The sequence below is a fragment of the Leuciscus leuciscus genome (genome assembly GCF_965113295.1).
Source record: "Leuciscus leuciscus genome assembly, chromosome: 16".
Taxonomy (NCBI): Eukaryota; Metazoa; Chordata; class Actinopteri; order Cypriniformes; family Leuciscidae; genus Leuciscus; species Leuciscus leuciscus.
Window position 1 is genome coordinate 7140287 of NC_138740.1, and position 144179 is coordinate 7284465.

The 144179-nt window shown below is 41.4% G+C and overlaps 1 protein-coding gene and 1 long non-coding RNA gene across 2 annotated transcripts; both read left to right on the plus strand.

The window, feature by feature from the left end:
• The first annotated feature begins 14874 nt into the window (after positions 1–14874).
• LOC309477975 (DNA repair protein RAD50-like) lies at positions 14875–108045 on the plus strand. Its single transcript, XM_082141516.1, has 26 exons — positions 14875–14913; positions 15162–15316; positions 34361–34444; positions 34640–34782; positions 48458–48643; positions 50108–50312; positions 51637–51765; positions 52949–53114; positions 53568–53761; positions 54134–54340; positions 55319–55501; positions 56889–57046; positions 60830–61005; positions 63017–63254; positions 64162–64351; positions 65657–65783; positions 67055–67248; positions 70021–70131; positions 70302–70394; positions 70492–70605; positions 80487–80614; positions 88655–88879; positions 105693–105778; positions 105935–106077; positions 106191–106324; positions 106480–108045. The coding sequence occupies exons 2-26, from the start codon at positions 15188–15190 to the stop codon at positions 106664–106666; spliced, it is 3930 nt and encodes a 1309-aa protein (XP_081997642.1). The 5' UTR covers positions 14875–14913; positions 15162–15187; the 3' UTR covers positions 106667–108045.
• LOC309478049 lies at positions 15416–26144 on the plus strand. Its single transcript, XR_014198786.1, has 2 exons — positions 15416–15585; positions 24987–26144. It is a non-coding gene; the product is annotated as an uncharacterized lncRNA (long non-coding RNA).
• Positions 108046–144179: the final 36134 nt, after the last annotated feature.

Below are 144179 nucleotides of genomic sequence, written 5' to 3' on the forward strand. Positions count from 1 at the left end.
TTAAAGTCACAAAAGGTATTCAGTCAAGTTTTTTTCCCCTTTGTCCTTTGAGAGAGCAGCAGGATTATTAGGCTGCTGTCACTTTAAGACCTAATGCACTGATGCAATATAGCCTACTTATACTGTACATGTGTGTTTTCTTTCTCAGCTGTTTAACTGACTATGATGACCTGACCTGATGTACTCGTTACATCATAAGAAGAATGGCATCTACGCTAATGAGGTTTACTGCAGTCAGCCAGATCCGGGCCGTATCCAGATCAGATGGTGGACCTGCGCCTAGACACGACCACAACGCCTTCCTCAAGGGTCAGCCTCATCAGCCCTGTGAAGGCCTCATCGGCACCGATCCTCAACAAACTCGTCTCCATACCGGCGTGACTCCGATCTTCAACCAGATGGAACTGGATAAATATTCTCAATGTTCTGATCCAATCTGACTTCTGACCTATAATGGCTTGCTTAGTTGGGGGACATTTAATATTCAACAATATTATTGATCTGCCTTACTTAAGGTGGACGATGATGCCATTTTCTTCGAAAAACAAACTTTGTTGTATTATTTTCATGTTATCACTGTAAAGCTGCTTTGAAACAATCTGTATTGTAAAAAGCGCTATATAAATAAAGGTGACTTGACTTGACTATGTTCACTAGGATACTCGTTGAAACACGCACTTTTTTTAAACGGCTCAATTCAGTATTTGCGCGCTGTCTGAGTCACAGCTTTCTGGGCGTGTGCTTTTGCGCACAGAAACTTCCCAAACCACTTGCGAATAACAAATTGAGTTCAAATTGTTCTTGCGCTTGCATGTTTAAATTGGCACGCCTTAAACTTTCGATGCAGCGCTGGTCCATCAATCCGAGCGTCGGTCATGTTTGTTTATGTTCTCATAACACTGCATTGTTAGAATTCATAAAAATGTTACTGGCCAACTGGTGATTGACACCGTTTCATACTCGCCAACGTTGATTTTTACTCGCGTTTGGCGAGTGTTAATTTTAGGCCGTATTAATCATTCAGCTTAATAAAAAATTTAAATAAATTCTTGAAAATGATAAGTGGATCTTAGTGGGCTTATAACAAATTATAACATGGTCCCTTTAAATAAATGCTTATTTAATATAATCTTTTTTAAAAGTTATTTTTTATATTTTTGTCTTGTGTGATTGGACCGTTCTCGACTTTCAAGGTAAAACCAGCCGCAATATCTCTGAATTTAAAATCGGTTTTATCTTTTACAAAATCCTTTCTCAGGATGTTAAAACGAAGAAAAAAAGGATGCGATGTAAGTCATGCCTTTTATTGTTTTAGCTGTTTGCTGTTTCAAAGTCCTGTCACGTAAGCGTTGTGGGCAATGACACAGAAGGTAAATGAAACAATGCAGTTTAACTTGAGGCGATCGTCGGTGTTCAAGCACAATGGCTTGTGCTGATGATATATAGTTACAATGGATGGACATGTCTCTTTTCAAATAAAATATGAGTTTTTAAGTGTCTCTTTATGGAAGTATGAATATATGTACTATATAAAAGTAGACAGTTAAATATAGGGCCTCTTCTTCAGTTGGACATACATTCATGTCTGCAACTTGACAAATATGTTGTCAATATCATTAAAATAAAAAAAATTCATGGTCTGTAAGTTTTTGCAAACTCATTCTTGGGGGTCCGTGTAAATCAGGGTATCTTCCGAATCAGGGTATCTTCCGTCCATTTCATTTCCTATTTGAAATGAAATAAGCAGAAATGAGAAACGGCGCCTTTATTCGTTTTTTCCAAAAAACGAAAAAACGAGATTTCGGCTTGATTTTTCGTTTTTTAGTTCACAGGCAAAAAACGAATAAATGACTTCAAAGTTCGTTTTGCACATGTGGACGGTCATGAGGCGCCCCTGTCAGCCGATTGGTCAAGAAAATCTAAGCATGTGACGTCATCGGTAGTTTCCCAGGTTTATTCAACAAAATAATAGTCCTCTGCGTACCGCATATTAAACTGTTCAGGGCAGGTCCTGGGCTTACTTATGTGCAACTTAACACGTTTCAGATAAATATTTATATATCAGAAATATTAAATATTAATCTGCACCCAGACGGTTTTATTATGGTGCGTTCAAGTCATCTCGTATAGATCGTATTTACGAGTTGAATGCACATGAACGCCACCACAATGTCGTAAATACCAGTGGGGAGCTCGGGATTTTCTTTAAGCCCCGATCTGTACGAGTTGGGGGCGTGTCAGTGAGAAGCATGGCGGAATCAATGAATGCAACGTCTGTAGTTGAGCAAAGTGATAGTAAAATATAGCCTATCACTTACAGGTTTAGCAGTGACATTGTAAGGCTTTTTCATTTATAACAAAGTAAGCTCTCTGCACAAAATATGATATAGCCTACTTGTAATATAACAATTAACTAATTATATAATGATACAGTTAATTTACATTGGCCTCATAAGTTAATTAAAAACATAAAAAGAAAAACACACCCGATGCGCATTCTTTGTTCTTCATTTTCTATAAGCAGAGTTAACAAAACTTGCTATATTTTCGTGTTATTCATTAAAAGAAGGTACACCACCATCTTGCTCCGACGAAACTGACTTGAACGCACCTCACGTCGTCAACACGACTTCCCACCTCGTACGTACGAAATTCCCAGGAGGACTTGAACGCACCATTAGGCTAAATCTGTCTGGTGCTGCGCTAGGCAGCGCAGCGGGTGAAGCACAATGTTCAGTCAAGTGCATACGCAGCAGTCATAACTCTTCTTTTAGACAATACGCTCAGTTTTGGACAAGGGGTGGTTATTGCAAATACTGTAATGCAAAACTGCTGATGGTGGTGGGTACCGCGATTATGGTAAATACAATTGTACTGTAACTGTAGCCGCGAGAGTGAACAGCGAAATGATTGACAGGACGATAGCGGAGGAAAAAGCGCAAGATTTTGTTAGTAAAAAAATATTTATTTGTTTAATATAAGTGAGTTTGTCTTTGAAAACAACAACAAAACGGTGAAATAACAGTGTGATCACAAAACTGAGCGTTCGTTTTAAAGGGAAAATGTCCAAATATATTTTATTTATTTGTTAGCCTATGCTGTTGTTATTCCGTCTTAATCGTTTTGTTAATTCAAGTTTAATACTATGCAGGAGTTTTTTTTATTGTAGCCTACTATTTTATTGTTGTTGTGTTTTCATTAAAAAATAACAATGAACCGCATTCGTTTGAAAGGTTAATCCATATGTCTTTCATTTACTTGTGTTATCTCAGGACTCATCCGTCTTATTAGCTTTGTTAATAACGAATAGGCTAATGTTAATTAAAATTGTTCAAAGAGTGGAGGAAGATGTTGTCAAACATTAAAAAAAATCTAAAATAGGCGTTATATGCTGAACGTACCCTCGTGCACTGTTCGATTTCCGTGTAGGCTACTTACGGAGCAGGTCAAATTGACAAATTGGTCAAATTGTTTTTTAACCATTTTTAAAACCGTTTTCTTTTTATAAACAGAAGGCTATAGGCCTACTGACTTTTTTTGCATAATTTTTTTTTACGTTTTAATTTTTTCTTATACATTTTATGCCTATAACATCATAACTGAACAATTAAATGTAGCTGTATAATGAAAATAATGTTTACTTTTCCTAAGTTAACTTTCCCTTTAGTTTCCTATAGACATAGTTCCCTAGTTTCCCTAGTTTCCCTAGTTTCATTCATTTTCTGTATCTTCAACAACATTTTCCTCAATCTCTGAAGCATCCTCTAACTCGGAAACATCTTCTTATCAGTATCATCAAAACCTGTGAAATTACTTATTTAAATGTCAGTCTTTGGGAGCTCATTTTTCCTGCTGTCTATGCCAAAGTCTTGTGCCACACTAAGCAAAATTGTGGGAAAGCTCATTATTCACTCATATGGGAGTGAGAAACAAAACATAACAAAAACATACATCAAATAAATGTTTTTTATTTATTTATTATTTATTTATTGGCTCTGTAAAGCTGCCTTTGAAAATCATAAAAGGTTAAAAGCTAGGTATTTCAGATATCTTGAATATAGAAATGAGAGCTTATTTGTTATCAAGCATGTTATCATCAGCAACTTTGCATGCATGATCATGATGATAAATGAGAAAAAGTCACAAAATATCAAGAAAAAACCATAGGTTAACCAGTATTTCCAACAACTAGAAAGGGTTCTTTCACACCTGCTTCTGAATCGCACTAGTTCGTTTTCCCCCTTGGTGCGGTTCGTTTGGGCAGGTGTGAATGCAGCAATCGCACTCGGGTGCGCGCACCAAAAGCGGACCAAACAATACGCTTTCAAACGAACTCAGGAGCGGTTCGTTTGTGGTGAGAAAGTGATCCGACCTCGAACAGACCCAACTGCCAAAGAACCGCGCATTTTTGGACTAAACCAGCTGCCCGCACGTTAATTCTGACAATCGAATTGCAGAAATATGTTCAAGGCCAACGAGTGATGTGGATGTTGTCACGTGACTGCATTTTGGTTCGTTTCATTAACTGATTCGGACCAGAGCAATGGTGTGAAAAGGAACCAAAACGCCTGAAAAATGCTACAAAGTATAATTTTCTCCCTTGGTCCGTAATGAACGGAACTACAGATGTGAAAGCACCCTAAACGGTTCAAATTGACCCGCAACATAAGGGTTAGGGGTGCTGAGGGGGACCTCTGGCGTGGAGTCCGGAAGAAAAAAAAATATGGGTGGTAATAAAAATCAAGTTTAAACAAACTCGTGTTGTGTTTTGGCTATGCATACATCTTACGTGTGTTTGTGTTTGTATTTTACGCTGTAGGCTACAATTACACTGGGTCACCAACATAGCCCAGCACAGTTTTAACTCCCGCATCCGCATAGTATTAAACTTGTAGCATAAAACAACAGCATTATAGGCTAACAAATAAATAAAATATATTTGGAAATTTCCCTTTAAAACGAACGCTCAGTTTTGTGATCACACTGTTATTTCACCGTTTTGTTGTTGTTTTCAAAGACAAACTCACTTTTATATTAAACAAATAAATATTTCTTTACTAACAAAATCTTGCGCTTTTTCCTCCGCTATCGTCCTGTCAATCATCTCCCTGTCTCACTCTCGCGGCTACAGTTACAGTACAATTTTATTTACCATAATCGCGGTACCCACCACCATCAGCAGTTTTGCATTACAGTATTTGCAATAGCCACCCCTTATCCAAAACTGAGCGTATATTGTCTAAAAGAAGAGTTATGACTGCTGCATATTATGCTACACTTTACTGAACATTGTGAAAAGCGCTATACAAATAAACTTGACTTGACTTGACTTGACATTGTGCTTCACCCGCTGCGCTGTCTAGCGCAGCACCACACAGATTAACTCCGCACAGCTAATAAAACCGTCTGGGTGCAGATTAATGAATATTTCTGATATATAATTATTTCTCTGAAACGTGTTAAGTTGCACATAAGTAAGCCCAGGACCTGCCCTGAACAGTTTAATATGCAGTACGCAGAGGACTATTATTTTGTTGAATAAACCTGGGGAACTACCGATGACGTCACATGATCAGATTTTCTTGACCAATCGGCTGACAGGGGCGCCTCATGACCGTCCACATGTGCAAAACGAAGTAATTTATTCGTTTTTTGCCTGTGAACTAAAAAACGAAAAATCAAGCCGAAATCTCGTTTTTTCGTTTTTTGGAAAAAACGAAAAAACGAATAAAGGCGCCGTTTCTCGTTTCTGCTTATTTCATTTCAAATAGGAAATGAAATGGACGGAAGATACCCTGATTTACACGGACCCTTGGGCTTTATTCAACTTTATGAAACTATAATGAATGTATGCTATTTTGACTACAAGTTATTGAACAATTTTCATAGTCTTTTAATTTGCTGTTCTGTGGCTCCCTCTGGTGGACGACATTAGTATTCGTCTCTGAAATACTTTTTTGAACATTAACTTTTTTTATATATATATTTTTTTATTACTGATATAATAATAATAATATACACACATCAAACTCAAATTCACTGATTCGTGGTACCTTATTTCATGCTTTAACATATCAAATTTTTAGCAAAGCAGTTAAGATACATTATTATTACAACATTCAGTCCTGATTCAGTTTGTTTCCAGATTCGATGTGCGGTCACGCGCTCTGCTCACGCGCGCGACTTCAGGTATTTCGAATAATGCTGTGTTGCTAAAGCGACGCGTGATTTGAATTCGTTATTGCGGCGTGTTATGAATTCTGTCTGCAAATATCTACAGATCGCTAGATCACTTACTGCTGGTTGAGACTGAATATTTGCTGTGCTGATCTTGCGATTTTGAACCTGTTTGGAGGATTTCAGAGAGGAGACTTATATTCTAGAAGGAGATCGGAGGATATAATCATTTACATAGTTTTATTTATAGTTTTATCATATTATTTCTGAGGACACTTCTATTTGATTGTTCTTTTCTGATTTTAAAGGGAGTTTGGAGGTTTTTTTTTTCTGTTGTTGTTTTATTGGGAGGGGTATTTCTGTGGAGAATTGTATTTTATTGTATTGTATTTGTATTTTTTTTTTTTTTTAAGTTTGAAGGAGGATGCCAGGCCCGAGCCAGGAGATTATTCCTGGATATTTAACACCTAACGTTATGTCTTGTGAGTTTGTTTCTGTGTCCACAGGTCCGGCTCAGAGGAAGAGAGAGTTGCAGAGGCCAGATGATGGACGTCCGTCCACTTCATCCAAACGCTCTCGCAGAGGTCAGAATTGGTTTTTATTAAACTTCATAAATTATTTGTCATTGAAAATAGAAAGTTGCATTTTTTTTTGATTTTTTTTTTTGGGGGGGTGTAACCACCACTGACATTGATTATTAATATTATTAGAAATGTTCCAAGAGTGGATGTGTCCTCCACTGCCAGGTCAAGTTCCCGTCGAGCCAGTGAAGACTTCAAACGTCCCGACTTCTCTGGGTGCAATGAAGGATGTGAACAAGAGCTCCACAGGTGAGACTGAAATAAGGCAGAATGGTGACTGCTTAAAATAGAAAGTTGCATTTTTTTGGGTGTGAGACCACTGACATTGATTATTAATATTATAAAAAATGTCTGGTATATTCCAGCCTCAGGCAGATCCAGTGGAGATGCTCCCACAGATTCTCCACCGGGCATCATGTCCACACCATCTTTGTCCGACTGCGTGAGGGATGTGGTGCGGCGGTATTGTGGGTCGTCGTCCAGTTCCGACAGCTTCCAAGAGTGGATGTGTCCTCCACTGCCTGGTCAAGTTCCCGTCGAGACTTCAGACGTCCCGACTGCTCCGGGTGCCATGGAGGATGTGATCAAGAGCTCGACAGGTGAGACTGAAATAAGGCAGAATGGTGACTGCTTAAAATAGAAAGTTGCATTTTTTTGGTGTGAGACCACTGACATTGATTATTAATATTATTAGAAATGTGCCAAGAGTGGATGTGTCCTCCACTGCCTGGTCAAGTTCCCGTCGAGCCAGTGAAGACTTCCAACATCCCGACTGCTCCGGGTGCCATGGAGGATGTGATCAAGAGCTCCACAGGTGAGACTGAAATAAGGCAGAATGGTGACTGCTTAAAATGTTTGACAAGTTAAGGTCTGGTCACATTTACTGTTTCTGTTTGCATGGTCAAATACTGACAAAAATGTGTCAAAATGGCTGTTGTGACCAGTATTCATGTAAACAGAGTCGGTTAAGTTATGTCTTTAATAAGACATTGCTGTATTTAATAAAATCAATGTTTATTTAAATATATTATATTTCATAAAAAATAAATGTGAAATATATTTTAAGACATGATGGCTCATATGACCTTTACCATTGCCAGAACTGTGCCAAATGAGGCCTGGAAATGTATGCTCTCTTTTTAATAAAAGATCAAGTAAAATAACAAAAAAATCATTATCGTGAAATAAAATGATTATTACTTAATATTGTGAAAAAAAATGTTGGTCACCGCTAAAGGACATTTAATGCAGGTATTATGCAGAAACAGGGCGTCGTCAGGCGGATAGCTTGGAAATATTTGCATTACTTTGGATTTGTGACATTAAAGATAAGAATTTAACAGTAAAATGGAAGTTATATCATTGTTAAATGTGAGGTCAGAGATGTTTCTAATTAGTTTTTTTAGTTTTTTCAGGAAAACCTACAAAACGGAAGAAGATGGAAAGAATTAGTTCGTTCATCAGGAACTTGTGGAGGAGTCTGTCCCGCTGCTGTTCTGGCAGTAAATCTGTGGATGTTGTGGAGCGTTTCGTTCCTCCTCTAGATCTGGACTCAAATCATGGTAAATCTGCAGTCATTATTGTTTTAAACAGTATTATCGTCTTGTTTTCCACTAAAGATATCTTGAGGCTTGTTTTCAGAGAATAGTAATATTATTTTTTCGACCTGCACTGATATTTCTAATATAAAACAAAGGAAGCTCATATATTTCTCATATTTTCCTGTTTGTTTTTCAGACTCCTTTGAGTCTCGGGAGAGATGATTGGATCCGGAGGATTCGGAAGAGTGTTCGAGGGAACATGCAAATTTGATGGCAAAAAGGTTTTTGCTGATTTTGCTGAATTGTATAAACATTTTGCTCTTGCACGCATCAAAACATATTTAATACACATGGTTTAATACTTAGAAGCTCAAATGGTAAATGTTATGAGCACGGTCAGGCGCTTGAATGCTGTTACTGTTATTGAATACCGTTTCTTTTTTCATTTTTGCAGGTTGCCATCAAGCGGATGCGCAAGACTTGCTACGATCTTTATCCTGCTATTATTGTAAGTTGGCCAAAAGCTGAATGTGTATTTAGTTGTTTAAGTGCTGATTACTGTAGTCAATACACCTGTAGGAAGCATTAGGTGTAAATGTAATAGACAAATAAGCCTGGAAAGGCTCTGTTGATCGTATCTACAAAGATCAAAGAAAAGTACCTTTAAAAATGAAGTTTTCTTCAGATTTTTACCCAGCTACTCTTCTGTCTTCTTTTCTTTTCTCTAGCCTGGGCGTCCTGAACCTCTCATTACAGAAGTGGCTCTGCTGCTAACGAATGGAGTATCCCGAACCCTGCGAGAGCTTGCTGGACTTTATCAATCGGAATCCTCAACTGGACGAAACAACCGCACGGGTCATCATGAGACAGGCTGTTCTGGCAGTGCAACACTGCATTGATCATGACGTTTTTCACAATGATGTTCATGCACACAATTTCCTGTTGAAGAAGGATGTAATGACTTGCTGATTATTTGACACTTTGAAAAAATTGCTCAACAATGCACAAATGTCTTTCTTACAGGAGTCCTGGATTACTGCCCTCCTGAAGTCTTCACAGAACCTCGATTTCACGCCGTCCCAGCAAATGTCTGGGCTCTAGGAGTGTGTCTGTACGAGATGGTGAACGCATCACGCATGTCCTCCTTTTCACAATCCAGCGGAAATCAAAGAAGCCAAAGTTACATTTCAGAACACCAGCTTATCCAACGGTGAGTGAATGATATTGATAACATTAATAAACACACACATAAACTGAAGATTAAAAGGAGATTCACTCGATCAGTGATTTCAGGAGTGAGGAAGTGTAACAGACAGAGTAGGATTATTAGCATTTGTCTTCAATTCTGGATTATTTGTAGTGAGGTTTTCGAATTTTTGTTCATTGTAATGTTCTTTTTATAGTCAAGTCACCTTCATTTATATATATATATATATATTAGTATATTATTTTCACCAATTGTGTCACTTAATGATTTTTTTAATGTTTTATTCAGTAGTTTCTGACTCTAAACACGCTGAAGAAGAGAAGGCTGAGTTCAGAAGCTCCAGACCTGGTTTCCTGGCATTGAAGGTAAGAACATCAGCCAGCGCCACAACAACAAAAGATACTGTTTTCTTTTAGATTATTAATATATTATTTCCACCAATTGTATCTTAATTATTATTTTTCATTTCACCAGTATCTGAATCCAAACCAAGTGAAGAAGAGAAGGCTGCCGTTTTATAATACTCGAAGCTGAGAGGCTTTCTAAGCGAAACCCCATTCGTCGTCACAGCGTAACGTCTCCGTTCCCTACTCAGGGAACGAGGGTTACATACATAACCGAGACGATTTCTCTTAAAAATGTGTTCTCTCTTAATATTGATTATTTCCATCAATTGTGTCTTAATGATTTTTTATTCCTCCAGTATCTGACTCTAAACCAAGTGAAGAAGAGAAAGCTGAATTCAAGAGAAAACGCAGGACTTGGTTTCCTGACCTCCACCGTAAAAACTTCAGCCAGGGCCGCAACCACCATAGACATTGAGAGGGACGCACATTTCCCCCAGATATTCAGGGTAATTGTCGAAAATGATCTCTTATTATGATCAATTATTTTCAGTTTTATTAAAAACAAACAAACACAGTCTTCAACTAAGCTACTTTGTTTGTTATCCTCAATTTAGAATACTTTGTAAATTTCAGTAAAATTCATAGACCCCTCATGGTAAAACAAGTGAAGTGATATGTCTTTTTGACCTCCTTCCAGCTTATTAAACCTGATTATGTCTATTTCCTCAAAAGGAAAATGTAGGTGCAAGTCAGCGAAGTCCATGGAAAAAGCGGAGCATGCCTAAGGATACCAGCGAATCAACAATGGAACGAAGCATCACCAACATTTGTACTTTGTAAAATGAACTGAATAAAAAAATGAAACTATTTATTTATTTGGACGATACTCATGAATTAACAATGGTGTTTACATTTAAAGCCAAAATAGCTCATTTTCATGTGTAAATATACTATATTCTCTGTATTATAAATATACATTAAAGATAAACAGAGTATGCATGTATTTCCCGATTCGTTTTTTTTTTTATATATATATCATATTTTGTTTGATTATAAATATGCATAAAGTGAAGATAACCGCCTCCTTCCAACTTTGTGGTGATTTTCCTTCCTCCTAAATTCTATTGTACATTTTTAATAAAACATCCTGAGATGATTTATCATTATATAGCTAATCTGATTCTGATCCATGCCTGAAGCTGATTTCTTGTTTTTTTCTGAGAGCACGATTTAACTCTGTCTTCGTAAATGGCATATTTAATTGGTCATTAGTGTATTCCTCATTCTGTATTAGCTCTTTACACTTCTCTAACGTACTTTCCCTTCCTCTTTCCCTCTTCACTAATATTGTTTGAGTTATGAACATTTGTATTGAACATTTGAACATTGCCAAATGTCTTCTTTAAAACAAGACCAATTATACGTCTATACTCCAAAGCATTCTTTAATTACAACCATTTAAGTTTGAAATGTGCATTTTCATGTCTACTCAAAAAAAGGGGGGTGACAGTTAACAGGTTAAAACATTTGGTATCAATATAATGGCAACACATTACAATAAGGTTCCACTTGTTCACATTAGTTTACTACATTAGTAAACACAAAAAATATACTTTAAAAATAAAAAAGTTTTAACTGTCAATTTTATCTAATGGACCTGAGCTAACACGAACTAACAATGAACAGTTATTTTTAACAATATTTAAAGTATAACTAAATATTGCAACAAGTGTATTGCTCAATTTTAGTTAATGTGAAGTTCCAGTTGTGTCTGAAAACTGAATATGCTGGAGTTTGTTTTTGGATGAGCGAGGAGGATTTATTTTCTTGAAACCCTCCCTAACAACATGTTTCCGACCCCAAGACTCAACTAATCTCTGCAATTCTCCATCTGTGATCCTAGGAGAGTCTTTGGCCACTCAAACCTTCCTCCTCACCGTGCATTAAGACAATATAGACACACGTCCTCCTCCTGGCAGATTGATACCATCTTTAGTTGATTGGAAAATTGGTTAAATTTTAATTGGTTTTTCTAAAAATGTACATTTAATCACTCCATAGCTTAACTCATGTCAACACCGTCAGCCGCATTAAAAAGCTTGCTAATTTATTTTAATCCATCCAATATGTTTTCACTGTAAAGGGATAGTTCACCCAAAAATGAAAATTAGCTTATGATTTACTCGCCCTGAAGTCGATCCTAGGTGTATATGACATTCTTCTTTCAGACGAATACAATCAGAGTTATATTAAAAAATGTCCTGGCTCTTCCAAGCTTTATAATGGCAGTGAATGGCTGGAGAAAATTTGAAGCCCAAAAAAGTGCATCCATCCATGATAAAAGTGCTCCATTTTTACTCCAGGGGGTTAATAAAGGCCTTCTGAAGTGAAGCCATGCGTTCGTCTAAGAAAAGTATCCATATTTAAAACTTTATCGCAATTTAGTTTTTTTCCTCAGTTGTAGCGGTTTTAAAAAACATAAAAATGCCAAGATTGAACTATTTACAGAAACTATTAAACAGGAATGACTGAGCTCAGATGTTAAAGCTGTGACTGCAGAGACTTTAACATTTGTTTGTATAAAATAAAATTAAAATTAAAACTTTAAGAACTGTGCCCTACTGTGAGATCCACAATTAGTGGGAAATAGGAAAGGGGTCAGAAGAGATAAAGATGACCATGGCATTGCCTGATTTATTCACACATATATAAGAAAAAAAAAAATGCAGACAGACAGAGTTGATGCAAAAGTGAGGACACAACTTTGATAGGCCTTTTTTTATGGAAAATATAATTCAAGATTTACTTTTTTGTATTTTTGGATATATTACAGATCTCTGCCTCTCAATTTAAATGTATATTTGTGAATTTGTTGCAATTTTAAACATATTGTTTGGCAGTTTTACATTGTGATCTCTTTCTGAGGACAGGTTAAATTACATGTATTTTCCAAGTATAGAGCATGTATTTCAAATAATGGTAACACTTTACAGTAAGGTTCATTGGTTAACTACATTAGTGAACATGAACAAACCATTAATATGAACAAACAATGAACAGCTGTATTTTTATCTACTAAATTAACAAATATTAACAAATACAGTAATAAATGTATTGCTCGTGGTTAGTTCATGTTAGTTAATAAATGAACTAATGTTAACTAATGAACCTTATTGTAAAGTGTTACCAAAACAATCCTAAATTTAAGGGAACAGGTTTTTCTGAAAATGTTTTTTTTTTTTTTTACGTACATTTATTCACTCCATAGTTTAACTCATGTCAACACCATCAGATGCATTAAAAAGTATGCTATTTTAATTTAATCCATCCAACAACAGTGTAAAGTCTTCAATTATGTAATAATTGTGTTTAGTAATAGAGCTAAGTGAAAAAAACACATTCTCTACATTTTTTATTAATATGAACAATCTAGTTCATAAATTCCTAAATTCTCTACCCTCCTTTTTAATATTAAGGATATAAGATTAAAAATAAATGAGTAGGCTTACATAATAATAATAATAATAATAATTTTATTCAGCATGAACACATTAAAAGTGATAGTAAAGACATTTATAATGTTACAAAATATTTCTATTTCAAATTTTGAACTCTGTTCATCAAAGAATCCCCCCAAAAAAAATGCCTTACAGTTTCCACAAATATTACGTTTTTCCAACATTGATAATAATAAGAACCATTATTAATAAGTGAGCAACAATAATAATTGATAACAATTGAGCATCAAATCAGCATATTAGAATGATTTCTGAAGGATCATGTGACACTAAAGACTGGAGTAATGATGCTGAAAATTCAGCTTGGATCACAGGAATAATTTACATTTTAAAAATAGAAAACAGTTATTCTAAATTGTAATGATATTTTACAATGTTCATTTTTTTCATCAAATAAATGCACCATTGGTGAGAAAGACATTAATTCAAAAACATTTAAATAGTTTTAATTCTTCCAAATTCTAGATTGTTGTTTTTATTATATCCTCACCCTCTGACTCTACTCACTCTCTTTTGAGCTGTATTCTCATTTAAGCTTCTTCTTTTTTCATATCAAGAGCGACTTGATCTCCGTTTTCTATAAATCTACTTACAAAACAGTAACCCTACGTACTGTGGGCCTAGTTGGTAAACTCTCAACATCCTTATCAAACAGCAGTGAAACGCCGACACCATGTGGAAGGATGTGGTGATGACAACCAAAAATGTGCCTGCCGAATGAATATAAACAGAATATGAAGAAAAAACCTCATAGTGGTTTTGTAATCATATATTTGTATAAAATATAATTGAGAATAATTTGTAATTACACAATTTTGTCGTTTTGTTAAGCCACTGTAATATCAAATGTGACTCCACACATCAGAATGTACTTTTTACCTGTTTCACACGGTCAGTAAATCAATGTGAATGATATATCCTACTTTGGAGTACTTACAGACAAGAAACAGCATGAGAGGGAAGATTTAAGCGATTGTGGGTGGAGGTTTGCAGGTCTCTGAAATCCTTTGAAATCTTCTCCTTGAATATGCGACAATTTCACACAAGCTTCATGTTCTTCAGCCACATCTTCTACAAACCAAACTTTGAATTTTGGTAGTGTACATGTTGAATCTCACACCATTTCACCATTTCATGTTTAGTTTCATTTAGTGTTCATATTGATACTGTTAAACTAACCGACAGTTTCCTCAGGGAAGATGCATTTAGTGGCATGAGCATTTGATATGTTTTGAGTGCTGCTAATCCAGAAAGCAATTCATACGCGTTTTGATAAACAAGTTCATTAAATGGAATTGTATTTCTATGGTCATGGCGTGAATAAAACTTATTTTTAAGTGTTATTTAATTATAATAATATATAATGTTTTATGTAGCCTATTCGTCATTAAATGAAAAGAATCGCTGTTAAAGTCTTTTCTATTATAATAAAATTGCATTGTGGGATATGTAGTTTCTAGATGATTCTCGTGACGCTGAGTTGACTGCGGAAGTACTGCACTGCACAGTTTACGTGGAGTTTACAGCGTTATTTGTCCTGAGGTATTCGTATTCTAATCAAATGTAATGTTATTTTATAGCTGTGTTGATATTTGTCTGTATTTTTGCTAGCCCAGCTGCACTCTACTCTGTCGTCATTATAAAATGACTCTGTTTGAGAACCATATAATGCCTCTTGTCCAAGTAATTAGGTGTACGATCTAATTAACTTAACAGGCTTTCATTGCAAGAAATTGACAAGTTTTGATTGTGTGCACTGATATTTAATTAGACTTTTATATCATTTCAAGGCTACAAGTCAAAGCACTGGTCCAATATGTCAAAGATGGAAAGGATGAGTATTCTAGGAGTGAGGAGTTTTGGAGTTGAGGATAAAGACAAACAAGTGATCTCCTTCTTCAGCCCTCTCACGGTGCTTGTGGGACCTAATGGAGCTGGAAAAACGGTTTGTATATTGCTGTCAGTCATTATTTACATTTAAACCTATAAGACAGGTTTGAGAACCACTGGTCTAAACTGGATGGTGATGAAACGCCAGGGGGACCGCAGCAAGTTGGGGGCAAAAAAAATAGCGAAAAATTTTTTAAAAAACTTACAAATATTTGTTAATATGAGTATTGTTATGAAATAGCATTATAATAATTTGTTGCATAGTCTATCTGAACATTATACTTTTAATGCTAATATTTTAGAGATGAACTGATTGATCGGCTGGTGACCGGTTTTATGCCGGTCAAATGCACTCGGGCGCCACATGATTAACATCGCACAAAATCAGCATCACACGTGCACACGGAACGCACATGTAGGAAACCTTGTGAATTTCGGCCGTTTCAGACCGCAAGCGCGAGCGGCGCGTTACGAGTCGTTGATCCTTTCCCAAACCCCAAGCCTCTCTCCAAGAAAGTAGCCTAATTATTCCAAGGGAACAGAACAGGTACGGCACAAGGCTTCAGCCTTCGCCTCCCTCCGACTTCAGCAGGCTCCTTGAGCTCTTCTGGCACAAAGTGCCGACTGCACACCTGTGTATGGTGAGATATAATTAAATTGTCTCTTCTTATATTTATTATCCATTTCTTTCTCTGTTGTACGTCGGAAGGGAAAGTATGAAAACTAATGATTGAATTAAATTTCGCTTAGGACGAACACTGAGGGACACAACAGTGCTCAGCTGATGTCCCCTCACAGCGCTGAAATTTAAATGGCTTTTTCATTTCGTTAATTTAAGTTATCATTACTTTATTTTCACGTATTGAATAAATAATAAATAAAATAAATAACTTCTAGTTCAAACTTTATCTATTAAAAACCACTAGAGTCTCAAGGATACCTCACGGATTTGAAGGTGCCGCCCACTAACCTAAAAGTAGGCTACCACAACATCAAATGACGTTCTACCGCAAGTTTACGAGCTGACTTATCTTTATGCGGAAGTTCTAAAGAACGCTCCGTGCATATAGTCCATTCTCCTCCCCCTTCACATCGTTCACAATCATTTTAATTTATACTTTACCTTTGCAGTTTATATAAACCACACCTCACATATTTCAACAGGGTATCTTGCATTATTGTTATTTATTATGAATTTCTTAAAGGGTTAGTTCACCCAAAAATGAAAATTCTGTCAGTAATTACTCACCCTCATGTACTCACCCTTCGTTCATCTTCGGAACACAAATTAAGATATTTTTGATGAAATCTGAGTGCTGGGTCACTTCTCCATAGGCTGCTAGGTGGCCCAAACTTGCTGGCCCAGAAAAGTTATTAAAGAGATCGTTAATATAGTCCAAGTGACTACAGTGGTTCAATCTTTAGTATATCAAGCGACGAGAATACTTTTTGTGCGCAAAAACAATAAAGTCGTTATTTTTGTTTGTTTTTGCACACAAAAAGTATTCTCGTCGCTTGATATACTAAAGATTGAACCACTGTAGTCACTTGGACTATATTAACGATCTCTTTAATAACTTTTCTGGGCCAGCAAGTTTGGGCCACCTAGCAGCCTATGGAGAAGTGACCCAGCACTTCAAACTTCTTTGTCTTACGCGGTTGGAACAACATGAGGGTGAGTAATTACTGACAGAATTTTCATTTTTTGGGTGAACTAACCCTTTAAATAAACAAACTTCAACAACATAAGGGCAGATCCTTAGAGCGCTGCTGATGACGCTGTGAAGTGACGCTCGAGTGATCAAGTATTCCAATGGATAAAAAAAAGCTTTCATTTGATTCCTCCATCCTCCTTTTCTTTCCTTGCAGCCTTCCCTCGTATCCTACAGGGGGTGGAGCTGAGACGCGAGGAAAGGAAGCGAGGAAAGGTAACGAGGATGCACAAATAAGAAATGAGAAGCACCCCCTGTCTCTGGCCCTGTCCCAAATGGCACACTTCATATGCACTTTCGGTCTTGTGGACTTACAATGGCTGCCACATGCGCGTGTCCGTTAAGTCCGTGAGACCGTAGGGTGTCCCATTTGTCATTTTAGGCCTCAGAAGGGTGCTCGTGAGTGCCCCCTTTGCAGTCGATATGTGCCCTCGATGCGCACTTTTGCCGAGCACGCACTGATGCGGACTCCGCAGCAGACTTCTTCCCGACAGTCAAAGCGCCATTACGTCACGAAAGTGCGGACTCGTAGGAAGACCACGAGTGCTTAGGGTGCCATTTGTGACAGGGCCTCTCTCTTGAAGCCAACACGGAAGTGAATTAAACTGCAATTCATCGACTGGCCGCTTGAGGCTGGATGCAAAAGTGAGTCAAATCTGTATCTCCACCATGTTAAAATACCCAACTTTACAGCAGAAAAAAATATGTTTACAGCCTGGTGCAAAAAGTGTTTTTTGTCTTTATAGCTAATTTTGCCCTTCATGACAACTGTGAGCGGGATACATTTTTTTATAACTCAATCGTTTAAATTATATTAAGCCTAAAAGTTCTCCATAATTAAGGGCGTGGCACCTTGAGTGACAGGTGGATTGCGGCTGCCGTCAATACTAGCAGTTTGTCTGCTGTCTGTGTCTGTTAGCGTCACGTCACGTCACCTCAACTAATCCCAGCCTCTGAATTTGGCATCTCTGCCATGTTTGTGCTTATTTCATACAATTTAGTACACGCATTATACCTTCGCCCACGCCGTTGGATTCCGTCGTTGTCGAGTATCGAGAGAACAACCAGCGCTGTTTTTCAGTTGTTTTCCTCTGTGAACATGCACTCATGGATGTTTGACAATTTCATTGCTTTTTGGAGTTCAGATTTAAAAACATCTATAGATATTGAGGCTACACTCGTTCTGCGGTACCGCTGCTCTCACGGAACAGATGGACTAGATATGCTTATTTAACTTTTTAGTGTTACATAAAAAGTACCGTCAGATGAAATCCTGCAAGTGTCAGTGCTTTCTCCATCCATGCAATAGATGCACACATTTGAATGAGCGGGGATTTCTGGCGCATTTACTTGAACTTCTTGGGTAATATCTATGGTTTAACCATTTGAGAGGCGGCCAAAATCAGAATTTAAAATGGACTGAATAAAGCTCTCTACGAACTTGACGTGCGATGCCGCGCTGGCTGACATGCTCATTAATCACTGTCACTCACACACGCTCAGATCAATACTGTAAGTTACTGCATGATAATAAATGTTTAACTAGCAGAATAATAATGCATCACGATACACATAGTCTCACTTTTAGTTATGTCTTTTAACTATTATAGTATTTCGAAGGGCAAAAACATGAACTTTAACTATTGGCTTTACTTCAAGTCAGCTATCACTTTAGCGCGAGGCCAGTAGCATATAGCATTAGCTCCTATGCCTGAGCTAACTCGATCACGTCGAGCTAGGGGGCGTGGTTTCAGATAGCCTGGCACCTCACCTCCACACACGCCCCACCTCTTTGCTCATTTTCTGTTATCCGGGAGCATAGACTGTAAAAAAAGATGGACGACGCCTCTTCGCTCTCTTGAGAAGTGAAGCCGCCAGTGTCCCGATATGGCGCTGACATCTTGGGACCTGAGTCTGCGCAGTAGTGATCTCGGGATCTGAGTCTGCGCAGTAGTTGTGCGCAGTAGTGAGCAGGAAGGAAGCCGTGAAATCAAGGCCCCGCCCTCACTCTCGCAGAATCAATTGCAAGCAAACGCTCCTGCACTTTTTAAAATTAATTATAGAAATGTAGATATTAAATTTAAATCTCCAATCTCCTCAGTCCTCCGAAGATCCCGAAAAAAAAGTATTTTGGTGCTTCAGTGACTACTTCGCTCAGAGAACCTGTTAATCACAGCTGTCAATCATCTCTTTTCCTAGAACATATCTCACCATCAGGCTATACTTTTGCAGTCTCATCATCATTTTCTGAAGTCTGGAACGGAGCTTTATGGAGTGGCTTCTTGAAAATGATCTCCAATGGCTTGTGGTCGGACTCAACCTGAATGCAGCGTCCATACAGATATTGGTGAAATTTTTCACAGCCATGCACAATTGCTAACTGCTCTTTTTCAATTTGTGCATAGTTTTGTTCTCAGTCTGTTAGTGCTCTTGAGCCGTACGCTACTGGCTGTCCCTCCTGAAGAATCACAGCTCCTAGACCTTCTGAGTCTGCTTGGCTGGTTCAGAACAGGATGGCAGTTCATAGATGGCCACCGTAGCCAGGTCAAGACAGGATGAAAGTTCGTAAATGACCTCTGAGGCCGTTTCAGGGCAGGACAACAAGGGTTCAGAGATGGTCTCCATGGCTGGTTTAGGAGAAAACAATAGTTCATAATTGGCCTCCGGAGCCGGTTTACGACAGCATGAAAGTTCACAGACAGCCTCTGCGGCTGGGTCGAGACAGGACAAGAGTTCACAAACGGCCTCCGTGGCCGATTCAAAACAGGACGAGAGTTCATCGCTAGACACTACCACCGCGCCAGGAGCTGAAGCGAGTGCCACCGCCTTGTGAGGTTCAGCAGCGTAGGCCACCACCTCTAGGGAAATTGAGACAGCTAGATAGAAATCGCAAGTATTTTTCTGCAATTGTTAACATAATTGAGTTTCTTGTTTCAAACACGCTTCCTTTCAGGGGTTCATTGGATGCTTTTGACACAATGGAAGAGGTGGGCGGGCCACCATCCTCTCCTCTTGTTTGTGTTGATCTGCAAGATGTGTGCAAGCGCGCTGCAGGGAAACTAAATATTCCGTGGCCCACCATGGTAGCAGAGACTGCAAAGTCTCGCAATGAGGGGAAGAGGCTGCCGAGTGCAAAACAGGCAGCACGATAGCTCCTTCCTGTTTTCCCAGAGCTCCTGGAGGAGGTTGCGGTTATGTGGAAGTACAAGCCGTTTACCAGCAAGATGCCAGTGCAGGGTGGCTCCATTCTCGATGTGGAGGGGATGGAAAAGAAAGGCCTTCTCCGAATGTCCCCCATGGAGCCATTAGTTGCCACGCACTTGCAACCGAAGCGCACGGCGGCTGCAAATCCGACCTTGCCATCTAAAGCTGGCCGTTTCCAGTCGAGCATGACGGAACACGCTTATAAAGCAGTCGCGCTCTCTGTCAGGGCTATGAATGCGATCTCTTTGCTGACCGCATACCAAGCGGAGCTGCAGGACGAAGTGTCTACCATACCAGGTCAGACACAACACGGATCTCTCTCTGCGTCTTCAGAGATGCGCGGTTCAAGCTGCTGGGAAAGCCATGGCCACAATGGTTATCCAAGAGAGAGGATGATGGCTTAATCTCTCTGACAGGGAAAAAGAAGCCATTCTGGATGCACCGGTTGTTGCAGAGGGCATTTTCGGCTCCGCTCTGACACTGATGCAAAAGAGATGCGAAGAAAAAAAGAGGGATGACGAGGCCTTGCAACTCTGTATGCCAAAAAAAGACACAGACTGCACCCCCTCCGCCACCCCGACAGACCTTCGCGCAGGCTATGGCCCGCCCACCTCCCAACTTTCACATTCCGAGCAGAGGGTCAGAGTGGAGTGCAAGATGTTCTGTGGGGAAAACAGCGCCTGGTTGGGACGGGGGAAGCAGAGCGGTGAAAAGGAAAAGACACGGTGCAGTGGTGCACACCCACTCACTAGTCACAAGAACTTTTCATGTTCAAAATTGAGAACAACAGAGAATGTTGCAAAACATAATGCCCCAAAAAATTTAGCAAAACATCGGGGAACGATTGATCGCTTAGAGGTGATGAGCCACTCAGTCTCTGCTCAAGCGCTAAGTGCCCACGCATGCGCAGTACAGACCAGAAACTCGTTCATGACTCAGCCACACGATGGCACCAGAATGCTGCAAATAGACAATTGGCGAGAGTGCATACAGTCCCGCTGGGTATTAAAGACAATACAATTCGGGTACAGGCTGCAGTTTGCCACATGCCCCTGCATTTTCAAAGGGAAAATTCATTCTCCGGTGCGGGGAGAATTAAAGCACGTTCTTCAGGGCGAAATCTACTCTCTGTTGAAGAAAAGGGCGATAAGAGTGGTCCCACCCGAGCAAAGCCACAGTGGGTTTTACTCAAGATACTTTCTCGTCCTAAAGAAAGGAACTTGTGCCCTTCGTCCCAATTTAGATCTACGTGCACTGAACAAATACTTAAGGAAGTACAAGTTCAGAATGCTCACTCATTCTACACTCCTAAATCTGGTGCGCCCGGGCGATTGATTTACATTGATCGACCTGAAAGACGCATATTTTCACATAAACATATACCCACCCCACTAGAAATTCCTGAGGTTTGCTTTCCTTGGAGTGACATACGAATACCTGGTTCTACCAATTGGCATGTCTCTCAGCCCGAGAGTATTCATAAAATGTACAGAAGCAGCCCTGACCCCGCTCAGGGAAAAAGGCATTCATCTCGCTACTTACATAGACGACTGGTTGGTGACAGCTCAGTCAGAGCGAGAGGTGAGAAATCACACAATCATGCTTCTAAAACACATTCAGAAACTGGGCTTAAAGCTAAACACCGAAAAGAGTGTTTTGATTCCCGCATAGTCTATAACATATCTGGGGCTGTCACTGGACTCGGTGACCTTCAGAGCGCGGGAGAGGACAGGGTGGGAAAATTCACCTGATGCCTGGCCGAATTTCAGAGGGGAAAAACTGTTTCTTTCCGCACATGCCTCAGGTTATTGGGACTGATGGCCTCAGCCCTAATAGTTATTCCCTTAGGCAGGCTATTTATGAGGGAATTTCAGCGCTGGGTAGCGTCTCTGAGGCTGGACCCATTAAGGCACTCCCGAAGGAGAGTGAGAGTGACGTCAGAGACAGTCTTTGCACTGTGCCAGTGAGACACCCAACCTTTTTGGTTCAAGGGGTACCCATGGGTGTGGTTCAAACCAGAAAAGTCATAACGACGGACGCGTCGTTGTCCGGTTGGGGGGGCATTCACAAGGGCAGGATAGTGAATGGAAGATGGGGTCATCATCTGACCAATCTTCACATAAACTATCTGGAAATGCTGGCCGTGTTTCTAACGTTGAAGCATTTTCTTCCTTTTCTGAAAGGGCATCATGTTCTTGTGAGAACGGACAACACTACAGTTGTGGCATATATAAATCGACAGGGAGGCCTCAGATCACTTCCCTTGCACATGCTGGCACGCAAACTGATTTTGTGGAGCCATGCCAATCTTTCATCCCTGAGAGCGACGCACGTACAGGGCGTCATGAACCAGGGTGCGGATCTGCTGGCCAGGGGAAATCCACTTTACGGGGAGCAGATCTGGGAAATATACGGCAGAGCGACAGTGGACCTGTTCGCATCCCACGACAATGCTCAGTGTCCTCTGTTTTTCTCTCTGAAAGATCAGAGCGCGCCTCTGGGGATAGATGCGCTGGCACACGATTGGCCCCGCACTCTCCTTTATGCGTTCTCACCGATAGCGTTAATATCCCCAACACTCTACAGAGTGAGGGAGGAGGGATTAAAGCTGATATTAATAGCTTCGAGGTGGCCAGGGAAATACTGGCTGGCGGAGATCATACGTATGCTGTACGAAGACCCGTGGTCTCTCCCGTTACGCAGAGATCTACTGTCGCAGGCAGGGGGGGAAATCTTTCATCCCCATCCAGAACGCTTGGCACTATGGGCCTGGCCTGTGAGTGGTTAAATTTGAATACAACCGGTCTGTCTGACAATGTCATCAGAACCATACAGAATGCTAGAGCTTAGTCGACTATGTCTCTCTATGAATGCAAATAGGGCATGTTTGAGCGCTGGTGCGCAGCTAAGCATGAGATTCCTTTTCAGTGCTCAGTGGCAGGCGTTCTATCATTTGATAGACCAAGGGAAAGCGTTTTCAAACATAAAGGTGTATTTGGCCCCTATTTCTGCTTGTCACATAGGTTTTGATAATAAAACCGTGGGGCAGCATCCTTTAGGGCGTGTGCAGGTTCATGAAGGGCGCGCGTCGCGCTTTGCCAGTTTCAAAACCGCTTTCCCCTTCATGGGATTTAGCACTGGTACTTGATGCTCTCTCAATGTCTCCATTTGAGCCACTGGACAAGATTGATTTAAAAATAATGTTGTTTAAGACGGCGCTGCTGTTATCCTTGGCTTCGGTGAAGCGCGTGAGATTCACGTGTATTCAGTGCATTCAGCATGTATGCAGTTCATGCCCGGGGATGCAGGGGTAGTTCTGAAGTCTAATCCTGCATTTATGCCAAAAGTAGTTCATTCTATCACTCCTTTTGAGCTAAAAGCTTTCTATCCACCACCTTTTGCTTCATCAAAACAGCAAAAGCTAAATGAGTTGTACCCAGTGCGTGCTTTACGCATTTACACGGAAAGAACCAGAGGGTTCAGGGAGGGTGATCAGCTGTTCGTATCTTGGGTGAAACCAAGAACGGGGACGCCGATTACTAAGCAGCGTTTGTCGCACTGGATAGTGGAGGCGATTTCATTGGCATATTCCAGTAAGGGTCATGCGCCCCCAGCTGGTTTACATGCACACTCAACAAGGGGAATGTCAACTTCATGGGCTTTCTTTAAAGGAGTCACGATACAGGATATTTGTGAAGCGGCGAGTTGGTCCTCGCCGCATACATTTGCAAGGTTCTGTAAACTGGATGTTACAGCTCAAACTTTAGCACATGCAGTATTGAGCGTTGAAGTTGAGTCATGATTCAAGACTCGTTCAGCCCTAGAGGCGGTGCTGTGGTTGGCAGGAGACTTCGAGGCAGGCTATCTGGCAATACGGGAGTTAGAATATCCCATGGTGAGACACCGAAACGTATGCTTGAAAGAGAACAATAGGTTACTTGCGTAACCCCGGTTCTCTGATAGCATTAAGTGAGGTGTCTTACCAGATCACCCTGCTTGCTGTGTGAAGCGAGGAAGAGGTGTGCTTGTTTTGAATGTCGTAATGACGTAGTGCTGCTCCTCTTATACTGAGGGGTGGGGTAGACACTCCCAGACACTACGTCATGTCTGCCAGCCAATTGGGGCTGGCGTAATGTAATAGGACTTCTAAGGAATCCGCGGAAGGGGCATATCCCATAGTGAGACACCTCACTTAATGCTATCAGAGAACCGGGGTTACGCAAGTAACCTATTGTTCCCCAAACCGGAAGTGCAACCCATAATTCAAAACGTAGTAAGGTCGTCAGGAATAAGGTGGATACCCTTACATAGGGCAATATTTGAAGGGACAGCCATTTGTACTGGTGTCCTAAACCATAGTGGAGTCGACATCATTGAAACACTCATTCAATCCCACAATACACCGCAATAACGACTAACGAGTGTACTGATGTATGCTCAACGGCTAGAGAATACCCATAATGCACTGTGAGAGTCGCATGCTGAATGAATTCCCACGTCTGACCAGAAGATGAAGCCGCAGCTGAATCATCCATCCATTTTCCAAACCGCTGGTCCAATGTGGCCACAGCATTATCAAGCAAGTATAAATTTATATTATATAAATCACAAAATAAATCTTTTCATTACTACTGGAGCTGCTATGCAGCTTGCTACGTTTTAAATGATTAAGCAGCACAAACCATGCATTTTTACTGCTCAGATAGCTATCTGATTTATCAAAACAATTCCATTTACACCTGGTCACATATAAATGTATTTTCGCAAAACAGATTTAAATCTGATCTTCAATTACCATGCTATATGCAGATTTAATGGAGTTCACGTCACTGAAAGCAACAGAGCTTCATTTTATTGATCATCAGTTAATTTCAAAATCAAAGACCGCAATAGGTGAGAGCGGCAACAGCACTGATAAGATCATTTAGTTTCTTTACTTTTAATGAAGATGATTGTGTGTTAAGCGTCTGCGACTTACTTTCACTTTGATTTGCGATAGTTTGCACATTGGCTTGATGAGTTTCTCAGCTGCTCACCTGTGGTGATGCTGCAGTAGTGCCGTCATATCTGGCTATACATGAATATCAGATGATGTCACCAACGTCTCCTCACTGACGTCACTCACTTCTAGAACTTGTCTGCCGCCATCTTGAGTACCTGATTCACGTCAGTCGTAAAGGAACTAGCTAGCTATGCCTTCAACATGTTGTGCGGTAGGGTGCAACAACAAAAAAGGAGACCCCAAAATATCCTTTTACAGGCTACCTCAGGACGAAAAAAGATGCCGTAATTTGCGGGTGGGACGAGTGGGACATGTCCCCACCACTTTTGAAACATCTCGCGGCACGAATGTACCAATACAAATAAACAAAACATCTCCAGTTAACTAGCAGAGCATTAATTTCATTCGTTTGTTAAATAAGAGGCGATCTAGCGCTGAAATGTGTTGTTCCTGAAATCAAGTGATCAAAGTGCTCGTTGCCGCTGCGATCAGTGGTGCGGATACTGTGTTTGTTTGTTTGCGCGCTTCAATGTGGAGAGACTCTCTATTCGTTCCGGTGAAATTACAAAACAAACTGCACACAAACGTGTCCCTGCCTGATATACAACCACTGATAAACATAATCGGTTTTGATGAGAAGTGCGGATTAGAACCCAGAACCCAGAACCTCTGACACGCTTGGCAAAAGTTCTGCCCCTGGACCATTTAAATACACGCTTAAAATAGTCGGATCAACATATAATATAATTGAATGCCAGGATTGGTTGTTCGGTAGCACCGGACAGAGGCTGGAAGTACGCATCAGGTATCGCGTAGGGATCACACCCTAACGATATTATTTTTTGAAAGTAGCGTTTCTTTTCATGGCAGTCGAGGTGCGAAATGTTGTCTTTCGTAGCCATTTACTGTATCCGTACGAAGCTGTAAATAGTAGCAAGCTAGCTAGTTAATGCTTGTCAGTACCATGGACAGTACTAGGTAGGTACTCAAGATGGCGGCAGTCAACTGGAAAAAGAGCGGATGACGTAAGAGGTCACGTGACTGATATTCATGTATAACATGATATATAGCCTATAGACCTTATGTAGCCCCGCCCCTTTTCAGCGCTGCGCTCGTTGTCTTTTGACTTCCGGTCTGTATTTTCACAGCGATTTTGCGTGTTTATTAATGAACGGCTCGTTTTAAAATCTTCCCGGTTAAAATGCACAGACACGGAGCAAGAAATGAGCTCTTATAGAGAGAGGATGAGCTCCCATGAAAGCAGTAAAATCATACACCTGTGGGGGTCTCTAAAAATCATCAGCACCATTAATATGTAAGTGTCTAAAATAAATGTGCACAGTTCAATTAAATGGTAAAGCTCGCCCTCTTTAACAATACAATACACAAAATGTACGAAGCAAACTTTGTACAAAGCTGAAAAAATCTCAACAACAGTAAAATAAGATCGCATGATTTATCTGTCAATCAGATGCATGTAAAAGTGTAGTTCGTTACTATAGCAACAGTGGGCTCCCAGCACATTTTCGGTAAAACGAAAAAAAAAAAGATTTATGAGTTTAATATCATGTTTTGCTCCAAAAACACAATACATGTCAGTCGTGTTTAAAGTGACTTCTGTGGTTTCATGTTGCTTCTTAACACAGAGTGAGAATATATTATTTTATTAAATTCTATGATACAAGCTATGTTGATTAGCATTGCATTAAAGGTATAGTTCACCCAAAAATGAAAATTAGCCTATGATTTACTCACCCTCAAGTCCTCCTAGGTGTATATGACATTCTTCTTTCAGTATACAATCAGAGTTATATTAAAAAATATCCTGGCTCTTACAAGCTTTATAATGGGAGAGTGAATGGCTGGAAAAAATTAGGAAAACAAATTACTCCAGTTGGTAAATAAAGGCCTTCAGAAGAGAAGCCATGGGTTTTTGTAAGAAAAATACCCATATTTATAACTTTATAATCTAAAATAACTAGCTTCCGCCAGACGACCGTACGCATACTACGCAATTCGACTTGCGCCACAAGAGTAACCCGTGATGCATGATGTAGGATGTAGGAGTATTGTAAGCTTAGAAACCTCTCGCGGTTTAAACAAATAGGGCTGTGCAACAAACTGAAGCTCCTCTTCTATTATATAGAAATACTCCGACATTTCTCTTCAAAATGGCTAATTCGTGACCGATGTTTTGTTTAGCTCTTTCCTCTGAGCTTCCACGTTCATCATTACGCTGTGTGTCAGGTCACGGGTTAGTCTTCCACCGTAAATCGATGTGTACGGCCGTCTGGCGGAAGCTAGTGATTATAGTTTATAAAGTTTTAAATATGGGTATTTTCCTTAGACAAACGCATGGCTTCACTTCCGAAGGCCTTTATTAACCCCCTGGAGTAAAAGTGGAACACTTTTATCATGGATGGATGCACTTTTTTGGGCTTCAAATTTTCTCCAGCCATTCACTGCCATTATAAATCTTGGAAGAGCCAGGACATTTTTTGGACTGATTGTATTCGTCTGAAAGAAGAATGTCATATACACCTAGGATGACTTGGGGGTGAGTAAATCAGGGGCTAATTTTCCTTTTTGGGTGAACTATCCCTTTAAAGACATACATCATTCTTACGAAAATACCTGAGATAGCTTGATGAACAGATATATTATCGCTATCATCTGTTTGTCTTCATGTTTCATCGGTTAAAACATCTCTATTTGCATGTTATTATATCCATATAAGGCATTTCTTGAAATGTCACAAGTTTTATACTTCTATGAATCTCACTTGTGGACTTTCTGCATGAGGGATGAATCAGTACTGGGCTTCCAGTATGTGTTTAGCGATCCATACCGCTATCATCTCCCCAATTTGGGTAAAAATAGAAAAATAATACTAAAGTACTTTGTAACGTAGTTACTTTTAGTTTTAAAGCAAACGACTTATTTACTCTTACTTGAGTCATATTATTTTTCAGTACTTAAGTAGCAATACTTGGTAACACTTTAGGTAACACTTTATTTTACAGTGTCATTGTTACAGTGTAATTATATATTTAAGTACTGTGTAATAATAATTAACAACATGTTGTCATGATAGATTACTGGAAGCAAATGCGGGTGAAAACAGTGTTTATTTTGAACAGCAAACTCAAAGGTAATATCTTTAAAGAGTCAATGAAGTCGAATCTCTCAGGGGGGAGCAGCAATCAGGCTCTCTCGCAGGGACTTCGATGGTCAGGTGAAGTGGTGCTCAGATGAGGTGAATCGGTGGTGATATCCCGTGCGCGGTGCTCGATGCAGTGAACCAGAGAAGACAATGCCACAGACAAGACAGGATCCGGTAGACTCGGCACGACACACTCAACGGGACTGCAAACAACGGATGGACACTGGAATGGAGAGATGAGTGAGTATTTATGGAGAGCGGGAATTGATAGCAGCTGGAGCGGGGAGTGAGTGTGATTGATATCAGCTGGAGCACTGAACAACCACGCGAGCGGGACAACGCCCACTCACGCACACTCACAGACATGAAAACAAACAGTGACACGCGACACAGAGGAAACAGTGCATAACTCAACCATGACAGTACCCCCTCCCCTAGGAATGCCTCACGGCATTCCCAGGCCTCCTTACCTGTCGATTGTAATCATCGATCAGGGAGTGATCCAGGATGTCACGAGCAGGAACCCAACTTCTCTCCTCCGGACCGTAACCTTCCCAATCCACCAAGTACTGAAATCCGCGTCCCCTCCGCCTAGAATCCAGGATGCGACGAACCGAATAAGATGGTTCCCCGTCTACGAGTCGCGGCGGTGGGGGAACCGGGACTGGTGGATTAATACGTGCAAAAAACACGGGCTTTATCTTTGAAACGTGGAACACCGGATGAATTCTCCTGTACGCCGGAGGAAGGTTGAGGCGGACAGCCACCGGACTAACGATCTTGGTGACAGAAAACGGGCCAATGAATTTAGGAGCTAATTTATTCGATACGGAGCGGAGAGGAATGTTCTTGGTAGAAAGCCACACTTTGGAACCGACGACGTATACGGGAGGCCTAGACCGGTGGCGATCGGCTTTGGCCTTGGTGCACTCTCGCACTTGGAGGAGTGTCTCCCGGGCTCTCGTCCAAGTACGGTGACACCTCTGGATGAAGGCGTGGGCGGAGGAGACCGCGACTTCGGATTCCGTACGAGGAAAAACAGGTGGTTGGTACCCTACACTACACTGGAACGGAGACAGGCCCGTGGATGACACTGGCAACGTATTGTGGGCGTACTCCACCATAGAAAGTTGTTGACTCCAGGAGGAAGGATTCCTGGAGACCAAACATCGTAGTGTTCTTTCCAAATCTTGGTTGGCTCTCTCAGTTTGACCATTGCTCTGGGGATGGAACCCAGAGGACAGACTGACCGTCGCCCCCAGCAATCTACAAAACTCTCGCCAGAATTTGTACACAAATTGGGGTCCCCTGTCGGAAACCACGTCTGTCGGGAGGCCATGTAACCGAAAGACGTGGTTCACGACTGCCACCGCTGTCTCCTTGGCTGAAGGCAATTTGGGCAAGGGAATAAAGTGGGCCGCCTTCGAGAACCGGTCCACCATGGTCAAAACTACCGTGTACCCCTGGGAGGGTGGGAGGGCGGTTATAAAATCTAGAGCGATGTGGGACCAGGGTCTCGAAGGCACCGACAGCGGTTGAAGTAACCCATCTGGGGGTCGATTGGACGACTTACCAGTGGCACAACTTGAGCAAGCCAAGACAAAATGGTGAACATCACGAGCCATAAGTGGCCACCAGAACCGCTGCTTAACTAAATAGATAGTACGACTCACCCCTGGATGACAGGCTAGATTAGAGCAATGACCCCACTGGATAACGTCTGATCGTAATCCCTCCGGCACAAATAAGCGGTTAGGTGGGCACCGGATCGGAGGCGTTACCCCTTCCAAGGCCTTCTTGACCCTCGATTCGACCTCCCATGTGAGCGAAGAGATAATTAGGGTCTCTGGAAAAATGCGCTCGGGAGTAGGTTCGTGTTCGGGACAATCAAAAATACGCGACAAAGAATCGGGTTTGATGTTTTTGGACCCTGGACGATATGAGAGAGTAAAATCGAAACGACCGAAAAAAAGTGCCCACCGAGCCTGCCTGGAGTTCAATCTTTTGGCGGTTCTAATATACTCCAGATTCTTGTGGTCTGTTCAGACGATAAAGGGTACCCCTGATCCCTCCAACCAGTGACGCCATTCCTCCAACGCTAACTTGACTGCCAACAACTCTCGGTTACCAATGTCATAATTTCGTTCGGCAGGAGATAGACGATGTGACAAAAACGCGCAGGGATGCATCTTGTCGTCTGAAGGAGAGCGTTGTGAAAGAACTGCGCCTACCCCCACCTCTGACGCATCGACCTCCACCACAAACTGACGTGACGAATCAGGGGCAATTAAGATGGGAGCTGAAACAAAGCAGTTCTTGAGTTTGGCAAACGCAGCCTCAGCTGCGTCTGACCACCTGAACGTAGTTTTGGGGGAGGTCAAGGCGGTCAGAGGTGCGGCTAGTTGGCCGAAGTTGCGAATAAATCGCCGATAGAAGTTGGCGAATCCCAAAAACCGCTGCAGGGCCTTGCAGGAATCTGGGATTGGCCACTCTACCACAGCCTTAACTTTGTCAGGATCCATACGCATACCTTCAGCCGACACGATGTGTCCCAGAAAAGGAACCGACTGTGCATGGAAAACGCATTTCTCCGCCTTGACAAAAAGCCCATTCTCTAGCAATCTTTGAAGCACTCGTCGGACATGTTGCACATGCTCCTGGAGAGACGAAGAAAAAATCAATATGTCATCCAGGTAAACATATATGAATTGATCGATCATGTCTCGCAACACATCATTGACGAGCGCCTGGAAGACTGCGGGACTATTGGACAGGCCAAACGGCATAACCAAATATTCAAAGTGCCCCCTAGAGGTGTTAAAAGCAGTCTTCCATTCATCCCCCTTCCTGATGCGGACCAAATGATAAGCGTTACGTAAGTCCAATTTTGTGAAGAGTGATGCTCCCTGCAACCTCTCGAAGGCTGAAGACATCAATGGCAAAGGATAAGTGTTCTTCACCGTGATGTTATTCAGCCCTCGGTAATCAATGCAAGGTCGCAGAGAACCATCCTTCTTCCCCACAAAAAAGAACCCCGCCCCCGCAGGAGAAGAGGAAGGTCGGATGAACCCGGTTGCTAGAGAATCAGAAATATATTTCTCCATAGCCTCTCTCTCAGGAACCGAGAGTGAATAAATCTTGCCTTTAGGCGGAGACTTACCTGGCAGTAAATCTATTGCACAGTCATAGGGACGATGTGGAGGGAGAGAAGCAGCCCTTGACTTACTGAACACTTCCCTCAGGTCACGGTACTCTACGGGCACGTTTGACAAATCCACTGCTTCCTCCTGCAACACAGGGACAGAAACAACAGAACAAGCAGACACTAGACACGAATTATGACACTCAGTGCTCCAAGCCGAAATAGTTTTTAGTTTCCAGTCAATGCGGGGATTGTGTAAACTTAGCCAGGGGTGTCCTAAAACAATGGGTGTGAGATGGGAGTCCATGATGTAAAATGAAATGGTTTCTGCGTGATTCCCAGATGTGATGAGTGTGAGACTCTCGGTAACTTGGGAGATGGCTGGTAGTGATTGTCCGTTTAATGCATTGACAGTGATTTTCTGAGGGAGTGTTTGGAGAGGAACTGTAATGCAAAACGGTGATCCATAAAGTTACCTTCGGCTCCAGAGTCTATAAGTGCATTGCAGTGGTGATCGTGAGTTGACCATCTCAGTCTTACCGGGAGGAGGGTGGAAGTGGATGAGGTCTTCTCTGCGGAGATCCCACCCGATAGTAGCCTCATACTTACTATCGGGCTGGGCCTTTTACTGGACAGCTATGAGCGAAATGTCCGGCACCACCACAGTATAGACAAAGGTCCTGGGATCTCCGCCTTTCTTTCTCCTCCCGGGAAAGCCGAGCTCGCCCTATCTGCATGGGCTTGGGATCGTGGGGACCGAACGCGTCCATGCCGCTGGACTGCTGGTGTTCCACGCTGCTGCGGATTCTGTTGAGTGACGTACGTTGGCCGATCCGAGACAAACGAGCGTCCACCCTCAGGGCCAGATCCATGAGAGCGTTAAGAGACGAGGGTAGGTCCAGGGCGTAGATCTCTCTTTGGACGCGTTCGGCCAGCCCATGCAGGAACAGGTCCCACTGCGCCTCCTCGTTCCAGCGACACTCGGCCGCCAGGGTCTTGAACTCAATGGAATAGTCCGAGACGGAGCGATCTCCCTGGCGCAGATCTGCCAGAACCCTGGCAGCCTCTCTTCCCACGACGGCACGATCATAGACCCTCCGCATCTCCGCCGAGAGTGCCTGGAACGAGGAGCAGCACTGGTCTTGATTCTCCCAGACCGCCGTTCCCCAAAGCGCCGCTCTCCCCGTTAGTAGCGTTAACACGAATGCCACTTTCGATTCCTCCTTCTCGAAGGTCTTAGGCTGTAGGGAGAAATGCATGCTGCAACGTGTTAAAAACGGGCGGCAGTAGTTGGGCTCACCAGAGTATGACTCGGGGGTCGGAAGTCTGGGTTCTGATTGGGAGAGCGGCACAGCTGGTGTGGGGGGAACGACCGGTGGGTCTGGGGGTGCTGGCGCAGTGGGAGGTTGAAGTTGATGGAATCGCTGGGTGAGCTCGGACACCTGCGAGACAAGAGCCTGAATTGCTCGTCCAGTCTCCCCCTGGCTGCGTTCTTGTGCATCCATCCGGCTGATGCACACTTGAATGAAATCCTCTAACGAGGCCGAAGAACCACCCGCTGCTTCCATGGATTGGTCCATCCGTTCTGTCATGATAGATTACTGGAAGCAAATGCGGGTGAAAACAGTGTTTATTTTGAACAGCAAACTCAAAGGTAATATCTTTAAAGAGTCAATGAAGTCGAATCTCTCAGGGGGGAGCAGCAATCAGGCTCTCTCGCAGGGACTTCGATGGTCAGGTGAAGTGGTGCTCAGATGAGGTGAATCGGTGGTGATATCCCGTGCGCGGTGCTCGATGCAGTGAACCAGAGAAGACAATGCCACAGACAAGACAGGATCCGGTAGACTCGGCACGACACACTCAACGGGACTGCAAACAACGGATGGACACTGGAATGGAGAGATGAGTGAGTATTTATGGAGAGTGGGAATTGATAGCAGCTGGAGCGGGGAGTGAGTGTGATTGATATCAGCTGGAGCACTGAACAACCACGCGAGCGGGACAACGCCCACTCACGCACACTCACAGACATGAAAACAAACAGTGACACGCGACACAGAGGAAACAGTGCATAACTCAACCGTGACACATGTACTTACTATAGGGTTAGGGTAGGTTTAGGATTTGGTTGAGGGTTAAGTGCATGTAATTATGCATAATTTACTCTTATTACTATGGTAAGTACATGTAACCTATGTAACAAGGACACTGTAAAATAAAGTGTGGTCCCACTTTACATTAAGTGGCCCTAATACCTGTGAACGTACATGGTAACTACATGTGTACATAGTATGTAACTACAGTGTAATTACAAACTGGTACATAGTATCTACAGCTATAATGTTTGTGTAACTCCTACTGTAGTCACATTCAAATCCAGACTCAAAACACATCTGTTTAACTATGCATTTACTGAATGAGCACTGTACAAATGTTCGTCCGACTGTTTGTACTGTTTTTTTTATTTTTATTTTTTCTAAACTGTTTTAATTATTCTTATTTCTTTTTATTATTTTAATTTCTTCTATGTAAAGCACTTTGAATTGCCATTGTGTATGAAATGTGCTATATAAATAAACTTGCCTTGCCTTGCCTTGCCTTGCCTAACTACATATGTAACGAACCACAGAATCGTATGTGTAAGTACACATGTGTAACAGGAATTATGTAACTACAATTTTGTAGTAAAAAAAAAACAAAACAAAAAAAAACTACATTTGTAGTTTCTACAAATATAAAGTGTGTGAACATTCGCCGGTTCCCACCTCCTTCTTCCCATAGCAATATACCTTGTTACAGCGTTTTTAGAGTAACCCTTTCGCCATGGGGCGCAGGAATAAGGTGGCTATTAACTATTTCTTTTTATGAATTTCCAGACCATCATTGAGTGTCTCAAATACATCACTTCAGGAGACTTTCCACCAGGAAGTAAAGGAAACGCCTTTGTCCATGATCCCAAAGTAGGTCCTTGACAGGAGTAATTCAAGTAAACAAATATAAGCTGTTATAGAAATGTTCTCAATTACACATATTTTTGCTTGTCTTATTCAACTTTTTCAAACTTGCAAACACTGTTTCGTATTGTCAATGCAAGAGCTGGGCAGTATGACACTTAGTTTTTAAAGAGTTTTATAGATAATGTTGGTCTATTGTAGGATGTTCATGAAACGGATGTACAGGCCCGGATCAGACTCCAGTTTAGAGATGTGAATGGCGATGCTTTGGTAGTCCAGAAGTCTATGCAAAGTACACAGAAGGGAAAGAAAACTGAGTTCAAATTCCTTGAGGGTTTCATCAAGTAAGTTGTCTTTTACTAGTCTCTTATGCTCACCAAGGCTTCATTTATTTGAGCAAAAATTCAGTAAAAATTGCAATACTGTAAAAATATTATGTTCCCATTCAGTCAGTCACGTTTGACGTTACGATGATACTGATGTAATGGGGTCTCGCCTGGGAGACCGATCACCTCCAAGTGGTAACAAAACGAGCCAATGGACATTGGCCAGTGAGATTTGCATGCCGAATCACACCCACCAAGACAATACGGGTATAAATAGGACCGGTATACTCAATTCATACAGTGGTTGTCAAGCGATCGCTCATTTCTAGATCACCTTCACAGAAGAGTGCAAATTTTCTAAAGAAAATGAAGAGAGCAAAACAGCAATTTGCATTGCTATTAGGAGTTCTACACCAAAAACAGCAATTGTTATTGCTACTGTTTGCTTTCCTTTCAGCTCGTCGTTGGTTCTACTCGGCTGGTGTGAAGGCGCATTTCAGCTGTGTGTGCGTTCAGCGCGCTGGGCACAGACAGCGCAGCATTCGTCCCTAGGCGCTTCAGGTAAAAGAGCTGTATCCCTAAAAGAGCAGCACGAGCGGTCAGCGTCTTTTTCAAGATGTCTTTCTGTCCGTGTGTTTCTGGGTGTGGTCGTTTGCTGAGAGAGCATTCGTGGATGGTGAGTCCATGTTAGCGCTGTGGTCGTGACTCTCCTTCTTTAATACAGAGGGTCGAGTCCCCTCTGCTGATACCCAGCCCCCCACCACTTTTCATAGTAGAGCCGCGGGTCTGGTTAGCACTCTGGAAGCGTTTCCCCTCATTTCCCAGGCCTGCCTCTTTGGCGACACTGTTCGAGGACTTTGCCAAGCAGTTCTCGGCAGTCCAGAAGCAGACGGAGGCCATAAAGCAGACGGAGGCCATAAAGCATGACTCTGCCACCAATCCAACGCGGGCTGACCCCCAGCCAGCTCGTTGCCAAAGGGTTTTCCCCTGCGGCTACACCGGCTCCGGGAAGACCGGAGGCATCCCATCCGCCCGAGCCACCTGCAGGAAGGCGACGCAGCCCATCCAGGGCGCTAAATCCTCGAAGAAGCAAACATCAAAGCGGCCCTGAGACGGGTGGCCCTGAGATGGAAGGAGCTGCTCGATTCCAAGAGACGGTAATGGCACCGCTCCTTCTCACGGCTCGGTGGAAATTCCTGCTACTCCGGGACGCTGTGCTTCCAGGTGTTGGATAGTTTTTTTCTTTCTTCAAAGCAGACCACGAGACGTTGGGATCACGTTCAAACAGAAGAATTTCTTTATTTGAGCGCGGCTGCGGTTCGTCCAACAAAATCTAACGTACATAAATTTATATGGTGTCTTATAGGCATTTTAGGAGGAGGGACTTTTGAAGGTGGAGACAAATTCAAACAAAGCATGTAAATGAGTATACAGGTTAAGGAACCGGCAGTCTCAATTTAATCAGCATACCTATTCAAATGCTGATACTGGCCAGGAACTCCAGTTCCAAGGGCCATCCCAGAGCCATTAAAGACAAAGGTGAAAGTCTCCCCTACAGCTAATCCAATCAACCTAGGTGAGAATCTCAGTGATCTGACTCATTTAAAACACAATAGAGATTGCAACTTTGCTGACATCTTAACCTTAAAAGCTAAAATCAGTATTCTTCACCGTGATGTTATGTAAGGAAGCATATCTGAAATAGATTCTTAAATTTGTAACCCTTCACAGGATTGTGCCCCATTGCTCCTCGCTGTGCCAAGCACAGTATACAGTTATTCCTATAAGTAACAGTATTCCTTGCCCTGCTCTGGCTCTGAATGTTGCTGCATGGCAAGCATGTACTGGTCCGAATGGACATCACTTTGACCGTAGCGTACATCAACCATCAGCGTGGTCTACGCTCCCGTTGCATGTTGCAACTCGTCCGCCATCTCCTCCTCTAGAGTCAGTTCAGGTCGCTGTGCGCCATTTATATTCCGGGTAAGCTCAATCGTGTGGCAGGTGCGCTCCACGACAGCTCTCCCGGGAAGACTAGCAAGAGTAACACCTTCTGTCCTGGCTGGAACTGCCGTAGTCTTGTTTGCTGATCATACCACCGCTTCTGTGCCTGTTGTTTCACCTGGAGGTTTTCTTTCATTTGGTCCCAGGTACTACTCTAGATGGTCTCTCATCTCCAACACATACTGCACAATGCCTTTCTCCTCAGTCTTGGCTAGAGGACTCTACACCCAGCTCTTTCACAGCAGGTCCAGCAGTCCTTGCAATTGCCAACTGTAGAGGAGCTCAAACAGTGAGAAACCTGTCGTAGCTTGAGGAACTTCTCTGTAAGCGAAGAAAACAAAAAGTAGCCACCTGTCCTAATCTTGTCCCGTGTCTGCCACAAACTTCCACAGCATATTCTTGAGGGTTTGCTTAAACCTTTCCGTCTGTCTGTCTGTCTGTGGGGGGTATGGGCTTGTTCTGATGGTGGTGATGCCCAACTGTTGGTTCAGTTGCCCCATGAGCCATGGCGTAAAGTTAGTGCCTTAGTCCGTCAATATCTCGTTTGGTAATTCTAACCTGGAGAAGAGTTGAACAAGGCAATGGACGTTTTTTTGTGTGGTGACAGTGCGGAGTGGGAAAGCCTCTGGATACCTCCTTTGCGTTGTCACTGATTACCAAGGTATACTTGTGACCTGCACTGCTTTTATCCAATGGCCCCACAATGTCCATGGCGATCTGCCTGAAAGGTTCAGAAATCACAGGGAGAGGTTGCAAGGGTGCTCTGCTCTGCCGGGTCACAGCACTGGTTTTCTGACATGTGGTGCATGTGTTGCAGTGTGTCAGTACATCAGTATATAATGTTGGCCAGTGAAAACGTGAGCTGATGCGTGCATATGTCTTTTGTTGGTCTTGATCAGTGTTTCCCAAACTTATTTCAGTCACGGCACCCTTTGAAAATTTTCAACAATTTGTGGCACACTACACTAGTGTTGTCACGATACTACTTTGATACGATACCTTGAAATATATATCGATTTTCAACGCCTACTGTCATATATTTTTATATCTGTTTTTTATTTATTTTTTTATTTTATTTTTTATCCATTGAAGGAATCAGTAATATAATCACTTTATATGATGACATATTTGATAAGGCTTTTATTCATATATAAACATTGCTCAATTACCATTGCAAATCTCACTTAAATGTTTGCTCACTCAGTGTATTTGTGTTTTATGGCTTATTTTTAATATATGTTTTTTATATGTTTTATAATGTAATAATTTCACAGTTAAGCTCCAAATTAATGTAGAAACAACAAAGACAGTATATTTTAAATCATTGTTTTATGGCATATTTTTATGAATAAAGGCCAGTATCACTGATACCAATACTGCTACTGATGTCTTCAATTATTTTTTTTCTCCAATTTTAAACATTAATTATCGCCATTCAACACTACAGTATAATTGAAAGCTATCAAATTTTAACATTATTAGGCTCCAAAAAATATAAAAACTTTTAATTTAAGTCAACTTAAAACAATCTTCACATAAGCCCATAATAAATGTCATATTTACCTGTGCCCATCCTTACAGGTAGGGCTATTTTTATTAGCAATTTTACAATTTTAAAAACACGGCACCCCATCTCTCAACACGGGGCACCCCGGTTGGGAAACGCTGGCCTAGATGACCAGCCCATGGAACTGTGTGTGCTAAGTGCAAGACAAGTTGATGACAACAAGTACAACAAGACAGGTCACACCATTGGCTTGCAAATACAACACATTATTCAATGGCTTATACCTCTCATTACACAGACTTGGATAGTTTAGCAGAAGCAGCTTTTTCAAACAAAGGTTTTAAAGTCTCATAATTTCTTTGTAACTCCGCAATATTCCCTGGTACCTGCCAGCCACTAACATCGATACCCTCTACAGAAGCATCAGAGGCTGGTGTACTGAGGTAGTTCTCAAGCCTTCTTTGTTGGCGTGACTTTTCGGGGACTTGGTCCCGCCCTGCAACAGACTACCATCAAGATCTGACAGTGGCTGAAGACCTGCCCTGGCCTGCAACCAAATAATGGCAGGACATGACACTTTCACAGGGGTTACAGTGGCAACATTTTCAGAGACTTTTATCAGTGGCTTGTAAAAGTTCATTTAACACTTTCAATTCTTGTCCTGGAATTATGTCTGTAGGCAAACTGTCTACTATAGCAACATTCAACAGGTACATTTTACAGTTGGTAGTCAACCAGAATAATACTTTTACCGGCGCCATTCCCGCTGGGATTATATTGGGGATGTGTATTTGCTGCATTTTACCACTAAGTGGCGCTATAATCACAGACTTTGAAAAGTGTCAGTTTATTGTCTCTTATGCGTAATCTGCCGCGGTTCATTGAGAGCTGTGATAGCAGGTAAATTCAAGTGAAACGACTTCATAACAACAATACTGAAATTACAGTGCAAATTTAGAACTGAAACAAATGTAGGCTTCTATTATTGCATTAAATTTAAGCAAAGTAGGCTAAACATTAGAGAATTGCCCTGCACCCCCACGATAAAGCCACTGAACTGCCCCTCCAAACCCTCCATAGGCTATCTGAGAGGAGATGAGCGTCTGAGACCAAGAGAAATCGCTATTCAGAGTTAAATCGTTATTCTAGAAATTTGCTTTATTAAAGTGTTGATGATGAATGAATTAAATAATTTAGGCTACATGCAGTGATATTTATGTCATAAAAGTTTATTTACTAAATGCTTCATTATTTCAATAATTGAAGAATTAAAACGCTACTTCGGTTTAGGCCAGATTTTTCCAAGCAAAACTAAATACAAACTTCAAACTCATGTTCATTTGTTGTCATGAACAAAATATTCTTGACAAAATCTTTGGATCCTTACAACCAGTGTGCGAACTGTGAATAAATGTCACGTGAAATAAGGACAGAAGATGCAAGTGCAAGAAAAAGGTTTATTGAATGACACGTAGTCAGAGATCTGAAGCACACAGTTGATGGTCCCTGGTAGCGCAGGATGGCAGATGGGCAACCCGGATCCCGTGGTGTGAACTGGTGAGCAGAATCCTTGAACAAAGCTGACGGAACATCCAAACGAGTCCACAAAGTGAAGAGACGAAACAGGATCCTCAGACGACGACAGGCAGAACGAACTCGAGGGAAACACCACACCGGGAACCAGGACACCAACGAAGACCAACTACACAGGAGATAATCCCACAACGATCTGACAAACACAAGACGGAAACAATGAGCTTATATAAGGATCGCTGATCAGAATCAGCTGGCGCTGATGACAATCAGCGGCTGATCAGCGACCACGCCCACACACACACACACAACACAAACACGAGAAGGAGTCAGTGAATTCATGAACCGTGACATTACCCCTCCCCCTAGGAGCGCCTCCTGGCGCTCCCAGGAGGACCTACCTGTTGATTGTAATCATCAATAAGGGAGTGATCCAGAATGTCTCTAGCAGGAACCCAACTTCTCTCCTCAGGACCGTAACCTTCCCAGTCCACCAGATACTGAAATCCGCGTCCCCTCCTTCTCGAGTCCAGAATACGGTTTACCGAATATGTAGGTTCCCCATCTACGAGTCGCGGCGGTGGGGGAACCGGGACTGGCGGATTAAGATGAGAACGAAAAACAGGCTTTAATTTGGAGACATGAAAGGCGGGATGAATTCTCCTGTACGCTGGAGGAAGTTTGAGGCGGACTGTCACCGGACTAATGATCTTGGTGACAGTGAATGGGCCAATGAATTTAGGAGCAAGTTTATTAGAGACGGAGCGGAGTGGAATATTTCTAGTAGAAAGCCACACTTTTTGACCCACGACGTATACGGGAGGCCTAGACCGGTGGCGATCGGCTTTGGCCTTGGTGCGTGCCCTCACCTGGAGCAGAGTCTCACGGGCTCTGGTCCATGTGCGGCAGCACCTCTGGACGAAAGCGTGAGCGGAGGGGACCGCGACTTCGGATTCCAGGCTAGAAAAAACTGGTGGCTGGTACCCTAAGCTACACTGAAACGGAGATAGGCCCGTGGATGACACTGGTAACGAGTTATGGGCGTACTCCACCAATGACAATTGCTGACTCCAGGAGGAAGGATTCTTGGACACCAAACACCGCAACATTCTCTCAAGATCTTGGTTGGCTCTCTCGGTTTGCCCATTGCTTTGGGGATGGTAACCCGAAGACAGACTGACAGTCGCACCCAGTAATCTACAAAATTCCTGCCAAAATTTGGACACAAATTGGGACCCTCTGTCAGAAACCACATCCGTCGGGAGGCCATGTAACCGAAAGACGTGATCTATGACAGCCACCGCTGTCTCCTTGGCTGAAGGTAATTTGGGCAAGGGGATGAAATGAGCCGCCTTCGAGAACCGGTCCACTACGGTCAAAACGACCGTCTTACCCTGGGAGGGTGGGAGGGCGGTTATAAAATCTAGCGCAATATGGGACCAGGGTCTCGAAGGGACAGACAGCGGTTGGAGTAGTCCCTCTGGGGGTCGATTGGAAGTCTTACCAGTGGCACAAACCGAGCAAGCCAAAACAAAACTCCGAATGTCACGAGCCATTAACGGCCACCAGAATCGTTGCTTGACCAAAAAGCTGGTGCGATTAACACCTGGATGACATGCTACACTGGAACAGTGACCCCATCGAATAACGTCGGACCGAACCCCCTCTGGCACAAATAAACGACTCGGTGGGCAACCGGGCGGAGGCATTACCCCTTCTAAGGCCGTCTTGACCTTCGATTCGACCTCCCATGTGAGTGTGGAGATAACTACTTTCTCAGGTAAAATACACTCGGGAGTCACCGGGCGTTCGGATGGATCAAAAATACGAGATAAAGAGTCGGGTTTGATGTTTTTGGAACCCGGGCGGTACGATAGAACAAAGTCAAAACGTCCGAAAAAAAGTGCCCATCGAGCCTGCCTGGAGTTGAGTCTTTTGGCAGATCTAATATATTCCAGGTTCTTATGATCGGTCCAAACGATAAAAGGTACCCCCGACCCCTCTAACCAATGGCGCCACTCCTCCAGTGCTAACTTGACTGCCAACAACTCTCTGTTACCAATGTCATAGTTACGCTCGGCAGGAGATAAACGATGGGACAAAAACGCGCAAGGGTGCATCTTGTCATCTGAGGAAGAACGTTGGGATAGAACTGCACCTACCCCCACCTCTGACGCGTCGACCTCCACCACGAACTGACGTGAAGGATCAGGGGCAACCAGGATGGGAGCAGAACTGAAGCGGCTCTTGTGGTTAGCGAATACAGCCTCGGCTGTATCGGACCACCTGAACGTCGTTCTGGGGGAGGTCAAGGCAGTCAGAGGTGCGGCTAGTTGGCTGAAATTGCGAATAAAACGCCGATAGAAATTGGCAAACCCCAGAAACCTCTGTAGGGCCTTACGGGAATCTGGACTTGGCCAATCCATCACAGCCTTAACCTTGTCAGGGTCCATGCGTATTCCCTCAGATGAGATGATGTAGCCTAAGAAAGGAACAGACTGTGCATGAAAAGCGCATTTCTCCGCCTTGACAAAAAGCCCATTCTCTAGCAACCTCTGAAGCACTCGTCTGACGTGCTGAACGTGTTCCTGGAGAGAATATGAAAAAATCAATATGTCATCCAGGTAAACATATATGAACTGGTCAACCATATCTCTCAGCACGTCATTGACGAGTGCCTGGAAAACTGCTGGGGAGTTGGACAGCCCGAAGGGCATGACCAAATATTCAAAATGGCCCCTGGGGGTGTTAAAAGCAGTTTTCCATTCATCCCCCTTCCTGATGCGAACCAAATGATATGCATTGCGTAAGTCCAACTTTGTGAAGACAGAGGCTCCCTGCAACCGCTCGAAGGCTGAAGACATCAACGGCAAAGGATAAGTATTCTTTACCGTGATGTTGTTCAACCCTCGGTAATCAATACACGGTCGCAGAGATCCATCCTTCTTTCCAACAAAGAAGAACCCCGCCCCCGCCGGAGAAGAGGAAGGGCGAATGAATTCAGAGGCTAAAGAATCAGAAATGTATTTCTCCATGGCCTCCCTCTCTGGAACAGAAAGAGAGTATAACTTGCCCTTAGGCGGAGACGTACCTGGTATAAGATCTATAGCACAGTCATAGGGACGATGCGGAGGAAGAGAAGCAGCCCGAGACTTACTGAACACTTCCTTCAGGTCGAGGTACTCCGCGGGCACGTTAGACAAATTCACTGATTCCTCCTGCAAAACAGAACTAGACACCGAAGAACAAGCAGACATTAAACAAGACGCATAACACTTAGTGCTCCACGCAGACACAGAATTGTGGCCCCAGTCAACCCTGGGATTGTGCTCGGTGAGCCAGGGATGACCGAGGACCACCGGAGCAAGAGGAGAGTCCAGGAGTAGGAATGACAGTGTCTCTGTGTGGTTGCCTGAGGTGATGAGTGTCAAAGCATCCGTGGTGAATGAAATGTCAGGTAGTTCTTGTCCGTTGAGTGCATTAACAGAAATCGGGTTGGTGAGGGGTATGATGGGAATCTGCAGCTTACGTGCTAGTGACAAGTCCATGAAATTTCCCTCGGCCCCAGAGTCCAGAAGTGCATGACCGTTGTAATGCCGGGTTGCCCATTGCAGTCTCACCGGGAGGAGAGTGGAGGAGGTCTTGTTGGTGGAGATCCCGCCCGACAGTAGCCTCCTGCTTACTGCCGAGCTCGATCTTTTACGGGGCAGGTGTTGATGAAATGACCAGTACCACCGCAGTAAAGGCACAAGCCCCGGGATCTCCGTCGTTCTCTCTCCTCCCGGGAGAGCCGAGCTCTACCCACCTGCATGGGCTCGTGATCGAAGGTGGGGCTGACCGTATCGCTGCCACTGGCTCGAGGTGCTGGAAAGGTCTCTGGAACCAAGGTCCTGCGGAAATGTTGATCCACTCTCTGCAGTCGAGCGTCCACCCGCAGGGCCAACTCGATAAGTCCGTTAAGATCCTTAGGAAGATCCAGGGCGTAAATTTCTCCCTGGATACGGTCAGCCAGCCCATGCAGGAATCTGTCCCACTGCGCCTCCTCGTTCCAGTTACACTCCGCGGCGAGAGTACGGAACTCGATCGAGTAATCGGTAACCGATAGGGCTCCTTGGCGAAGATCAGCTAGTTGACGTGCAGCTTCTCTTCCGGCCACCGCTCGATCAAATACCCTCCTCATCTCGGCCGCGAGTGACTGGAACGAGGAACAGCATGGATCCTTATTTTCCCACACCGCCGTCCCCCACTGGGATGCACGTCCAGACAGAAGAGTGAGAACTAGAGCCACCTTGGCTTCCTCTGAAGCAAAAGTCTGCGGTTGCAGATCAAAAAACAGAGAACACTTGGTTAGAAATGCTCTACACAGTTGTGGTTCACCATTGTACCTCTCAGGTGCAGGTAGTCTAGGCTCCGGTGGATGGTTTATCTGCGGCGGAGGGGGCGGTGTTGGCGGTGTGGGCGGCGCAGTGGGGGGCGTAAGATCTTGAATACGCTGGGTGAGCTCGGATACCTGCGCTACCAAGGCTTGAACCGCGCGTCCAGTCAGGTTCAAGTTCTCCTCCTGCTGGTCCATCCTCGTAGCGCTCCTGGACAGGAATTCAGCCAGGCCAGAGTCTCTTGCTGCATCCATCGGGTCAGATCGTTCTGTCACGTGAAATAAGGACAGAAGATGCAAGTGCAAGAAAAAGGTTTATTGAATGACACGTAGTCAGAGATCTGAAGCACACAGTTGATGGTCCCTGGTAGCGCAGGATGGCAGATGGGCAACCCGGATCCCGTGGTGTGAACTGGTGAGCAGAATCCTTGAACAAAGCTGACGGAACATCCAAACGAGTCCACAAAGTGAAGAGACGAAACAGGATCCTCAGACGACGACAGGCAGAACGAACTCGAGGGAAACACCACACCGGGAACCAGGACACCAACGAAGACCAACTACACAGGAGATAATCCCACAACGATCTGACAAACACAAGACGGAAACAATGAGCTTATATAAGGATCGCTGATCAGAATCAGCTGGCGCTGATGACAATCAGCGGCTGATCAGCGACCACGCCCACACACACACACACAACACAAACACGAGAAGGAGTCAGTGAATTCATGAACCGTGACAATAAAGCAGAGGGCGGATATTATCAAATAAATCTCGAACCACAGTGGGATATTTTGTGCTGCTGTTAAACTAAATAACATTTATAGGATAATTATGAACTTAGATGAAACAATATCGCAACATTTCGACAAAGAAATTATTTGATCTGTTTTTACATTTTAATTCAGCGCAATTTACATTTCATTAGAGCAAGATTTTCACTCTTGCCTTTTCCTTTCCTCATTGGGAAGCGCTCATACACATGATAGCTAAACATATTTGAATAGATCCTCTGTGCTTCTCGTTGGTTTCATACATAATCGAGAATATTTGTTCACATTTAAAGCTTTAGACATGTTTCTTATCGTGACTGAGCTGAGGCAAGTGGCCTAGTTTCGGTTTATTTTTGTGACGTACAGTTCCCGGAGACAGAGACGACAGAAAACGTTTTGTCGTTAGCCTATTGTGAGTGTATACATGAATAAAAGTAGACCTTTTACAGTTTAACTCAGAATGACTCTTATCTTATCTTATTGACCAAAAAATCACGGAGTGTATTAAGTTCTTTTAGCTGTTATGAGAAAAATTAATCCAAGTGAACGCGCCGCCGCGTCTGTCGAGCGCTAATTCAACATGCCAGAATAAAACCCGATTTTAGAACAATGCGTAGCGCCACTCGCCCTGGTGTGCCAAATAACTCAATTATAAACTTCAATATTTCATTCAAACAATATCAAAATGCTTGGTGACATTTTGAAAAGCCATGCATGCATTAAGGCCACTGCAACCAGGTAACTGAAACACTGTTATCACTCAATACAGGAGCAGAAGCGCTGGTTCTGATTTTATTGTTTGTCTTTTAAACGTGCATGTTGCATATCTTTATTTTATATTTTTTATATGGTCTATTGGTGAAGTAGCATTAATTACTATTGAGGGAAATCCCCGTCCCCCCTGGCAAATCGCATCTTAAATATTCTTTCCCCCCTGTTGGCTGTGGGCTTTTGCATTGTCTGACAGTTCAGCACGACCCCTCTCAGCCCCAAAGTGTGTGCAAACAGTACCTTTAGATTGTAAAGTGTGTGGACCTCCGCCAATGAGCATTCATTTATTCCTGAGCCAGCTTAGCCGCCGCCAGTCCTGAAGTTGGCTCATGCTCCCTTACCCAGGTGCGAGCATCATACGGAAGCAACCGGAGTAGCTGCTTAAGAATAATGGCCTCACCTCCTCCTTGGAATGCTCTCCCAGTCGTACCCATCGCTAATACAGGTTATTTAGGTGATGGTAAGTCTCGGATGGCGATTCTCTAGCTGGAACAGTAGGTGTTGGAACCTCTGCCGGTAGGTTTCTGATGAGATGTTAAATTTCTTCAGAAACGCCTCCTTCAGATCAACATACACCTCTGCCAGCTCCTCATCCATCACAAGGTACACCTCCAATGCTTGCCTGGTCAGTAATGAAACCAGATGATAGCTCCACTCCTCCTCAGGCCACCTCCAGGTCTTGGCCAGATGCTCAAACCGCCGAAGATAATTCTCAATGTCTTCCCCCTGCTGGAAGATTGACATCTTTGGTTCTGTTTTGTTTATGCATCGGCTCTCTCAGCAATGGAACACTTGGGGAGTCTCTGGCGTGTGCTGTTCTGCGTTGTGTGAATACCCTCTGTGTAGCTGGTGTTGGTAGCTCCATTCACAAGCTCTCATTGTCGGACAACGTCTCAGCAGGACGAGTCGACTGCCGGATAGACTCGCATAGAGCCCGGAGCTCCTTTATATATCTCTCCTCTCTCTGCTGTTGTACGTCTAGGAACTGACGCATTAGGGAAACCATTCCCTCACCAGCTGTAGCGTCTGGAGTCATTGGCTCAGTCCGTAGTGACCTGGACTTTCTCGAGGTATCAGGAAGCCCTGCCATCACTTCCTCTTCCTCTGCCGAATTCCAAGCCACATTCTCCATCGTCGCCTTCTTCATCTGTGACCGCAACCCAGCCCTGGGTTTTCTGCCTTTTGGCGCTTTTTTGCGAGTTGCCATCCCACCGCTGCCACCACTTTGGGGGGAAGGGAAAAAGTAACTGGAGTCCGTGAGGATAAAAAAAAAAAAAAACATGGCTTACTCACACAGCACTCCTATGCAGGGTGTAATTTATTTACAGTGCCAATGAGTAAGACAGTCCACAGTGAAGTATATTTGTACATGTGTGCACAAACCCCCCCAAAAAAAGAAAAAAAAAAAGAAAAGAAAAAAGAAACTAAAACTCTATCCACAACGTATCTACAGTTCACAAAGATTTGAGGCTTTGGGTACCACTGTTACACTCTTGCAGTTGATTGTGAGTCTGGCCCGACTTTTTATAGGCCAGACTTCGCCCTCTCTGGCATCACTCATTAACAGGTAAGTATGGTAAGTTGTATACCTTTTACATTATCAACACTTAAAAACATTCATCAATCAACATTAAACAATAATTCTCACCTGTAATTATCAAATATATATATTCATCACCATTAATAACACAGAAACACGTAAATATCAAACACATAATTCACATATAATCCCCCTATTCACAACCGTAACGTCATAAGCAGACGCTCTTTGACTGCTCTGTTTGGCCGACGCAGTGTTTACCTGCCGAAAGACCGACTACTCCCAGACAACAAACAAACAAACGAACGAAGACACAAGGACAAAACACAAGACACGGATAATGTGTGTTTGTGTGTTTGTGTGTTTGTGTGTGTGTGTGTGTGTGTGTGTGTGTGTGTGTGTGTGTGTGTGAAATGATCGGTATGAGACTAGGCTGAAGGGAAATGTGGTGCAGAGAAATGTCCGTGAGCCATCGGTCTGGCGTGAGGAGTGCAGTCTGGAGTGAATTGATTTGCGCAGACATAAATGAATTTAGGTATATTTTGCGGCACATAGGAGAAAATGAAGACTCTTACGCTCACTCTTACATCCAACAACAGAACACCGGGATTGCTTACAAGACACTGTCACTAGAGCTGCTCGAGCGCAGAGGAAATGGCGGATAGCGTACAACTCGCTGAGGGCGGAAACTATGGTAATGCAGGACTGTCAGTCAGCGGCCATGGGCGGGGCCTGAGCAGTATGATGTCACACTGCTCAGAGAATCAAAACGGCATATCTAATGAGACTGCTTTGAATTAATGGGGATTAAAGTAAAAGGAGATGGTGGATTTTTATCATTGTAGGGTGATTGTGTTCACACACTGCCAATACACATTAATGTTCAAATACCATGTAAAAGTGGATTTTGCATAATACTGTAGGTGCCCTATAATATTCATGAGGTGAGACATTGCTATTAAAGGATAAGCACCCAGCACTTCGCCCACACATCGCACCAGAACCGTTTTTGGAACTTAAACGTAGGAATTTCGCACGGTTCCGGTATTTTTAAAAAAACACTTCCGGTTCGCGGTTCCCAACCCTTTACTCCCACTTGGCCCATGAAAAGTGTAAATTATGTTCCCTGTTTGAAGGACTTGTTTTCTTGTTGGATGTTAATACATCTTGACCTCTCTTGATGTCAGGCACAGAGAGAAAGAGATCCAGAGCTCTAAATGTGCTGAACTAGACCGTGAGATGATCTCATCCCTGGGCGTCTCCAAAGCTGTCATCAGCCATGTCATCTTCTGCCACCAAGAGGAGTCCAACTGGCCTCTCAGTGAAGGGAAAGCCCTCAAGCAGAAGTTTGATGAGATTTTCTCTGCCACAAGGTATTTTTATCTGGACAATGGCTTTGTCACTGGAGCTTCATTCATTAAAAGGGTCATATTGTACTTTTTATTATTGTTCTTTTTTTTTTGTTTTTTTGTCTGAGGTCCACATATGACTCTTTGGTAAAATATGTTTTAGTTTTTCATTTTACATCCTCTCTCTGAAACTTAGAATTGGGCGATCCCCTTCACAAATGCTTAATGGGCAACAGCACTGAATGCCTTTAATTTTTGTCTAGTAATTTTTATAGCAATAATGCTTTTGGAGTGTGAAGGATGTTTTCAGTCAGTTTATGAGTTCATCAAGTTATTTTATCTCAAAAGATCTAGGAAAAGGTATTCTTGCTGCATAGATATATCATCCCCATAACAGCATTCAAATGAAGTTTTAATCATTAATATGTAAAAAAAATAAAAAAAATAAATATATATATATATCTCCATCCTGTTCTCCGTTATAAGATTTCTAGCACAGGCTGTCAGGTTTAGATTTTTTATCTGTTGGTATTTGATCGAATCCGTGATGCCATGTATCTGAACAAGATGTCCAGGACCTCTGGCAGAAAATTAGGCCCACAGCATTAAAGATACAGCAGAGTATTTCATTTTACACATGGGGTACTTTTTTATCCCTGTGTGCACCAAACCCATCTTAAGTGTTTGCTGCCGAAAAAGCTAATGTTTTTGTTTCATCTGACCATCTGGACATCTTGTTCAGATACATGGCATCACGGATTCGATCAAATACCAACAGATAAAAAATCTAAACCTGACAGCCTGTGCTAGAAATCTTATAACGGAGAACAGGATGGAGAGATTCTGTATGGAGGAATGGTCTCTGATCTCTTGTCAGGTGTTCTCCAAACTCATCAGGCATTATAGGAGAAAACTCAGAGCTGTTATCTTGGAAAAAAGAGGTTGCAAAAAGTATTTAATAAAAGGGGGCAAACAATTGTTCCCAACGTGTTTTGGAGAAAAACATTTATTTCATAATGTGATTTTCCCAACACTTTCAATTATTTTACTTCAATGAAAGGTTAGATTTTTATTTTTTTTTACAGCCATATTTACCAAGGGGGCAAACACTTTTTCACACCACTATATATATATATATATATATATATAACCTACAAGAAAACATCATCCCATTCCAAATTCTTTTTAGAAGTTTGATATGTGTATATAATAATTTATTTTCCCCTTTTCCCCTTCATTTAATGCATATTATTACCCTATAAATGACTGTTGTGTATTATCTACACAATATATGTTTTGTAAATACTGTAAATTCTCAACAATCATGCTAGAAAAGCTTTGAGTCTATGGGTCTAATTCTGTATAAATGAGTGTCTATTTAAACAGACTTTTTTGCATATTGGCTTGTTGTCCTGTGGTGTCATTTACTCATATTAAGCTGGCATTACAAATGAATGGCCGAAAATAACCAAAACCTTTTGCTTAAAGGTACATTACGGTATTGGAGACCCTGAAGAAGTTGAGACAGAAGCAGGCCCAGACTGTTATTCTCTGCAGTACGGACCTCAAGTACCTAAAACAGTACAAAGATAAAGCCCTAGAGATTAGAGAGCTGCTGTCCACTAAAGAGGCTCAGCTTTCTTCATCCAAAGAGAATGTCCAACGCATCGAGAATCAGATTGACCCACTGAAGGCGAGACACCAAGAATTTGTTGGCTGATCCGGTTTTCTTTTTATTTTCTGTGGGATTTTAGAATAGAGGTTTTCCATTTTTGAGATCTGTGGGAATTAATTGTTTTGGATAATGAATATTTAAAATTCTATTTAATAGAGGCAGGTGTATGGGTGGGCCGGTAGACATGATTAATCAGTACAAATTTTGGACTATCGTCTCTATCGCAGTTACACGCTCACGTGACGTTGCTGTGCGGCATGGTCACGAAAACGTATCATTTGCATGCGTTTTCAAGCATTGGCCTTGAATGGTTAAATACACAAACTTTTATGTCAAAACATTCATTTATGTCTTAAGTGAAAGTAAACAGCTGAGAAAGAAAACACATGTGTAACAGTATATTGGGTCAGGGTATTCGGTCTTAAAGTGCCTTATATTCCTGCTGTCTGTCTTTCATGATTATCAAACTACAAAAGAGAGAAAATCTCTCCCTGACTAAATCACTTTTGTACATTTAATTAGAAGAAATGTATGTTTAACTTCCCCATTGAAGACTATAGTGTTTTTTGTTTTGTTTTTTACATTTGATTATACAGTTTATGTAGCATTTCTTATTTATTTGTTCTTTTGCATTTTTTATTTTTTATTTATTTAAAATTTTGGTCATATTTCTTGGAAATTGGTTTCTTAATCTTATTTTATCGCTGACTTGTTTACATGTCTTCGAGCTTGAGTTTTTATTTTATTTTATTTTTTTAAGCCTAGTATTCGTTTTTTGTAACAAGAATTATGACATTTCTATGGTATCAACATTTTTGATATCATAACCTAATTTAAAGCAAAATGATATATATGGTGATATATATCGTTATCATGAAATAAATTACTTGTATCGTGATATAAGATTTTATTCATATCGTTGTTGTCATTGGCAGCAAATTCATCCCAAAAATATATGTTTTACATGTATGTATTTACATAAACATGTAATAATGTGTATTTTTAAATAATCCAGTCATTTAAATTCTTTATTAATAAAAAGGTAATCAAGATTAATACTTTTTTTATTTTTTTATTTGATACTTGTTATTTACTTATACCTATTATTTTGATACCAAACTAAAAGATAAAATTGATTCTAAATTATTGATAAGTCTGACATCAGTGCAAAAACAGAAGCTTCACATTATGATCAGTTGAGTTAAAAACAAAAGATAGATGAGCCCCACTGTAAAATAGTCCAAATGTGTGCTTGTGACTGCACATCAGTTGAATTTTAGCCCATACACTAATGCAGTCATGTGATGTATATTCACTAAACACACTTTCCCCATATTTTCAGAACCGACTGTATGACATAGACAGCAGCCTCAGCAAAATAATGAAGTTGGATAATGACATCAAAGCTCTGGACAGCAGGAAGCAACAGATGGAGGATGATAACCGGGAACTAGAGGAAAAGATGGAGCAGGTAACCCACGTTTTATTTTTTTAATTTTTTTTTATATCAGTCATCAGTTATGAAGCTTTCACTGCTTCTCAGTATTAGTCATAAATGCCAGATAAGGATCATGCGAAAGCAGAGGAAGTGTTTTGCATAGAAAACATGTACAGGATGTTCAGTAATTTATGGTTTTGGTATTTTAACTGCTGCTGTTTTTCATCTGATGTTGGAATGGGGGGTTTGCGTTTGCTTGCTTATCTTTGTCATTTGTTTTATATTGTTTGAAAATAAAAGAGGTCCATCCACTAAGTTTTCTTACTAAAAGCCATAACATTTTCTTCATTTACCTAAGGGTTCTTCTGGACCACTGGGGATCCAAATAAACTCTTAATGTTATACTATGTGTTTGTTCTCAACAGTGCTCCCATTGAAGTCACATTAGTGTTGATGCTTTGGTTCACTGGTAGTCAAGTTAAGTCTCCTTTATTTATAGAGCGCTTTTTACAATACAGTTTGTTATCAAAGCAGCTTTACAGAGATAACAGGAAAATAGTGCAGCAAAGTTTGTTTCCAGAAGAAAACAGCGTCACAGTCCAGCTTAAGTAAGCTCAGTGATGTTTCATTTTTGGTGTAAAAAAAAAAGTTAGTAATTTAGTTAATTTATATATATACATTTCTCCAGACTCAAGACATGTTTAATATTGATGGGTGTCTCTCTGTTTTATTACAATTTAAAAAGTAACCTTTGGGGAGAGAAAGAGGGGAGGAATAGATCGAGACATGACTCAGGTTGAACTCAAATCTGTCACTTGGGGACATTTAATTTAATATTCAACAATATTATTGATCTGTCTGCATTGACACCATTATCTGAGAACTGAAGTGAGCTGGATGACATCACTGTTTTCTCCAGAGCTATATATGGGCTATATCATGTCTCGATTTATTCCTCCCCTCTTTCTCTCCCCAAAGGTTACTTTTAAAATTGTAATGAAACAGAGAGACAACCATCAATATTAAACATGTCTTGAGTCTGGAGAAATGTAGAGTTGTCAGCATTACAATGAAACGTAATACCATGTTTTCAAAACATATCACCTAAAGAGAGCATGTACGGAAAGAAAAACGAAGGGCCTAAGACAGAGCCTTGCAGCACACCGTGTGTTCATTCCTTGGGGCGCCTTGACTCTGTGTTGTGCTGTGTTTTTAGGTGTTTCAGGGCTCAGATGATGAGCTGCAGGACATGTATCAGAACCACCAGCAGACTGTCAAAGAGAAGGAACGGAGACTTACGGAGTGCCAGCGCGAGTTAGAACGGGCCGGCCGAGAGTGCAAGAGGATGGACCGCATCAAAAATGACTTGCTAGTTGAGCAAGGTAGTCGTTTGCTCCTTTGCTATTCATTTATTGTTGTGTGGTGGTGGTGGAAATGTGTTCTCTATATATGATCAAATGGTTGTTTCGTTGATTGTAGTATTTAAAAGAGTCAATAGAAGAATAGTGACGTCCTTAAGTTCTTATATAAAGTGCTCTCGTCTCGAGCTTTTGGCGTTAAACACATATATATTTTTTTCTCCCACTTTGTGGCCTTCATCATTTATCCTCTTTTTAAATTGAAATTACTACTACTGCAAAGTTACTTCACTTAAGAAATTTTGATTTTATAGATTAGTTATTCCAGTCCTAAAGTACACTATACTTGTAGACATGCACTAATAACTAGGCTAATACTTTCACATCGAGTGATTTTGCTCAAAATGCATTTTTAGCAGGAAAAAAGTTTATTCTTTCTCAGAGCTGTTCATCATCATTGTTTCTGTTCATTTGAAGGCCGTCTGCAGCTGGAGGCAGATAGACACACACAAAACATTAAAAAGAGGGACACCCAGGTGAAGAGTTTAGCGTCTTCCCTGGAGTTGGAGGGCTATGATCGGACTCCTCTTAACGAAAGACAACTCCAGAGCTTCCACAGACAAGTCAAAGAGAGACTGGACCAGGACACTGAAGCCCTCAACCAAACTATGGTAGATAATTGAACTGCAGGACATCATTTACCACCCAGTTCACGCTCTTTTGTGTGTGTGTATGTATGTACAGTATATATATATATATATATATATATATATATACTGTATATATATATATATATATATATATATATTGCATTGCCAATTTTTATACACTTTATGAAGTGTTGTATCCAATATAGAGACATATGTAATGTTTGGGTAACACTTTAATTATATTATTTTTGTATTATTCAATGCTTAACAGAAAATTATTAAATAAAATTAATTCAGATATTTATAAATATCCTGAAACTTCATATATTTTCAAAAGTTCAATATTAGTATTGTTGCATGTTGCCATTTTTAATAATAATTTCTTGTTTTCAGCAAGATATGCAGGAGAAAGAGGCACAGAAGCAGCAAAGCATCGAGGATCTCCGTGACAAGAAGACCGGTCTAGAGAGCACCGTTGAGCTGAAGAGAGACATACAGGCCAAGAAACAACAGGAACTGAAGAACATCAAGTGTGATCTCCAAAAACTGGAGGGCTCCTCTAGCAGACTGCAGGAGCTGGACACTGAGCTTCAGAAAGCGGTTAGATCTGCACTACACCACTAAACTTGCTTTAAGCATTAAGCCCAGAGTATACTTCGCTTTTTTTAACGCGTGCGCTAGCATATGCGTATAGTCGAACTCGTAGCCTTTCAAAATATACTCCATTTGATAGCATGCAGACGGTCGACACATGCGCTCTAGAAAGTTTCATCTATGTCCAGTGTTTGCCCTATTTTTCTCCAGAAGTTATGACTGATAAAAATTTCTTTTAAAATAAAGTTGCGGCTCTCTCATAACACCCCTCACACAAACGCTTGTCAATGTATGTTTGTTGTTGTTGCAGTCTTCAGTATGTTGTTGTTGTTCCGTCTCTTTTAGTTTCGTTTTCTACTGTGAAACAACAGCCGGGCCAGTGTTGCCACCTTATGGAACAACTGAGTAGTGCAAAACAAATTCAGTCCGCTTGTGCGACCTGCCCATACAAAACGTATTTCATTTGTCAATGTTCTGTTGGTTTCCACCAACTGAACCTTTAACTAAAATGACTTTGGAAAACATTTATGTATATAGCGCGTTCATGTCAGCTAACAGCTTGCACCAGCTCAATCCCTCTTTTGGGGTAAAAAACTACTTTGAGGTTTACTGAAGGCACACAGTGAAAAAATAGCGATGAAAAGACACAGACACAGTCATTTTTGCAGCTGACCTTATTGCATACATATGTAGGAGTTTCCCTTTCAGATGTAAAATTTATGTGAGAAGTGTATTTAAATAAATTATACAACGTAATCTACTAAGATCTGCGGTATTCAATTTACTGGTATTTGCGACATTATTTTTAATGTCAGTCAGGATTACAGTCTCACGCTAATTTGCCCTGTTTAATAAATCTGGCCTAAAATCTGAAAATAAATTGTAGAAAGAAAACAATACTAACACCGCAACCAACAAAACTACCATCATTGACACCCTGCATTGCTTTTGTATGTGTTTTTCTTAATGTATGTGTGTTTATAGGAGCTTGAGCTTGATAATGCCACGCAGGCCTGTACTGTGGACAGTCTGAAGGCAGAAGTAATCGATCTACAGAAGGAGAAAACTGAACTGGATCAGGCCCAGCGCAGACTGGACCAGGAGATGGAACTGCTCAACACACACACCAGGGCACATGCAGAGATGGACATGCTCAAGAAGACCAAGGTGAACACACACATCATTCTCGCCCGCAGCCATATCACCTGTAGCCCAAGACTGGTTTCCCCACTGAAGCTGAGCAGGGTTGAGTCTGTCAGTACCTGGATGGGAGACTCCTGGGAAAACTAGGTTGAGGCCAGTAGGGGGCGCTGCTCACCCTGTGGTCTGTGTGGGTCCTAATGTCCCACTATAGTGATGGGGACACTATACTGTCAAAAAAAGCACGTCCTTCAGATGAGACGTTAAACCGAAGTCCAGACTCTCTCCAGTTGTGGTTGAGGAGAGACCGTATGTACAGTATTGTAGTAGTACATTAGAAAAGCGCTTTATAAATGCTTCATCCATCCATTGTGATAACACCTTTATGCCAAATTCTGAAACAAATGTAGCAAACAAACAAAACAAATGTCTTTGGACAATAAAGCGGTGCAGAGATGACATCAGAATTCTGCTAATAATCTCGAGATACCACAATATATCCTACAAAATGTGTTAAGTTCTAGATGTGTTTGAGTTTGCCAGCACAATGTTTGCAGTAGATAACTGTAACACTAGATGTCAGTACAGTCTTTCTGCAGTTTCCTGACCGCCTAATATCCTCCAGTCTTTTATAAACACTTCAGTTTGTCATTTTTACATCACAAAAAATTTACTATTTATAACAATAGTGTACATTGTACACTATTACAATTGTACATTGTGTTAAATTTCAGTTTCAACAAAAAAAGTTTAACTGATGCCTATTAAAATGACAACTAATGCTAGGTTTATTTTAAAATGTTTGATGGGGCATCAAAATAATTTATAACATTCCATGCTGCCTAAAGCAAGATATGATTGGAAATCTGAATTTAAAAATGAATGGTCAATCAAACACATCATCTTTTACAAACATTGGTCATCCATTTCTTACTATGATAATTTTTCAGATTAATTTCTTTAATTGAATAGATTGCTTTTAAATAATTATTTATTAAGGTCATGTGCAATCTATAAAATAGTTCCTTCAGAAATTATGTTTTCATACTCTTTTTAAAAAGCAAGCGTCTTTTAGCAATGACAATATATGCTACTATTTATGTTTTAGAAGTTTGCAGATTTTTATATACAGTATATGGATGAACCAAATTATTCCCATTATTACATTTATCAAAATGTGCTGAATCAGAGCAAACTGTGAGATATTAACTGGACGTCATTAGGCCAAAAGGCATTCTTTCTAGGCAGTTATGGCAGTATACAGAATATACAGCACAGTAATGTCTGGATAGTGTGATCTATATACTTCTAATATAGCAGTTTTATGATCAGTGCTTATGCCAGACAGAGGCTTGCAAAGAGACAGCTTTATCCAACTACAAAATAAATAGTTTATCTCTGCTTCGGATTCCAGATGGAGAAAGAAGAGCAAGTGAGGAAGATCAAGTCGAGACACAATGAAGAGCTGGTGTCTCTGCTAGGACACTTTCCAAGCAAGAGCGAGCTGGCAGACTGGATCCACTCCAAAACCAGAGAGATCAACTCCACCAGAGAACGGCTCAGCAAAATGAAGTCTGTCGCACTTTGATTTGTTTTTCCGCAAACGTTTATTATAATAAGCTAGAGAATGCCATAAATGATGATATTCAGTGTGAGGGCCTATAATGTTTCATGCCGTTCTAATCATAATTGAAATGTCTACGTGATGAGCGACATACACACATGCATTGACACTGATCATGTAACAGAAAATACTGGCCTTTGTACAACCACCCACATACTTAAATCTTATACATATTTGGTTTCGATTTCTGGGTGCCTGAGGAACAGGTCATCTTCAGGTCAGTGGAACATGCAGTGTAGTTTTCAAATGGTGACCTTCACACATACTTCCGGTGGCGCTGCACGGCTGGCGACACGGACTCATGCTGCCTGCTGCTGACATTCTTAAAGTATTGAGAGGACAATATACTTGCTTGCTTGTTTGTTGACATTTTTCAAGTTTGGCTATTTTTAAAATGGCGATACTCATATGTCTTTTTACTGGGTTGTTTATCGCGCACCTGGTGTCAGTATGTTACCCGCACACAACGGCATCCAGGAGGAGCAATGAACAGACACTAACATACACAAGAGAGGATCTGCTTCTGTACCGTTCAATTGATTACAATTTACCTGTGGACCTTCCGGATTGCCTGAAAGCAAGGGCGGAAAGCAAACGCCGGCGGAAAAGAGGGCACAGAGGCGGTGTCAGACAGCGTCTTCGACGACGAGGATGCAGACCACCGTTACCTGCAATAATCCTGAGCAACGTTAGATCTTTACAACAGAAGATAGAAGAACTACGCATCAAAGCTAAAGTATGCTTTGAGTACCGGGATGCAGGTCTTCTGGTGCTTACTGAAACTTGGCTTCGCCCAGAGATGCCCAGCTCGTTGATAGAGGTACAAGGTTTTTCTATTATTCGGGCAGATAGATCTGCCTCCTCGGGAAAGAGCAGAGGCGGTGGTATCTGTGTGTTCGTAAATGACCGCTGGTGTAGCCATACGACAGTTAAATCCACGGTCTGTAATCTGGACATTGAACTCTTATGTTTAAGTTTGAGACCTTTTTATTTACCCAGAGAGTTTGGGAATATTCTGATCTGTGTTGTGTATGTCCCTCCCTCGGGCAAAGCAGCTAACGCTGTGAGCATCATAAGAGACTGTATTCAAGTCCAACTTCAACATACACCAGGAGCGCCTGTTTTTATTCTTGGCGATTTTAATCAGTGTAAAATGGAGTCTGCTCTCTCTGGGTACGAACAGTATGTTAAAGACAATACAAGACATAATAAGATTTTAGATAAATGCTTTGGGAACATAAAAGAAGCATACACATCCAGATCAAGGCCTCCCCTGTCGAACTCTGACCACAACACTGTGTACTTAATTCCAACATATAAGACTGTTGAAAAGACACAAACCTGTGATTAAGAGCGTTAATGTGTGGTCAGAAGATACTGTTGAAACCCTGAAAGGTTGTTTTCTTTGTACTGATTGGGAAGTTTTCCATAGCGATGATATTAATGAAACTACCATGGTAACGACAGATTATATAACATTTTGCACTGATAATGTGGTACCCAAAAAGGAGGTGATCACTTACGCTAATAATAAGCCTTATATAACTAAGGAAATTAAAATGTGTATTAATAAAAAGAAACTGGCTTTTCGTAATCAAGATCGCCTCGCAGTAAGTTTGGCCCAGAAGGAATTGAATGGACTACTGAGTGAGGCCAGGAATAAACATAAAGAACTACTGGAGAATAAGCTAAGCATGTCTAACCCTAAACAGCTTTGGGATTCTATGAAATCCATAACTAATATGCAGCCTTCAAGGAAATGTGTATATACTCCTGATGATTTACAGCAAGCCAACAATTTAAATAACTTTTACTTAAGATTTGAGAAGAGCGGCCATATTCCTATGAACAACACTAGTGATATGGAGTCTTCTGGTGTTTATAAAGAAAAGTTGCTGATTGATGCTAATCAGATTAACTATTATTTTAAACATATTTGTCCTAGGAAATCGGCAGGCCCTGATGGAATTTCAGCCTACATTTTAAAAAACTTTGCAGATGAACTGACGCCAGTCTGGCTCCCCATATTTCAACAATCTTTGGATACCGGTATTGTTCCTAGCCTTTGGAAAAGGGCTGTGATCATTCCGGTTCCAAAGATAGTCAAGCCTATATCAAATAATGATTTTAGACCGATTGCGTTAACGTCTGTGATTATGAAATGTTTTGAAAAGTGCATTGTGTCTATGTTAAAAGCAGAGGTTGCTACCAATCTAGATCCTTTACAGTTTGCCTATAGACAGGGGAGGGGAACTGAGGATGCTATTAGCAGCATTATGCACTTAATTCTGAAGCACTTAGAGAATCACAAAGCCTATGCTCGTTTACTTTTTATCGATTTTAGCTCTGCTTTTAACACCATTCAACCGCCCTTGTTAATCACAAAGATGGAGCAGTTGAGTGTAAACCCATCAATCACAAAGTGGTACTTATCTTTTTTAACTGATAGAACTCAGTGTGTAAAAGTAAACAATTGTCTCTCACAACAAAAGAACATTAGCACAGGTGTTCCACAAGGCTGTGTCAGTTCACCAATTCTTTTTACACTTTTTACAAATGAATGTTCAAGTAAGCATTCACAAAACTATATTTTTAAATATTCTGATGACACAGCCATCTTAAGTCTACTTTACGGAAATGATAATCCAGGAATCATCTACCAGCCAGAAATAAGTAGGTTCGTTGATTGGTGTGATAAAAATGATTTAATAATAAATATAAAGAAAACGGAGGAGATTATATTCGACCCAAAATGTATAGGTGACCATCGACAAGTGGTCATACATGACCAAAACATCACCCAAACGCAGACTTACAAGTATTTGGGTGTTTATATAGACAGCTCACTTACTTGGAAAACACACACAGAATGGGTTTGCACTCGGCTGCACCAGAGACTGTACTTCTTACGTAGATTGCATTTTTATGGAGTTAATAAGAAAATCATGATGTTGTTCTATAAAGCTGTTTTAGAAAGTATAGTCAGATATGGTATTACAGTATGGTTTGGGAACCTAAATGTACAGCTTAAGTCTAAATTAGTACATCTGGTGTCGACAGCATTAAAAACTGTTGGACAAGGAGATCAGTTGAATCTTCAACATTTATATGAGAGTTGCATCCTGAATCAGGTACAGAAAATTGTGGAGGACCAAACTCACTTTTTGTACTCGCAGTATGAAATGCTCCCCTTTGGTAGAAGATATAGAGTCCCAATGTGCAAACTAAATCGGTATAAGAATTCCTTTGTGCCTGTATCTGTACGATTATTGAATAATTGTGTATCTTATTAATTTTAAATTTGTAAATGTCTTAACTCAATTGTCTTTTTTATATGTTTATGCAGCAACATGTAGTCCACAACAAATTTCCTTTCGAGGATAATAAAGTATACTACTACTACTACTACTACTACTTAGCTTACACAGACATGTCTAAAATAGGGCTGTCTAGCAAATATGGCAGATATGACTTGCACTTGTAGTAGTGTACATAAACTGTTCGTAAGTTCACACACATCAATAAAATACATGTTTATGTGTAAGATAATATCGGAGAATGTACAATTTTCCAAATGCTGTATTTACACAATAAAATGTAATTATCCTCCAACTTACTCTAACTTTAACAGTGCTGAAATAATTCCCAATAAATGTTAATACATCCTTTGCAGCCTTCAGATAAATTAACTAGTATTACTAGACAAGACTTTTCATTTTTATTTTTCATAGTAAGGAGCTTGCATCTGGAGAACAGAAGAAGACTCACTTAATGGCAGAAATCAAACATAAGGAAGAGCTGCTGGTCAACTATGAAGAGAGACTTTTCAACGTGTGCGGCAGTCAGGACTTCCAGTCAGACCTGAGTAAACTGGAGGATGAGCTGGAGAAGTCCTCTAAAGAGAGAGGTATGCTCTCACAAAACATTTCAGATCCACACTAAATCTACATACTGTGCTCATTTTGTTGGCAAATCTTCAGAATAATGCCATATACATTTGGTAGAAAATGCTAATATAATGGACAAATCATACATGAGCCCGTTAGGGTCGAGGGATGCGTTTTGTGTATGATGGCCTTTGAATTCTGCTGAAGTCTTTGAAGCTTTTCAGATGCAGATTCTGTGTGGGCCTGCTTGATGGTAAATTACTGTTTATTGGTAAACAGGATATAGACTTTCTTTATGCCAAGTAGAGCAATGACTGTTGATATGAAGTATCAAGCTGGGACCCACACAGCTGAGTTTATGAAGTCCACAGCAGTTACACAACCCAGTATGTGTGTGAATTCAGAACATCCCTGGTTTTCTCAGTCTTACGTGTTTTGAATGTGATTATCGGAAGTGTTGGGGAAAGTTACTTTGAAAAGTAATGCATTACAATATTGCGTTACTCCCTTAATAAGTAACTAATTGTGCTACTTAGTTACTTTTTATGTTATGTTATGTTAATTTTGCGTTACTTTTTTTGCACCTGGGCTGGGCTTGTTTTTTTTATAACAAAAAAGTTATATTTTTGGGCAAATGTAAAGACCCTTTCACACCAAAAGTGAAATAATAAGCCTCAGGCTGAAGGAAATTCACAGCTGTACAGTAGAGGGCGCAGCTCAAACAAACCTATCAGCTCTGCTGCCATTTCTGGATAACGGAAGAATAGGATGCAGGTTTAACACTTTAACCAATAAAACTTAAAACGTAAAAGTTTAACACTTACTTTAACCAATAAAAAAAAAAAAATCTATAGTCATTTTTGCTTATGGTTTAACTGAATCATCAAGGCAAGGCAAGGCAAGGCAGGCAAGGCAAGTTTATTTATATAGCACATTTCATACACAATGGCAATTCAAAGTGCTTTACATAGAAGAAATAAAAATAATAAAAATAAATAAGAATAATTAAAACAGTTATATATACAGAAAAATAAAATACAGTACAGTACAAACAGTCGGACGAACAGTGGCACAGTGCTCATTCAGTAAATGCATAGCTAAACAGAAGTGTTTTGAGTCTGGATTTGAATGTGACCACTGTAGGAGCACATCTGATCTCTTCTGGGAGCTGGTTCCAGCATAATAGCTAAAAGCAGACTCACCATGCTTAGAGTGAACCCTTGGTATTTCTAGCTGATATGATCCTAATGATCTGAGTGATCAGTTGGGTTTATATTCAGTGAGCATATCTGCAATGTATTGAGGACCTAGGCCATTGAATGATTTATATACCAGTAATAATACTTTAAAATCAATCCTAAATGTAACTGGGAGCCAGTGTAAAGACCTGAGGACTGGTGTGATATGTTCATATTTCCTGGTTCTGCTCAGAATCCTGGCAGCAGTGTTCTGTATGAGCTGACACTGTCTTATGGTCTTTTTGGGAAGGCCAGTGAGGAGTCCATTACAATAATCCACCCTGCTGGTGATGAAAGCATGCACAAGTTTCTCTACTTGTTTCTCTACATTATCAAAGGTCAGAAACAAGTACATTGGTCAATAAAGTGAGATTAAATGCATAAAAATGTATGTTTTATTTAACATATTTAGTTATTGAAGGTTTGCATAGTATTCTGATTCTGCATTTCAGTGATTTTATTCATTTTGAGAAATATTGAATCTTTTTTTGTGCAAGTGAGATGAGTAAATGCACGCTCACTTTTAGTCTAGAACTGCAATAAGCATCATGTTCACACAGCACACAAACACACACACACAACACCTCTCCACTTACTCATGATTCTCTCAACATTGGGACAGGAGAGCTCTCATTATTCTCGTAATTTTGTTGTAATTTTGATATTTTGTTGGAAATTTTAAACTTTACTTTACAAGTTACTTGAAAAAGTAATCTGATTACATATCTCAAGTTGCTTGTAATGAGTTCCCCCCAGCACTGATTCTCATTATCTTTTTGTCTTCTCTTGGCAGCCATGCTGGCGGGCGCCACCGCCGTGTACAGTCAGTTCATCAGTCAGCTGACGGAGGAGGGCGAGCCCTGCTGTCCCGTGTGTCAGCGTGTGTTCCCCTCAGAGGCCGAGCTCCAGGATGTCATTAATGACATGCAGTCCAAGCTGCGGCTCGTCCCAGACAAACTGAAGAACACCGAGCAGGACCTGAAGAGGAAAGAGCGCAGGCGTGATGAAATGATGGCACTGAAGCCCATCAGGCAATAACACTTTTCTTGCCATTCAGTTATCACTTTATCTTTCTATCTGTCTAATTCTCAATCTGTTTATCACTTTAACTATCCATCCTTTATTTCATGTTTATACATCCATCTTTTACTTCACCTATCCATGCATCCATCCATCATCCACCTGTTTACCCCTTCATTCCTGCATCCATCCACCTGTTTACCCCTTCATTCCCCACCCATCCATCTATCCATACATCATCCACCTGTTTATCTATTCATTCCTCCATCCTTCCATCATCCATCCATCCATCCATCCACCTGTTAATCCCTTCATTCCTCCATCCATCCATCCATCCATCCATCCATCCATCCATCCTTCTTCCTGTTTACCCCTTCATTCCCCCCTCTGTCCACCTGTTTACCCCTTCATTTCTCCATCCCTCATCCATCCTTCCTCCTGTTTACCCCTTCATTCCCTCCTCTGTCCACCGGTTTACCCCTTCATTCCCCCCTCTGTCCACCTGTTTACCCCTTCATTTCTCCATCCCTCATCCCTCATCAATCCTTCCTCCTGTTTACCCCTTCATTCCCTCCTCTGTCCACTTGTTTACCCCCTTCATTCCCCCCTCTGTCCACCTGTTTACCACTTCATTTCTCCATCCCTCATCCATCGTTCCTCCTATTTACCCCTTCATTCCCCCCTCTGTCCACCTGTTTACCCCTTCATTTCTCCATCCCTCATCCATCCTTCCTCCTGTTTATCCCTTCATTCCCCCATCCATTCATCCATCCATCCACTTACTTACCCCTTCATTCCTCCATCCATACTTCCTCCTTTTTACCCCTTCATTCCCCATCCATCCATCCATCCACCAGATTACCCCTCCTTCCATCCACCCCTTATATTGATATTGATGAATATTTTTTGTCTTGACAGGCAGTCTATAGTGGAGCTCCAGGAGAAAGAGCTGCCAGAGCTCAGAAATAAACTCCAGCGTGTGAATCGAGACATTGAGAAGCTGAAAGGAGACACTGAGGAGCAGGAGACGCTGCTGTGCACACTGATGTCTGAGGAGGACACCGCCAAGGCCTGTCTGCAGGACGTCTCCCTCATGGATCGCTGTCAGGTCTAAGCTCATCTCCAGCCAGTCCAAACACAGAAAATAAAATCCAGTAACATGCAGCACATCAGAACAATACAACATTTACTTAAAGACTTATTTATTTATCACATAGAACATTCAGAAAACTGCAGTATTTGGGATTCTTATTAAAAATACACAATACTGAAAGTTTATTATATACTAAATCTCAAGTTTTCTGAAGTCATATACTGTAGTAGCTTTATGAAGAATAGAGCAAAAGTTGTTATCCGGTTGTAAAGGTGCACAATGCAGGATTTTCAGTTACTGTTTGTAAACACAACATTTAAACTTGGCCCCTCCTCACAGGCTGAAAACCGCCAGAGACACAAGCCCTCTCCCTGTCTATCAGTTGCACACGCAGCCGAACGACTCAAGAGAACACCAGCGGGAACATGAGCGATAAGCTGTTTTGTTATAAAAAATCATCCAAAAATAGCATTGTGTATACTAAAGAACAGATACGCAAATAGTTAGATGACTGCTTGTAATTTGCGAGCGAGTTTAGCCATCATCAGTCTAGCTCACTAATAAACAATAATTACGTGTCATCATAAAAACATAATTATAATGCCTAGTATTCTGACGGATTACAGATAGCTGTCAACAAGGCAATAGCAACTTACCGGACAACTTAACCAAGCTTCAGACTCACATGATAAAGTCCTGTCCTCACCTGTGCCACGCATCATTATTGGCTGGGGCTACACATTCCACAGGAATTCAGGAAGAAAATATGAAAATATAGGCAGTAGTGTATTTGTAGACACAAACACCGCTGCACACTTCTAGTGGACCATAAACCGTGATTGAGAGGCATTATTTAGTATTAGTCTATACACAATTTTTTCCCCGAAAATCCTGCACAAGTGCACCTTTAAGTCTGATTTCATACATTACAGTTTCCAGGTCCAAATGCTCCTTTGGATCCCAAAAGCAAACAAACTGTGCTAATATACTCTCATGGTGTGCTGTACTACTCCTGAAAAAATCAGGATCTTAACCTTTATCTCCATAGAAATCTAAAAACAAATTGTTATGAATCATTACAATTTTGGTGTCCGGGACAGAGTCCAGAGACTATAGTGTTCTATAGCTCTAAAAAAAGCTTAGCTTAAAGGTGTGCTATAAATGAATAGTTCTCATAAATGGCTTTCGATATATTATTCTCACTTGAAATAGAGTATAAACTTGGACGCAACAGTAATTGATGTGGCACAAGTTAGTATTAGCACAACGCAGTATTTTTATTGAACTGTGGGTAATCAGAATGTTTCCTGTCATATGTAGCTTGACCTGAAGGATGTGGAGAGAAAGATCGCTCAGCATGCAGCCAAGCTTCAGGGAGTTGACCTCAGCCGAACCATGACGCAGGTCAGCCAGGAGAAACAAGAGACCCAACACCGCCTGGACACCAGTATGTTCAGCTCTTTATGTAGAATACAAAACACTTTTTGTGAATCTCATGTGAATGTACACTCCTGTTCAAAAGTTTGGGGTCTGAAAGAAGTCTCTTGTGCTCACCAAGGCTGCATCTATTTGATCAAAAATACAGTAAAAACATGTGGAAAATTATTACAATTTATGATGTTTTCTGTTTTAATATATACAAAAATAGTAGTGTAATTTATTCCAGTGATGGCAAGGCTGAATTTTCAGCATCATTACTCCAGTCTTCAGTGTTACATGATCCTTCAGTTCATTTGGTACTGCTTAAAACAGTTGTGCTGCTTAATATTTTTGTGGAAACCATGATACTTTTTTCAGGAGTCTTTATGGATAGAAAGTTCAAAAGAACAGCATTTCAAACCGCATTTGAAATCCTTTGTTACATAATAAATATCTTTACTGTCAATTTTAATCTGTTTAAATAGTCTTTTGCTGAATTAAAATATTAATTTCTCTTTTTTTTTTTTATCTTACTGACCCCAATCTTTTGAATGGCCATGTACATCAATTTAAACATGTGTCATTTGTTCTTTGATATTCTTATTTTATATTTATATAAATTTATAAGGGAAATTGTATATCCTGAGTACTATATCAACAGATAGACAGAACGACCAACCAAGATAGATAGATAGATAGATAGATAGATAGATAGATAGATAGATACTAATAGGAAAAGGTATTTTTTCTATACTTTTAATCACTTTCACTACTTAGGGTGAGTTGCACCAATAGGGATTACGCTTAAGTGTATCTAGTAATTCTGTTGCACCAAACTTTTAAATTTGTTTAAAAATAAGCATGCTCTCATTTAAACTATCATTTTGATCCTAGTTTTATTTTACATTTAAGATAGATTAACTTTAATCTTGTTGCTCCATTACTTTAAACTCTGATTTAAATCTCAGTTAGGGATAATCTTTAAATTTACAGGAGAGGTTTAAATGCACCTACAATAATAATAAAAAAATAAAATAAAAAAAAATAAAAAAAAATTTAAATATGTGGCTGACTAAACAAAGTAATGTAATATAAAAGAAACTGCATGCATTGTTAATATAAAATAAGTATTAGCAAAATGCTATTGGAATTCATTTTAAATGTAGCATGTCACACCACAGCAAATGTTAACAAAGTATTTTATGTCAAATACCCAAATACTGGTAAAATAAGTTCTAACACCTACTGTATATGACCCTGTTTATCACTGTGTCTCCATGTGATGCTCTTCGTGTTTAGCCTGCAGTAAGATCGAGCTGAAAAGGAAACTGATCCAGGACCAGCAGGAGCAGATCCAGGCCTTGAAAAGCAGCGTAAACGAGATTCGTGGAGAAAAGCTCCTGATCTCCAGCCACATGCAGAAGCGTCAACAGTTGGAGGAGCAGTGTGTGGAGTTCTCCACTGAAATCCAGACGCTCCAACGAGACATTCGAGTGAGGAGCGCCTCTCCACTTTAATGTGCCTTTCATTCATAATGAGAAAAGTTCCCTTTCATAGGTTCACTCGATGCAGCGTCATTAGCTGACATTATCGAAACACCCTCCAGGTATGAAGATTGTCTGAAACCTGTATAGAATCACACCAATTCATTGACTGATTGTGCTTGCACCGGTCACTAAGGCATGTGTCACCAGGATGTTATCATGGCATCACTCCTCAGATTTCTGCTCTTCAGAAATCTGAGCCATGTAGTGTGTTTCTTCTGATTTGAATGGATTCATCATGTTTGGTGGTCTTCATTACGTAGTAGATTATTATCCTCTGGGTGAACACAATGGCATTTCGTAAGTATGTGGCTCTGTGTCCTTTTTTATTACGAGCGAGGACTCGCATGATAAGTGCTTGGGCTATCATCATGCTCAAGCCGCCTTTAATGACTTGTCAGCACTGCAAGAATTTTAAAATGAAAGCTGATGTTGCATTGGATGAGAAATGCTATTTGTAAAGCTTATGAGGCGTGTGGGTTATCTTCACCTCTGGACACTTTTATAAGATTTTATAATCTTGATATTAACCTGACCCCAGGTTCCCAGTTTTGTTGTTGTTGGGTTTTTTTTTTTTTTTGCTTTTTGCTTGAGCGGGGTGTTATTTATTCATGTCTGTCAGTGTTTTGTGTTTATGCAATCACAGACTGATAAACCAGTAGTTACCTCGTAGTGTAGTGCTGTGGTTTACTGTTCCCATAGCTTCAGCTCCTCACTCAGCGTTATATGAACCCATAAAAGGGAACATCTATAGATTACTTATGTATTTATTCAGTAAGATTGCATCAAACTGCTCAAAAATGACAGTAACATACATTTTAGTATAATAGTATAATGGCTGCTGAAAATTCAGCTTTGCCATCTCAGGAGTAACTTACATTTTAAATATACAGTGGGTATGGAAAGTATTCAGACCCCCTTAAATTGTTCACTCTTTGTTATATTGCAGCCATTTGCTAAAATCATTTAAGTTCTTTTTTCCCCCCTCATTATTGTACACACAGCACTCCATATTGACAGAAAAACACAGAATTGTTGACATTTTTGCACATTTATTAAAAAAGAAAAACTGAAATATCACATGGTCCTAAGTATTCAGAACCTTTGCTCAGTATTTAGTAGAAGCACCCTTTTGATCTAATACAGCCATGAGTCTTTTTGGGAAAGATGCAACAAGTCTTTCACACCTGGATTTGGGTATCCTCTGCCATTCCTCCTTGCAGATCCTCTCCAGTTCTGTCAGGTTGGATGGTAAACGTTGGTGTACAGCCATTTTCAGGTCTCTCCAGAGATGCTCAATTGGGTTTAAGTCAGGGCTCTGGCTGGGCCATTCAAGAACAGTCACAGAGTTGTTGTGAAGCCACTCCTTCGTTATTTTAGCTGTGTACTTAGGGTCATTGTCTTGTTGGAAGGTGAACCTTCGGCCCAGTCTGAGGTCCAGAGCACTCTGGAGAAGGTTTTCGTCCAGGATATCCCTGTACTTGGTCGCATTCATCTTTCCCTCGATTGCAACCAGTCGTCTGTCCCTGCAGCTGAAAAACACCCCCACAGCATGATGCTGCCACCACCATGCTTCACTGTTGAGACTGTATTGGACAGGTGATGAGCAGTGCCTGGTTTTCTCCACACATACCGCTTAGAATTAAGGCCAAAAAGTTCTATCTTGGTCTCATCAGACCAGAGAATCTTATTTATCACCATCTTGGAGTCCTTCAGGTGTGCTTTCATGTGTCTTGCACTGAGGAGAGGCTTCTGTCGGGCCACTCTGCCATAAAGCCCCGACTGGTGGATGGCTGCAGTGATGGTTGACTTACTACAACTTTCTCCCATCTCCCGACTGCATCTCTGGAGCTCAGCCACAGTGATCTTTGGGTTCTTCTTTACCTCTCTCACCAAGGCTCTTCTCCCCCGATAGCTCAGTTTGGCCGGATGGCCAGCTTTAGGAAGGGTTCTGGTCGTCCCAAACGTCTTCCATTTAAGGATTATGGAGGCCACTGTGCTCTTAGGAACCTTAAGTGCAGCAGACATTTTTTTTGTAACCATGGCCAGATCTGTGCCTTGCCACAATTCTGTCTCTGAGCTCTTCAGGCAGTTCCTTTGACCTCATGATTCTCATTTGCTCTGACATGCACTGTGAGCTGTAAGGTCTTATATAGACAGGTGTGTGGCTTTCCTAATCAAGTCCAATTAGTATAATCAAACACAGCTGGACTCAGATGAAGGTGTAGAACCATCTCAAGGATGATCAGAAGAAATGGACAGCACCTGAGTTAAATATATGAGTGTCACAGCAAAGGGTCTGAATACTTAGGACCATGTGATATTTCAGTTTTTCTTTTTTTAATAAATGTGCAAAAATGTCAACAATTCTGTGTTTTTCTGTCAATATGGGGTGCTGTGTGTACAATAATGAGGAAAAAAAATGCACTTAAATGATTTTAGCAAATGGCTGCAATATAACAAAGAGTGAAAAATTTAAGGGGGTCTGAATACTTTCCGTACCCACTGTATATTAAAATAGAAAACAGTTATTTGAAATTGTAATATTTCACAACAGTTTTTTTTTTTTTTTTTTTTTTTTTACTGTATTTTGATCAAATAAATGCAGCAGTGGTGAGCATAAGATAATTCTTTCAAAAACATAAAATCTTACAGACCCCAGACTTTTGAACGATGATGTAATCATATTTTTACTGGTGTGTCATGATGTGTGTTTATTAGGATGCAAAGGAGCAGATGTCTCCTCTAGCTGCAACTCTGGTGAAGCTCCAGCTGGAGAAACAGGACATTGCAAAGCGCAGGATGCATAAATGGGAAGAAGGGCAAGAAAAGGTGTCGGTTAATTTGTTTTTGCATTTGTGTTTTAGGTTTTATGTGACTTATAATTTATGTTTACTGTGAAATTATTCACCACAATGTATTACATGAAAGGTTGTGGATTTTTACTTTAATGCAACTAAAGTCATTGCTTATTGTCAGAGTTGACTAAAGCTTTCTTTTAGATACATTCACTCAAGGAAAAAGTTAAAAACTTGACCCTCCTTGAAAGAGAGATCACCAAGTACATTGAAGAGGGCAAAGACAGCTACAAAGAGGTACAACAAAATAATGTGCCATCTCTTAGCTCTCGTTTCCTAATAAATGCAAGTATGTTTTCCCATTTGTTTTACTTTTTTACTTTTTCTTATTTAGCAAAAAGAAACTGAGCTACAAGAGGTGGACAAACAACTACAGGAGGCTGAAAAACAGCGAGAGAAGACCAATAAAGACATGGGCAACATCCAACAAGATATTGACACTCAGAAGGTCAAGCAAAGCGTTTTTGCTTTTGTTGTTGCATAGGCCTATATATACAGTTGTAATATAAATGATTCAACCTGTAACGAATTAGCTCTATGAAATATTAATAATCAATAATATTTGGTTATAATTGATTATGAATATTTGGATCAGTTAATATAATTAACTTAATGTTGTAAAATTAATATTACAATCAACCCACCTGTTTGTCCCGTGAACACTCAGTGTTAATTGTTTATTAATTATAAGAAATATTCATTTCCGGGGAAGGGAAATGTCTGTCTTACTGTACAGTACTAAGAGCCTGTTGTCAAAATCTAAATCGTAAAGTAAACTTTGTTGCAAGCAGAGAATCAGAACCAGATATGTATTGTGCACAAGTTTTATTAACTAAATCACAAACATAACTAATCTAAACACATACACGGGTAAAAGGGTGAGTGACAGAATGGAATCGGAAGCAGGAAATGGAACTATGGGAAAGATCCATTTAACTATGAAAAGAACGATCAGCTTATCATTTTCAGAGTACCTCATTAAATGTATATACTTGCTTGGCATTTGCCGCGGACACATTTCTTGAAGATCGTGGAAAAGGATGTTGATGTTTCCTTTGAGTGTCAAACATTGAAGTTGCAATCGTTTTCTTCTCCGTTGGATGAAGAAGATATGATGAACTTGCATGGTTAGTTCGACTCTGTTCTGGTTGGAGTGCAGATTGTGAAGGGGCCGGAGAGGACACGCAGAGCAAATGGTGGGAGTTGCGATGGACTTCTTCTGCATTGAAAGAAGACATTGTCCAAACTCCTGAGGTTGTCCTTGATTCTGTTGTGGTTGAGAGAGTCCTCTCTCTCCTGAATGAGCACATGGCTGGTTGTGAGTCGAGGCCTGCTGCCCTGGGGCCTGCTGAGACCACGCTGGACATTACGGCATCCTGAACGTACCGAGAAGGCCAAGAGTTGATCGTTGCCCATTCAGTGATGGTAAAGTTGCAGGTTTTTTTTCTGATTCCTTTGGGAGAGTGAAAGCATAGCAGGCGGTGGTCACAGCCTGCCCACAAACATCAACCCAAAGAAGCAGCACTAGAGAGCCAGGAGAAGAGAGAGGAGGGTCACTGTGAATTTGTCTCTAATAAAGCCTGAGAAAGGCCCCACCTCTCTGGGTTCGCTTGACCAATGAGAAGGGTGGAATTTCCAAGCGGGAAAATTCCTCTGTGGTTGATTTATGAATCTTTGTTTTAAAGGGATACTTCAGGATTTAGCATTAAGCTTTGTATTAGTAGAAAACCTGTAGTATTTTCGAATTACCGTGCTTTCCACCCTCATATCCCCCTGAGATGAGAGATTTATGTATTTTTTGTCTGGAAAAAATCCTCAGATGACGCAAAAAAACGTCATTTTGCGTCATCGGAGGATTTTTTGGCCAGAGGCCAAACTACAGCCAGTAGGAGGGGCTGTCCCGCATGTCTTCAACCCGCCCAAAGGGGGTGGGATCTCACTCACAGAATGTACACAGTGTCAGCCGTCTTTCTTTGGAAGCTAAGCTAGCAGGCTCTTGATCTGTGGAGAAAGCTAAGTATTAGGAGAAAGCTGAGTAGTAGGGGTTACCATCCTCTTTTTCCTGGACATGTCCGGCCGTCGAGATCGTCCAAAATGTTCGGGATTCGGCTTTTGCTTTCTGCAGTCGCCATCCATGGTTTACATGCACACCTTTTGTTTCAGTCTAACTGAATTCATTCCGATTGGTTTATCTGAATGTAGTGTTTACATGAACGCTAAACAAGTGATCGGTTGATGTGCGTTTTAACTGCTAAAAAAAAATCCCGCTCCTCTGTGAGAGATAGGAGACCGGTGCGTCTCACAGACTCACAGTCTTTGACTGCAGCGCGTCCTGCTCATCGGTAATCACGCCACCAGCCTTGCGCCGTTCTCCCACGGCCCTCAGTCTCGTCCTGCTCGCCACAGTAAACATAATGAATGGCGACTGTAGAACGCAAAAGCCGAATCCCGGACATTTTGGGCGATCGTGAAATCCCGGGCAGACTCTTCACGGAGCTTCACTATTAGACTAGCCTTGTTGTTTAACTGCACTCTCTTACCGGTAGGCGTGGCTTGGGAGTGGCCTCCTAGGGCAGCGAAGCAAGTGCATTCTGGGAGTTGTTGTCTTTCATCCACATAAGCCAAAAATACATTTTCTGGCTTTTCTCAGTCTAGAATGCTCCAAATTCAAAAATAATTTCACATTTCTTCTACATAAATGACCCATTTTAAATACACATTCATCTTTCCAGAGGTGAAGTATCCCTTTAAGCGTGCTCATTTGCATGTGCAGCTGGATTGGTTTCTGATGAAGAAACGCCTCGGTTACGACTGTAACCTCGGTTCCCTGAAGAGGGAACGAGCGTTGCGTCGAATTGACGCTATGGGGAACGCTTTGCGTGATGACGTCTTGAAGCACATGTAAAATCAGTCCAATGGTGTGGCGGAACGTCAGAGGCGGGTGACGTCACGTACCAGGAAGCTACAAAAGCCGGCCCGAAACAGAAAACGAAAGCTTCGTAGAGTCTGAAGTCGTGCTGACAGGCATGAAGGAGATATGGCAAGGTGACGCAACGCTCGTTCCCTCTTCAGGGAACCGAGGTTACAGTCGTAATCGAGGCGTTCCCTTTCAAGGGAACTCGCGTTGCGTCGAATTGACGCTATGGGGAACGTCTATACCAACGCCACCATAGCTACAAATGTCTGTCCTGTGTGAAATCAAGTGAGCAGCACTAGGAAGACAAAACCTGAGACCCTGGAGTAGAGTCTAGGTCTAAAGAGTAGAACCTGACGAAGGTGTGCGGTAAGGACCAGCCTGCCGCATCACAAACGTCCTGTAAAGATACTCCTGATATAAGGGCCGTAGAGGCCGCCATACTCCTAGTAGAGTGCGGCCGGACAGCCAAAGGAGAAGGCTGCCCAGCCGCCTCATAAGCAAGTGAGATAGCCTCAACCACCCACTTGCTCATCCTTTGCTTACTGGACCTCCTTTGTTAGGGGACCCAAAGCAAACAAACAATTGATCACTCTTTTACGCCACAGGGCAGCTCTGTGGACATATGTGTCTAACGCCCGTACAGGGCAAAGCAAATTTATTCGCCTCCTGGTCCGCTTTTCGAAAGGGAGGAGGACCTCCAAGTGCCACGAGGGAAACGAGATACCAAAGGGTCTTTCCCCACAGACATTCCACCCAAAGGACTGTGGTAAGCACCTACGGCCGCCACATAAACCTTTAAAGTGGACGGGGTCAGACCTGCAGTGAACCGGTCCTGCAGGAACTCCAGAACTGTACCAATTGGGCAGTTGACTGGATCCAACCGACGGTCACTACACAAAGAAGTGAATACTCTCCACTTCCGGGCATAAAGTTTCCTCGTGGAGGGAGCTCTGGACTGTAGAATGGTCTCAGCAACCTCAGTTGAGAGACCTGACTCTATGAACTGGGCCCCCTCAGAGGCCAAGCCCACAGGTTCCACAGTTCTGGCGGGGGTGAAATATTGAGCCCCCTGCTTGGGACAGAAGGTCCCTCCTGACAGGAAGCTCCAGAGGATGCCCGTCGAGGAGGGACACAAGATCGGGAAACCATACTCTGCCCGGCCAGCGCGGGGCTAAAAGAAGCAGGCAAACCCGGTCCCTGCGAACTCTCTCCAGAACTCCCGGGAGCAGAGCCACTGGGGGAAAAGCGTACAGACGTAGCCTCGGCCACGTCTGTACCATAGCATCCAGTCCAGAGGAGCTGGATGCGTGAGGGAGACCAAAGTCCCTCCATATCAGCTCCACCACCTCGGGGTGGAGCCTCCATTCCCCGGGCCTCGGCCCCTGTCTCGACAGAGTGTCTGCTCCTATATTCTGAACCCCGGGGAGGTAGGCTGCCCTGAGTGACAGCAACTTCCCCTGGGACCACAAGAGGATATGGCGTGCCAGATCGGATAATGGGCGCGAGCGCAAACCCCCTTGGTGGTTGATATAGGCGACTACCGACGTGTTGTCCGTATGTACTAACACATGGTGTCCCCTGAGACCTGTGATAAAGCTCCTCAGAGCCCGGAAGACAGCTAACATCTCTAGGCTATAGAATGCCAGGAACGATGATGGTCTTCCCACAGACCTTGAGATGAGCGACCCTCAGGATCGCTCCCCAACCCGTGAGGGAAGCATCCGTCGTTAGCAGTTTGCGACGACAAGGAGCTCCCAGCACTGGGCCCTGGGACAGGAACCAAGGTTTCTTCCACATAACCAAGGCACGTAGGCATCGCCGCGTGACCTTGATTGTGCGAAATGGGTTGCCCCTCGGGGAAAAACCCTCTGGTCCTGAGCCACCACTGCAGGGGTCTCATGTGCAGTAGTCCAAAAGGTATCACGTTGGAAGCTGCTGCCATGAGACCCAACAGTCTCTGGAACTGTTTGACAGTGAGTAGCTGGCCTAGCTTTACACTTTTCACAGCTGCAAGGATGGAATCTATGCGTGGCGGTGACAGGCGCGCCTGCATCGACACTGAATCCCAAACCACGCCTAAAAAAGTGGTCCTCTGAAATGGAGAAAGCACACTCTTCTCGGCGTTCAGCCGTAACCCCAACTCTTTCATATGGGCGAGATCAACATCTCGATGTTGAACCGCCATCTGATGCGACTGAGCTAAAATCAACCAATCGTCGATGTAGTTCATGATGCGAACACCCTGGAGGCGCAGAGGCGCCAGAGCTGCATCCACGCATTTGGTGAAAGTGCGGGGTGATACAGCCAGGCCGAATGGAAGAACTCGATATTGGTATGCTTTTGCCCCCGAAAGCAAACCTCAGGAACTTCCAATGACACGGACGGATGGAAATATGCGTCCTTGAGGTCTATCGTGACAAACCAGTCCTCAGACTAATCTGTGGCACGATTGTCTCAATGTTAACATTTTGAACTTGAGCTGCATGACTGACTCATTCAGAACTCGAAGATCTAAAATGGGACGCAATCCCCCGTCCTCCTGTAAAACCCGGTTTCCCTGTTGGAGGGAGGTACATATTCTATGGCCCCTTTCTCTAACAGAGTGTTTACTTCCTGTTCCATAACCAGAACCTGCTCGGGGCCCACCACTGTGGGCAGGACCCCCATAAACCGAGTTGGGCGTTTCTAGAATTGTATCTGATACCCTTTTCCCACGGTCTGCAGGACCCAACGAGAAACATTTGACAGTAGCTTCCACGCTGTCAAAGATTCTACTAGAGGTACCAGCCTCTCGAGACTGGTTTCTGGATTGTGTTGCTGTTGAGTAGTCGGTTCGTCGCCCTGTAACGGCGCACCGGCAGGGAACGACCAAACAGACTGCTCTAGCACCCTCCTCAGAGGGGGCGGGCATCCCGAGGCCACTACGTTTCCGGGTGGACCTTGAGATATGTGCTCGCCGGAGACCGCTGCGCCCTGTAACACCGGAAGCGGCAGGGTTGGCAGAACGGTCCCCTGAGGGCACCGAAGAGAGACGGGCACCGTGAAAAGAGGTGTTAACCGCTCTGCTTCGGGGGGACTACCCTCATTTGTCCTGAGCCCTCAGACATCAGGACTTTTTCCCAGCAGCCTTCTTGGCGGTAATAACGGTCCGCAGATCCGTTTTACCCCTCGAAGACTGCTGGGTTTGAGAGTGCCCTCCGTGTCCCCGAGATTTTTGTGGGGGAGCACGGGAGGAAACGCTCTGTTTCTGAGTGGCGCGGTGCTCAGCGCTCTTTTTAGAGGAGTGAGGCTGCTCCCGCTCAGCAGCCTCATAGAAAGAACGGCGGGGGAGAAGTTTCTGAAGTGCAGCTGCCTGTTTTGAAGCTTCTTGAGACTTCGCTACAGCACTATTAACTGCGTCTGCAAATAACCCTTGCGTGGATACTGGTGCATCTAAAATAACATGTTTTTCTTTGTCCTTTATATCACTTAAGTTGAGCCACAGATGCCTCTCAGTGGCCACCAGGGCTGCCATAGAGCGGCCAATGGATTTAGCCGTCTCCTTGGTGGCCCTGAGAGACAAATCTGTGGCTCTACGCAGTTCAGACACCGTATCAGCACTAATACCCCCGCCCTCCTCATAATCACCCAATAACTCAGCCTGGTAAGCCTGCATTATGGACATTGTATGTAAACACGCTGCAGCTTGACCGGCGGCGGCATAAGCTTTATGAACCAGGGCAGATGTAACTTTTACTGGCTTGGATGGAAGTGCAGGAGCCTTCAGAGAAGATGCCGTTGCTGGAGAGAGATAGCTCGCGAGCGTCTCTTCCACCTTCGGCATCTCCCCATAACCATGCTCTTTATAATTGTGAATGGATGAATAGTGTGATGTTTGTGCAGTATACACTCGATATGACACTGGTTTCCCCCACGATCTCGACACCTCGGTGTGGAGATCGGGGAAAAACGGAAGGCTTCTGCACTGAGGCTGTGCACGAGATGGCAGGAAACGTTCGTCGAGCTTGCTTTTCGAACGAGCGCCCTGCCTATCTTCTGGCCACTCAATAGATAATCGCTCGACAGCTCTAGTGATAACATCAAGCAATTCTTCAAACGCATGAGACTGAGGTGGCGAATCCTCAGACTCAGTGTCAATACTAACAACGTCCAACTCCTCAGAGCTGGACAATTGCAGTTCTTCGGGGGGGAAGAAACCGCAACACGTGCTTCCACACTCTGGTGAGAGGCACTGGATCTATCAGAAGGAGGCTGAGATAAGGCAGAGCCCGTCTCAACATCCACTGATAGATCCATTTGCGAACCCCAGGTCTGTGATTGCCGCCGTGCCTCGGCAGCGGCGGGACCAGAGCCCTGGGGAACGCGATCGGGCCAGCTTTTGTAGCTTCCTGGTACGTGACGTCACCCGCCTCTGACGTTCCGCCACACCATTGGACTGATTTTACATGTGCTTCAAGACGTCATCACGCAAAGCGTTCCCCATAGCGTCAATTCGACGCAACGCGAGTTCCCTTGAAATGGAACTAAGAAAGATTCTTGTAATACTAATATGTTGCGCAGCTATCGGCATATCATGTACACAATGATTTCGATCTTCAAAGTACCAATTTTATAGAGACCAAACTTGGTATAGGTGAGGTTACATTGACAGTTGGTTCTATCATAAAATACACAGTATCAAGAAAATAATAGAATTAAAAACACTATACAAGACAGTAAATCATTCACACAATTTTCTGGGATGCATGTTCATTTATAGATCAGATTAAGGCAGCAAAGTCTGTTTTAAAGTCTGTTTCTGTCTTCCCCATTGTCTCTGTCTCGACCACGTGACCACATTTTTTAACAGCCATAAAACCAACTTATCTGATCGTGGTCATGGTAACTAAGACCTTCTTGCCCTTGTTGGGGGGATGGGACCACAGATCTCAGAGTGAGTTTTAAATATTATTTGTTAAACTATAACAAATACTTGTGTCTGATTTGTCTCAGTCGTTACAAACCCCCATTGCAAATCAGGTTTATTGTCAAAATGTACATACTTTTAGCTGTTTGCAATGGACAAATCAAACAAAGGTAATTTAAATAGCTCAACACAACAAATGTTTCAAGTGATTTCCCCAAATTCAACTGAAAATGTAACTTTTAATGACTTCTGCAGTCTCAAAATTATTCAACCCTTTAATGGCCAGCATCTGTATTACTTAGTAGAACATCCTTATGCTGTTTGACCTGCTGCAAACGAGATGTTTAACCAGACAGCAGCTTCTGGCAGTGTTTCTGAGGAATCTTAGCCCATTCCTCATGCGCAATATTACCCCAGTAATATTCATTAATTCTGAATATTAGAATATTTTTCAGTAATATTCTTGGGTTTGCGTGCTGCAACCGTCTTTTTCAAATCCCGCCAGATATTTTCTATGGAAGTCAGGTGACTGTGAGGCCACCATAGAATCTTCCAGGACTACTTCTGCAACCAAGCCTCAGTGGAATTTTAGGTATGCTTGGGATCATTTTCCTGTTGGAAGGTCCAATGACGACCAAGCTTCAGCTTCCTCACTAGGATTTCCTGATACATTAATGAATCCATCTTGCCTTCCACACGCTGCAGGTTTTCAGTGCCAGAGGATGCAAAGCAGCCCCAGAGCATCACCGAGTCCCACCATGCTTAACTGTTGGCAGAGGGGTTTTTTTTCAGCAAATGCTTCATTCTTGTTCCTCCAGACATACCGCTGATCCATAGGGCCGAAAAGTTCCAGCTTTTGGGTTTGAAGTGGTGTACGGCATGAAAACAGCATGCGTTTAGTACGTACCTTACTGTGCAAGCTGAAACCTCAGTGCCTGTTGCCACCAAGTCCTGCTGCAGGTCTCTTTGCAGTCACTCAAGGGTTTTTCTTAAACTTGCCTTCTCAGAAATTTAGTTGCAGCCGTTGATAGCTTCATTTTTCTGCCCTGTCTAGGTAGTGTAAGCACTGTTCCTTTAACTTTGAACCTGCAAACTATGCTTCCAGCGGTGTCTCTAGGAACATTTAGTGCCTTCTCTATCTTTTTGTATCCTGTTCCTTGTTTGTGAATGTGATGATATCTTCTCTAACTTTTTGGACCATTATTTTGACTTAGCCATATTTCTAACATGTAATCAAACATGACACTCAACAAACCCAGCCAGTTCAGATATTTCATGTGTTCTAGCTCAAGCACACCTGGTGCAACTAATGAAGCCTTTGATTAGTTGCATCAGGTGTGCTTGTTTTGCAGATTTGTGTTGTTGTGAGGGATTCTACTCAGGTGGTTGAATAATTTTGAGACTGCAGGAGTCATTAAAAGTTGCATTCATGTAATCACAGATGGACTTGATGATGGTGAGATCAGATCTCCGTGTGGAGCACCGGCTGTTGTCAGACTCCTTGTGCATTTAAAAATCTCACTGGATTATTACAATGAATGGCAAAAGGAATGTTTAGAAATGTAAACAGATATTTCCTACTGACACTACAGCAAAAGATTTAAATAACTGGCTTAAATAAGTTTTTGGGGGGTGAAAATACTAAAGTGCCTGTAAATAGAAGTGCTTTCAATCGATTAAATAAATTACGAATTAATCGCACATTTTTCTGAAAATTATTGGGATTAATCGTACCTAACGTAAATTTTTTTTTATCCATTTTTTATTTGTAATAATTTCATATTTATTCTCCAAATTAATATAGAAACAACATAAAGACAGTAGCCTATATTTTAAATATTTGTTTAATGAAAGAAGGCCAATATCACCGATACCAAAACTGCTATTGATGTCAAGTCAAGTCAAGTGTATTTGTATAGCGCTTTTCACAATACAGATTGTATCAAAGCAGCTTCACAGTATTAAATTAAAATAATACAACAAGGTTTGTTTCAAGTGGAATTTATTGATTGATAAAATGAAATTAAATATCCCCAAAATATCCCCAACTGAGCAAGCCAAAGGCAACAGTGGCAAGGAACCGAAAAACTCCATCAAGTGACCTAATGGTGTCCTAAAACTCCATCAGGTGACCTAATGGAGAAAAAAAAAACCTTGGGAGAACCCAGGCTCAGTCGGGGGCCAGTTCTCCTCTGGCATTTATGAGCTAGAGGCCGGATTGTAGTTTGAACTGTAAGATTAAAAATATTATATGAATGCCTGGCTGAAGAGATGCAACTTTAATCTAGATTTAAACTGGGAGAGCGAGTCTGAGCAACGAACAGTATCAGGAAGACTATTCTAAATGTCTACTTTTTGCCGTTTTCTTTGATGTCTCTATGAAATAGATTTTTTCAAAATTTTAGCCATTAATTATAGGCATTTAGCATTACCGTATAATTTAATTGTACAATACAGCTATTAATTTCCATTTTTAATGATATATGATTTTTTTTTTTTTTAACAGGTTCAAGAACGCTGGCTACAAGATAACTTGACCTTACGGAAGCGTGTGGAGGAGCTGAAAGGGGTGTCTAGAAAACATGAGGCTTTGCTTAAGGAGAAGGGAAACATGCAAGACGTGCAGTTGTGCAAGTATGAGATAACTTATACCTATACAGCTACCAAGTGCCAGTTAGGAAGTCCTGATGATGTTTGACACTTTCTGAAGCTCAAGAGACTTTATATGCTGAGTATGTTCTTTGGTTACCATAACTAAATGAATCTCTATCATCAACTCATAGATTTTGCTCCTCGCTACTTTAATGAAACCTAGTTTGTTTAAAGGGGAACTATGCAGTATTTTTAGCTTACCGTATTTCCCGGACTATAAGTCGCTCCGGAGTATAAGTCGCATTTATTTAGAAATTTATTTCACAAAAAAACAATGTTACGGACGGGACATTTCTCTGTTACAGACGTGAGCGCTCTGAACGCGGCACTAAAAGACTGTTTTAAAACTTTCACAGAGACCTCAAACAGAAAGCACAAAGCCCGTCTTTAAATTTAATTTCGTTTTGTCATTTTAATCAATGTTTCATCAACCAATTACCTGGATTCAATAAATAAGAAGTAAATATAGTAGAAAATAGATAATCACGACACGAAGGCGCCGGCACGTGAACTGGAGCTCGTCTCATAAATTAACCGAAACTCAGCGTTTAAGGTAGCCTACTTGCCTCTCACATACTATAGAAAGCTTGAAATGTCTACTTTTAAACAGAATAATTCAAAACGAAAGAAAACAGACTGTTCTCTGCTTATGTAATCTGTATGAAATGTGCATTTCTCTCTGGCGCGTTCACTACTGCGAAGATCGCGAGTCAGCATCGTCAACTTCATCTTTGCAGCCGACACTGACACAGAAAAAACCTGTTTATTAGTAAACAATTAAAATGTCTCTATATTTGACATATTCATAATCATTACTTTTGCCGTTTCTTTGTGATAGCTTTTAGGTGCTTTATTGGCAGCGCCACCCTTACATGTTACATGAATGAGTCACCACCGCATCAGCACCGAAAACATGGAGTTCTCTTACGAGAGGTATCTCGTACTGCGTAAGATATCTTACGCTAGGGGAAAATCCTTTTTCCGCGAGATATTGAAGCCAAAAATTATCCTTAATTTTGTAATAATGCAAAACGCGTTGCGGCAGCATGCAGACATAGGCGAGGCAGCTCGCGCGCCTATTGGCTGCTCTGCGGCACCTGCAGCAGCCTATCGAGCGAGGCCTGGCGTGACGCCAGACCCAATGAGGGTGCTTCGCGCCCGCTGCATCACGTCCCGCTGAAACGGGCGTGGTCTAGGCCTATAAATACCGCTCGCAGGCAGCTATTATCTGATTTTTCATCCTTCAAGCGAAGCACACGCATCGCTGGAGCTGGAGAAGAAGCCACGCCGTCTGAGAGAGAGCACCTTCAGCGGGACGAGTCACTGAAGTCGCTGGCCGCGCCGCCTTCCTTGCCTTCCTGCTGCGCTATCTGGCGTTATATCCTTTCTCTGCTACTGTGTTTATGTATGTGTGTGTGCTCGCCGCCACGACACACACTCTCATTGCACTAAAAGAGCTGGGCGTCTTTTTGAAGACGCCCCTTTTCCTGAGGATCACGCAGCTCTCGCGCTCGCTGACGGCGACTGCCCTCACTGCGAGCTAGTTACTGCCTATGGTGACTTTGAGGACTCACCTGGCATCCTTCTCCGAGACTGCTCCTCCGCCCCCCCAACCCGCAAAGCTTGCCGGTTCGCCCGCTTGCCTTGCCTGCTTGGGGGACGATACCTGTTCTCCCTCTGTTCGAGCCGCGCAAACCGCGCCGCTCACAGGGGATGTCAGGAGCGGGCGGTCACGGGGCTAGCTTTCTCTCTCCCTCTGTTCAAGCCGCGCAAACTGCGCCGCTCACAAGGGAGGCTGGAAGCGGACGGTCGGGGTTAGTTTTCTTTACGTTATAAGAAAGCTACCCTGCCTCTGCGCCCCATTCATGCGTCACTCACCGGCGAAAGGAGAAAGGAGTGTTTTTAGTCCCTCCGAGGATGGACTGACCTTCAATTTCTCATACATTTCTCAGTTCCCTGATCATGCGACTGGAAATATCAATATTGCAGCAAACGAGCTTGTTTTAATACAAGCGCACCTGCAAGCAAACGCCGAAGAAAACATGTTGACGCTCTAATAATCTCATGCATCCGAAAGCCTTTGTGTTCCCCCCTGTGGCTCAGTGGCGGAATCTTAGGTTTTCCGCACGAGAGACCGGTGTTCGAATCCCGGTCTAGCGGCAGTTAAATTATGCCGCCAATGCTTCGCTCTGTCAGTTCCCTGAAAGGCGACTGTCGATGTGCATTTTGCAGCCAACGAGTGTGTTGTACAACCCGCTCGCCTGCACCCAAACACCGTTTCTATGGTTTCCGTGCGTCACTGGCGTAAGGAGAAAAGAGAGTGTTTCTGGTCCCGCTGCGGACGGACCGACCTCCATTTTCTCGTACATTTCTCATTCCCCTCTGAAGTTCGGGCGACTGGAAATGTCAGTATTGCAGTGAGCAAGCCTGTTGTAATACACGCATGCCTGCAAACAAACGCCAGCACGTTGACGCTCTCTGATAATACTCGCGCTAACTGAGTTACAATGTGTCTCCCCCTGTGGCCCAGTGGCAGACTCTCAGGTTTTTGCGCGCGAGAGACCCGCGTTCGATTCCGGGTCTACCGGCAGATAAAATTATGCCGTCAATGCTCGCTCTGTCAGTTCCCTGAAAAGGCGACTGCAGATGTGTATTTTGCAGCCAACGAGCGCGTTGTACAACCCGTTCGCCTGCACCCAAACACCGTTTTTCTGTGGTGTTCCGTGCGTCACTGGCGTAAGGAGAAAAGAGAGTTTTCTGGTCCCGCTGCGGACGGACCGACCTCCATTTCCAATACATTTCTCATTCCCCTCTGAAATTCAGGCGACTGGAAATGTCAATATTGCAGTGAACGAACCTGTTGTAATGCACGCAGGCCTGCAATAAACGCCAGCATGTTGACGCTCTCTGTTTCTATGGCAACTTCTCGCTCGTTCAGTTCCAGTAAATGTGACTGTTCCAGTGTATTCTGCAGTAAACAAGTCGGCGACGCAGCACGCTTGCCTGCACACAAACGCCGCTTTTACAGCTACCCAGATAAATCCCATAAGTGTGAATTTTCTGGTGTCCCGGCCACGGCCGATGGTGTTTTATGTGTAGAAAGAATGCCCACTGCCCAGTGCCCATCTCTACACACAAGCACAGCCCGTCACACAGGGCTCGCGCACATAAATCGACTCAGATCGATTGCGCATCAAACGTGGTAAATGTGCCCACTACCCAGTGCCCACAAACACTACGTTATGCATGTCTCACGTTTTCTGTAAAAACGAAACCAACGTGCATTCGCTTCACTCAAGCGATCAATGCTTTCGGTGTGGTAAATGTGCCCGCTATCCCGCGCCCACATCCACGCACAGGCATGACAGTTCCTACGGGACTCGCCCAGCCCTCCCCCTCTCGGTTGACCGCCGCAGAGGAGTCGAGCGCGGGTAATCTGCCCGCTGTTATCAGCGCGCCCCTGCCTCAAATGTCACGAGCGCGACGCTTTACAGCACACCGAAGCCTCTCCATCGCTGAGGGAACGGAGCACGCTTCGTATTCAACCCCTAGCTATTCATGCAGATGCATGGGCAAAGCTGCCTGGGGTTTCGAAGTGGGTGCCAAACATTATAAAAAGAGGCTATTCGCTGCAGTTTCGCCGACGCCCTCGCCTCTATACGGTAAGACCACGGTAAAACAGAAGTAGCACATTTACTTCGAGCCGAAGTGGCGAAACTATTGAGCAAAGGGGCCATAGAGCCTCTCTCTCAAGTTCAGAGCGAAGGAGGGCTATACAGCAGATACTTCCTGGTACCGAAAAAAGACGGGGGTCTCAGACCCATACTAGATCTAAGGCAACTGAACAGAGTGCTTGTGAAGCGACAGTTCAGGATGCTCACGTCCAGAAAAATCCTCGCGCAGATTCGCCGAGGAGACTGGTTCGTGTCACTAGATCTGAAAGACGCGTATTTTCAAATACAGATAGCGTCACGTCACAGGCGATTTTTGAGATTCGCCTTCGAGGGCCAGGCATATCAGTACACAGTCCTGCCGTTCGGTTTATCCCCGGCACCCCGTACATTTACGAAGTGCATGGATGCGGCGCTCGCACCCCTCAGAATGAGGGGCGTGCAAGTACTGAACTATTTGGACGATTGGCTGATTCTAGCGCAATCTCGTTCAGTGCTCATAGAGCACACGACCATTTTACTCGATCACCTCAAGAATTTGGGTCTCAGAGTCAATTGGGCGAAGAGCTCTCTGTCCCCCAGTCAGACGATATCTTTCCTGGGCACAGAGTTGGACTCGCTGTCCATGATAGCGCGACTATCACCACAGCGCGCGGTAGACATTCAGCGCACAGCGAGCTCGTTCCGCTGCAGCGCATCTGTCCCGCTCAAGAAATTTCAGAAGATGCTGGGTCTCATGGCCTCAGCATCATCAGTGCTCCAGCTGGGCCTGCTCCGCATGCGCCCGCTGCCGTTTTTGGCTGAAAGCGCGAGTCCCACGCCAAGCGTGGGCATCTGGTCTGCTTCGCCTCAAGGTCAATCAGAAGTGCGTCATAGCTCTGAAACCTTGGAGAGCGGACGACTGGCACCAATCAGGTGTAAGCCTGGGGACTTCCTCGAGGGTGAGAGTGGTGTCCACGGACGCATCCACCTCGGGATGGGGAGCGCTGCTCGAGGGCAGACCGTTCTTCGGCCAGTGGTCAGAACGGGAGAAGCTCCTGCACATAAACTGCCTCGAAACGCTGGCAGTAGACAACGCGCTGACGCGTTTTGTCCCCAAATAAAAGGACGCCACGTCCTGGTCCGCTCGGACAACATGTTTGTGGTGTCCTACATAAATCGCCAGGGCGGCCTCAGGTCCAGGAGCCTGTACAGGCTAGCAGAACGCCTCCTGGTATGGGCTCAGCGCAACCTGCGCTCGCTCAGAGCAGCGCACGTGCCAGGGCTCCTAAATATAGGACCAGACAGACTGTCCAGGAACAATGTTCCGGCAGGCGAATGGTCTCTACACCCACAGACAGTCCAACTGCTGTGGAAGAAATTCGGCAGAGCGGAAGTAGACCTGTTCGTGTCTCAAGAAAACGCTCACTGTCCGGAATTTTTCTCCAAGAGCGGGGACGCGCTGGCTCATGTATGGCCCCGCCGCCCGCTCTATGTTTTCCCCCCCGTCTCTCTCCTGCCTCAGGTGATAGAGCGGATCAGGGAAGAAGGATGCTCAGTACTGCTTGTAGCACCGTTTCTGGGAAAACCAACCTTGGTCCCCAGTTGTGATGCAGTTAGCGAGCGCTGCCCCGTAGCCAGTGCCAGTGAGGAGAGACCTCCTCTCTCAGGCCCACGGCTCGGTCCGGCATCCTCACCCGGAATTGTGGTCCCTTCATGTCTGGGCCATCAACGGGTACATCTTGAACTCCCTAAGGGAGTATTAAACACGATCACGCAGGCTAGAGCTCCGTCTACGAGACGGCTCTACTCCTCGAAATGGTCAGTGTTTTCGGGCTGGTGCACAGCCCATGGCGTGTCACCCACAGACTGTGGAGTGACGGAGGTGCTTTCCTTCCTACAAGAGCTGTTGGATAAGGGCAGGACCCCTTCCACGCTCAAACTTTATGTGGCGGCTATAGCAGCGTTCTCAAGAACAACGCTTGGTCAGTCAATAGGAAGGAACGATTTAGTCATCCGCTTCCTTAGAGGGGCTAAGAGACTGAATCCTCCCAGACCTCCCTCAGTCCCCGTATGGGACCTTTCTACGGTACTGGAAGCCATGAAAGGTGGACCATTCGAGCCTTTACAGACGATTGATCTGAAACATCTGTTTTTCAAGACTGTGTTTCTGCTGGCTCTCGTTTCAGTGAAGCGCATAGGGGACTTACACGCGCTCTCTGTGAGCGCGACGTGCATGGAGTTTGGGCCTAATGACTCAAGAGTTATACTCAAACCTAAGCACGGTTATGTTCCGAAATCCCTCAACACACCGTTTAGGGCGCAGGTTATCTCCCTGTCAGCCCTACCGGTCCCTGATGAGGAAAGGGACGCGGGCCTCCTTTGCCCAGTCAGGGCATTGCGAGCTTATGTGTCTCGCTCGTCTGTTTTCAGGCAGACAGAGCAGCTCTTTGTTTCGTTTAGCGGGCGTTCTAAGGGACTAGCCGCATCAAAACAGAGCCTATCCAGATGGATAGTTGATGCTATAGCGCCGGCATACGCCTCCAAGGGCATGCAGTGCCCGTTGGGTGTCAGAGCGCACTCCACGAGAGGCATGGCCTCTTCGTGGGCCCGGTCGAGTGGGATTGCCTTGCAAGATATTTGGACGGCGGCGGGCTGGGCCTCCCCGTCTACATTTATAAGGTTCTACAACCTAGAGGTTCCCGCCCTGCAGGCCAGGCTGCTGTCGGTCTAGTTAACCAGTATTATCTGACCTGATGCTATCAGCTCAGAATGCTGCGTCTACTGAGCACAGCTCGATGATCGACAGTGAAAAGCAGTAGCACAAGATGTGCCTGGGCAAACTGTGTAAGACCCACATTTCCCCATCAGTTCAGGCCGTACCCCGCCCTGTCTGTATGATGAAATTCGCGTCTAAGCGACGCTGCCATATGTGGAAGAGTGCGGCTTCGCCCCTCCCTCTTCCCGGACTCCCTGTGAGTTCCCTGGGTGATTGTGCACTATATGAACCCCGCTTTCGCCCTTGGGTCTTTGGTGTCAGATCTCAGCATGCACGGCGTTTTGCATTGGGTCCCCTAGCGTAAGATATCTTACGCAGTACGAGAGACCTCTCGTAAGAGAACGTACTCGGTTACTAACGTAACCTCGGTTCTCTCTAGAAGAGGGAACGAGTACTGCGTGTCTTGCCGTGCATGCGCACGCTCTGGTTGCTTCAATGATGAAAAACCAGATAATAGCTGCCTGCGAGCGGTATTTATAGGCCTAGACCACGCCCGTTTCGGCGGGACGTGACGCAGCGGGCGCGAAGCACCCTCATTGGGTCTGGCGTCACGCCAGGCCTCGCTCGATAGGCTGCTGCAGTTGCCGCAGAGCAGCCAATAGGCGCGCGAGCTGCCTCGCCTATGTCTGCATGCTGCCGCAACGCGTTTTGCATTATTACAAAATTAAGGATAATTTTTGGCTTCAATATCTCGCGGAAAAAGGATTTTCCCCTAGCGTAAGATATCTTACGCAGTACTCGTTCCCTCTTCTAGAGAGATCCGAGGTTACGTTAGTAACCGAGTACGTTTTTTTTTCTTTTTGGGGGCATTTTGTTTGTGTTCAGGCTTTCTCAGTTGTCTTTAGGTTAATGTTTCAGTTAACAGTTTTTCAGTTGTTTTCAGTAAATTTTTTCAGGGGTAGGCTATAGGAGCAGCATAGAGTACTCTCGCGGCTGTAGACCTTAATGTTTTCTCTTGGTTCATGTCAGTCAGTATGAATTCATCTTGATATATAAGTCGCACCTGGCTGTAAGTCGCAGGACCAGCCAAACTATGAAAAAAAGTGCGACTTATAGTCCAGAACATGCGGTAATTTACCTTAACTGAACAGCTTCGGAGTCATTGGAATGGTTATATGACTTTTTTCGGGTTGAATGGTGGTCTTCTCGCACCCCCCTAGCACCCTTGCAACTTTGGGCTGGCGGGCCGCAGCGTCAGGAAGTATCGCGTGATATCAGGTCTCGGGATGTAATTAATTGCTTTACGGCACTGCACACATACACTATCTAAACATTTAAATGCTGGCCTTCTATGTATCATACACACCTCAGTGGACATGGCTCCATGCGTTCGCCGGCTTCTTTGAAAACAAATGCACATGACCAGAGTTAGAAGATGGGATGGGGGAGAGTCACCAATGAGTTTTGACGACAGTGTTGTCAAATATCTATTCCGAAGCTGTAGGGGGAGCTCTAAAGAGAAACCTGCGAGCAAAAAGCGAAGAACAAGCCGCAAAGAAATTGCCAAAACTGCATAGTGCCGCTTTAAATGTTTACAAAGGGTGAGAGTTCAAATGAGTGTGTATCTTAAAGAGTGTATCTTCTTTTGTCAAGTGAGCGGCGAGAAGTGGAGCAAAAGTTGGATGACCTGAAAAAGAACCGCAGTGTGGCTGTCGGTCAGCAGAAAGGCTACGAGGACGAGATCATCCGTCTTCATAAAGAGCTCAAAGAGGATCATTATAACCAGGCTGAGGATCGCTACAGAGAAAAAATGATTGTCTTGAGAACAACAGAGTTGGCCAATAAGGACCTGGACATCTACTATAAAGCTCTAGACCAGTAAGTAGGTTTTGCTATCGGGGGTTTTCTGAAGGGTAATTTCAAGTAGCGGTTTGTCAGAGTGTGTAGTTTTGGTTTTGATGTGGTTCAGCAGAGAACAAGAAGCAACAATCAGCAACAGGCCATGTGTGCGATGACCTAGACTGAAGGAAGTCTGACTCAACTTTTAGCACTAATGGTGCAGTTGAATCATCACTAACTGGTGGGCTTAATATCACAGGAACTCCACAGAAAGGTGCTAAAACACTTACCATGTTACAACCATTGCTATGGTGATCTTGCCATGTTTAGGTCTTGATAATACAAGTAAAATAATTTTGTAATGTATACAAAAATTGGTCCAAAACACTATATTACACACTATACACATTTTTGTTTATTTATTCAGAAAATACTAAGAAATCATTCAGAAAATACTAAGAAATCATTCAGCAGATGAGATTATACAAAGCATTTTACGCAAGAGAAACATAGAAAGCAACTTTCTATCATACAAGAGCAAACATTAATCACTGCAATACCCAGTAATGTTAGAGTAAGCTACAACATAGGTAAAAATGCAGAAAAGTAATAAAGAAAGCATAATTTTATTTGCAGGAAATGCCTTTGATTGTTATTGTACTTTAAAGGGCTCATGACATGAGAAATCAAATTTCCCTTGACCTTTTGACACATAAGAGGTCTTTTTACCATTAAAATACCCTAGACGTTGTTAAAACATCCTCCTCATTAAAACAAAAGCATTTAACCGAGCTACAAAAGCAGTTTGTTAGCATATTACGGGGTCTGTGATGTCACATGGGCAAATACACTTGCATATGATATTTTTCCACACAATTGTGGGACTAGTACTAACACTAAACTCAGGTCCTTGTGGAACTATACTGGTTCAGATCATATTTTAATGTTGATTCTCTCCTGCATGAAGACCCTGGCTAAGTGGTTCGATGCACAAGCACTGACCACTCATTTATAGTTTACGAGATCTGTGTACAATTTACATTCATTTGACTCGTCCAAATTTGACCTCATTTTCATTGGACTCTGTTCTGCACAAATTTACAATTTTAGCAATAATGATAAAGCATTGAGCATTATTATTAAAAATGGTGGTCAAAATGATGTTGCTGGTTTCTGTTGTGGAATATACAGAGGAAGTCACAAATCATTATCGTTGGTTTAGATCGGTATCCTGTGTCTTCACAGAAGTTACATCAGCAGGCCTGTGGTTGTCTGAATCGTTCTGCCGTCATCAGCCTATCTACAGTGCAGAGGCGTTATCCTGACTTTTCAGCCGTTAATCTTCCATTTCTTATTCTTATTCTTTAAGATATCGAGTTTAATGTTTTAGCTGATGCTAAAACATTTTAGCTGATGCTAAAACATCACAGTTGTCACTATAGTCATTTCACTCCAAATATTGAATAATCAGTACTTGAGACACAGTAGCTATAGTGGTATTAGTCACTCATTACTGCTCCATTGTGAATAAATTAATAAATCAACAGCATTTATTGCATAATCTCTATTTTAGACTGTATTCAGTTTGCACCAGAAATAGCAGTTTTTAGGCCAAATTTTGCAACTCTCTTAAAACCACAACAGATTATTTCAAAGTTTCAGGGTTTGTCACATTGCTTCTAGCAAACACCGGATATGGCTTATCATTGAATAAAATAAAATAACTTCAGTAAATTTGGATATTTCAGTAAATATTGCATTAAATAAGAGATTTTATCCCCATTTCGACTACTTTTAATGTGTTATGCGCACTAACAAAGAAGATAAATTTGTAACACTTTACAATAAGGTTTAATTTGTTAACATTAGTTAATCTATTAACTAACATGAACTAACCATGAGCAATACATTCGTTACAATATTTGTAAATATAAAATACAGCTGTGCATTGTTTGTTAATGTTACCTCACAGTGCATTAACTAATCTTAACAAATACAACTTTTGATTTTAATAGTATTCGTAAATGTTGAAATTAACATTAACAAAGATAAAAAAATGCTGTGAACTCGTTCACCGGGATGAACTCCAACACATGGCGGCTGAGCTGGGGGGCTATAAGCAAACCCACACCAGCCCGCCGCCTCTCACCATGGGCAACTCTAGAGTGGTAAAGAGTCCTTTCTCAAGGAGTGTGGTTCCAGAGCACAAGCTGTGCATGGAGGTGATCCCGACTATCTCTAGTCGGTACCTCTCAGGCTCCTTCCCCGCCAGCGAGGTGACTTTCCACGTCCCTAGAGCTAGTTTCCGTGTCCAGGGATCGGGTTGTCGAGGCCCCCACCTTCGACTGCCGCCCGAGTCACTTTGCACCGGCCCTTTACGGTCCCTCCTGCAGGTGGTGAGCCCACGGGAGGGCAGCCCCACGTCACTCCTTCGGGCTGAGCCCGGTCGGGCCTCCCCCCATGGGGCCAGGCACTCGCATACGAGCCCAAAACCTGGGCCTGGCCTGGGCCGGGCGACGTCACGGTCCTTGCTTTAAATTCCATCATAAAGGGTTTATGAACCGCTATTAGTCTGACCCGTCACCTAGGACCGGTTTGCCTTGGGAGACCCTAACAGGGGCATATAGCCCTGGACAACATAGCTCCTAGGATCGTTCGGGCACTCAAACCCCTCCACCACGGTAAGCTGGCAGTTCAAGGAGGGGTTATTGTAAAGTGTTACCAATAATTTCAGTTGACACATTTCTGAAGGCACTGTAGATGCAGCCATGTTACTCATTTTCACTCATTTTGTTTTGTTTGTATTTTTCTTAAGAACATTTCACTTTTAATATTGTAATTTGTTTGCATTATGTTTGGTTTCAGACAGAACAGCAATTCTACAGTCACTTGTACAGCAACTCTGCTCAACAGTTTGTTTGAGCAAACATCTCACTATCCGCTAGCTGCCTGTCCCCTGAACACACTGTAAAAAAACGCCGTCTCTGGAGACAGCCCAGGCTCCACAAACGGCAAGAAAAACAAACTGGCCCAGCCTGGACCACGAAACATAACAAACAGTGTTCCAGCCAATAACCGACAAGAATGATTTGGGGGTGGGGTTGGGGGGTTAGTGCGCGTGCACTTGAAGAGGGGTGTGGGGAGTGGAGGAGGGAGGGTCGAGCTAGCCTCTGTTTTGTTTGACAATAGAATTCTACAAGAAGTGACGTCACCCAACATCGCTTAGAGCACTTTTAAAATGTATTGATCTGCAAGCAAGAAAACTTTTTATTTTATTACCTAAACTTGTAATACATTGATACTACTGGTAATTGCTGATTAATCAATAACAAAATATACCATATAGTAATGTGTCATGGGACTGGAATTCGATACAATACCTTGAAAAATATTCGATACCATTTTTGATACCACAGGGAAAACTGCCATATACTGTACCACCACCACAGATAATTTGTTCTCATAATTGTTTGATAATTGGGGTAGTTTTGTGTAATAGCTTACACACAACACAGGGAGGCTTTATTTGAATTGTTGAACTGCATTTACAAAAAAAAACAAATAAAGAGTCAGTAATAAAATAAGAATAAATAAACAAATGATAGCACAAATAAATACAATAGAATAAGGAGACAAATGAAATAAACATGGATTTAAGTTTTTCAGGTGGGTCTAACTGTAGCATTCTGGTAAGAAATACTACAAAAATGTAAGTAGGCAAGGCAAGGCAAGGCAAGGCAAGTTTATTTATATAGCACATTTCATACACAATGGCAATTCAAAGTGCTTTACATAGAAGAAATTAAAATAATAAAAAGAAATAAGAATAATTAAAACAGTTTAGAAAAATAAAAAATAAAATACAGTACAAACAGTCGGACGAACAGCGGCACAGTGCTCATTCAGTAAATGCACAGCTAAACAGAAGTGTTTTGAGTCTGGATTTGAATGTGACTACAGTAGGAGCACATCTGATCTCCTCTGGAAGCTGGTTCCAGCTGCGGCTGGCATAATAGCTAAAAGCAGACTCGCCATGCTTAGAGTGAACCCTTGGTATTTCAAGCTGATATGATCCTAATGATCTGAGTGATCTGTTGGGTTTATATTCAGTGAGCATATCTGCAATGTATTGAGGTCCTAGGCCATTGAATGATTTATATACCAGTAATAATACTTTAAAATCAATCCTAAGTTTAACTGGGAGCCAGTGTAAAGACCTGAGGACTGGTGTGATATGTTCATATTTTCTGGTTCTGCTCAGAATCCTGGCGGCAGCGTTCTGTATGAGCTGCAACTGTCTTATGGTCTTTTTGGGAAGGCCAGTGAGGAGTCCATTACAATAATCCACCCTGCTGGTGATGAAAGCATGCACAAGTTTCTCTAAGTCTTGTCTGGAAACAAAGCATCTAATTCTTGCAATATTTTTCAGATGATAGTATGCTGATTTAGTTATTGCTTTGACATGACTACTGAAACTAAGCTCTGACTCTAGTGTCACACCAAGATTCCTGACTTGATTTTTGGTTGTTTGACCCCTAGAGTGAAGGTATGCGTTCACCTTGAGAACTTCATCTTTGTTTCCAAACGCAATGACTTCAGTTTTGTCTTTGTTTAACTGAAGAAAGTTTTGACACATCCAACTGTTGACTTCATCAATGCATTGGCACAGGGAGTCAATGGGGCTATAATCGTTGGGCGATAGGGCTAAGTACAGCTGTGTATCGTCTGCATAGCTGTGGTAAGAGATTTGGTTCTTTCTCATTATTTGGCTCATTGGGAGCATATACAGGTTGAACAGGAGTGGCGCAAGAATTGAGCCTTGAGGGACTCCGCATGTCATGGATGTCCACTCAGACTTATGGTCTCCTATACTCACATAATAACCTCTCCCATCTAAGTATGACCTGAACCATTTTATGACTATCCCAGAAAGCCCCACCCAGTTTTCCAGCCTGTCCAGAAGTATGTTGTGATCGACAGTGTCAAATGCAGCACTGAGGTCGAGTAGTACCAGCACTGATAATTTGCCTGAGTCAGTATTTAAGCGAATATCGTTTATTATCTTTATGAGCGCTGTCTCTGTGCTGTGGTGCGGTCGGAAACCAGATTGAAAATTGTCAAAGTATCCATTCGAGCATAAGAATTTGTTCAGCTGATTGAAGACAACTTTTTCAATGATCTTACCTATGAAAGGAAGATTTGAGATTGGTCTATAGTTGCTTAATATGGTCTTATCCAGATTGCTCTTTTTCAGGAGGGGCTTGACAACTGCAGTTTTTAGGGAGTTTGGAAAACTCCCAGAGAGAAGTGAAGCATTTACCACTTCTAGAAGATCTGCTTCTAAACTGTTTAACACACTTTTGAAAAACGATGTGGGAAGTGTGTCAAGAGCACAGGTTGATGTTTTAAGGTGCTGTACGGTTTCTTCCAAAATTTTGCCATCAATTTCTTTGAAATCAGACATAGTAACTACTTTCTCAGGTGGTTTGATCTGTCTGACCCCAGCGCAAGTCAAGGATGTGCTGATCACCTTTCTGATATTATTGATTTTCTCAGAGAAGAAAGAAGCAAACTCACGGCACTTGCTGTCTGAGAGCATTTCACTGGGAATCTGGCTTGGGGGGTTTGTCAGTCTCTCTACAGTAGCAAAAAGAGTGCGTGTGTTGTTTAAATTACTGTTTATAATATTTGAGAAGAAATTCTGTCTAGCTTTGCCTAGTTCCATATTGAAAGCATGAAGGCTGTCTTTGTAGATGTTATAATGGACTACAAGTTTTGTCTTCCGCCACATGCGCTCTGCTTTTCTGCATTGTCTTTTCATATTTTGCACTGCTGTTGAGTTTCTCCAAGGTGCCTTTTGTCTGCCACTCTTCTTCCTGACTTTCACAGGAGCAATATCATCAATTACACCTTTAACTTTTGAGTTAAAAGAATCAAGGAGAAAATCAACAGAGTCTGCAGATATGCTTGGTGTTAAAGATATAGCCTTCATAAATAGGACACTAGTGTTCTCATTTAAGCATCTCTTCTTGACAGACACAGATCTAGCTTCAGTGGCAGGAGAGATCAATATATCAAAGAAAATACAGAAATGATCAGACAGTGCTACATCCTTAATAACAATCGATGAAATGTTTAGACCCTTACTGATAAGTAAATCTAAAGTGTGTCCACGATTGTGTGTGGGTCCATGTACATGCTGAGTCAGATCAAATGTTTTTAAAACAGTTTTGATTTCTTTTGCCATATTGTTTTCTGCATTATCTATATGGATGTTAAAATCTCCAGCAATGGCAAAACAGTCAAACTCTGAGGTAATTGTTGATAACAGTTCTGTAAAGTCCTCAGCAAAGGCTGGAGAGTATTTTGGAGGCCTGTAAATAATGAAAAGTAAAATGCGTGGAGCACCTTTTAACACAATACCCAGATATTCGAAAGACAAGTAATTCCCAAATGATATTTGCTTACATTGATAGATATCTTTAAAAAGAGCAGCTAGACCCCCACCTCTCTTAACAGCTCTGCAGACACTCATAAAAGTAAAGTTAGGAGGGGCTGCTTCATTGAGGATTGTTGCACTGCAGCTGGCTTCTAGCCAGGTTTCATTTAGAAGCATAAAATCCAGGTTGTTTGTGGTTATTAAGTCGTTGACTAGAAGTGATTTATTTTTAAGTGAGCGAATGTTTAAAAGAGCTAGCTTAACAGACTTACTTTTCCCCACAGCAATATTAGTTTGACGTTTAATAGGCACCAGATTAGTTGGGTTTGCTGTACGGCTATTGAAGGCCTTAGACTTTCTATCATGTAATAGAACAGCAATAGAGAAAGATACAGGCACACTGGGTTCCCGCTTGTTTTGTAAACATTTGAGAAAGTTACTGTTATCAAAACGGGGACCCGACACATATCACTGAGAGCTGGTATCAGTTGTTTTTGGTTCACCTCGAGCAGAAGGAGGAGGGTGTGGGCCCTGGCGTTGTGGCAGAGGCCGAAGAGCTCTCACAGGAGGAGGGGGAGGGCGAGCTGGGCCTGCAGGCTTTGGTGGTAATGGTGCCTGTCTTTTTTTAGTTGGTATCTGGGGGCTTGCAGCAAAAGAGTGGGATAGTCTGGTTCCAGCATGCACCAGTTCTTCCATTTTCTGTGAGAAGCACAGTAATGGCGTTGCAGGGGAGAGGGAGAAAGTGTCTGGTGAAAGGGGCTGTTGCTCTGGTGTTATAGGAGGCTGTAATATGCTGTCCTGGCTTCCCTGGCTGTTTTCCAGGAAGTCGTCCTTGGGTGCTGAATCTTCAAGCAGTTCTGATATGGCTATCTGTGGTGAGCTCTGTGTGCAGGGCTCAGCTGAGATTGTGTCCGTGAGCAGAGGTTGTTGTGGCGGAGTGGTGTTATCATGTCCATTTTGCTGCTGAAGTGAAGTCCCGTGGTCATTCATACTGTGTCCAGGTGTGTGTGTGCCGTTCAGATTGAGTGGATTGGCACAAACCGCAGAAGGATGATTTAGGGAGAAGTAGATATTGTCCTTTAACACTCTTGAACCAAGTTTGTTTGGGTGATGGCCATCCCGATGAAACAGTTGTCGTTGACTCCAGAAAAGATTGAAATTGTCAATGAAGTTCACTGCTTTTATATTGCAGGTTTTTTGCAGCCATGTATTTAGCCCAAGCAACCGTGAAAACCTGTTTGTTCCTCTTGCTGGTAGTGGTCCACTGATGAATGTTTGAACTTTCAGTCTTTTAAGTGTTTCAAAAAGTTCATTGAAATCCTTCTTAAGGAGTTCTGACTGCTCTTTATGAATATCATTCTTCCCCACATGTATGATGAGTCGATTAGCAGTCTTATGTTTCATCAGAATGTTCTGAAGTTCCCTGTTTATATCAGAAGTTGTTGCTTGTGGAAGGCAGCACGTAGTTGTATCCCTGCTGCTAATGTTTCTGATTATGGAGTCTCCCACTATCAGAGTCCTGGGCTCGGCTGTGCTCTGAGCTGAGTGTCGCTGTCTGCTCGACCTTGAGTGCCAGTTAGCATCAGTGTTAGCTACTGGCCTATTCAGTCTGTGTTCGATCACATTCATCACATTTGTGGATTCCTCATTTACATTCATTAGTACTTCAAATCTGTTCTCAAGATGTATAGGCAGTGGTAGCAGACCAGTGTTTGCAATCCTTGTCAGAGCTGTATCTGGGGTAGAGGATGCTACTGCGGTAATATGTGATGCTCGTGACAATCTGATGTCTCGAGTGCCTTTGGGTTTAGCTCCCTGTTTGTGCCATCGATTAGTAAGTCGATCGGCTTGTTTCTCTACCTGTCGAGGAGTACTAGTTTCATGGGACTCACCGGTATGCTGAGGGTGTCCATGACGAAGCTCTGTTGTGTGCTCCGTCTGGTTTGGTGGTCCCGTAAATAACTTTGTTTCTAGAACTGCAATCCTTTGTAAAAGTCTGTGGCAGTTAGTGCAGCAAGTAGATTCCAGAAGAGGCATTTTCTCTCTTATCCTTGTAGGCAGTTGTGTTTTCCTTTCCCGGTATGTAAGCTGGTCGGGTAAAAGAATTCTCAGTTTTTGTAGTAATCCAAACTTTGTCGTATGAGCACTGTGCTGATTTGCTGAAGTTAAAATTAGGTGATAAAAGGAAATAAAATAAAGGAAATAAAATATAGAAAAAATAGGAGATAAAATGTAAAAGCGATAGAGCAAAACGCGGAGCAGTAAGCAAGAGCGTCCGAACAGTAGCTGAGCAGGAAGTCCCTGGAAGTACGGGAAGTAATTGTATGTAAAATAACACTTGATAGTTTTCATTGTAGAAACTGAATGCATGATTAACATGACAGCAGCAGGTTTATTAAGGGCCGTACACACCGGGACGAATATCGGCGCGCGTTATTCGCCAGCGTTTTTCAGCGCGTTTTTTGTGTTCACACCCAAGCCATTTTCGCTGACGATGAGCCGAGTGAACATGCAAATTAATTCCCTGACATTAGATGGCGCTTAATGTAAAACAGAAATACAATACCACTCCATAACAGTTCTCTTTTATCAAGATTTTTGTAGTCGCTGTCGCGTTTGTCATATAGTTCTTTATGTTCCGACACCAACGAGACCAGCAGCTCTACATTCATCTTGCCTTGCATCTTCCTCGTCTTATTTCTTCCCGGCAGTGTCTGTCTATGGGCAGTGTAGACGCTACTTGGCGTATATCTTCTTCGCTGTTACGTATGTGTGCTCGGCAAGACCGTTTTGTGTTTGAGCGCCCCCAAGTTGTGTTTTACTGTAACTTCAGAAGCTCCAGACACGTGAGCAAAAGCGGCAATCTCATTGGTCGGATAGTTTTTGACGCGGTGCGTCAAACCAAAAAAACCAACCCGAGGCGTTTAAAAAAAAAATACGCTTTTACGCGTGCCGTTTTTCGCGTCGGTGTGCACACTCACATTGGTGCCCTTTGTTTAGTCACGAGGTGTTAAACGTCGGCGAATATCGCCTCAAATTCGTCCCGGTGTGTACGGGCCTTTAGGCTGCTGACACTTAAGAGCTTATGCACAGACTTAAGGCCCGTACACACCGGGACGAATATCGGCGCGCGTTATTCGCCAGCGTTTTTCAATGCGTTTTTTGTGTTCACACCCAAGCGATTTTCGCTGACGATGAGCCGAGTGAACATGCAAATTCATTCCCTGACATTAGATGGCGCTTAATGTAAAACAGAAATACAATACCACTCCATAACATACTCTGCAATACCACTCCATAACAGTCTATACTCTGCAATACCACTCCATAACAGTTCTCTTTTAACAAGATTTTTGTAGTCGCTGTCGCGTTTGTCATATAGTTCTTTATTCCGACACCAACGAGACCAGCAGCTCAACATTCATCTTGCCTTGCATCTTCCTCGTCATTTCTTCCCGGCAGTGTCTGTCTATGGGCAGTGTAGACGCTACTTGGCGTATATCTTCTTCGCTGTTACGTATGTGTGCTCGGCAAGACCGTTTTGTGTTTGAGCGCCCCCAAGTTGTGTTTTACTGTAACTTCAGAAGCTCCAGACACGTGAGCAAAAGCGGCAATCTCATTGGTCGGATAGATTTTGACGCGGCGCGTCAAACCAAAAAAACGAACCCGAGGCGTTTAAAAAAAAATTACGCTTTTACGCGTGGCGTTTTTCGCGTCGGTGTGCACACTCACATTGGCGCCCTTTATTTAGTCACGAGGCGTTAAACGTCGGCGAATATCGCGCGCGAAATTCGTCCCGGTTTGTACGGGCCTTTATGCACCACTTATATAGATCAGTGGTGCAATGCGCAATACAAGCACAATTCAATGTTTTTATGAAATGTAGTGGAATAAAAAGTACAATATTATGCTTTGAAATGTAGTGAAGTAAAAGTAAAAGTTTCCCAAAATAAAAATACTTCAATACAGTACAGATACTTGAAAAATGTACTTAAGTACAGTTACGAAGTAAAAATATTTACTGTCCACCACTGGGATAAAAGTATTTGAGTCACTAATTAATAACCCGAAGTAACGTTAATTAAAATACTAAGCCTATGAAAATAGGCTTTGTATTATTTTATCATACAGTAATATATATTTTTAAAAAACTCTCCATTAGAAGAGTTAGATTCTAACTAACTGACCAACTGCTGATTAAATAAATCATGTGATGTTACATGATGTGATGTATAGGGTAAATTGCACATTGCCACACCGAAAAGAAGAAAAGGTTCTATTTATTTATTTTCCATAATTCATTTTATTAGTTAAAATACTATCAAACATGTATTTAAGCATACCGTATTTTCCGCACTATAAGGCGCACTTAAAAGCCTTTAATTTTTTCAAAAAACGACAGTGCGCCTTATAATCCGGAGCGCCTTATATATGGATCTGGCGCCTTATATTAATGTCTGTAAAACAACCGCTGACTTAAACCTTGTTTATACTTTCGCCTGGCACCGGAGCGCGAGCCTCCGCTGACTGCGCGCGCACCTCCCCAAACAGACGAGGCATTTATACTTGACGCAACTGTTTTGTTTTAGACTGAACACCAGACCATACAACTGATTTAGACGCGCAAACTGGGTGCCGGTGTGATGATGAGATGTACTAATATCCGTCTGCTCGGGCAGATTCGGCTCAAAGTCGTGCATCTTCGGATGCGGAGGCGCGCGCGCTGTCACAATGACGTCATTTTGCCGCGCGCGCGCCTCCGCATCCGAAGATGCACGACTTTGAGCCGAATCTGCCCGAGCAGACGGATATTAGTTTTTTATTACCTTCGCGCTCATGCGGACGCGTCGAGTATAAACAAGGTTTTACAGCTCAGCCACTTGTTTTTTCATATTTTTTTGCAAGTGGTAGATATTGGTTTACATTTGGACTTTGGATGTGATCTTAGGCTTGAAAAGGTTGGTGACCACTGCATAACGCAAACCCAGTCAAACGTTTGACTGCAGTATCTTCTATTCTATGCGCCTTATAATCCGGTGCGCCCTATATATGAAAACAGTTCTAAAATAGGCCATTAATTGAAGGTGCGCCTTATAATCCGGTGCGCCTTATAGTGCGGAAAATACGGTAAGTATGTTGTACATCACATTATAATTTAGGAGTGACGGAAACTAATTTGATGAAGGGCCTGGTCCCCGCAGGCCTCCTAGTAGCACTGACCCTGGCATTAGGAGGCAAACACACAGAAAACATTCTTTCCTTCTGAAATATATAGCTGGGGTTTACATTTTGAGTATTCCAGCAATCTAAAATATCTTATAGATATCTACTGAAAATTCTAGAACCAGATTCTTTCGTACCAGTGGTCATTGGAAAACCCACGTTGGTCGACCACTGGTACAAAAAAACAAACCTAACTGCTATAAGTCTTTATAACTGCCAAGTACTTCAGTAGATTGATTGGAAACTTGCCAAGGCTGAGAATTGGGTTTTATGCATGTGACATCACTTATATTTTCTATAGATGTTCAAATGGAGACATTACACAGACAGCTGTCCATAGTATTCTGCTTTCTAGGCCGTTGATTGGGTGTAGGCTGGTAAAGCAGTTTTCTTCTAATGAAATATTGAGCCACACATCAAACCAGCTGACCCGTTCTTCTCACCATGATACCATCATTGCTGACTGTGCAGAAGAGTAGAGGAAGTGTGGCAATCTGATATGACACACCATGTTGAGATGCAAGATTTCGCCTAATATCAATTCTAATAAATGGGTGAGAAAAAACCTAATGGTCAAAATTACAGTATTTTCTTACATTTTGTGAAATCCAGAGTGGTGTCTTCAAAAATCTGGTAAAAAATATAATAATAAATGCATCTCTACCACAGTGAAGCAATGATTAAAGAGGTTTCGTTTTGTGGCGAGCCTGTTTAGCTGCTGGTATTGGTGAGCTACTTCACTGTAAAATGTCACTTAATGCTTTGGAATAAAGGAGAATATTGTAGAATGGCTTTGCTTCCCACAAAAATTAACAGTTGTTATAGTTGTGTGTGTTTACATTACATTACATTACATTACATTACATTACATTACATTACTGCCCGGCCTGAAAAAAAGTTGGTGTTTGAATTTAAATTGGAAAATAAAAAGCCTATGACTTGATCATCAATCATTATTGCAGTGATCATTATGTTTCTAGCATATACAGTGGGGAGAACAAATATTTGATACACTGCCGATTTTGCAGGTTTTCCTACTTACAAAGCATGTAGAGGTCTGTAATTTTTTATCATAGGTACACTTCAACTGTGAGAGATGGAATCTAAAACAAAAATGGAAAATGGAAGAAGTTCAAAATGACAGTCACTCTCCCTCGGTCTGGGGCACCATGCAAGATCTCACCTCATGGGGCATCAATGATCATGAGGAAGGTGAGGGATCAGCCCAGAACTACACGGCAGGACCTGGTCAATGACCTGAAGAGAGCTGGGACCACAGTCTCAAAGAAAACCATTAGTAACACACTACGCCGTCATTGATTAAAATCCTGCAGCGCACACAAGGTCCCCCTGCTTAAGCCAGCGCATGTCCAGTCCAGTCTGAAGTTTGCCAATGACCATCTGGATGATCCAGAGGAGGAATGGGAGAAGGTCATGTGGTCTGATGAGACAAAAATAGAGCTTTTTGGTCTAAACTCCACTTGCCGTGTTTGGAGGAAGAAGGATGAGTACAACCCCAAGAACACCATCCCAACCGTGAAGCATGGAGGTGGAAACATCATTCGTTGGGGATGCTTTTCTGCAAAGGGGACAGGACAACTGCACCGTATTGAGGGGAGGATGGATTGGAACATGTATCGCGAGATCTTGGCCAACAACCTCCTTCCCTCAGTAAGAGCATTGAAGATGGGTCATGGCTGGGTCTTCCAGCATGACAACGACCCGAAACACACAGCCAGGGCAACTAAGGAGTGGCTCCGTAAGAAGCATCTCAAGGTCCTGGAGTGGCCTAGCCAGTCGGCAGTGTATTAAATACTTGTTTTCCCCACTGTGTATCTATTCTAGTTATATGTTTAGGAACAGTTCTTCTAACCCTAATCGATGGAGTGTGTAGCTTTTCATTTCGAATTCACGATGACGCGTACTCTGTGTATAGGGAGCGGCAGCACATTTTACAGGATATTTGCCAATGACACTCAGGATCTGTTGCGCACCAAATCCTCCAGTCAAGTCAAGTCACCTTTATTTATATAACGCTTTTAATAATATAGATTGTTTCAAAGCAGCTTTACAGTGATAATAGGAAATTATAGTAACAGAGATTGTTTTGGCTTTACAGCATCTCTACAATAAAGTTACTGTCCAGCTAAAGTTAGTTTTGATTGATTCACTTCTGGCGCAACGATCATTAGTTATTAACTTAGGGGTCGCTAACACGACCCGTTCTAACAGAAAACCCTCAATGCGATCTGGCCGCCCATTTGCACAAAACAGTGCCGGGTGGCTCGAGAACACAAACCATGAAATAGGTTCCAAGGTATAAGCCTTGAAAAATGTATAATATAGAATTTGTTTATCGCTTCCGCGTAGCCACATGAACCGGAATTATCCTGACAATGTTTTATCTGTACAGAGGTGAAGGGAAGGAGGCCTTCACAGGGGAGAGACTAGTTGAGACTTCAGGACTGCATTGTCGTCGTGTCCAGGCGCAGGTCCTTCATCAGATCCGGATACGGCCTGGATCCGGGGGGCTGCGGTAAACCTCGGGATAAACAGAGAGACTAATATTAGCGTAGACACCATCCTTCTAATGACCTAACAAGTACATCAGGACCCATCTGACCTAATCTATGCAGTCTAACGTTGAATTATAGAAGTCTATAATGTGTCATGTGTATGCTAGGTGTGTTTTTAAAGAGATGTGTTTTTAGTCAAGATTTGAACTGACAGAGTGTGTCTGCTTCCCGGACAATGTTAGGAAGACTGTTCCAAAGTTTTGGTGCTAAATATGAAAAGGATCTACTGCCAGCAGTCGATGCGTTAAGAGCTCGCTCAAGTACTGGGGAGCTAAACCACTTAGTGCTTTGTAAGTAATTAGCAATATTTTAAAATGTATGCAATGTTTAATAGGGAGCCAATGCAGTGTTGACAGAACTGGGCTAATATGGTCATACTTCCTGGTTCTGGTAAGAACTCTAGCTGCTGCGTTTTGGACCAGCTGTAGTTTGTTTATTAAAAGTGTGCAGGGCAACCACCCATAAGAGCATTACAATAATCTAGCCTTGATGTCATGAACGCATGAACTAACTGTTCCGCATTTGTCATTGAGAGCATGTGACTTAATTTAGATATATTTTTAAGATGGAAATAAGCGGTTTTACAGATACTAGACACGTGACTTTCAAATGAAAGATTGGTATCTAAGAGCACACCCAGATTCCTAACTGACGACCAAGACTTGACAGGGCAACCATCAAGTGTTAGACAGTATTCTAGGTTATTACGTGAGGACATTTTTTTGTCCAATAATTAGAATCTCTGTTTTTTCAGAATTAAGTAGTAGGAAATTACTAGTCATCCAGTTTTTTATATCAGCTATGCATTCTGTTAATTTTGTGAATTGGTAAGTTTCGTCAAGGCGTGAAGAAATATAGAGCTGAGTATCATCAGCATAACAGTGAAAACTAATGCCATGCTTCCTAATGATATCTCCCAAGGGTAGCATGCACAGAGTGAACAGCAACGGTCCTAGTACTGAGCCTTGTGGTACTCCATACTGAACTTTTGATCGATAAGACATCTCTTCATTTACTGCTACAAACTGATAATGGTCAGATAAGTATGATTTAAACCATGCTAATGCAATTCCACTAATGCCAAAATAATTTTCGAGTCTATTTAAAAGAATGTTGTGGTCAATGGTATCAAATGCAGCTAAGATGCCAGCAGCCATGTCACCCTGTAGCCCAAGACCGGTTGCCCACTGAAGCTAAGCAGGGCTGAGCCTGGTTAGTACCTGGATGGGAGACCTCCTGAGAAAAACCAGGTTGCTGCTGGAAGAGGTGTTAGTGAGGCCAGTAGGGGGTGCTCACCCTGTGGTCTGTGTGGGTCCTAACGCCCCAGTATAGTGATGGGGACACTATACTGTCAAAGAGCACCGTCCTTCGGATGAGACGTAAAACCGAGGTCCTGACTCTCTGTGGTCATTAAAAATCCCAGGATGTATTTCGAAAGAGTAGGGGTGTAACCCCGGCATCCTGGCCAAATTTGCCCAGTGGCCTCTGTCTATCATGGCCTCCTAATCATCCTCATATACTGATTGGCTTCATCACTGTCTCCTCTCCACCAGTAAGCTGGTGTGTGGTGGGCGTTCTGGCGCAATATGGCTGCCGTCGCATCATCCAAGTGGATGCTGCACATTGGTGGTGGTTGAGGAGATTCCCCCCTTCTATGTAAAGCGCTTTGAGTGCCGAGAAAAGCGCTATATAAATGTAATGAATTATTATTATTATTATTATAAGATCAAGTAACACTAATAGAGAACAACCACAATCGGATGATAAGAGCAAATCATTTGTGACTCTGATGAGAGCAGTCTCGGTACTATGGTACGGTCTAAATCCTGACTGAAAATCCTCTCAGATATCATTTCTTTCTAAAAAGGAAACATAGTTGTGAGGATATTGCCTTTCTACTATTTTTGACAGAAAAGGTAGATTCGAGATTGGCCTGTTATTGACTAATTCTGTTTGATCAAGTTGCGTTTTTTCAACAAGCGGTTTAATCATAGCCAGCTTAAAAGTTTTTGGTACGTATCCTAATGACTAAGATGAATTAATGATGTTAAGAAGAGGATCTATGACCTCTGGAAGCATCTCTTTCAATAGCTTTGTCGATATAGGGTCTAACATACATGTTGTCGATTTAGATGACTTGAGTTTAGAAAATTCTTCCTCTCCTATAGCAATGAATGAATCAAGTTTTTTCTCAGGGAGACTACAATGTCAACTCCACCACTGTTCTGTCAATCATCTCTTCTTACTCTTGTCATGTGATCAGTGAAATCTGACTCCTGCCACTCTGCAGTTTGTGCTGTATGGAGCAGAGAAGACGCTTTCAGTTTACAATTGTAGCATCTGTTGTCCAACTGAAATAAATGGTTTTTATTTAAATAAAAATGCAAAACGACAGAGAGTGAGGTGCCTTGGTGGCCAAGTAACGTAATCAGTGTACGGTCGAACACTGTGTAACACTGAGTAACACCTGTAACACAGAATACAGCAGCAAGGCTAGCATGCACAATTAAATGACCAATATCAACGGATACCAATAAAAAAAAAAAGATATGGTACAGATATATCTTGCATCCCTAGTATATATGAATATTCATGAAGCTATTTTTTATTACAGAACAATAATGAAGTTTCACAGCATGAAGATGGAGGAGATTAATAAAATCATCAGAGATTTATGGCGGAGCACATACAGGGGACAAGGTCTGCCTTTACACACAAATGTTTGTCTGCAATTATGGCTTTGTTTTCATGAATCTTTTGTCCTGCTTGATAAGGTGTCAAATCTTTGTTTGATTGTTTGATACTTATTATATATAGTGACCTTTTACCATGAGTATGTCTCCTGATCTCCCACAGACATTGAGTACGTAGAGATTCGCTCTGATGTGGATGAGAACGCCTCTGCCGGCCTGAAAAGAAGGACTTACAACTATAGAGTGGTAATGGTCAAAGGAGACACGGCTTTGGACATGCGGGGACGTTGCAGTGCTGGACAAAAGGTCAAAAAGCATCTACGTGTATCTTGTGTTTCTCTATCACTCCAGTGAAAAAAAATCTCTCTTAGAATCACCCAAGGTTCCCATTTAAATGTTTTCTGCATGTTTGTCTGTAGGTTCTCGCCTCCCTCATAATACGATTGGCACTGGCTGAGACGTTCTGTCTGAACTGTGGGATTCTGGCGCTGGATGAGCCCACCACCAATTTAGACAGAGAGAATATAGAGTCCTTGGCACATGCACTGGTGGAGTGAGTCTTTTTTTGTTGTTGTTGCATAAATACAGCCAGTCTTTAAAGAGGAAACACAATTTATTTACAGCAAGAGCAAAATGACAAAACAAGAACTTTTATTTGCCTTTTGACACTTTAACTAACTAAAAGATGTGCCATTGGTTTCTTTGCAGGATAATCAAGAGTCGTTCTCGTCAACGTAACTTCCAGCTGCTTGTTATCACTCACGACGAGGATTTTGTCGAGCTCCTGGGACGATCCAACTATGTGGAGCATTTCTACAGGATCAGGAAGAACCAGGACCAGTGCTCAGAAATCACAAAGTGCAGTATCAACACACTCAACTCCTACCTGCACTGATGCCTCAGATCAGATGAGAGAAGAAAGACTGTTAGCCTATATTCAGAGGTGACATAGAATCAAAGTTTAATTTATTAGACAGTTGATTAGCATGATCTAAACTCAGTCTCCATGTACCAAATCTAAGCACCTAGCAGTAAATCGTCCACAAAACCATACTTGCATTAATTGTCGAGTTAAATTGAATTTATGTAAAAATGTTTTAACTCAACATTTTACACAAGAATGTTTTTGCGTAAAATTTACACACAAAATTGTTCTGTTTCATGAAAGGCACAATGTGATTCAACTTTACTAATATTAGTTTGTACATTTAGTTGCCTTTTTTTCTGAAATATTAAAAAAATAGTTTCTTGTTCTAATTTCTGAATCATGATCTACTTATTTGTGACCTCACGTCAATATCTGTAATGGTGGCATCAAACATATTTGGATTAGGGCTGTCGATTGGTTAAAAAAAAAAAAGTTAAGGCTTCTGTAATTAATCACGAGTAATTGCACCTAACATTAACATTTGTTATCATCAATATGCAGTGCATCCGGAAAGTATTCACGGCACTTCACTTTTTCCACATTTTGTTATGTTACAGCCTTATTCCAAAATGGATTCAATTCATTATTGTCCTCAAAATTCTACAAACAATACCTTATAATGACAACGTGAAAGAAGTATGTTTGAAATCTTTGTAAATTTATAAAAAAAAGAAGAAAAAAAAAAGAAGAAAAATCACATTTACATAAGTATTCACAGCCTTTGCTCAATACTTTGTTGTAGCACCTTTGTCACCAATTACAGCCTCAAGTCTTTGAGTATGATGCTACAAGCTTGGCACACCTATTTTTGGGCAGTTTCTCCAATTCTTCTCAAGAATCTCTCAAGCTCCATCAGGTTGGATGGGGAGCGTCGGTGCACAGCCATTTTCAGATCTCTCCAGAGATGTCCAATCGGGTTCAAGTCTGGGCTCTGGCTGGGCCACTCAAGGACATTCACAGAGTTGTCCCGTAGCCACTCCTTTGTTATCTTGGCTGTGTGCTTAGGGTCGTTGTCCTGTTGGTAGATGAACCGTCGCTCCAGTCTGAGGTCCAGAGCGCTCTGGAGCAGGTTTTCATCAAGGATGTCTCTGTACATTGCTGCATTCATCTTTCCCTCGATCCGGACTAGTCTCCCAGTTCTTGCCTCTGAATGATTCTGCCACCATCATGCTTTACTGTAGGGATGGTATTGGCCAGGTGATGAGCGGTGCCTGGTTTCCTCCAGACATGACACTTGCCATTCAGGCCAAAGAGGTCAATCTTTGTTTCATCAGACCAGAGAATTTTATTTTTCATGGTCTGAGAGTCCTTCAGGTGTCTTTTGTCAAACTCCAGGTGGGCTGTCATGTGCCTTTTACTTAGGCTTTACGTTTTTTACTTTACTTTACGTGGCTTCCGTCTGGCCACTCTACCATACAGGCCTGATTGGTGGATTACCGTCCTTCGGATGAGACGTAAAACCGAGGTCCTGTCTCTCTGTGGTCATTAAAAATCCCATGGCATTTCTCGTAAAAGAGTAGGGGTGTAACCCCGGTGTCCTGGCCACATTCCACCCATTGGCCCTTACCAATCATGGCCTCCTAATAATCCCCTTACATTGAATTGGCTCTATCACTCTCTCTCCTCTCTCCACCTATAGCTGGTGTGTGGTGAGCGCACTGGCGCCGTTGTACTGTGGCTGCCGTCGCATCATCCAAGTGGATGCTGCACACTGGTGGTGGTTGAGGAGAGATCCCCTGATATGATTGTAAAGCGCTTTGGGTGTACAGCAGTAGTACATATGAAAGCGCTATATAAATACCTCATTAATTCATTCATTACTGCAGAGATGGTTGTTCTTCTGGAAGCAGGGTTCCCACAGGTCCTTGAAATCCTTGAAAGTTTGTGAATCTGAAAAAATAAAATAAATTCAAGGCCCTGGAAAGTTTTTGAAAGTAAACATACATAGATAAAGCAGGTCCTTGAAAGTGCTTGAATTTATTTTGTGCAAAATTCCATATTATTCCCTCCGGTCCGCTTATGTGTTATTTCGCCAACACTTCGTGGCTTATGCATTCTAGCTTGCATGATTTGCGTTAGTTACGCACATTTACGCGTTACGTTAAGTGTTTCCCGCGTGAGGTACTTTGTGTTGTACGTTGCCATGACGTTCAAGTGCACAAAACTACTACGATGGTACCTCAACATTTGTTGTTGGACACAACAAACGTGTCCCCACATTAAGTCCTTGAACTTGAGGGTATTGGACCTGGAAAGTCCTTGAAAGGTACTTGAATTTGAGGTTAACCGAGGTGTGGGAACCCTGTGGAAGGTTCTTCTCTCTCCACAGAGAAACGCTGGAGATTTGTCAGACTGACCATCGGGTTCTTGGTCAGCTCCCTGACTAAGGCCCTTCTCCCCCGATCGCTCAGTTTTGCCGGGTGGCCAGCTCTAGGAAGAGTCCTGGTGGTTCCAAACTTCTTCCATTTACGGATGATGTACTCATTGGGACCTTAAATGCTGCAGAAATTGTTCTGTACCCTTCCCCAGATCTGTGCCTCAATACAATCCTGTCTCGGAGGTCTACAGACAATTATTGTACTACATGGCTTGGTTTGTGCTCTGACATGCACTCTTCTTCTTCAAGATTTTATTGGCGGTTGACAAACAACAAAATGGTGTATTACCGCCACCGACTGGTATGGAGTGTGGATCAAAATTACATTTTTATATCCTCTCCCACAAATTACATTTACATTTACATTTTACATTTAGTCATTTAGCAGACGCCCTTATCCAAAGCGACTTACAAATTAGGACTAAGTTCAGCGAGTCATCATAAAGAGGCAAAAGCAACAACAACGCAGGAAGTGCTCAAAATACGAAGTTCAGGTATTATTCAGAGTAGCATAAGCCTGATAAGTGATGTTTCAAAGGGAAAGGATTTTTTTTTTTTTTTTTTTTTTTTTTTTTTTTTTCTATAAGGTTAAGTGCTCACGGAAGAGATTGGTTTTCAGCTGTTTTTTGAATGTTGTCAGGGATTCTGCATTCCGGATGAGGGTGGGGAGAGCGTTCCACCAGCATGGAACTGTAAATGAGAATGTTCTGGAAAGTGATTTTGTGGCTTTCTGTGATGGAACCACGAGACGTCGCTCGTTGACCGATCGTAGGTGTCTGGTAGGGATGTAGACTCGTAGGAGTGAGTGAAAGTAGGAGGGAGCTGAGCCTGTGATAGTTCTGTAAGCAAGCGTCAGTGCCTTGAACTATTAGTTATTCTAAGATACTGAAAAATAAAACTATAACATTAATTTCCTGAGTTATTTTGTAAAATATCTCCTAGTATGAATTGAATTTTTATTTTTTCTAGATTTTGCATTAGAATCCTTCTTTCAGGCTTGTATTTCTGACAGTATGGCATAACATGTTCCACAGTTTCTTCTTGCTCACAAAATTCACACCTTCCCGTATCATGTTTACCCATTTCATGTAAAAAATCTCATCCTTGATATTATCTCATCTCTCCTGTTTTTTCCTACACTTCTCTCTCCCACTTTCCTTTGAATTCTGTAATACCATCGACCTTTCTTCTCCATATCCCATTGTTTTTGCCACCTTACCTTCAACCTTTCCTTAATAATACTCTTGATTTCATTCTTACTTATACTAACACTTTAGTTAATGTAATTGTTTTTTATGGCTTCTTTTGCTGCCTTATCTGCCATTTAATTTCCTTGGATACCAATATGTGCGGGTAGTCAGGTACCCATAAAAATATCACTTTAAGTCCCATCATTTGAATTCTGTATAATGTTTGCTGTATTTCTATTAAAATGTCTGGTCTACTTTCCGAATGACTGTATTGTAAGCTAGCCAATGATGAACTTGAGTCTGAACAAACAACTGATTTCAAAGGTCTTTTCTCCTCTATCCACTGTGTTGCTAATAATAGTGCAATCATTTCTCCTGTATAAACAGATAACTCATCACTGATCCTTTTCCTTATTGATAACTGAAACTCTGGAACAGTAAAAGCAACTCCTATCTTACACTCCTTTGATGCATCTGTGTAGATCTGAACATAGCTGTGGTACTCATTAATATATGTCTGCACATTACATGAATTACATTCCTTATTCTTGTTTTTCTTTTCTAACAATGTAAAATCTACTGTGGCGTCTGAAAGTAACCAAGGTTTTATTACTGGTAGTGGTTTAGTTGGACTAACTTTTAACTGATTAACTTTAAGTTCTGTTGCTTTCTGTATGACTGTCCATCCGAAGCTTTTTGTTTTCCTCCTCTCTTTTTCCCAACAGGGCTTTGTCTTGTGTTGGATGCTCTTGACTATGGCCTTGACTATGGCCCAATAATTCAGTGACAACTGTATCCTTCTCATTTCTAATGACATTTCCCCCATTTCTACTGTAGTGCTATAATTGGTGTAGTTTTTATAGCTCCTGTACATAGTCTCAATACCTGATGCTGTACACTGTCTAAGAGCCAGACGTATCTGCTGCTGATCCATACACCACACAACCATAATCTATTACAGATCTAATCAGCCCACTATATATGGTTTTTTTATGCCATTCTATCTGCTCCCCATCCACTTCCTACTAAACACCTCATTATATTTATCACTTTCTTACATTTGTCCAATATTTTCTGGATATGCATCGCCCATGTAATTCTTTCGTCAAACCACAACCCTAAAAACGTAATGTTTCACTCTTTTCAGTTCTTTATTATATAATTTTAGATTTACCTCACCTCCAATTTTTTTTCCTTGTAAAAAAACATTATCTTTGTCTTGTCAACTGAGAATTTTAAACCCCATCAATATGACCATTCTTCAACTATTGTAATAGCCTCCTGTATTTTTTTTTTTTACAATAAAATCAGTGTTCCTTCCCCTCTTCCAGATTGCCACATCATTTATCATTATAGCAAATAATAAAGGACTCATTATACTTCCTTGTGGAGTTCCATTTTCGATCATAAACTTTTCTCTGAATATCTGTTTCCTATTCTAACTTTTATTGCTCTCCCTAATAAAAAAATCCTTGATCCATCTATACATTTGACCTTTAATTCCTAACTTGCCTAATTTGATTAACAGCCCTTCTCTCTCTACATCATGTTGTATGCTTTCTCTATATCAAAGAAAAATGCCACTACACTCTAGCCTGGAAATCCAGACCTAAATCTGAAAGATTAATGGTCTGGCGTCGACTAATGAAAATCGGCCAGCTCGAGGGGCGGCACCAAGCATGCATTTTAAAAATCTCACTGAAAAAATATGTATTATTTTCCACATAATACATTAACCTTTCATTTACCTTTTTCCCCCCCATTATATTACAGATGTTAGATGTCAAAGCAATTGGTCTATAATTTCCTGGATTTGTGCAATCTTTCCCTGGTTTGCGTATTGGAACTATCATAGTATGCACGTGTTGCCTGAACAACATATTAAAGTCACCATGAAATGGACAATTCTTGTTTTTATTGAATATTGCAATAAAGAAATAATTTATTATAAATGATTTATCCATGCACATCATATATATATTAACGTGCCCTCGTCCCAAGGACGCAATTCTGAGAACCGCTTAGAGAAAACTGCATTGTATATACACACATAGGACCACTCCCACCATCACAATGCAATGGACATTGTGCAGGGATGATTTTTGTCCAAATTAATCAAGGCTAGAAATTATGAGAAAAAAATCTGAATTGCAGGATATAAGGAGTTTCGAAATGTGAATTGTGAGATTAAAAAGGCGCAATTACCTTTTATTCTGTGGCGGAAACAAGCTTCTATACATCACTGAATTAAAACAGCTGAAGAAACTAAGAGGTGGATCCTGTAAAATCTTTTATTAGCTTTATTATAATATCATCATCATCAACATCATATTCTGAGAGTAGAAAACCAGCTACAATCTCAGAGTCTTGCTCACATGAGGCATTCTTACAAATCAATCAGTGGTAAAAAAAAAACAAAAAAACATTCAAATCAGACAATCTCAAAATCTGTCTCTTAAATCGCAATGTCCCTCAGCCTGTGACAGACCAGCTTATTGTTTTATAAATGAGCTATAATATACCCATTAATGCGACTTTTGGTGCTGGTTTTGTGCAGTGCTTTGTAATTAGTTGTAATTAGTTAACTGTGAGATAATGGAAGGAGTGCAGTCTCTTGACCCCAAAAGCCCATCATTCTTAAAAGAGGAACCCCTGCTTGCTTTGGGGAAAACATTCGAGTCAGATTTAGAAGACCTTAAGCATGAGCTTCATCAAACGAGACGGCTTCTTTTAAGAAGGGAGAAAAGTGGAGAGAGACCAGCTTCTCTACTTGAGTTTGTGGGGTTTTTGGAAGAGGTTTTCCATGAACTATTTCGGTTGCGATTCCAGTTAGCACTGCATCCTGCGAAAGAAGTTTCTCTGCCCTTAAATTAATAAAAACCCACCTCAGGACAACAATGGCAGATGATAGATTAAGTCACCTGTGCATACTCAGTGTTGAGTCAAGGAGGGCATATTCCATTAATATGGAGGACTTTGTAAAACATTTTGCTTCATCTCACCAGAACCGCAGAATTATGCTGTTCTGAATGTTTGTTTTTGTGAACTTAGTGATGTCATACCACTGGGTAGATGCAGGTCATACCTGGTACAACTATTGAAGTTTATCATTAGAGTCAGTGTTAAAGGGCTCTATGTTTTTTTGTATTGTTGTTCTATTATTATTCTTTTGGTACATATTTGAATGTGTACAACTGCCTTGTCCTGCCTTGTTTTGACAGGTCCAAGTTTACCTCAGTTTTTGTTTACTACTGGACTTGATTAGTCCAAGGAGCACTTTGAATACTTGTTCTATTTTTGCTGTATACTTAATACATATATAATTGTGTACATTTTGGAAAATAAACAACTTCAATTTAATCTATATACATTTTGTGGAACCAGGGACCCAATTCGACTGCGCTGAACCCACGCTGAAAGAGGTGGAAGAAGCCGTTAGAGCAGCAAGATCCAGCTCCGCTCCCGGTCCCAGCGGGGTCCCCTATAAGGTCTACAAGCAGTGCCCGCAGCTCCTCAGACGTCTCTGGAAGATCCTGAAGGTGATCTGGCGGAGAGGGAAAGTCGCTGCGCAATGGAGGTACGCTGAGGGAGTCTGGATCCCGAAGGAGGAGGGCTCTTGCAACATTGATCAGTTTCGCATCATCTCGCTGCTCAGTGTTGAAAGCAAGATCTTTTTCAAAATCGTGTCCCAACGTCTGACAGACTTCCTCCTGAAGAACATCTACATTGACACCTCAGTCCAGAAGGGAGGAGTCCCAGGAGTACCTGGATGTCTGGAGCACACAGGGGTGGTGACACAGCTGATCCGGGAGGCTAAGGAGAGCAAAGGAGATCTGGCAACTCTCTGGCTTGACCTGGCCAATGCCTACGGGTCTATTCCACACAAGCTCGTTGAAACCGCACTGGTAAGACACCATGTTCCTGTCAAGATCCGCAACCTCATCATGGACTATTACAACAACTTCAGTGCGCGAGTCTCTTCAGGCCAAGTAACATCCTCCTGGCATCAACTTGAAAAGGGGATAATCACCGGCTGCACAATCTCTGTATCTCTCTTCTCACTGGCCATGAACATGATTGTCAAGTCGGCCGAGGTGGAATGCAGAGGGCCCAAGTCAAGATCTGGGACCCGCCAGCCCCCCATAAGAGCCTTCATGGACGACTTAACAGTGATGACAACATCTGTTCCAGGGTGCAGGTGGCTCCTCCAGGGGCTTGAACGGCTCATCTCCTGGGCAAGGATGAGCTTCAAGCCTGCTAAGTCCAGGTCTCTGGTCCTAAAGAAGGGTAAAGTGTCCGACCGTTTCCGCTTTGCCCTGGGAAAGACCATGATTCCATCGGTGACTGAAAAACCGGTCAAGAGCCTGGGGAAGATCTTTGATAGCTCCCTGAAGGACTCAGCTGCCATAAAACAAACCAAGTGCGATCTGACTACCTGGCTCACAGCGATTGACAGATCTGGCCTCCCCGGAAAATTCAAAGCCTGGATCTACCAGCATGGAGTCTTGCCAAGAATACTCTGGCCCCTGTTAGTCTACGAGGTACCAATATCAACAGTCGAGGTTCTAGAGAAGTCTATCAGCCAGTTCCTCAGAAAATGGCTGGGGCTCCCTCGGTCCTTGAGCAGCATCGCCCTGTACGGACATTCCACCAAGCTGCATCTTCCTTTGAGTGGACTATCAGAGGAGTTCAAAGTCACCCGCTCCAGAGAGGTATTGATGTACAGGGACTCCAGAGACACAAAAGTCCAGTGGTGGACAGTAACGAAGTAAATGTAATTCGTTACTGTACTTAAGTAGCTTTTTTGTGTATCTGTACTTTACTGAAGTATTTAAATTTGGGAAGACTTTTACTTTAACTCCACTACATTTCAAAGTCAAATATCTTACTTTTTACTCTACTACATTTTCAAAATCAGTCGTTCCTTTTTATTTATGAGTGGATAAAAACTTAACTGGTCAAACGAGTCACCAATCACAGTACAGTGCACGTGCTTTGTTTTGAACTTGCCTTGGAGGTATCTACTAAGCGCGAACCAGAGCTGTTAAATATGAGAGTTGCGACCATAGACGGTTGCGACCATAGACAGTATGGCTATATAAGAGGTTGCGACACACTAGGCTTGTTCGACTTGAACCGGCGCTGCACAGACCGATCAGTTTATGACATCAAAGTATAGAGTGAAATCACGAGAGCAATTGAAAAGCATACTGAGCCGTCTACTCTCTAATCGCTCTCGGGGTATTTTAATGTCATTCACCGATTGGTCTGTGCAGTGTGAAGCGCCGGACGGTTCAAGTCGAACAAGCCTACTGTGATCTTGCCGCCGCGCGGTCACGTGATTCGTGTAGCTCTCAATAGTTCCAAACAAATCGCGTTGCCAATGATTTTAAGCGGCGCAGAGAGCAGCAGCTATTATTGCAGCAATTATCTGTAAATATTGACGCATAATGAACATTGGTTATTACGTTGACACTAAAAGTACTTTTATTTAATAGCATTTTTTCTGGGGAGTAGCAGAAACACTTTGTGCAGATTTATGTAAATGTATCATAGCATTAGGATTTTTATAATTATGACCATAGACGCTCGTGAAAAATATATACAGTAAATACTGTAAATGTATTATACCTTAAGGCTTATGGGAACAGTCCCCTTCCCTCCAAAATTAAACACACACAAAATGTGCTCAATTCAAATACATATATACTGTATATATATATATATACTAATTAATGTCATTTTATTAATAGATTGATGTGCCAAGAGTGACAGAGTCTTCACGTAGACTGAGTTAAGCAAGAGTCTTGTGACAAAAATTATAATAGGACAATATAACCATAAAAATAAATCATAGTACTTGGATACTTAAGTACATTTGAAGGCAAATACTTTTGTACTTTTACTCAAGTGAATGTTTAAAGGCAGCAGTTCTACTTTTACTTGAGTAATATTTTACCTTGAGTATCTTTACTTTAACTCAAGTACATGGTATGTGTACTTCGTCCACCACTGCAAAAGTCGCAGCAGCAGGAATCCTCGTGAAGACCGGGAGTAAGTGGCAGGCGCAAGAAGCCGTCACTACAGCTGAGGCGCGACTGAGGCACAAAACGCTGGTGGGTTCCGTGGCAACGGGACGAGCAGGTCTTGGTTGTTTTCCCAAGCCACGTTACGATCTGGCTCGTGGAAAAGAGAGGCGCAGACTGATTCAGGACGAGATACGAGCAGAGGTGGAGGAAGAACGCCACACCAAAATGGCCGGCATGTCCAAACAAGGAGCGTGGACCAGATGGGAACATGCAGATCCACGCAGAATAACCTGGGCAGAGCTCTGGAAAGCAGAGCCATTTCGGATCAAGTTTCTTGTCCAATCCGTCTACGACGTCCTCCCAAGCCCAGCTAACCTGCACACCTGGGGCCTGGCAGACACTCCTGAGTGCAAGCTGTGCCAGAAGAGGGGCACACTGGAGCACATTTTGAGCAGCTGCTCAAAAGCGCTAGGGGAGGGGCGGTACCGCTGGCGCCACGACCAGGTGCTAAAGGCTTTGGCAGACTCCATCTGCACAGCAATCCAGCTCAGCAAGACCCAGGCAGCCCCCAAACAAACAATCACCTTCATTAGAGCTGGGCAGAAGGAACAACACCACCGGCCTAGCTCTACGGGGGGGCTCCTCTCCACTGCTCGTGATTGGCAGCTTCAAGTCGACCTTGGAAGACAGCTCAAGTTCCCAGGCAACATCACAGCCACTTCTCTCCGCCCAGATATGGTGCTAACATCTGAGTCTACCAAGCAAGTGGTTATCCTGGAACTAACTGTCCCCTGGGAAGACCGTATTGAAGAGGCCCACGAGCGCAAGAGGGCTAAGTACGCAGAGCTCAGCTCGGAGTGCCGGAACAACGGCTGGAAAGCTCGCTGCGAGCCAGTCGAGGTCGGGTGCCGAGGCTTCGCTGGCCGCTCACTGCTGCGAACCCTCAAACTCCTTGGATTGAAAGGACTGCAATTGAGAAAAGCCACCACAAACATCTTAGAGGCCGCAGAGAGGGCTTCTCGGTGGCTGTGGATCCGTAGGGGGGATCCGTGGAGCAACAGGCCACTTGGACACAAGCCGGGGACTGATCACCCCCGGCTGGGTCGCCCGGGTGAGGGTGTATGAAGATTAAAGACCCGAAACACCCTATGACCCCGGGTTCTTCACTGATGACGTGTCCAAGTAGCACCAGAAGGTGTATTCAAACTCTTGTGGAAAATAATTTATTTTTAGTGTAATTGAACACTTTGTATATTGACCCCCCAAAATAATACCTTGCCACCCCTGTTTTAAAAGTCTAGCTCCGCCACTGATTTTAGCATCCATTGACGCAGATTCAGATCGCTTCATAAATGTAAATTCGTCTGTCCATCGAATTTTCAAACGATTTATGAATGACTGGAAAATTACCGCTCCACTTCACATTGTCCAATGAAATTTTAACTTGTGCCAGATAACGATTGGTCGGTGTATTATACATGACAAACAGGCTTCATTGAATTATGTAATATTTTAAAATATGTGATATGTGGATTTTTAATTGAATCGACACTTTTATTGGAAAAAAAACATTTAAAAATTGTTTGGTTATTCCTTCCTGCCGTCGAGCCACATAGGCCACTGAAATAACTATATTTGGCTCGAGAGCATCGGTTCCCGGGCAGAATGTGGAATACCTACGTTTACACTAGTGCATTTTCATTTTAAAACGCATAACTTTTGCTACGGTTACGCCTGCCGTCCACACACACACACACACACACACACACTACTCTGGAGTTTTAGACCCTCATCCGAAGAAAGACACACGCAACTTGACGCAACCAATAGCAACGCGTTGTGGCAACGACACCGACCTCAGATTGACAGAAACGTAAAAATAAACGTGAATTTAGGCTACTTTACTTTTGTACACATTGTCATGTTAATTATAATCAAATGCATTTTGTTTTATTGACCAGGGGATCGAGTCATTTTTTGTATCATCTGGACTTAAGTAAAACATATCCAAAAGAATTTTTGAAATATTTGATATATTTTGGATTTTATGAGTTGTGACTCCCAGTTCACGTTGCCTGATTAGGGTAAGGACCAAGTCATTAATCTGTTAACTGTTACTGGCCTATCTGATCTAATGTTGACAAATTATATATCATTGGAAAGCTTACGAACTCATCTAATCAAGTTGTGTTCCAAATTTGAAGTTGATATCACAAAACTTTAAGTTCCCATGAGATTTTGTTTAGGCGTAATACCAAAAATAGCCACCAGGTGACATACATTCCATTGAATTTAATTGTATGCATTCTGCCGTAACAAATTAATACACTTCTGTCCAAATATCACTTCTATCACAAAATATTGAACCTTGAGACTCAGACCTTTCTGACAATATTTTGTCAAGATTAGAAAAGGTTTTGATCATAAATTATGAAACATGATTACGCCCAAAAGGGGAGGAGCCCGATAATAGAATTTAGAGTACCGTTTCTATGGTAACGCAATGTCCAATTTCAAAACGTTTTTCACAGGATGAATTCTGAGTTTGTAAGCTTTCAAATGATACCTAATTTATGATAACTACTAAAATATGATGTAATAAAAAAGTGATAAAAAGATAATTTTATATTTTAGAGGATAATATATATAGAGTATAATATTATTTGATCATTTTTTATTGACAAATACTAGATTATGTTTTATTATGAACTTTTAGCATGAAAACCAAAGTTTCAATTATCAAAAGTGTGTGCGTCGACTTTTTTGTGACAATCGCCAGAACTCCTGTTATGATGTAGATTTTTTGAGGTGCACTCTTGTCATAAATTTAACAAAAAACAGTGCTAAAATATATATTTAGGAGTCTTAGACCTTTCCAACGATATATAGTTTGTCATGATTAGATTAGGATTTAATTGTAATATAGTGAATTAAAAACTCAAAATACAAAGATGGTCAAAATGAATCCCTTTTTTATACCCTAAAAAGGCAACGTGACTCAGGAGTCGCATATATTTCAAAACGTGCTAAATAACAACTTGAACAACATATTAATTAATTTTATTCTTCAGCACCTTAAGACAATGTTCAAAATTAATGTTAGCAGTATTATTATTATTTTTCCAGAAGAAAAGTAAGTTTAATATATATTTACTTTCCTCAAAATCTGAATGTCCTGCATCACCGGTAGCCATGTTGGATTTAGGTCAGGCTGACTAATTTATCACAAAAAATTTGAAGCAAATTATGTGACCAGCATACTCAAGACAGACCAGGCTGTGATAAATGATAAAAAGGATTTGATGGGGAAAAAAATTTGTATGCCCCAAAAAAGACTCTCAGGTCACGCTGCCTGTTTTAGGGTTAAGTAGGCTATAATTATCTATATAAAATGTCTAAATATTTGTATTTAAGACATTATATATATATATATATATTATATATATATTTATTTTTGGGGGATAATTATAGCCTACTTAATTATATTATATAATAATAAATTGACAAATAAAAACTAAGACAAATAATTTGTATATATTTGCTGATAATTAAAGTCTAGATAAAGTCTTGATACGCGTTATAATCACGTCGATCACCAACACAACTTGTCAATAGTCAAGGTAGTTTCCGAAGTTCTTAAACAAATATTTCACTGTATAATTAATTACTTTAGTATATTTAAAAATAAAAGTATAATAACAACACTTTTAATACAGAATTTTTTTAATGCAACACAAGTTAACTTCAACTTCGTTGTTATATTAATTTTTCTCATTTTTATCATTTTTGTCTCCTTTTCTTCCTCTGATGGACTGCCACTGGGCTTATTGTAAAGAATAATAATACATAAAGAGATTGATACATTTAATGAATGTTATAAAACTAAGGCAACCAGCTTCCGGAGATCCTGGGTGTACTTAAGTCATCTCTTCTCTTCCCTCTCTCTTTCTCTCACAGTTTTTCACAGATAGTTCACTGTTGCACACGAACAGCCATTCGGTTATACACTTTTTTTTGAACAACATGTCTTACAGCCATCAAAGATGCTTATCCATCAAACTGAGCATGTCCACCATGCCCTCCTGTTTCAGAGAAACAGAACCCTTAAGCCCCTTAGGTGAGAATGAGCTCGTCACAGCCCTCCGTGCAGGGAGGTGTTGGGCAATAATGGAGGTAGAGGATCGTTTACGCTCATCATTTGAGAAGAACGGGTGTGGGCTCACTTCAGGCCAGTGGGGAATAGTGGAGGCCCCACAAGGAGCCCCAACTCCTGCTAGGTACCAGCAGGGAGAGCCTGTGCCTGCCCAGTCCCCTGCGGGAGCACCCATGCCAGACGGGTCCCCACAGGGAATACCTGTACCTAAACGCATTAGTGACCACTGTGTCCCCTAAGGAAGTACCTGTGCCCAACTCGTCCCAAGAGGAAGCACTCATGTCCACTGCCTCCCCAGGAAGCACATTTAATTCTATGGAAGTAGAATAATGTCAAATGTTTTTGAAATAAAAAGCCTGTTGAATTGCACTACTTGAAAAAAAATAGGCATTGCATTAACCATGCTTGCATTTTAATGCATTGTATTTTTAGTGCTTACATTTTTATGGGCTGAAATTCAACATGGTTGAATATTTAAGCTGTGAATATTTCAATTAAAAACATTTCAAACACCTTTTCATTATTAAAAATTCAATAATCCATATTCACCTTTCATATTTCACTTCCAAAATATTCAAACTGTTTAAAAATACAACCAATAATATTCAACAGGCAATTTTCGGTCCATTTTATTTCGCTTTGCAAATTCGCTTCCACAAATTCAGTGGTTCAAATTCGACAGTAAATTCAACATTGATGTCCAGGAACTGCAGGAAAAGCAGTAGATTGCCGAGCATACTCTCCATCTGCTGTTAGTCGACCTCACCATCAGATGGTGCAAAAGCGCTTGTTGAAGACCAGCAACAGTTAGAACAAGTCATTCATTCATAAAACTCATTTACAGCAATGTAAGTGTATTTGTGATTATTATGACGGCTGTTTTATGTTAAATTCAGTGTCTTCACGGTTACTTTTCCTGTGCAGCCTAACGTTACATGCATCTTTCTCTACCGTGAACGAGATTATAATGTTATTCCCCGATGCGGATATACAGATCCAATGTTACATTTTTGAGGTTGACATATATTTCTCTTGGTTGTTTAGTTGCCTTAACTTTATATTGTGGCGATGTGCTGCATGCAGGCTATTAGGGTTTCCCTCAATACTTAAGGATTCCCCTGCTGGACATATACAACGCTTAACGTAGCTTAATGGACTACAGTGATGTAAAAGACCAAACTCGCAGGCAAGCAGATGGACTCAGAATAACGCGCAAAGCTTAATGCTGAGCGTTTCCCAGTGATAGATTGGCATACAGATGGCTTGATGTTGGACATTCGCACATTTAGGGACCGTCTCTAAAGTGTATACGACTTTGGTATACACGTTTCTAACTCCGATAGCATTTGAATAGAACGACTTACAGTCATAAAACCAACTGTAAAGTGTTCATTTAGTGTCAGGCATAATGCGCACCCTTTGGATTTTTGATATTTATTCAAATAAATTTAAGTTTGCTATTGAAGTTAGAAACGTGTATGCCAATGTTGTATGCAACTTTAGAGACGGTCCCTAAATGTGCGAATGTCCAATGTCAAGCCAATTTTTACATTTAGTCATTTAGCAGACCCTTTTATCCAAAGCGATTTACAGTTAAACTAACAATAGGAGGACAATATGCAAGAGCTGTGACAGTTTAAGCTAATGCAATAAGCGAAACGCGAAAACGAAACGCTCAGCATGAAACTTTGCGCGTTAAGTTCATATTCTGAGTCCATCTTCTTGCCTGTAGTGTAGCCTATATAATAGCCTACAGCCTACTTCCCTAATAAGGTGCAAGATTGGTCTTTCATATCACTATCAACGGAAGGGAAATCCTTGAGTATGAGGTATTGAGGGAAACTGATTATAATCCTGTTCATGGTAGAGAAAGCTGATGACATGTAGAATACACAGGGAAAGTAACAATGAAGATTGAATGAAACATAAACACAGCTTTTGTGTGTTTATCATCTTTTCCGCATATACTGACACAGATAATCATTTTCATTTTATGAATGAATATGTCTTCGTCAGCAACAAGCGCTTTTGCACCATCTGATGGTGAGGTCGACTAACAGCAGATGGAGAGTATGCTCGGCAATCTACTGCTTTTCCTGCAGTTCCTGGACGTCAATGTTGAATTTACTGTCGAATTTGTGGAAGCGAATTTGCAAAGCGAAATAAAATGGACCGAAAATTGCCTGTTGAATATTATTGGTTGTACTTTTAAACAGTTTGAATATTTTGGAAGTGAAATATGAAAGGTGAATATGGATTATTGAATTTTTAATAATGAAAAGGTGTTTGAAATGTTTTTAATTGAAATATTCACAGCTTAAATATTCAACCATGTTGAATTTCAGCCCATAAAAATGCAAGCATGGTTAATGCAATGCCTATTTTTTTTTCAAGTAGTGCAATTCAACAGGCTTTTTATTTCAAAAACATTTGACATTATTCTACTTCCATATAATTCACTAGTAGCTGACTTTAAACACGCTGAAGAAGAGAAGGCTGAGTTCAGAAGAAAGCTCCAGACCTGGTTTCCTGGCATTGAAGGTAAGAACATCAGCCAGGCCAACAACAACAAAATATAGTTTTCTCTTAGATTATTATATATATATATATATATATATATATATATATATATATATATATATATATATATATATATATATATATATATATATGCACACAAACATATATATATATTGCGTTTTAAACAATACACATAGTTTCAAAGCGGCTTCATGGTAATAAACAGAATCAGTTGTTCAATTGTTCAAAAGAAAAAATTCAATTCCGTTGTGTAAATCAGCTTCTTCTTTTTTTTTTAAATAAACAAACAAAACAAAAAAACATTCATGAGATGACTTGCTTATATAATCTTTGTATTGGACAGGAAATAACATACTTGCTGTCCTCGGTGGAGGGCTCGAGCTCGAGACTTGACCTGAAGCCTGAAGTCCAACCCCATCCTGACAGGAACTCAAGCCGTCACACTAGAGATCAGAGCCTGTCCACGTCTGAGCCAGAACATGAGAGACTGAAGACTGGAAAGAAGTCATCAAGTCATCTTTGTTTTAAAAGTCAAGACAAGTCATCTTTATGTATATAGTGCTTTATAAATGACCAATCTGTATATATGTCCCCTTTGAATAAATGCTTTCAATGAATACAAAAGAAGAAATGCTTTAAAAAAGTCTCAACCTATGAGAAAACTTTGAAGTGAAAAGGCTAAAGCCTATTTTTGTGCTTCCCGAAATAAAAAGGGGTATTATACGGTTATCCGGACCACACGATGGCCTACCCCTAACCCCGCCCCTAAACCTAACCCTCACTGGGGTTAAGACCAATCATACGATGGCCTACCCCTAACCCCGCCCCTAAACCTACCCGTCACTGGGGTTAAGACCAATCAGGGATGACTATACAGGACTAAAAGACACACGTGTGGTCCGGATAACCGTACAGTTCCTAAAAAGGTTTAAAATCTCTATCTACTGTACATGGTTGCAAACTTACACAGCCTGTCTAAAACATAACCCTACAATAAATGAGACTAGAGTCTGTGGGCAATAATAATAATAATAATACAATTTGTTGCCTGACACCCCCATTGGTTATTTAAGTTAAAGATGCTATTTTTGTATTATTAGAAAGATGTAGGTCAATCTTGAAGCTTATAGGAATAGTTCCCCAAGAACAAATAAAAAGTAATGTCATGAAACAGGCTGATTGGTCCATCATTCTCTGTAGGGCACAGCTGATTGGTTCCTGCTGTATGAGTAGCCAATGAGCTTGCGTGCTCAACCTTCAATTACTTTGTCAGCATTTGTTGTAGTTGCAGCTTTCAGAAACACTACACCTTTCCCAGCTCCACACCTGTATTAACTCAAATTGAAAATAATTAAATTATACCTACGATTTATTGTAACGTTACATGTAAAATTACACATAAAACGTGTGATTACTAGTAAAATGTTTAGGTCACTTTGTTAAGATTTGATTAATCTAGGTTCAGGTAACTAAATTCAGTCTTTGATTAATCTAAAGATGATAACTATAACGTCTCAGGTTACGACTGTAACATGTTTCCTGAGAACAGGGAACGAGACATTGTGTCGATGACGCTATGGGGAAAGCCCTCCATGTGAACCGGTGTCTGAAAGCTTATCCAACTGAGTATGGAGTGCGAAGCAGATCTAAGTCGGAGCGTCGTGGTTAGAGATTATAAATGGTATGAGAAATCAAATTCGTGCTATACACTTTCATGAGATCGGGCTGGATCGAGTGGAAGCACATTTTAAACAGGTAACATAAGTGTAGCTCTTGCTCTGCTGTGGAGAAAAACAGTGCGGATGTATTAAGCGACGGACGAAGAACGGACCCCTGATTTCTAACACACACTCACAGTAGTTCGGCTGGGCTTGCATCTGTCAGATCAGAAACTAAAGCTGATGCTCTGCTTGTGTTTTCTGTCGGCTCCGGTCGCGTTCATATGTAAATTGTGTGAGCTTATTTTGTCCATTAGATTGAAAGATCTGAATAAACCCCATACATTTACCCACCCATAGACTTTCCCCTCGAAGAGATCAGGACAGAAGTGGTTGGAAGTGGACAAAAGAGACGGATTAAAACACCAGATGTAAACTGGAATTACAAAGGGTTTACTAAAAAGAAAGATTTTGAACAACTCGCTGTGTTTCCGTCCGCCGACATTTTGTCAGTCAAAAATAGTCAATCTCCGTAACAGGGAGGAAAGCTCCTAAAGCTTACTTCAATATAAATTCACGGACAATTTGTTGTTTTCTCGTTAGTGAAAATTTATATTGACCTTGTATTTGAAAAAGGATCCTCATATAAGAAATAATACTAAAATTCAGAGTCCGTTCATTCGCATTCGGAAATCGACTATTTTTGACTGTCAAAATCCCGGTGGACACAGCTACAGTGAGTTGTTCAAAATCTTTCTTTTCAGTAAACTCTGTGTACAAAAACAATGTTCTCAATGCTCGAGTTCATGTGTAGAGCCCCTGGTGATACTTTGAGCAAAGTTTCATGTCGTATCGAGCCTCCTTAGTGTTTTAAAAATAGTGATTTTGGATGCTATCAGAGAAAGTCTAATGAGGGGAGAAGTGCCACTCAATAAACTTCCGGTTGCAGTTCCACTCTTGTTCCATATGAGGGCGCTCACAGGACGAGTGCAGAATGAATGGAGGTCTATGGCGCTATACACATCAAAATCCACTTTTCTCAGAATATAATTTTTTGTCTAGTAATTTGAATGTTGTTTTCGAAAGGGGATGCAAAGAAATTACACATTGCTTGGTGTTAGATTTTTTAGAGTCACTTATTTGCTTTAAAAAGTCTTTCAAAATGTCAATGACGTCATACACATCGTACGACGAGAGATACTGCTTCACGGCAATCCTTCAGTCACTTTGGTGCTTTCGCGCTCTGCACTTTCTTTTCTCTCGAGGCATCGACAACACAGCTGACACAGGTAAACAACACAGCTGACACAGGTAAACCGCCCACGGCGCAAATTACAAGACGAAAAATGGAAAAATAGAAAATCGGTTAGATTTCATTTATTCAAATGTTTGTTTCTGAAGTCACAATTTAGCAAAGGTAAAATTGAAAAAAGGGGAGAAAAAGGCAAATATCCATTGATAATGTACTGTAAAAACAACAAAAAAAGAATGTCTGGTTTCAATTTTTTTTTTTGCATTTGCATTGTATGGTCTGAAAACTGAATTGTGAAGCGTTACACGGACCTACACGGACCCTTGGGCTTTATTCAACTTTATGAAACTATAATGAATGTATGCTATTTTGACTACAAGTTATTGAACAATTTTCATAGTCTTTTAATTTGCTGTTCTGTGGCTCCCTCTGGTGGACGACATTCGTCTCTGAAATACTTTTTTGAACATTAACTTTTTTTATATATTTATTTTTTTATTACTGATATAATAATAATATACACACATCAAACTCAAATTCACTGATTCGTGGTACCTTATTTCATGCTTTAACATATCAAAATTTTAGCTAAGCAGTTAAGATACATTATTATTACAACATTCAGTCCTGATTCAGTTTGTTTCCAGATTCGATGTGCGGTCACGCGCTCTGCTCACGCGCGCGACTTCAGGTATTTCGAATAATGCTGTGTTGCTAAAGCGACGCGTGATTTGAATTCGTTATTGCGGCGTGTTATGAATTCTGTCTGCAAATATCTACAGATCGCTAGATCACTTACTGCTGGTTGAGACTGAATATTTGCTGTGCTGATCTTGCGATTTTGAACCTGTTTGGAGGATTTCAGAGAGGAGACTTATATTCTAGAAGGAGATCGGAGGATATAATCATTTACATAGTTTTATTTATAGTTTTATCATATTATTTCTGAGGACACTTCTATTTGATTGTTCTTTTCTGATTTTAAAGGGAGTTTGGAGGGGTTTTTTTCTGTTGTTGTTTTATTGGGAGGGGTATTTCTGTGGAGAATTGTATTTTATTGTATTGTATTTGTATTGTTTTTTTTAAAAAAAGTTTGAAGGAGGATGCCAGGCCCGAGCCAGGAGATTATTCCTGGATATTTAACACCTAACGTTATGTCTTGTGAGTTTGTTTCTGTGTCCACAGGTCCGGCTCAGAGGAAGAGAGAGTTGCAGAGGCCAGATGATGGACGTCCGTCCACTTCATCCAAACGCTCTCGCAGAGGTCAGAATTGGTTTTTGTTAAACTTCATAAATTATTTGTCATTGAAAATAGAAAGTTGCATTTTTTTTTTTTTTTTTTTTTGGGGTGTAACCACTGACATTGATTATTAATATTATTAGAAATGTTCCAAGAGTGGATGTGTCCTCCACTGCCAGGTCAAGTTCCCGTCGAGCCAGTGAAGACTTCAAACGTCCCGACTTCTCTGGGTGCAATGAAGGATGTGAACAAGAGCTCCACAGGTGAGACTGAAATAAGGCAGAATGGTGACTGCTTAAAATAGAAAGTTGCATTTTTTTGGGTGTGAGACCACTGACATTGATTATTAATATTATAAAAAATGTCTGGTATATTCCAGCCTCAGGCAGATCCAGTGGAGATGCTCCCACAGATTCTCCACCGGGCATCATGTCCACACCATCTTTGTCCGACTGCGTGAGGGATGTGGTGCGGCGGTATTGTGGGTCGTCGTCCAGTTCCGACAGCTTCCAAGAGTGGATGTGTCCTCCACTGCCTGGTCAAGTTCCCGTCGAGACTTCAGACGTCCCGACTGCTCCGGGTGCCATGGAGGATGTGATCAAGAGCTCGACAGGTGAGACTGAAATAAGGCAGAATGGTGACTGCTTAAAATAGAAAGTTGCATTTTTTTGGTGTGAGACCACTGACATTGATTATTAATATTATTAGAAATGTGCCAAGAGTGGATGTGTCCTCCACTGCCTGGTCAAGTTCCCGTCGAGCCAGTGAAGACTTCCAACATCCCGACTGCTCCGGGTGCCATGGAGGATGTGATCAAGAGCTCCACAGGTGAGACTGAAATAAGGCAGAATGGTGACTGCTTAAAATGTTTGACAAGTTAAGGTCTGGTCACATTTACTGTTTCTGTTTGCATGGTCAAATACTGACAAAAATGTGTCAAAATGGCTGTTGTGACCAGTATTCATGTAAACAGAGTCGGTTAAGTTATGTCTTTAATAAGACATTGCTGTATTTAATAAAATCAATGTTTATTTAAATATATTATATTTCATAAAAAATAAATGTGAAATATATTTTAAGACATGATGGCTCATATGACCTTTACCATTGCCAGAACTGTGCCAAATGAGGCCTGGAAATGTATGCTCTCTTTTTAATAAAAGATCAAGTAAAATAACAAAAAAATCATTATCGTGAAATAAAATGATTATTACTTAATATTGTGAAAAAAAATGTTGGTCACCGCTAAGGGACATTTAATGCAGGTATTATGCAGAAACAGGGCGTCGTCAGGCGGATAGCTTGGAAATATTTGCATTACTTTGGATTTGTGACATTAAAGATAAGAATTTAACAGTAAAATGGAAGTTATATCATTGTTAAATGTGAGGTCAGAGATGTTTCGATTTATTTTTTTTATTTTTTTTCAGGAAAACCTACAAAACGGAAGAAGATGGAAAGAATTAGTTTGTTCATCAGGAACTTGTGGAGGAGTCTGTCCCGCTGCTGTTCTGGCAGTAAATCTGTGGATGTTGTGGAGCGTTTCGTTCCTCCTCTAGATCTGGACTCAAATCATGGTAAATCTGCAGTCATTATTGTTTTAAACAGTATTATCGTCTTGTTTTCCACTAAAGATATCTTGAGGCTTGTTTTCAGAGAATAGTAATATTATTTTTTCGACCTGCACTGATATTTCTAATATAAAACAAAGGAAGCTCATATATTTCTCATATTTTCCTGTTTGTTTTTCAGACTCCTTTGAGTCTCGGGAGAGATGATTGGATCCGGAGGATTCGGAAGAGTGTTCGAGGGAACATGCAAATTTGATGGCAAAAAGGTTTTTGCTGATTTTGCTGAATTGTATAAACATTTTGCTCTTGCACGCATCAAAACATATTTAATACACATGGTTTAATACTTAGAAGCTCAAATGGTAAATGTTATGTGCACGGTCAGGCGCTTGAATGCTGTTACTGTTATTGAATACCGTTTCTTTTTTCATTTTTGCAGGTTGCCATCAAGCGGATGCGCAAGACTTGCTACGATCTTTATCCTGCTATTATTGTAAGTTGGCCAAAAGCTGAATGTGTATTTAGTTGTTTAAGTGCTGATTACTGTAGTCAATACACCTGTAGGAAGCATTAGGTGTAAATGTAATAGACAAATAAGCCTGGAAAGGCTCTGTTGATCGTATCTACAAAGATCAAAGAAAAGTACCTTTAAAAATGAAGTTTTCTTCAGATTTTTACCCAGCTACTCTTCTGTCTTCTTTTCTTTTCTCTAGCCTGGGCGTCCTGAACCTCTCATTACAGAAGTGGCTCTGCTGCTAACGAATGGAGTATCCCGAACCCTGCGAGAGCTTGCTGGACTTTATCAATCGGAATCCTCAACTGGACGAAACAACCGCACGGGTCATCATGAGACAGGCTGTTCTGGCAGTGCAACACTGCATTGATCATGACGTTTTTCACAATGATGTTCATGCACACAATTTCCTGTTGAAGAAGGATGTAATGACTTGCTGATTATTTGACACTTTGAAAAAATTGCTCAACAATGCACAAATGTCTTTCTTACAGGAGTCCTGGATTACTGCCCTCCTGAAGTCTTCACAGAACCTCGATTTCACGCCGTCCCAGCAAATGTCTGGGCTCTAGGAGTGTGTCTGTACGAGATGGTGAACGCATCACGCATGTCCTCCTTTTCACAATCCAGCGGAAATCAAAGAAGCCAAAGTTACATTTCAGAACACCAGCTTATCCAACGGTGAGTGAATGATATTGATAACATTAATAAACACACACATAAACTGAAGATTAAAAGGAGATTCACTCGATCAGTGATTTCAGGAGTGAGGAAGTGTAACAGACAGAGTAGGATTATTAGCATTTGTCTTCAATTCTGGATTATTTGTAGTGAGGTTTTCAAATTTTTGTTCATTGTAATGTTCTTTTTATAGTCAAGTCACCTTCATTTATATATATATATATATATATATATATATATATATTAGTATATTATTTTCACCAATTGTGTCACTTAATGATTTTTTTAATGTTTTATTCAGTAGTTTCTGACTCTAAACACGCTGAAGAAGAGAAGGCTGAGTTCAGAAGAACCAGACCTGGTTTCCTGGCATTGAAGGTAAGAACATCAGCCAGCGCCACAACAACAAAAGATACTGTTTTCTTTTAGATTATTAATATATTATTTCCACCAATTGTTTCTTAATTATTATTTTTCATTTCACCAGTATCTGAATCCAAACCAAGTGAAGAAGAGAAGGCTGCCGTTTTATAATACTCGAAGCTGAGAGGCTTTCTAAGCGAAACCCCATTCGTCGTCACAGCGTAACGTCTCCGTTCCCTACTCAGGGAACGAGGGTTACATACATAACCGAGACGATTTCTCTTAAAAATGTGTTCTCTCTTAATATTGATTATTTCCATCAATTGTGTCTTAATGATTTTTTATTCCTCCAGTATCTGACTCTAAACCAAGTGAAGAAGAGAAAGCTGAATTCAAGAGAAAACGCAGGACTTGGTTTCCTGACCTCCACCGTAAAAACTTCAGCCAGGGCCGCAACCACCATAGACATTGAGAGGGACGCACATTTCCCCCCAGATATTCAGGGTAATTGTCGAAAATGATCTCTTATTATGATCAATTATTTTCAGTTTTATTAAAAACAAACAAACACAGTCTTCAACTAAGCTACTTTGTTTGTTATCCTCAATTTAGAATACTTTGTAAATTTCAGTAAAATTCATAGACCCCTCATGGTAAAACAAGTGAAGTGATATGTCTTTTTGACCTCCTTCCAGCTTATTAAACCTGATTATGTCTATTTCCTCAAAAGGAAAATGTAGGTGTAAGTCAGCGAAGTCCATGGAAAAAGCGGAGCATGCCTAAGGATACCAGCGAATCAACAAGGGAACGAAGCATCACCAACATTTGTACTTTGTAAAATGAACTGAATAAAAAAATTAAACTATTTATTTATTAGGACGATAATGGTGTTTACATTTAAAGCCAAAATAGCTCATTTTCATGTGTAAATCTACTATATTCTCTGTATTATAAATTAAAGATAAACAGAGTATGCATGTATTTCCCGATTCGGTTTTATTTTTTTTATATCATATTTTGTTTGATTATAAATATGCATAAAGTGAAGATAACCGCCTCCTTCCAACTTTGTGGTGATTTTCCTTCCTCCTAAATTCTATTGTACATTTTTAATAAAACATCCTGAGATGATTTATCATTATATAGCTAATCTGATTCTGATCCATGCCTGAAGCTGATTTCTTGTTTTTTTGCATACATAATATGAGATTTTATACACAGGAAAAAAGAACCTACAAGGTTGAATATCGTAATATATATTTTCTTAAATATTTTCACTTTTCAAATTCATTTTTTGTTATTTATAGGCCTAGGCCTGAGGGATGAAACTTTTTCATCAAGAAAAAGAGGAAAACATAAAGCAGTAACTTAAGCCACTTTTGCTTGTGGCTGAAACTGTTTGGATATAAAATAAAGAAATTAACAACATATTCAAGAGATGACAATTTTGGGATTTTGTAATAAAAATAAATAATATAAAACGGTGGGTCACATTAGTAGGGTTAAATATAAGAACTTAAATCAACCCTAAATGTATTCACAACATAAAATGGGCAGCAGTTTCTTCAAAAAGACCACAAAATGAGCAAGTTTAATCAATATCAAGATATTTACAGATAGATGAATTAAACGTGTCGTTCAAATTTTTCAAGTTGTGGCTCTTGTGATAACGCGTCGTAGCAGGTCACATGATAACGTCAACATGGCAGATGTCCGGTTCGCATTCATACTCAACGAGATCTGGCTATAAAGTACTAGGGCTGTCAACGAATATTCTAAATTCGAATATATATTCGAATAGTTTTAAAAAACAGAAATTCGAACGTGAAAATTAATATTCGAATGTGAATTTCGAATATGGAAAAACACGCCCGCGGAAGCAGAGGCGCGGCTGTCTGCTTTGCCAGTCGCCTCGAAATCGTTCATCTTCGGATGCGGCGCCGCGCGCGATGTTACAAAAAGTGCCGTGCACACCGCCAGGCGAAATTGGGTCTTGCGAACCCAACGCGCGAGACCGCCCACTCCGCAATGACGTCATTTTTGCCGCGCGCGCCTCGCGATCTTGCGGCTGCGTCGAGTATAAACAAGGCTTGAAGCCTTGTTTATACTTTCGCCTGTCTCCGCAGCGCGAGTCTCCGCAGACTGCGCGCGCACCTCCCCCAAACGGACGAGGCGTTTATACTCGACGCGCTCGCCGTTGTACTATTCTTTGAAACGATAGGGGGCGATTCGCGCTCGTGCGGACGCGTCGAGTATAAACAAGACTTGAGGGACAGGTCACGAGTCGCACTGTCTAGCACAGCGTCACTGCTGAAAGTTGACAGTGCACTAAAAGACAATGGAATAAATTGCAGTCAGTTTTTCCTTTTTTAATACAAGCACCAATAATGTAAGTAGCCTTTTTCTTTTTTAATAGCACTTTATTTTTTATGAACCTCAGGGTAAAAGTTCTTTGTTGTCACATTTCTCGGAATGTGTGCCTCATTTTATTTAAAGTTAAACAGAAAAGTTCCATGTTTACCACAGCTCGCTCGGAGCGTTCAATGTCGGTTCTATACTGTAAAACTTCAATTAATGTTAATACATTTGTTTCAATCACTGAATGAAGCCTGCTATATTTGGGGCAAGAGTCGCGACCTTAAATTGCTTGCACAAAACTCTTGATCAGCACTCAACATGTGCTTATTGTTGTTCATTTTACCGTTATGAGCAGAGAGAGCGTGAGCGCGAGGGCGCGAGAGAGAGAGAGAGAGAGAGTGCCTGCGAGTGAGCGAGACTGAGGTCTGCGGTCTTGGCCATTAGTTTATTTACTTGGTTTTGTGTTGGTAATACATTGTCAAATATGTTTAAACTTAAATTAACTACCTATACAAGTTATGTATGTCTCTTTGTATTAATTTGTCCTGTTATTGACGTAATGCACGTCATTGAAAAAATGCGCAACCAGATGTTCGAATAGTTCGAATATTCGTGTGTTTTTTAGAGGGAATATTCGAACGTCATTTTTGAGCAATTTTGACAGCCCTATAAAGTACATACTCTTTTAGCGCTCGTTAAGTAAGTACTTATTGAAATTAAGTACCTACTCATTGAGTATGCGGTTTCGAACGCAGCCGCTGTGTTTCCGTCCGCCGACATTTTGTCAGTCAAAAATAGTCAATCTCCGTAACAGGGAGGAAAGCTCCTAAAGCTTACTTCAATATAAATTCACGGACAATTTGTTGTTTTCTCGTTAGTGAAAATTAATATTGACCTTGTATTTGAAAAAGGATCCTCATATAAGAAACAATACTAAAATTCAGAGTCCGTTCATTCGCATTCGGAAATCGACTATTTTTGACTGTCAAAATCCCGGTGGACACAGCTACAGTGAGTTGTTCAAAATCTTTCTTTTCAGTAAACTCTGTGTACACAAACAATGTTCTCAATGCTCGAGTTCATGTGTAGAGCCCCTGGTGATACTTTGAGCAAAGTTTCATGTCGTATCGAGCCTCCTTAGTGTTTTAAAAATAGTGATTTTGGATGCTATCAGAGAAAGTCTAATGAGGGGAGAAGTGCCACTCAATAAACTTCCGGTTGCAGTTCCACTCTTGTTCCATATGAGGGCGCTCACAGGACGAGTGCAGAATGAATGGAGGTCTATGGCGCTATACACATCAAAATCCACTTTTCTCAGAATATAATTTTTTGTCTAGTAATTTGAATGTTGTTTTCGAGAGGGGATGCAAAGAAATTACACATTGCTTGGTGTTAGATTTTTTAGAGTCACTTATTTGCTTTAAAAAGTCTTTCAAAATGTCAATGACGTCATACACATCGTACGACCAGAGATACTGCTTCACGGCAATCCTTCAGTCACTTTGGTGCTTTCGCGCTCTGCACTTTCTTTTCTCTCGAGGCATCGACAACACAGCTGACACAGGTAAACACACAACACAGCTGACACAGGTAAATACACGTGCTAGATGAGTTTTTGTTTTGTTTGTTTCTGGTCCCGCTTCGGATGCCACGATGCCATCAAGCGGCATCTCTGGTCGTAATCAGTCCTTCACTGACCAATCAGCGTTCATTAGCAGAATGCTAGTGTGTTATGGGCAACAACAACTCAACCTGTAAGAAATCGAAAGGACATAAGTACTCGTTCATTCAACTTTCGACCTATAACCCATGTTGAACTTGCAAAACCTACAATCAAATCTGAGATTTCTAAACGGCAATCGGGTGAAAGAGACAAATTTAGCCGTCTAGCCCCATTGACTCCCATTCATTTTGCACTCATGGCGAGCGCCCCCAGTGGAACTCAGATTGGAACTACAACCAATAGTATGGAAGTAGAATAATGTCAAATGTTTTTTAAATAAAAAGCCTGTTGAATTGCACTACTTGAAAAAAATAGGCATTGCATTAACCATGCTTGCATTTTAATGCATTGTATTTTTAGTGCTTACATTTTTATGGGCTGAAATTCAACATGGTTGAATATTTAAGCTGTGAATATTTCAATTAAAAACATTTCAAACACCTTTTCATTATTAAAAATTCAATAATCCATATTCACCTTTCATATTTCACTTCCAAAATATTCAAACTGTTTAAAAATACAACCAATAATATTCAACAGGCAATTTTCGGTCCATTTTATTTCGCTTTGCCAATTCGCTTCCACAAATTCAGTGGTTCAAATTCGACAGTAAATTCAACATTGACGTCCAGGAACTGCAGGAAAAGCAGTAGATTGCCGAGCATACTCTCCATCTGCTGTTAGTAGAACGAGAACGAGATTATAATGTTATTCCCCGATGCGGATATACAGATCCAATGTTACATTTTTGAGGTTGACATATATTTCTCTTGGTTGTTTAGTTGCCTTAACTTTATATTGTGGTGATGTGCTGCATGCAGACTATTAGGGTTTCCCTCAATACTTAAGGATTCCCCTGCTGGACATTTACAACGCTTAACGTAGCTTAATGGACTACAGTGATGTAAAAGACCAAACTCGCAGGCAAGCAGATGGACTCAGAATAACGCGCAAAGAGCGTTTCCCAGTGATAGACTGGCATAAAGTTGGCTTGATGTTGGACATTCGCACATTTAGGGACCGTCTCTAAAGTGTATACGACTTTGGTATACACGTTTCTAACTCCGATAGCATTTGAATAGAACGACTTACAGTCATAAAACCAACTGTAAAGTGTTCATGTAGTGTCAGGCATAACGCGCACCCTTTGGATTTTTGATATTTATTCAAATAAATGTAAGTTTGCTATTGAAGTTAGAAACGTGTATGCCAATGTTGTATGCAACTTTAGAGACGGTCCCTAAATGTGCTAATGTCCGATATCAAGCCAATTTTTACATTTAGTCATTTAGCAGACGCTTTTATCCAAAGCGATTTACAGTTAAACTAACAATAGGAGGACAATATGCAAGTGCTGTGACAGTTTAAGCTAATGCAATACACGTATGCATACTATATATATATATATATATATATGTAGGGGTGTGCGATATGACGATTTTTTATCGTGGACGATTAAAATGTCTCCACGATCTGCTTTTGAAGAAATATCGTAGTATCGCGCATTCTCAGTTGCTGTTCTGGCGCCTCTGTCCCAACATACTGCACAACGCGACGTATATTCAGATCAAATGTTAACGCAGCGGAACGGGACACTACAGTTCACAAAAGTTCATAATTTGCATGTGCTTTAATGCCTTGTCGGTTAAACATTTAATTCGCGTGCTGATGCGCTGTTCTAACATGTGCGTTTCTCAGCGCATAAGTTACATGTGAAGCTCACATGCACTAAAAGCCTGTCTACCAGCGCCTGAATACTGGTCTAAGTTATCTTTCGAGTCTTATTGTGCTAATACTGTCAAATACACACAAGGTTTACATAAACAAAGTCGGTGATGTCTAAAGTGAAAGCAAACTTGAGAAAATTGAGAGAAAATCTGCTTGTCAAATGCGTGTATAAAATGCAGCTCTTAAAGAGACAGTAGCAATAGTAAACACGCTGCCGTTTGTCCTTAAAGGGATAGTTCACCCAAAAATAAAAATGATCTCATTATTTACGCACTATAATGTTGTTCCAAGCCTGTATTAATTTCCTTCTAATATTGTTCTAATATTAATATTTTGAAGAATGTGGCTATACAAACAGTAGCTGGTCCCCATTGACTTCCATAGGAAAAAAATATACTATGGAAGTCACATTCTTCCAAATAACTTTTATTTTCAACAGAAGAAAGAAACTTATTCGAGTTTAAAACAACTTGAGAGAGTAAATTATGACAATTTGAATTTTTAGGAGAACTATCCCTTTATTGTTAAAACAACAAAATGCAAAGAGAAAATCACTCACTGCTCTTGACTGATAACTTTAATAGTAGCTTTAAGTAGCATTTATAATTTATACAGTGAAGTTTATGTTTTGTTTTATTTTCATATTTGTTCATTTAATTACTTTCATCAATGCTACTGTTAAATACACCTGTAGCTGAAAACAAAGCACTGTTTATTTAATTTGTATATTAAGTTGTGTGTGTAATGTGTATCTTTGATCTTAATATTTAATAACAAAGAAAATAATGACAAATATTTTTTTATCTTCGCCCGTCTGCCATTCTTTTTTATTTTATATTTTGTTACCTAAGGCTTTGTTTTTTAAAATATGGACATTAGTTTGGCTGTAATGCTCAGTCACAAAATAGTAAAACCAACATAAAAAAATAATCGTGATAAAATCGTTAATCGTGATTTTCCTCTAAAAAATCGTGATATGATATTTTTACCATATCGCCCACCCCTATATATATGTGTGTAGGCTATGTGTTGATTTTATGCCAGTATATCACGAAACGCTCAGCATGAAACTTTGCGCGTTAAGTTCATATCTACTTCCCTAATAAGGTGCAAGATTGGTCTTTCATATCACTATCAATGGAAGGGAAATCCTTGAGTATGAGGTATTGAGGGAAACCGATTATAATCCTGTTCATGGTAGAGAAAGCTGATGACATGTAGAATACACAGGGAAAGTAACAATGAAGTTATTGAATGAAACATAAACACAGCTTTTGTGTGTTTATCATCTTTTCCGCATATACTGACACAGATAATCATTTTCATTTTGAATGTCTTCGTCAGCAACAAGCGCTTTTGCACCATCTGATGGTGAGGTCGACTAACAGCAGATGGAGAGTATGCTCGGCAATCTACTGCTTTTCCTGCAGTTCCTGGACGTCAATGTTGAATTTACTGTTGAATTTGAACCACTGAATTTGTGGAAGCGAATTTGCAAAGCGAAATAAAATGGACCGAAAATTGCCTGTTGAATATTATTGGTTGTATTTTTAAACAGTTTGAATATTTTGGAAGTGAAATATGAAAGGTGAATATGGATTATTGAATTTTTAATAATGAAAAGGTGTTTGAAATGTTTTTAATTGAAATATTCACAGCTTAAATATTCAACCATGTTGAATTTCAGCCCATAAAAATGTAAGCACTAAAAATACAATGCATTAAAATGCAAGCATGGTTAATGCAATGCCTATTTTTTTTCAAGTAGTGCAATTCAACAGGCTTTTTATTTCAAAAACATTTGACATTATTCTACTTCCATACAATAGGACTTAATAGGGCGTTGGAGTGAACAGGCTTTCCGTAGACGGGCTTTGATGCTATCATAAAAGTGCTCCATTCACTCCCATTCACAAGGCATTTTAACCTAAAACGAAAATACGGTAAAACTTAAAGTGGCGTTTCCATTCTAATTATGCTTTTAAATGAAAGTTTGCCTCGGGTAGATTAACAAAAAGAGCCTAGGTTGCATTTTGGAGAGAGTTATGCTTTAAAAGAGCCTTTTTACATTTTTTTTTATTGGTGGTGGTCCTGGATGGCACTGATGGCAGTGGTCCTGATGGTGGTGGGAGTAATTATGAGGCATTAGATGACAGAATACCTCCATGCAACTTCACCTGCTGGAGAAGAGAAGTAGGTGGTGTACCTTTGGCTTATTTCCAGTGCTTCCCTAGAGGCATTGTTGCTGCCAGCTCGCTGGATGGGCTGCATGGCAAACTGTGGCTCTGATGGCAGGGGGGCACAACTTCCTTCCTCTGCATCAGCATCCTCATAACGTAGGAAATTGTGAAGGATGCAAGTGGCCTTCACACCTCTGCATCTGCCACTTTTGGTGAGACACCAAGCATGTATTCCTGGACCAAGAGAGACAATATTGCCTCACACACTTCTTTTACCACCCTTGCCACTGTGCAGTAACCCACCCTGTAGCTAAAAGCTATTGATCGGAATGAGTCTCCTGTTGACATATATCTGAAATAAATACAGAGAAAAGTTGCAAAAGGGCCATTATAAATTAATCAAAATTATCAAATGTAAAATAACACTGCATTAATTACTAAATTAAACAGATTAATCTTCATTAAAGTCACAAAAGGTATTCAGTCAAGTTTTTTTCCCCTTTGTCCTTTGAGAAAGCAGCAGGATTATTAGGCTGCTGTCACTTTAAGACCTAATGCACTGATGCAATATAGCCTACTTATACTGTACATGTGTGTTTTCTTTCTCAGCTGTTTAACTGACTATGATGACCTGACCTGATGTACTCGTTACATCATAAGAAGAATGGCATCTACGCTAATGAGGTTTACTGCAGTCAGCCAGATCCGGGCCGTATCCAGATCAGATGGTGGACCTGCGCCTAGACACGACCACAACGCCTTCCTCAAGGGTCAGCCTCATCAGCCCTGTGAAGGCCTCATCGGCACCGATCCTCAACAAACTCGTCTCCATACCGGCGTGACTCCGATCTTCAACCAGATGGAACTGGATAAATATTCTCAATGTTCTGATCCAATCTGACTTCTGACCTATAATGGCTTGCTTAGTTGGGGGACATTTAATATTCAACAATATTATTGATCTGCCTTACTTAAGGTGGACGATGATGCCATTTTCTTCGAAAAACAAACTTTGTTGTATTATTTTCATGTTATCACTGTAAAGCTGCTTTGAAACAATCTGTATCTGTAGCGCTGGTCCATCAATCCGAGCGTCGGTCATGTTTGCTCATGTTCTCATAACACTGCATTGTTAGAATTCATAAAAATGTTACTGGCCAACTGGTGATTGACACCGTTTCATACTCGCCAACGTTGATTTTTAATCGCGTTTGGTGAGTGTTCATTTTAGGCCGTATTAATCATTCAGCTTAATAAAAAAATTAAATAAATTCTTGAAAATGATAAGTGGATCTTAGTGGGCTTATAAAAAAGGATGCGATGTAAGTCATGCCTTTTATTGTTTTAGCTGTTTGCTGTTTCAAAGTCCTGTCACGTAAGCGTTGTGGGCAATGACACAGAAGGTAAATGAAACAATGCAGTTTAACTTGAGGCGATCGTCGGTGTTCAAGCACAATGGCTTGTGCTGATGATATATAGTTATACAATGGATGGACATGTCTCTTTTCAAATAAAATATGAGTTTTTAGAAGAAAGAGCTTTATTGCCAAGTGTGCTTGCACCCACAAGGAATTTTTCTTGGTACTGAAGCTTCCAGTGCACATATACAAATACAAATACAACAAGAAACATAGTAATACAAATTCTAAGAATAAAATATATATAAAAAAATTAAAAAAAATAGTATAAAAAGTAAAAAAAGGGGTCACAGTTGGGTTTAGTCTGAATAAACATTTACAGATTATGAACATATTTACAGTATGTTGAGTAGTATGAATTATAATATAAATATAAATATCACCTGAGTTAGAGAATATTACACTAGACAGTGGGAGTCTAGTGCATGTTACAGATTATGAACATATTTACAGTATTTTGAGTAGTATGAATAATATAAATATAAATATCACCTGAGTTAGAGAATATTGCACTAGACAGTGGGAGTATTGCACTTACAGGCATATGCCTTGGGGGGCATGTTAAGTGTTCAGAAGGGAAATGGCCTGTGGAAAGAAACTGTTCCTGTGCCTGGATGTTCTTGTGGCCAGTGATCTGTGTCGCCGTCCTGACGGTAACAGTTCAAACAGGGGGTGTCCAGGGTGAGTGGAGTCTGTGATGATTTTACCTGCTCTCTTCCTCACTCTGGAAGAGTACAGGTCCTGGAGGGCTGGCAAGGGGGCACCAATAATCCTCTCTGCAGTCCGGACTGTCCGTTGTAGTCTCCTGATGTCCGATTTGGTAGCTGAACCAAACCAGACAGTGATGGAAGTGCTTAAAACAGACTCAATGACGGCTGAGTAGAACTGGATCAGCAGCGTAGGTGTCTAAATACAGCAGTAGGTGTCTCTTTATGGAAGTATGAATATATGTACTATATAAAAGTAGACAGTTAATATAGTGCCTCTTCTTCAGTTGGACATACATTCATGTCTGCAACTTGACAAATATGTTGTCAATATCATTAAAATAAATAAAATTCATGGTCTGTAAGTTTTTGCAAACTCATTCTTGGGGGTCCGTGTACTTTTTGATCATTTCATTTCCTGTTTCGAATGGAATAACGAGAAATGAAAACCAGCTCGTTTATTCGTTTTTTAGTTTAGTTTAAAAAACGAAAAATGAGATTTTGGCTCGATTTTTCGTTTTTCGTTTGTGGTTTACAAATCGGTTTATGGGTTCAATATTTCATTTGGACACGTGGGCGGCGCTGAAACGCCCCTTTCATCTGATTGGTCAAACCGCTCCGCCTTCAGTAAGCTACGAGCTTTTCTTTCTTTCAGGCAGAATAAGAGTCAGTACGAGTGCGGCACTTTAATGCACTTTAATCAAATAATGTCTGAAACCACCACTCACTGTTAACTACGCACAATATGTGAAGCAGAAATATGTTGCTGGTCACGTAATTCGTGCTGCTGCGACTTGCAAGTGTGACTCCATCTATATGACAGATTATTTTAGCATGATGTATTTCCCATTGATAAATACAGTGCAAATAGTTCCGTCTCTCTGGATAAAAGGGAAGTGGAAATAAAAATCAATAATAGGCTGAACTGTACCATGATAATATGTCCGTAACATTTACCACTCTCGTCTTTTATTTACATCAAAAGGCAGGTAGGCGTGTAGGCTTATATGTAGGCTATAAATCATTTTGAAAATTGAATAGAAATAAAGTTTATATTTATGAATGTAAGCATGTGTAGCCTACTCAGTTCACATGAAAAGAAAGAGACAGAAAAGAAAGAAGCTAGAATCAGTGAACGTACATTAATAATGACAAAATTACCAGGTTTGGGATTAATTAAAATCATGTAAATTGAAGAGCACGGCATACCTTTAAAATGTTATTAGTTTTATTATAAAACTAATAAAATTTTATTACATACTGAATTGGTCGATGTTTCTCTGAATTTTCTTTATTATGTTGGCTTAAGAAAGCCAGCATATTTGAATATTATTATTATTATTTATTATTATTATTATTATTATGAGAAATTGACTCCGCCTAGAACTTTAATGCTTCACCAAATTCAGCTCAGACCTTAAGACTGGTCTGACTCGCTTATATCTTTTCTAACTGGTCAGACTTATTTTCCCAAAAAATCCATTGACTTGCGTTATCTGAGCAATGAAGGCGGTAATACTTAATGCTGTCCACTAGAGGGGGCGACAGGATAATAAGTGTTTTCTACTCTCTTTCCCTGTTTGCATCAGTTTAAATGACAAATAAATGCATTAATTTCATTCATAAACAGGCCATATCTGGGTATCCACTCTCTAGTTTATTTTAAGATATTGTTATTCACACTGGTTTTTGCATTTAATGTTTGTCCATCTGGAACTTTTATTTGTCATGAGCTCTATATTTAAAGATGTAGCCTACTAGAGAGAAAAAATAACACAAACACTGTTTTTTACTTGGCAAATTTGTTTTCCTTTCAAGTAGGCTATAGCCTACAAGTTATCCTGCTTTTTGCCATGGCTTTGCCATAGAACAAACAATATTTTCTCCACACGAAATGTTTAAAAACCCTGCATGTAGTTTTTGTGAAGACGAGCGCATATCTTACAAAGGCGCATCTATCTATCTATCTGTCTCTCTGTCTCTCTGTCTGACTGTCTGACTGACTGACTGACTGACTGACTGACTGACTGACTGACTGAGCTTCCTTTGAGAAAAATAGCAGACCACCTTTTTTAAACTGTTATTTAAAACAGTGGTCTGCTATATTTCACAAAGGAAGCCCATTTGTGCGGTTGTTGGCGTTATACGAAAAGGACATTCTGAATATGAGCCTAGGCTACTATAAAATTTGCGGGCTTAAAAATGCGTATTGATCAGTGCAGAGTTATTCCAGACGCCTCCCGGTGCTATTTGTATTGGAATTGTGTAATCACAGATTATGAACAGATGTTTTCAGAGGTGGACAAAGTACACAACTTCCTCACTTGAGTGAAAGTACAGATATACTGGTCAAATATTACTCCGTTACAAGTAAAAGTTGTAAAGACCGATTTTTACTTAAGTAAAAGTACAGAAGTAGCCTACTCGTTTTTAAAAGTACTTAAGTATCAAAAGTAAATGTCAATGTATTGTTTTATTATTGTTGCATTGTTGTGTGTAATACTTACAGTAGGCCTACCTTATGCCTCTGAATCTACGCCTGCCTTTCTACCCTCATATCAACATAAAATGTATTTCTAGAACACAGTTCCAGTAATGGGATTTAATGTTTTTTGGCTTTTAGTATGAATATGTTAGTGTGACACCCTGTATGTATAGTCACAGGAATCATTATTTTCTTTCGATGTGTTTGATTTATTTTATTATTTTGATGATATTGTTTCAACTACTGTGAGTATGCTCAGAGACAATTTGGTATGCTGTACTGTTGGTGCGTAATACCCTCAGCGGACATTAGGGGGAGACCATGTGCTGAGCGCAGAGTTTGAGGGTAACTTTGAGTCGCGTAGAAGAAGACGCCATTACAAGAGCGACTCGTGGCTAACAACAGCACAACTGTCTGTGTCTCTTTGTTTTAATCAAACAGGTGGGTGAAGTCAATCACCATGGACAATATATAACATGAAACAATGTGTTGATAACGTGTGTACACTGTTTTAAGAGGGTTATATACATTTCCTGAGTAGTTAAGACGTCGAATAGAGATGGTGATATGTTTATGAAAATTACGGTGCATTCGCGGTTGTGCCGCGGCCGGCCTTGTATTAATATAATTTAATCTGAATGGTTTAAGGCTCCAACACACTGAATCCCTAAGGTAACGTAATGTTTATAATGTTAATAGTGTTATAATTGTGTTTATAGGAGAAAGAGCGATGTTTTGAGCAATCGCCTGGGTTTAACAACTGAAGTATATGTAATTGTTTAATATTATACTTATATAATATTGGCATACAAGATTGGTTATTGTTGATATTTGTATTTTATAAGATGTTTTACTGATCTTTTGATTAAGTATAGCCTGAGTACTGTATTTAGGAATTAAGTTTAAATGGTTATAGGATCTAACCTATGGTTGCTCTACTATTTAGTTATACAGTATGTACTATGGCACTTTTGCTCTGACTATAGAGACGGTAATACATGGAGATGTATGGGTTACAGAGAAAGTATTAAGTTAACTGAGGAAAATACGAATTGAGTATAAGAAGAAAGACTCAGGACACAAGAGTGATATGACACATGTTTATTGGTGTTTTGTTTGAGTGAGTCATATGTATGGTGACAAGATATTGTGATTTGATTATACAATACATATAATATTGAATTATTGTAATAAAGATTACAAGAGCGACTCGTGGCTAACAACAGCACAACTGTCTGTGTCTCTTTGTTTTAATCAAACAGAACATTTACTGCAGTACCGCCAGCCGGACGGCGGGCGTGCTACAGATTTTG

Bases quoted from the DNA above. Each gene is read 5' to 3' on its own strand.
- LOC309477975 (XM_082141516.1), top strand. From the start codon at position 15,188: ATGTCAAAGATGGAAAGGATGAGTATTCTAGGAGTGAGGAGTTTTGGA. The intron at 50,313-51,636 runs GCGAGACACCAA...CCATATTTTCAG, and splicing joins ATCAGATTGACCCACTGAAG to AACCGACTGTATGACATAGA. The intron at 88,880-105,692 runs GTAAGTAGGTTT...TTTTTATTACAG, and splicing joins TACTATAAAGCTCTAGACCA to AACAATAATGAAGTTTCACA.